We start from the raw sequence: 136,024 nt of genomic DNA, 5'->3' as shown, positions 1-136,024 counted from the left end.
GCCCCAGACCTGCGTGTCATTCACCCCCAGGCGCGTCCCAGCCTCGATCCTCTCATCTGAAAACGGCGACGATGGCGGAGCCGATGTGGCAGAGTGACATGGTGCTGACATTGCATGTGTGTGCGTGTGTGTGTGTGTGCATGTGTGTGTGTGTGCGTGCAGAGATTTATCATAGGGGATTGGCTCACGAGATCACGAAGGCAGAGCGGTCCCACCGTCTCCCGTCTAGGTGCCGATGGTGTCAATCCCAGTCTGAGCCCGAGGGCCTGAGAGCCCAGAGCTGGTGCTGTGAGCTGCTGTCCGGGGGCCAGAGTGGACTGATGTCCCGCCTCCAGCTCTGGCAGAGAGCATGGGCCCCCCGTCTCTGCCTTTCTTTTCTACTCAGGCCCCTGGCAGACTGGTTGACGAGGCCACCCGCGCTGGGACGGCAGTTCACTTTACAACGTCCACCGGTGCTCATGCTCATCCTGCCCGGAGACAGCCTCACAGATGCGCCCAGAGTCACGTCCAATCAGCTGCCTGGACACCGCGTGGCCCAGACACGTGGACTCGTCATATTAACCCGCATGGGTGGGCTGGTTACGAGCAAACAGTCACTGGTGTCAGCTCTTGTGGGCTTGTCGGGTGTGCGTGTGTGGATACGTGCGTGTGCAAAGATTTCCCTGGGTGTGCTCATGTGTGGGCTTGGCGCAGCGTGTCGAGGGGTGGGGTCGGGTCCCAGGGCCTCCAGGGCCGTGGGAAGGAGCAGAGGCCACCGGGACCCCACATCTGGCACCACCGGGGGACATGAGTGGGAGGAGGAGCCCAGCCCAGCCCCACACCAGGGGCTCGTCCCTCAGACCCTCTGGCTCAGACGACACCCTCGTCCCCCTGCCCGAAAGGGAACAGATGTGTTTGTTTCAGTTCAGTTCAGTCCCTCAGTTGTGTCTGACTCTTTGTGACCCCAAGGACTGCAGCACGCCAGGCCTCCCTGTCCATCACCATCTCCCAGAGTTTACTCAAACTCATATCATGTCCATTGAGTCAGTGATGCCATCCAGCCATCTCATCCTCTGTCGTCCCCTTCTCCTCCTGCCCCCAATCCCTCCTAGCATCAGGGTCTTTTCCAATGAGTCAATTCTTCCCATGAGGTGGCCAAAGTATTGGAGTTTCAGCTTCAGCATCAGTCCTTCCAATGAACACCCAGGACTGATCTCCTTTAGGATGGACTGGCTGGATGGCCTTGCAGTCCAAGGGATGCTCAAGAGTCTTCTCCAACACCACAGTTCAAAAACATCAATTCTTCAGCGCTCAGCTTTCTTCACAGTCCAACTCTCACATCCATACATGACCACTGGAAAAACTACAGCCTTGACTAGATGGACCTTTGTTGGCAAAGTAATGTCTCTGCTTTTTAATATGCTATCTAGTTTGGTCATAACTTTCCTTCCAAGAAGCAATCATCTTTTTATTTCATGGGTGCGATCACCGTCTACAGCCCAGAAAAATAAAGTCAGGCACTGTTTCCCCATCTGTTTGCCACGAAGTGATGTGACCGGATGCCATGATCTTAGTTTTCTGAATGTTGAGCTTTAAGCCAACTTTTTCACTCTCCTCTTTCACTTTCTTCAAGAGGCTCTTTAGTTCTTCTTCACTTTCTGTCATTAACGGTGGTGTCATCTGCATATCTGAGGTTATTGATATTTCCCCTGGCAATCTTGATTCCAGCTTGTGCTTCATCCAGCCCAGTGTTTCTCATGTTTCTTCATGTAAGTTAAATAAGCAGGGCGACAATATGCAGCCTTGACATACTCCTTTCCCAATTTGGAACCAGTCTGTTGTTCCATGTCCAGTTCTAACTGTTGCTTCCTGAGCTGCATACAGGTTTCTCAGGAGGCAGGTCAGGTGGTCTGATATTCCCATCTCTTGCAGAATTTTACAGAGCGTGTTGTGGTCGACACAGTCACAGGCTCTGGAGTAGTCAATAAGCAGAAGTAGGCGTAGTGTTCGTTTACACACCCGGAAACTTGGGTGTCCTGAGCTGCCTTCATGTCCTAATCCCCATTTCTGCGGAGAAACACACAAGTGGCGGTGAGAGTCGGGAGACGAGTTTCCGGCCAGATGAGCAGTCTGCACTTCAGAGCCTCGTGGAGCTGGGGCCGCTGACTTCCGGCAGGTCGCTGTCAGCTGCTCCTTGGCTGACACGTGGGAGGTCGGTGCAGCCTGGAGCCACGCTGGGCTGCCTCTCTGTGGGATGCCAGGCGATCTCAGGTGTGGGGTCCGGCACGTCATCCTGATATCCACGTCAGCTTCGCTCCACGCAGCGAGTCCATTCAGGGCTGGTGGAAGAGGTCGGCCCAACACCTTCCTGCGGCCCCTCCGTCCCAGAAAGCTGGTGGGAGAGTCGTGCAGGTGCAGAGAGTGACAAGACGCTCGTGGATGCTGCCCCGGCCCGGGTCTCACCTCCGGCCGGCTGTTACCTGCCCTACGAAGGTGTGTGCGACCCCCCCGCCTGCAGCAGGGAGGTGGGGCAGGAGGGCAGGTGTCAGACCCTGCGCAGACCCTCCGGCCGCCTGCTCCTGCAGGCCCGGGTCCGCCCAGGCAGGGAGGGGCCTACAGCGGTCTCTCCCCTCACGCTGCCCTCGCTGTCTCATCGCCTCTGTCCCCCCAGCCCTGAGTGCAGATGGAGATGTGTGCACGGGAGACGCCTCACAAGCACGCCCAGGCTCCCAGAGGCGGCGAGGGTCTCGGAGGAGTCCGTTTGATCTGCCCGGTTCCTAACAAGCTCGGGGTGACCTCAGGAGCCCCAGCCCAGGCTGGAAGTGGTGCTTCCAGATGGTTCTTGGGGACGGTTTTCACAGACACCTGACCACTGAGGACCTGACCCCCAGAGACAGAGGCCCCGCTCCGTCCGGCTCGCTCAGCAACCGCCACCAGGAATGGACACGTCCACGCCCCGAGCCCCCCGTACCCGAGTCGGAGGTTTAAGCCGCCGGCCTGAACCTCCCAATGACTCTCGTGAGGAAGGCCGACTGATGGAATGGAGACTGTGGCTGCCCTCCTGGGCTGCGTGGGGAGGTGAGGCTCACGGGCCAGCCTCAGCTGCACCGGCGCCTGTCCGTGGAGCCCCAGGCTTCGTGGACCAGGCGGGTGGACCTCGGTGGCAGGCAGGCAGAGGGGCCACGAGGTCCAAGCCTGCAGTGTCCTGGGCCGGGTGCGTGTGTGATGATCCCGCCCAAGGTCTTCACCCAGCCACCTTAGACGTGACTCTTCCCAGGAATGGCAGCCCTGCTGTAAGTCTGAATGTTGGCCGGGAGGAGGAGGGCCCGGGGCGGGGGCGCTGGGCCGAGTCCAGGTGCACGCAGGGGGGTGTCAGGGGTGTGAACGCCTGCAGGGTGGCGGGGGGCCAGGCCCGAGACAGGGGCGCGCCTCCCCCGGCCTCTCTGCTTCCCGCAGAGCCGCCCCATTGAGCCCAGTACCCCCAGCCCCCGAGAACAAAGCCCTAGGCCCACTTTCATCTTCTCTGCTCAGGGTCCCATGGGGAGGGATGAACAAAAGCCTGACGCAGCATCCCTTCCCGCCCCGTCACCCTCTGGCCACCCTTTTCTTCCCTTTATAATGTACTTTAATAGGGTCAGACCAAGATGGATGGCTCCAAGCCCTGGCAGGGGCAGGGGCGGCGGGGCTGCCCACCCGCCAGCCCCGGGGCCCTGCCTGGAGCTGGGACTGACCGCCAAGAGGTGTCACCCTTGAGGGCTGAAGGTGGGGTGCCCTCTGTCTCCTGGGGGACCCAGTCTGGGCCTCTTGGGGTGCTGGGCCCTCAGCCTCGATCCTGGCTCTGATCTTCTCCCGACCCACCGCCCCCACGCACCTGGCAGTCAGCCAGGCCATGTGTGGGCCCAGGGGTCCAGTCCTGAGCTCAGCTCTGGTGTAGGATGGCAGGGGGAGACCCCGAGTCACTGCCCCCGCTGGAAAGACCCCCACCTGTCACCCCCACGAGCCTGGACTCTTCCCGTCGTCTGCCGGATGCTCGTTCACGCCTGGCGGGCTCCTCACTCACTGCTTGTCCTCATCAGCCCAGCGACTCACTTCTTGTTCTTCAGTCCCTCAGTCGTGCCCGACCCCTTGCAACCCCACGGGCTGCAGCACATGAGGCTCCTCTGTCGTCCACTGTCTCCTGGAGTCTGCTCAAATTCACGACATTGAGTCGGTGACGCCATCCAACCATCTCGTCCTCTGTCCTCCCCTTCTCCTCTCGCCTTCAAACTCTCCCAGCATCAGGGTCTTTTCCAGTGAGCTGGCTCTTCCCATCAGGTGGCCAAAGTATTGGAGTTTCAGCTTCAGCATCAGTCCTTCCAATGAATACCCAGGACTGATCTCCTTTAGGATGGACTGGTTAGATCTCCTTGCAGTCCAAGGGACTCTCAAGAGTCTTCTCCAACACCACAGTTCAAAAGCATCAATTCTTTGGCACTCAGCCTTCTTTATGGTCCAACTCTCACATCCGTACCTGACTCCTGGAAAAACCATAGCTTTGAGCATATGGATCTTTGTTGGCAAAGTGATGTCTCTGCTTTTTAATATGCTGTCTAGGTTTGTCAAAGCTTCCCTTCTAAGGAGCAAGCATCTTCTAATTTCATGCTTGCAGTTGCCATCTACAGTGATTTTGGAGCCCAAGAAAATAAAATCTGTCACCGTTTCCACTTTTTTCCCCTTCTATTTGCCATGAAGTGATGGGGCCAGATGCTGTGATCTTAGTTTCCTGAATGTTGATCTTTAAGCCAAGTTTTCACTCTCCTCCTTTACCCTCATCAAGAGGCTCTTTAGTTCCTCTTCACTTTCTGCCATAAGGGTGGTGTCATCTGCATTTCTGAGGTTATTGATATTTCCCCTGGAAATTTTGATTCCAGCTTGTGCTTCCTCCAGTCCAGCATTTTGCATAATGTACTCTGCATATAAGTTAGATAAGCAAGGTGACAGTTTACAGCCTTGATATACTCCTTCCCCAATTTTGAACCCGTTATGTTGTTCCATGTCCAGTTCTAACTGTTGCTTCTTGACCTGCATACAGATTTCTCAGGAGGCAGGTCAGGTGGTCTGATATTTCTATCTCTTTAAGAATTTTCCACAGTTTGTTGTGATCCATACAGTCAAAGGTTTTGGCATAGTCTTTGAAGAAGAAGTAAATATTTTTCTGGAACTCTCTTGCTTTTTCTATGATCCAAAGAATGTTGGCAATTTTGTTCCTCTGCTTTTTCTAAACCTAGCTTGTATATCTGGAAGTTTTCAGTTCATATACTGCTGAAGCCTAGCTTGAAGGATTTTGAGCATTACCCTGCTTGTATGTGAAATGAACACAATTGCACAGTAGTTTGAGCATTCTTTGGCATTGCCCTTCTTTGGAATTGAAATGAACACTGACCTTTTCCAGTCCTGTGGCCACTGTTGAGTTTTCCAACTTTGCTGGCACATTAAGTGCAGCACTGTAAAGGCATCATCATTTAGGATCTGAAATAGCTCAGCTGGAATTCCGTCACTTCCGCTAGCTTTGTTTGTAGTGATGCTTCCTGAGGCCCACTTGACTTCTCATTCCTGGATGTCTGGCTCTAGGTGAGTGATCACACCGTCATGGTCATCTGTGTCATGAAGACCTTTTTTGTACAGTCCTTTTGTGCATTCTTGCTGCCTCTTCTTAGTATCTTCTGCTTCTGTTAGGTCCATACCATGTCTGTCCTTTATCACTCCCACCCTGCATGAAATGTTCCCTTGGTATCTCCAGTTTTCTTGAAGAGATCTCTAATCTTCCCTATTCTATTGTTCTCCTCCATTTCTTTGCATTGTTCACTTAAGAAGGCTTTCTTATCACTCCTTGTTATTCTTTGGAATGCTGCATTCAGCTGGGTATATCTTTCCTTTTCTCTCTTGCCTTTTATTTCTCTTGTTTTCTCATTTATTTGTAAAGCCTAAAATTCTCCAAGCCAGGCTTCAACAGTATGTGAACCGTGAACTTCCAGATGCTCAAGCTGGTTTTAGAAAAGGCAGAGGAAGCAGAGATCAAATTGCCAACATCCGTTGGATTATCGAAAAAGCAAGAGGGTTCCAGAAAAACATCTATTTCTGCTTTATTAACTATGCCAAAGCCTGTGACTGTGTGGATCACCACAAACTGTGGAAAATTCTTAAAGAGATGGGAATACCAGACCACCTGACCTGCCTCCTGAGAAATCTGTATGCAGGTCAAGAAGCAACAGTTAGAACTGGACATGGAACAACAGACTGGTTCCAGATCAGAAAGGGAGTACGTCAAGGCCGCGTGGTACACCCTCCTTATTTAACTTATATGCAGAGTACATCATGAGAAACGCTGGGCTGGATGAAGCACAAGCTGGAATCAAGATTGCCATGAGAACACGCACCCTCAGATATGCAGATGACACCACCCTTGTGGCAGAAAGTGAAGAAGAACTAAAGAGCCTCTTGAAGAAAGTGAAAGAGGACAGTGAAAAAGTTGGCTTAAAGCTCAACATTCAGAAAACTAAGATCATGGCATCTGGTCCCATCACTTCATGGGAAATAGATGGGGAAACAGTGGGAACAGTGTCAGACTTTATTTTTTGGGGCTCCAAAATCATTGCAGATGGTGATTGCAGTCATGAAATTAAAAGATGCTTACTTCTTGGGAGAAAAGTTATGACAAACCTAGACAGCATATTAAAAAGCAGAAACAGTACTTTGTCAGCAAAGGTCCGTGTAGTCAAGGCTATGGTTGTTCCAGTGGTCATGTATGGATGTGAGATTTGGACTATAAGGAAAGCTGAGTGCCAAAGAATTGATGCTTTTGAACTATGGTGTTGGAGAAGATTCTTGAGAGTCCCTTGGACTGCAAGGAGATCCAACCAGTCCTTCCTAAAGGAGATCAGTCCTGGGTGTTCATTGGAAGGACTGATGCTGAAGCTGAAGCTCTAATACTTCGGCCACCTGATGTGAAGAACTGACTCATTGGAAGAGACCCTGATGCTGGGAAAGATTGAGGGCAGGAGAAGGGGAGGACAGAGGATGAGATGGTTGGATGGCATCACAGACTCATTGGACCTGAGTTTGGGTAAACTCTGGGAGTTGGTGATGGACAGGGAGGCCTGGCGTGCTGCAGTCCATGGGGTTGCAAAGAGTCGGACATGACTGAGCGACTGAACTGAACTGAACTGAACTGTAAAGCCTCCTCAGATAACCACTTTACCTTCTTGCATTTTTTTCCCATTGGGATGGTTTTGGTCGCTGCCTCCTGAACAATGCTACAAACCTCCATCCATAGTTCTTCAGGCACTCTTTTACCAGATCTAATCCCTTGAATCTATTCTTCACTTCTACCATATAATCATGAAGGATTTGGTTTAAGTAGTACCTGAATAGCCTAGTGGTTTTTACTTTCTTTAATTTAAGTCTGAATTTGGCAATAAGGAGTTCATGATCTGAGCCACAGTCAGCTCCCGGTCTTGTTTTTGCTGATTGTATAGAGCTTCTTTATCTTTGGTGGCAAAGAATATAACCAATCTGATTTCAGTGTTGACTATCTGGTGATGTCCATGTGTAGAATCTTCTCTTGTGTTGTTGGAAGAGGGTGTTTGCTATGAGCAGTGCGTTCTCTTGATAAGACTCTGTTAGCCTTTGGCCTGCTTCATTATGTACTCCAAGGCCAAATTCGCCTATTACTCCAGGTATCTCTTGATTTTCTAATTTTCCATTCCAGTCCCCTAGGAAGAAAAGGACATCTTTTTTGGGTATTATTTCTAGAAAGTCTTATAGGTCATCATAGAACCGTTCAGCTTCAGCTTCTTCAGCCTTAGTGGTGGGGCATAGACTTGGATTACTGTGATATTGAATGGTTTGCCTTGGAAACAAGCTGAGATCATTCTGTCATTTTTGAGATTGTATCCAAGTTCTTCATTTCAGACTCTTGTTGACTATGAGGGCTACTCCATATCTTCTAAGGGATTCTTGCCCACAGTAGTAGAAGTAATGGTCATCTGAATTAAATTCACCCATTCCAGTCCATTTCAGTTCACTGATTCCTAAAATGTCTATGTTCACTCTTGCCATCTCCTGCTTGACCACCTTCAATTTGCCTTGATTCATGGACCTAACATTTCAGGTTCCTGTGCAATATTGCTCTTTACAGGATCGGACTTCACCTTCATCACCAGATGCATCCACAGCTGAGCTTCATTTCTGCATTGGCCCAGTCTCTTCATTCTCTCAGGGGTTATTTCTCCACTTTTCCCCATCTCCTCGCTACTCTCTATAAATCCCCTTGGTCATGGCCACCTGCTCCCCAGCACGGCCTCTGATCTCTCCTGTGGTCCTAGCAGGCGGATGGCGGGGTCCCTGCTTCACAGATGAGGAGGCTGGGCCTCTGGGCACAGTGGTCATGGCTGAGCGACAAGGTCAGGAGTAACTTTGTCCTGGCGAGGGCCTCCCTGCCCCATGACTTCATGGGGAGACTGAGGCCCAGGCTCACCCTTTGAGGATCAGGGAAACGGGACTTGGAACTGGGGGCTCGGGTATTGGGCAGGCCTGTCTTTGCTCAGGTAAAGAAGGTGCACAGTCTCCCTCCCAGAGATCCAGTCACAAATTGAACTTACACAGTAAATGGAGGGATTGGCATTTCCCTTAACAAGCTTCTTTGACTGGGTTCTCCTTCCTGGGGGGTGGGGGCAGCTCTATCCATAGCAGCCAAGAGAGGAAAACAGCGCATGTGTCCATCAGTGGATGAATGGATAACCACATGTCTATCCATACAGTGGAATACTACGCAGCCACGAAAAGGGAGTTCTGACGCGTGCTACAATGTGAATGAACTTTAGAAACATCACACTCCCTACATGAAAGAGGCCAGATGCAAACGGCCCGTGTTGTATATCCCCACTTAGTTCAGAATAGGCGAAGCCACAGAGACAGCAAATAAGTGGTTGCCAGGGGCTGGGGGCGGGGTAGTGGGTATAACAGCTGGATGGTGCAGGGTGTCTCCTCAAGGTGATGAAAATGTGGAGTTAGTGGTGATGAATGCGCAATTCTACGGAAATGTAAAAAATCACTGAGTTGTACACTTTAAAAGGATGACTTTTATGGTTTTTGACATATCTCAGCTTAAAAATACACACACACAAAGCCATACAGGGGAGCTCTGCATGGCCAGGGGCCGCGCCCCCCTCTCTGGCTAAACGAGTGGCGGGGTGGGTCCTGTTTCTGGTGCTTCTGGAATTGGGGCCCAGGTACAGCCCAGGCTCTGCTCAAGGAAGGGAGGCCGGGGTCAGGACCGGGGTGGGATCTGTGCATGCTGACCGCACATCTCAGGAGGTCTGGGCCTCTCTGCCCAGCTCCCGCGTTAGACGGAGGGGAGACTGAGGCTCGGAGAGGGACACTGGCTCCGCGGGGAGCCCTCAGACTTGAGCCGTCTTCCCTGAGGTCTGCTCCAGCAGCCCCGGTGTCGTGGGGGCTTCCCAGGGGCCACCTGCAGACCCGGAACTGGGACGCCTCCCTTTGACCTCCAGTTGTCCCCTAGGTCTGCAGTGGACTACTGGCCTTGTGTCTATCGCTGTCTGAGAAATGACGCGCCACGCAGCAGTTTCAGCGACGATAACCATTTGTGGTCATGTGCAGTTTCTCTGCATTTGGGAGCAGCTTTGCGGGGCAGGTCTGGTTTGGAGGCTCTTGAGAGGTTGCCGTCAAGGTGCCAGGGGGCTGAAGTGACTTGCTTGGGCTGAAAGGTCCACTTCCAAGGGTCTGGCACACATCACTGGCACATTGGTGCCCACCGTGGCCAGGAGGCCTCGGTTCCTCCCCCCGAGGACGCTCCACAGGGCATCCTCACAGCAGGTGGCAGCTCCCCCAGGGCCGGTGGTCTGAGAGCGAGCCAGGCAGAAGCCAAGGGTCTTAGGACCAGCCTCAGAAGCCATCCCCCATCATGACCACACGATGTCCACCTCTGCCCGCCATGGGAGGGGACCACCTCAGGGCTGTGGACCCCAGGAGGTGGGGTCACTGGGGCTGGCCAGGGGACTGATTACCTGAACTTGTGAAGTCCACACGGAAATCAAAACCTTTCTGGAGCTGGTGCGTGCAGCCTCTTCAACCCTTTGATCTTGCTGTTTTTAGTCCTTCCAAATAAACTGACGTTAATTCACTGTGATTGCTCCTGCCGCATGGAGCCCCGGGACCATCTCTCGGCTGAGGTGATATTTTTAAAGCTGCCTGACACGGTCTCTTTAGCAGGCAGGAAGACCGACAGACCTGAGCCCTGATGGTGGAAACACCCCCAGGCGTGTCCCGGCCTGTGCCCAGCGGCCAGTGCTGAACAGGGAAGACACAGTGGACTGTCCATGGAAGCTGTGTGCTGGGGGGAGGGCCAACACTACAATAATCAGGAGGGTCTACAACTCAGTGAGAAACACTGGGACTTCCCAGGCAGCCCAGTGGACTCTACGCTTCCACTGCTGGGGCCCTGGGTTCCATCCCTGGTCAGGGAACTTATCCCACAGCCAAAAAATTAATCAACAAAAGTGAAAAGGGCTTCCTCGGTGGTATGGCAGTATAGAATCTACCTGCAAACGCAGGAGACACAAATGTGAGTTTGATCCCTGCATCCAGAAGATCCTCTAGAGGAGGAAACGGCAACCCACCCCAGTGTTCTTGCCTGGGAAATCCCATGGACACTGGAGCCTGGTGGGCTACCGTCTGTGGGGTCCCAGAGAGTCAGACATGACTAAGGCGAGGAAACAACAACAATTAAAAAGAAGAGAGAAATGCTGCTCCCGGGGAGCCCCCTGCTTTTATTTCCATGTGGCTCTGCATTCTCAGAGGCTGACCTTACTGATGGAATCCAGGCCTCCCTCTCCTCCAGCTTTAGACGGTGGTGGCTGTCACTAAGCCCTGTCCGACTCATGTGACCCCGTGGACTGCAGCCCTCTAGGCTCCTCTGTCCATGGAATTCTCCAGGCAAGAATACTGGAGTGGGTTGCCATTCCCTTCTTCAGAGGGGTGAACAATTCTGGTCAGGGTGTCGATTTCTCTCCAGGAGGCCAGTGCCCGCCAGGTACCCCCATCCCAAGCCCTCTCTGCCTCTGGGTTCAGGTCACCACCCCCACCCGTCCCCCTTGCTTCTCCAAGCCTAGGGTGGGGACAGTCCCTGCTTCCAGCCCTGGCTCTTGGGGCCAGCCTCTTGCAGTTTCTCTCACCTTTGCAAACCCTCTGGTTTGTAAGCAGTCCTCAACTTACTCTGCCTGAGAGCAGCAACAAGAGGCCCCCCAACTGACGTGCCTCTGAAGGGGAGAGTGGGCAAAGGACCGCCGACAAGCTCCTCCCCCTCTTCTGGGAAAGTCCATCTCTTCTCAAGGGGAGGCAGAGTTCCCATCAGTATTGTTGGGGTTCAGTCGCTCAGTCATATCTGACTTATTGCACCCTATGGACTGCAGCACGCAGGCTCCCCTGTCCTTCACCATCTCCGGGAGCTGCTCAAACCCATGTCCACTGAGGTGGTGGTCCGTGCTGTGGACTAGGAGACCAGGAGGCAGTGTTCACACGACTTTCATTAAAACTCCAAGAAGACACAGAAAATTTTCTAAGAACGTAGTGTAAGCGGGTGCTGGTCCCTCCCTGGGCTCACCAGGCCTTGTGGGCACAGCTGGACCAGGGGCCAGGGCTGGATGCATGGCCACTGGGTCGCAGGTGCCCAGCCTGGCAGTGAGTGTTCCTCCAGGGGGCGGGGAGTTGGAAATAACCGAAGATGTTGAGAAGGTCCCCTGGAGGAGGCCATGGCAAGCCACTCCAGTCTTCTTGCCTGGAGAATCCCACGGACAGCGGAGCCTGGCGGGCTACAGTCCATGGGGGCGCACAGAGTCTGACTGAAGCGACTTAACTACGCACACAGGTACAGAGGACATTCATCAGATGTCCTTAATTCTAGAAAGAGTTGAATAAATTAATCTAAATTTGCCTGCCAGACCCCGATGTCAACATTATAAATGATAACTTGAGTACTGAATGAGTCAGGAAAATGTGTATGATATAATTTTAATAGAAAAACAAGAGCACAAAATGGTAAATATAGTATGATCTCTAGGTTTAATGTATATATATATATATATATATATATATATATATATATATTCATAGAAAGTGAAAGAGAAGAGTGAAAAAGTTGGCTTAAAACTCAACATTCAGAAAACTAAGATCATGGCATCTGTTCCCATCACTTCATGACAAATAGATGGGGAAACAATGGAAACAGTGACAGACTTTATTTCTTGGGCTCCAAAATCACTTCAGATGGTGACTGCAGCCATGAAATTAAAAGACGCTTGCTCCTTGGAAGAAAAGTTATGACCAACCTAGACAGCATATTAAAAAGCAGAGACATTACTTTACCAACAAAGGTCCATCTAGTCAAAGCTATGGTTTTTCCAGTAGTCATGTATGGATGTGAGAGTTGGACTATAAAGAAAGCTGAGCACCAAAGAATTGAAGCTTTTGAACTGTGGTGTTGGAGAAGACTCTCGAGGCCCTTGGATTGCAAGGAGATCCAACCAGTCCATCCTAAAGGAGATCAGTCCTGAATATTCATTGGAAGGACTGATGTTGAAGCTGAAACTCCAATACTTTGGCCACCTGATGTGAAGAACTGACTCATTGGAAAAGACCCTGATGCTGGGAAAGACTGAAGGTGGGAGGAGAAGGGGAGGACAGAGGATGAGATGGTTGGATGGCATCACCGACGAGATGGACATGAGTTTGAGTGAACTCTGGGAGTTGGTGATCGACAGGGAGGCCTGATGTGATGCAGTCCATGGGGTTGCAAAGAGTCGGACATGACTGAGGGACTGAACTGAACTGACTCACAGAAAAAAAAGACTAGTGGAAAAAGCCATTGTATTAATAATGATTATTTCTTCATGCTGGGATTATTGGTGTTTTAATTTTGTTTCTTATCCTTTAGCTTTCTACATTCTCCAGACTTTCCCAAAGGAATTGCTTTTTCATTTGTTTGTTTAGGAAGTGTTTCATTAGTCGCTCAGTCATGTCCGACTCTTTTGCAACACCATGGACTGTAGCCCACCAGGCTACCCGGTCCATGGAATCCTCCAGGCAAGAATACTGGAGTGGGGAGGCTGTTCCCTTCTCCAGGGGATCTTCCCAACCCAGGGATCGAACCCGGGTCTCCTGCACTGCAGGCGGATTTTTTGTCATCTGAGTCACCAAGGAAACGACTTGAAAATGCACACCAAGGAGGACCAAAACAGACGGAAGTCGCATGGGCAGACCGCATCACGTGACAGCCTCTCAGCCCTGTTCGCGTGTGATTTCCAGATGCCTTTCCCTGCAGCATCGCTGGGGCGGCTCGGGGGGCTGTGGTCACAGCCGGCTCTGGCCCGTCTATCTGACAGCTATCTGTCCCTGTTGGACTGGTTCAGAATGCGCCTCCCCGCTCCCTGCCGCCTGAGTCCTTCCAAACGCTCTTCTTGTAAGCTCTGTGGCTCTGCGAGACGACACCGAGATCTGCTCTAGACAAGGAGGTCACACCTCAGGGTCCTGAGTCCTGAGCCGAGCTGCCATTGGCTGGAGGGCTGGTGGGGACCCTGGCAGAGCCGCAAGCCCCCGGGAAACATACACTCACTGCTCACCTAAAGCCGTGGGAGACGGACTTCCCCGGTGGCCCAGCGGTTAGGACTCCGCGCCTTCACTGCCGAGGGCGCGGGTTCCCTGGCTGTGAAGCTGAGATCCTGCAAGCCACATGGTGCAGCCTAAAAACCCCAAAAGACAAACCCCAAACCCCACAAAACAAGAGCAACACAAACCCCGAAGGGCCACCGAGCGCCGAATCAAAATGAAGGAACCGGGAGGCGGACGGGCAGCAGCGCGTGGCCGGAGGGTCCTGGTGAGGTCAGGGTCAGCTAAGCCCGCTGACTGCAGTCGAGAGGGTTACAGGATGGACGGAAAGGAAACGGGTTCTTAAGAGAAATCGTGGGGGAACTGAAGGCGTGTCGATGCCAGGGGAGCGGCTGGGGGCTGAGGACGCTTGACCGTCACACATGCAGGGTCCGCTCCCGACGCCCTGCACCTGGTTCTGTGTTTGTCTTCAAGAGGCCTGCGATCTGTGCCCCCTTCCTGCCGTGCAGAGCCTGGCTCTGCCTTGACACGGATGCCCGTCTGAGCCCCCGTGGAGGGTTCCCGGCTCAGAGAGGGCAGAGGCGGCCCCAGGGCATGACCCCTCCGGCCCCACGGCTCAGCCCTCTCTCCCTGGAGTGGGACCTGGGAGTCTGGTCCATTCTTCGGCCTCCTCGGCCCCCTCTCCCGGCTCCTCCAGCTGGAAACATGCTTCCTCTGAGACTTACGTTGCACCCCTTCCTTGGGAGGCCCCCAGAGCCCCCTGGGCAGATTCGGCCCGGGTGGTGCCCCACCCCCGGCCCACCACTCCCCTGCCCTAGCCTAAGGCTCTCTTCTCTCCCTGTTATCACAAGGCCAGAATCCCGCAGACAGGCTCTGCCCTGGTCACCCCGGGTCCCCAGCACCGGGCTGGGTGCCTGCTGCTCAGGAGATACTCAACACCTTCTCCCTAAATAAGCCCCAGAGTCAAGGAAGGACTGGAAGCAGGCCCTGGCCAACCCGCGTGGCCCTGACAGGCATCTGGTGTGGGATTCCGCAGCGCGCGGGGTCCTGAGCGGGCGGTGTCCTTCCTGCCGGAGGAACCCTCGTCCCAGTCCTCCGGGCCCTTCTGGGCCAAGCGGCGTGGCCCACGCGGGGAGTGGATTCTGCAGGAAGCCCGCGTCTTTCCCAGATCCGCCCCCAGCAGAGAGGGCTCCTCCTGCTCACCCCGCGGGTCCCCCTCTCGGCCCATTCGGGGATCTCCAGATAAAGCCGCCCCCTCAAAGGCCGCCGGCCACCGCAGGCTTGGCAGAGGGCTGTGAGACCTGTGTCCCTTCCCAGTCTCCCCCGCCGCCCGGCTCCTGGCGTGGAGACCACGCCCCCAGCACAGCCGAGGCCGCAGCAGGTAGGCCTGCTCGTCTCCTTTGGCCCTGACAGCCTCGGTGACACCCTATTAAAAGCTGAACATGCGTTTTCCTCCTGCCGATCTTTTTTCCTTTTCATTTAGCAAACATTGATTCCCTCCTGCAGATGGAATAGAATGAAATCACACATGCCTCTTTGGGGCGATTTAGCTGTCAGAGCCGGAGGCGCTGGGCAGACGGGGGCTTCTCTTGTCACCTCATCCACGGCTGGCTTCGTGACCTCAGACAGTCGTCTAGCCTTTCTTGTCTGCCGGTTCCTCGCCCTGACCCCACCGGCTGGAAGAGAAACCCCCCGCACCCCTGGCCTGTGGAGCAGGAGGCTTTATTCACCAGCCAGTGGGGCCTCCCAGAGAGGCTCAGAAGAAACCTTCTGTAAAAAAGCCAAGTTCAAGGTTGTGTCAACACCAAACACCGTGAAGTGGCAATTATCCAATTAACTTGATTAGTGTAGACAGAACCGCCAATGTCTGCTCGGCATACCCACTTCCGCCCATTTCCTGAGCTTAGGCAGCTGCGGCAGAAGAGAGAGAACGCTGGGAACAAGAGACTGGGCCTCTCTGCACTCCGGCCGCCCTGACTCTAGTCTGGGGGTGACAGAGCTTCCCCCACAAGTCTGTGGTGAAGGCGTGTGGGCTGACCTCGGCGAGAGCTCTGGGTAGACGGGGGCGCTGGCTTTAAAGGCAGTGCACGTGGGCGGGGGTGGTGCAGACCCACTTGCATCCTGGTAAGCTGTCTTTTTTTCACCCTCCATGACTTTAGGTGTCTGAAAAGTGTATATTTCGTGGGGACTCCCTCCTGCCAGGGCCAGCGTGGGCAAGGTGCTCTGTGCCTGGGTTTCTCCGTCTGTTCCATGGGAATTCTAACGGCCTGAGCCTTAGTGGGGCGTGAGCACAGGTTTGGAGAGTGATGACGGTATGACGGTGGTACAGAGGAAGATGATGGTGGTGATGATGGAGGTGATGGTAAAGAAGATGATGCTGGTGGTGGTCATGACGACGGAGAATGGAGACGATAAAACACCATTCTCATGGGCTGACTGCACAGCCAACCAAGGAAACATTCTTAACCACAGAGTCCTTTCCACAGAGGTGGAGTCAAATCCTCTTCTCTTGACTCTGGACCCTACAGCTTGCTTAACCAACAGAGCACCAGGGAAACGATGCCACGTGACTTTCAAGTCTGGGTCAGACGACGTTTTGCAGCCCTCCTGCCCCGCGGCCCTGCTAGGACATCCCAGGAGCCCTCGGCCACGCCTAAGTCTAGCTACCCGGGGAGCACGCCACAGGGAAGGTGCGCTGGGCGACAGTCCCTGCTGAGCCCAGCCTTCCAGTCCTGCGGTGAGGAGCCAGACTTGTGAATAAAGCCATGCAGGCCAGCCTGGCTGTCAGCTGAAGACCACCATGCGAACCCGCCAGTGTCACATGGAGCAGGAGAGTTGCCCGGTTGAACCCCAAAGGGATTCCTGACCCACGCAGTCTTGAAACAGAACAAAGTGAATGTCGTGAGCTGCTCCATGTTGGGGGCAGCGTGTGAGGCGGCAGCAGCTGCCTGGGACTGGCTGCTTCTGGTTCTCAGCCACTTCCTGGATGTACATGTGTCTGCAGGCGGCTGCTTGGCTTGGCGCCACACATCTGAGTCCCTGCCGGGGCCTGCCCCTGCTACGGGGTCCACTTCAGACAAAGAACGGTCAGCTTAGCGCCAACTTCTCGGCAAGGGGGAAGGCGGGTGTATTTTGAAGCTAGTGCTTACAGGGCTGTGAAAAGTCCCAGACGGAAGGCCCTGGGTGGGCCTGGAAAGAGCCTGGCACAGTGTGAGCTGAGAGCTCCCTGGTGGGGCCCCACCTGCAGCCCCAAGCCGGTCCACTCAAGGGCAGGATGGCCCTGAAGGACAGGAGTGACTGGACGGGGCCAGCCGGGCAGCTCCCGGCGGTGCCCGTGCTGACCGCAGCCTGGCACGTGCTCCCACCTGGTCCTGTTTCTGGGGGCTCACTGGGGGTCCTGGCCCGTTGGCAGGCTGCCCTGAGGGAGAGAGGGGCAGGGAGGGGGTTGCAGCCGCCAGGGGGTGGGCTGCCCCAGCCTGCCCCTGGCCCGCCCCCACGCTGGAGGGCAAGGGCGCCAGCGTCCGGGTGCTCCGACTCTGGTGAGCCGTCAAGGTCTACCAGAAACCAGTGAAAGTTTGACTGGGATTGTGTCAGTTCCTCGTAGGGAAATATCTCATATCTCATCCAATATTCAGCCTTACAATCCATGAACATGGTACATCCTTCTGTTTATTTAGATCTTTATTTTCTTTCCTCAGCACTATTTTGTGATTTTTAAAGTAGAGATCTTGGACAAATGTTGCTAGATTTATTCCTGAGCACTTTAATTTTTTGTGCTATCCTAAGCGGAATTTTTAAGACTTTATTTTTCCATTATTTGCTGCTAACATGTGAGTATGACAGATTTTTTTACATTGACTTTGTATTCTATGACTTCACTAAATTCATTTATTGGTTCTTATGGTTGTTTTGTACATTTCTTGGAGTTTCCTACATGAATTATCATATCATCTGCAAACAGGCACAGTTTTGCTTCTTTTCTGAACTTTGTCTTTTCTTTCTTTTGTCTTGGCTTACAGCAATGTCTGGGACCACCAGTACCATGTTGAACAGGAGCCGCAAGAGACACCTTTGTTCCCAATACTGGGGAGACAAGTCAGGTTTTCACTGTTGAGGATGACGTTGACCACAGGTGGTTTTTAAGCAGATTCCCTCCATTGGTTTGAGGATGTGTCCTTCTAGACCTAGTTTACTGAGAGTTTTTATAACGGATGAGTAGTGAATTTCATCAAGTACTTTTTCTGAATCTTTTGAAATAATCATATTTTCTTTTGAAATAATATGATTTTCCTCCATTAGCCTGTTAATATTATGAATTCTATTGTTTTTCAAATGTTGAACCAACAATGTATTTCTGAGTTAAACCTTAGGGATTGAGCTATTATCTCAATGAGGTAGTATCTCTTTTTAAAGTGGATGGATGGGATTTAGTTTGTTAATATTTTGATATTTTAAAAAATCTTTGAAAAATATTTTCATTGAACATTTGACAAAAGATTTGAGTAATTGCTAGAATTTATCAATGAAACCATCTGGGCCTGGAGTTTTGGGGTTATTTCTGATAAACTGAATTTCTTTAATAGCTGTAGGATTGATCAGATTTTCTGTTCCTTCTGTCAACTTTGATATGTTGTCTTTTCTAAGAAAAATGCCCATTTCACCTACACTGTCATATTTTTGGGTACCAAATTACATATACAGAATTCTCTTTTATTTTATCAATATTTGTAGGATCTATAGTAACAACTCTCTTTTCATTCTGATACTGATGATCTTCTTAATACTGGTTATTTTTGTGCTCTTTTTTGTTGATCATCTAGGCAGGGATTTGTCAGTTTGTTGATATTTTCAAAGACCCAGTTTTTGGCTCTGTCAGTTTTCTCTGTGCTTTATTTCTATTTTGTGATTTTCTGTTATTATCTTTCTTATATCCCTCATTCTATTTACTTTGGATTTAGGTTATCATCCTAAGGGGAAACCTTAGGTCACTGATTCTAGATCTTCCTTCTTTTCTAATATAATTATTTAAAGTCATGAATTCCTCTAAGAACTGCTTTAGTTGCATCCCATGAACTTTGATATGTGGGGTCATTGTTAGACAGCAGCTTTGTTCCCGATATTTGGAGAGAACAGGATGGATCCAGGAGTTAGACCTATAATTTCATCTCTGGGCAGGAGGACAGAAATGGGTCCATGAGGCAGCAGACTCCTTGGCCTGTTGTGGAAAGGGCAGTGGGCCGCCTGGACCCTCCGGAGGGCTCCGCTGCCTGCCCATCTCAGACTCACCGCTCTGCCTCTCCCAGCCATCCCGCCCGCCTCTGCCCGGGGCCGTCTGTCCATCCCGGTCTTGTGGCGGCACTGCTGGCCTTGCGTTCCGTGGGGGAAGGCTCCAGGTCCAGGTCACACTGGCGTCCGTTCGTCTCTCTGGACCTCCGTCTTCGTGCTTGGCCCTTGCGGTTGCCAACAGTCCCTCCTTCCATGAACGTAGAAATCCGTCTCGCTCCTCGTCTAGGCGGCGGGTTGCTGCTCGAAGCCTGATAATCATGGTGATAGCCCAGCTTGCCATGCTCCTCACTGCCATCCTGGCAGAGACTGTCGCCCCATTAAGGATGGAAAGGAGGTTCAGGAGTGCTGGGGTCTCGTCCAGGCTCCTGTCACGGGGCTGATCTCAGGAGGGGCAGGAGATCCGACCCAGGTCCCCCTGCTGCTCAGGGAGAAGACAGGTCCCGACCGGCTGCATGCGCTCCAGACTGGCGGTGGCTCTGTGTCCTCGCGTTCCAGCCGGGAATGCCGGCAGGGGTGGGCTGGACCCCCTGCTTCAGTGGGGCCGCCTCCTCTTGAAAAGACCCCAGCGAAGATGGCAGGCCAGCCAGATGGTGGAGGTGTTGCTCAGAAGTGTGGGCACACTGCTTACGGGAGAAGAACCAGCTTCTTTCCCCAGCCACGAGGATAATCTGGGGAGTCTCTGGGAGTCTCCTTTCTTTTTTCCCACAGTCAAGTTTTATTTGTTTACTTTTAAAGCAAATGTATTCACTGTGTACTCTGTATGTGTGCTCCGCCCATTCTTTGACCCCATGACCCCCCGAGGGGGTGGGGCTGGTGCTATTACTGGTTCCCATTTTACAGCAGAGGAAACTGAGGCTCAGAGAACACAGTCAGAGCCCAGGTCTGCCAGGCCGCACAGGACGTGCCACAAGTCTTCCCACCCCGCCTGGAGTGTCCCTGGAGGACGCAGGGGACTGAGACTCTAAGGTTGCTCCTTTCGGGTTCCGTGTAGGAGGGGTGAAGCCACCAGCACCCTAAAGGGTGTTCCCCTGGGCCAGTCGAGGCCAGTGCAGCCTTGTTGGACATGCAGGTGCTGACCCAGGACTGCTTGGCCGCCCCAGACAGACATCCTAGGCTCCTCTGGGGGCAGTTCCAGTAGGTACCTTTCCTCATGGGACCCAGCAAACCCAGCGCCCATTAGAGGATCCACTAGAAAGAGACTCAGCTAACTAGCATCCTTTGTAGGCATCACGGGTCCAGCCACAGCAGGGACCCTTAGCAGGTATCAGGCCTGACACTCTGCATGCTGCATCTCGGACTCTTTCAAGGGCCTTCTAGGAAGGTTCTGGGGCCCTTACTTCAGTGGGGATGAAACAGGGACAGAGCAGCCCAGGTGCTGGGCCCCGAGGACGTGTGAGCTGTTATAGCAGGGATCCGACCGCCGGTGGCTTCCAAGGTCCAGTTCTCTCTGCCCGCCCACCCCACAGGCCCGCAACAGCTGGGCGGAGGGCTGCCTGGCTCACAAGAGAGCTGTCTGTCTGTCTAGGGAGCTGGGCCCGTGGGGCCTGGTCAGAGAGGCCTGAAATCCAGCTTAGCTGTGAGCTTGACTGGAAGATGCAGACGGGAGCCGCTCAGGGCTGGCGGTCTGGGCGGAGGGAGGGGAGTCAACACTAATTCGTCTTCAGATGGCCGAAGGGGGTAATCGCCGGAGTGACAGGGCTGAGAAATCCTGTTAGTCCTCCGCTCAGCTCCGGCTGTCACGCGACGTCCAGACAAAGCCGCTCCTGGGGGCTGCGGGCGTGATGAAGAGCTCACGTTCAGGCAGGGCAGGCGGCAGGGACCCCAGAGAGGGGCTGATCCCCGAGGCCTGCTGGAGGGGGCAGGGCCGAGCCCCCGCAGCTCCAGGGCCTGCTAGAAGCGCTGAGGGTCCAGGGAGCCGGCCTTGGGCGAGCCCCTCCATTCTTCTGGGCCCCAGGGTCCCATGTGTAAAATTGCGGGAGCGGGAGAAGACCTCCCGGGGATCAGGGTGGTCTGGAGACTTCCTGAATCTGGCCTGGCACACTTGACTTGCCAGTCCTCTGGAAAGTGGTAGCGGCAGGGTGAGGCCACGGGCTGTCTTGCCACTAGGGCAGCGGGGGCCCTGCGCTGGGCTGACCTGGGGTAGGATGGAGGGGAGGGGACCTGGGGTAGGATGGGGGGAGGGGGCATGGGGTAGGATGGGGGGGAGGGGACCTGGGGTAGACTGGGGGGAGGGGACCTGGGGTAGGATGGGGGGAGGGGACCTGGGGTAGGATGGGGGGGAGGGGACCTGGGGTAGGATGGGGGGAGGGGGCATGGGGTAGGATGGGGGGGAGGGGACCTGGGGTAGACTGGGGGGAGGGGACCTGGGGTAGGATGGGGGGAGGGGACCTGGGGTAGGATGGGGGGGAGGGGACCTGGGGTAGGATGGGGGGAGGGGGCATGGGGTAGGATGGGGGGGAGGGGACCTGGGGTAGACTGGGGGGAGGGGACCTGGGGTAGGATGGGGGGGAGGGGACCTGGGGTAGGATGGGGGGGACGGGACCTGGGGTAGGATGGGGGGAGGGGACCTGGGGTAGACTGGGGGGGAGGGGACCTGGGGTAGGCTAGGGGGGAGGGGACCTGGGGTAGACTGGGGGGAGGGGACCTGGGGTAGGATGGGGGGAGGGGAGCTGGGCTAGGATGGTGGGGAGGGGACCTAGGGTAGGATGGAGGGGGAGGGGACCTGGGGTAGACTGGGGAGGGAGGGGACCTGGGGTAGGATGGGTGGAAGGAACCTGGGGTAGAATGGTGGGGAGGGGACCTGGGGTAGGTTGGGGCAGGAGCGTGCAACCTGCTCCACCAGTCAGGTCGATCAGCTTCTCCCTCTTGGACTGGGCTCCAGCTATGTATGGACCAGTCTGGACTGCGGTTGGGCAGTGCCCCCGGGAAGCTGTGATGGAAAGCAAGTCCCAGCATCCTGACCTGGCTCCCCTGCAGAACAGGGCCCACCACGGCGTTTGTCTCCGTGTGAGAATGAGCGTGCTCCTGGAGGAGCTCACAGTCAGGAGGGCGGCCCCCCAGGCCCGGAGCCCCCTCCCCGGGCTCCCACCCCCTCTGTCCCCAGAGATGGAGGCCCTTTCAAACCTGGGCCACCCCGACTTGCTGGGGCAGAATCACCGCTCCCCGCCGAGCGTGCTGAGCCCCATCCGCCAGCCCCTGCAGTTGCCCCCCCAACCCGACCTCCCCAACAGGAGGCTCTGCCCTCTCCTGTCCCTCCGGAACCGGCCCCACATCCAGGCCCCTCCAGACCCCGAGCCATGACGCCCGGTCAGAGAGCCCGGGAGCCCTGCAGGCTCTCTGAGCCCTCATCTGCGTCTCTCCTGGGCTTCCTGTCTCGTCCCCTCTCTGGTCTGAGTGTCTGGCCCACCTGGGCGTGTGTCCCACCACGGTGCCACCTGCAGATGGAAGGAGAGGTGGCCCGGACCGCCGGCTGTTCCCTTCCTCGCTGCTGGTCCCGTTGGACCCTTGACCGCTGACTCCCGGGAGGCACAGCTGAGCGAGGCTGGCGTTTGTGGGGTGCCGGGGCCTAGGCAGGGCCCCGTCCTGCCGCTCAGGATGTCTTGGATGAAGCCAGCTGTTCAGCTGTGTTGGCAACAGACAGCCAGGAACAAAAGCCAAGTGGCTTCTGCGTCAGCCTTTAAAACCACTGAAATGATCTCACTTGTCACTCTGTGGTCCAAATATTTTGCCCACTTAGACGCAGCCTTCTGTGCTTGTGAAAGTAAGTGTGTTATTACTCTTACCTGGCCCGGTGACAAGGTGGGCAGATCAGATAAATAACCTCGCAGCTGATCAGGCGAGTGGGAGCGTATCCTTATCGGCACAGCCTGGACGCGGCTGCTTCCGGCTGGATGTGGGTGGAGGAGGGGCTGCCTGGGGTGGGTAGGGGGGTGCGGGTGGCCTGGTGGTGGGGGCTGGGGGGGGTCCCCCACAGCGAGGAGGGTGGGAGGCAGGTGTGCTCAGAGAGGAGATGAGATCCCTGGCTTCCGGGGCTCAGGAGGCTGTCTCGGGGGTGGGGGGCCGCACAGGGCCCCGGGGGTGGGCTGGGGTGTTCTGAGCTGGAGACCAGACCTGGCCCAGTGTCGCTGCAGCGCCAGGAGTCAACTTTCAGATGCATTCAGACAGGCTTTCGTTAACTCTATTTTTTTTTTTCTTTCTGATTTTAAATGTGATAAAGGCTCATTATAGAAAAATGAAGAAAATTACAAAGGCGGGTGTGCAAGCTCCCGGCTCCCCGCCCGCAGCAGACGGGGTGAGGGGTCTCTTTCCTGACTTTTGTGGATCGTTTATGGTCAGAGTCTTCCCACCACAGGACTTCGTTTCCAGCACGCGTGTGTGTTCTGTCGGGGCTGATCCTGGATCATTCAAGAGACGATCAGCGGTGTCTGTCAAGGCTGTCCCCCTTCCCGGCGGCCACGGGGCCTCCCCTTCCTCACTCCGTCTCCTCTGAGTTTTGTTTCCTTAGGATGGAGCGCAGCCAGCTCAGCTCCGGGCACCGCAGGGGCGCTGGCAGCCGGGGCATGCCCAGGGCAGGGTTCGGGGAATCACTCACCAGCGGGGTGCGGGAGGCAGGCTTATGTTACAGCGGAGGAAGCCGAGGCTGGGGAGAGGATGGCCAGCTGGCGCAGAGGATAAGCCGTTGGGGGCACCCCTGGGTCTGAACCCCAGCAAGTGACACCGGTCAGGCTCTCAGGGTGACAGTGTCCCCGGGCAGCTAATGTTTCTCTGAGCCCAGTGAGCCGAGAGGGCCAGCGGACGGGCTGCTGCATCCCAGGTACTCACGGGGCCAGCCCGGCCGGGCAGCTCTTGCAGACAGCCCAACACAGGCGTGGGCGGTGCTGCGTGGGGACCGCGGCTTCCCCAGGTGCCGTGACTCACCCTCTCTGCCCAGGGTGACGCGTGTGCGGCTGGCTAGGTGTGAACTCGCCTTTGCTGGTGTCCCTGTGGTCTCTCAGGCAGCTCTGAGCGGCCCCGAAGGCCCGCTGGGAGGCCCTTCTGCCCTCCTGAGTGTGTGCTTAAGGCCTGAGACCCCGGGGCCGAGCCAGCAGGGCACAGCTCGTCGGGACGGGCCCTCACCCAGCTCAGCTCCAGGGGCCCAGCCGTGGCCGACTCCCCAACCGTGGGCACGGTGTGGGCAGTCCCAGCTGAAACGGGCCTGTCCCCACCGAGAGGCCCAGTCCCCTGCGACAACAGAGACCTACGTATAAACACCGGGACAATCGGGAAATGTCTGGCTACGAGGCTTAAACCGGGCGATGCTGGGACCTCGCCTGGGCGGAGCCCCTGGAGGGACCTGGGGTGTGAGATGACCCTGGCGGTGACCCTGCAGGCTGGGCCGGGTGGAGCTTGATGACCAGGTCACCCCAGCGGTTTCCTCGCGGCTCGCTCAGGGTCGGCAATCTGCGACTTGATCTCCTTCAGGCCACCCTGGGCGCCGCAGGATCAGCCCTGTCTCTGCCCCCCGCTGGGGGTCCCCTCTTGACTCAGGGGTCTGTGACTTGGCAGAGTCGGGCCAGCCTCTCAGGGGAGGGGGACTGAAGAAGGGCGTGGCCCCACCCCTGTCTTGCCCCCCTGCCCTCCACAGCAAAGGCCTTGGAGGAAAGGGCCTTGCTGCTAAGCCCACTTGCAGCTCCTGGACCCGGGCAGCTGTCCAGGCCGTGTGGGGGGCCCGTGACCGCCAGGTTTCCACCTCCTGTCCTGCATCTCCTTCACCCCAGGGAAGGTGGGAACTCCACGCTCACATCCCAGGGGGAGGTGAGGACAGCCCACCGCATGCAGGGTCTGGGCACTCTGGGGGTGAGGCGGGGTGGTCCGGGACAAAGCAGAGACCCCTGTCCTGGGAACGTGCTGCTGGAGGTGCCTGGCCGGTCCCACACGTGGCCACCACCGCCTGGAAGCAGGAGGCGGGGAAAGTGGCCAACAGGGCCCAGGAGCAGCGGGTGTCCCTGGGGGAGTGAGCGGAGGTCCATGCCCGTGGCCGAGGAAAAGCCTGTCTCCTCTGGCTCGTTGAGAGTGTGTGGGGCTTGGGCTCACCTTCCCGTCCTGCCTACGAGGGTGAGCCTGCGTGTCCCAGGGAGGCGGGGATGCCGAGGCCAGGCCCTCTGCGGGCAGGTAAGTCTGAGCGCTCATCCTGGGCGCCTTTCCAAGGCAGCCCCTTTTCTCTTTTGTCTTTTTAGCTCATAGCTCATCTGGGGAGCGTGGACCCTCGTCAGTGTGAGAAACAAAAGCCACAGTCATCATCAACCTGAGGATGGGGGCTTCCTGAAGGGAGCCCTGGGGACTGGGGGCTGGTGGGTGGAACCAGGAAGGACGGGGCAAGGTGGGAGTGACGGAGGAGGGGGTTCAAACCCCCTGGAGATTTTCTCAGTGCTGTCTCTGGGTTTTTCCCAAAGCAAACCCTAAAAGGCTTCCTCAGGGAACACACCTGACTCAGGGATTGGAGACCCATTGTACTGATAGGCAAACTGAGGCCCTGAAAGGGAAAGGGTGTTTTTGTAAGTACAAAAATTGTGAGATGTAAATAGGGACCCTGAGAGCCCACCCCCAGGCTTGGAGAGGAACCAGCCTCGTGAAAACAGCACCACACTTCCGTCCTTGCCCCGCCTCCCTGAGCATCTTGCGCTCCCATGAGGTCCCAGGTAGGGCAATGCAAAGTTGGTGGTCCCACGCCCAGGTCCCCAGCCTCAATGGGATCTCAGGTCTGTGGGAACATCCAGGAAACAGGCCTCCTGGAGGCACCAGGAGGGTGTGGGCTGTCGGCGGGGCAGAGGAGGCTCAGCCAGGCTTTGGGGTGTGCGTGTCAGGAGCGGTCAGCCAGCTGCCCACAGGGGCCGCAGTGGGGCCGGGCCTTCAGTGGAATGTGGAGTGGCCGGTGTGGACAGCGGTCCAGAACTGCCGTCTGCCCGGGATCGGGAGGCTTTGTGGGCAGGGCTGGGTGCCGGCAGGAGGGAGATGACTCAGGGCAGGAAGGGAGGGCCTGGCTGGTTTTCTTAGGAGTTTGGACTTTATCCCGAGGGCAATGGGGAGCAGGAAAGGGTTTTTAACCTGCTGGGCGGGGGGTGGCAGGGCTCTGCCTTCCACTGGGTGGCCGCTTCCTTGGACCTCGAGCTGCAGCCAGACCGGGCCTTCCTGGGATGGCGCTGGCCAAGGGCAGCCGTGGCCTGGCTGGCGGGAGGTCTGGGGGTAAGCAGGGTGGGGGGCGGTGTTTCCTGGGACAGCTTCTCTGGACGCAGGCACGAGGAGCCCCGGGCGAACTCCGTGGCGACGTTCCCATCCCGCAGTGCACCGCACTCCCCTTCACGGCTGCCATCAATAACCGCTCCCTCCTCCCGGTTGCTGCAGTGGCCACATATATAATATTTAAACCACATTGGTGGGTGACAGAGACGTACGGATATTTTGAATCCCAACAGGCTATTACGGTTCATATCATGTCTGTCAAATAAATATTATGAATCATTTCCCGTTATCTTTATGGGGGCAAGTTGACTACATCAGGGAGATTGCGCACGGCAGCTCTGCCCTGCGTATTTATCCGCCTCTTATGTATATGTATGTGTATAGAGGGAGATTTATGGAGCAATTGTCGATAATAAATGCTCCTGGTAAAACACATTATCTTCTTGCTCGGTGGGCGGCGTCTGGAGAGGGCATGAGGAAGAGGAGTCGGGGGGGGGGGGTGGCGTGCCACCTTCAGAGCCAGGCCTGGGAAGGGGTCGGCACCCCAGGCTGCGCCTCTCGGCCTGAGCCCTTCTTCTCTGCTCCCAGGATCCGTCAACACTGATGTCCCTGTTGATGTTCTCATTTCACGTTAAAAATAAAAAAAGTCTCCATGATTAGCTGGCTCTTTTCTTCCATCTTAAAGAAGAGACTGAGGTTCAGAGAGGGTCATGGGCGTGTCGGCGGCTGGGCCAGGCACAGCCTCCCCACTCCTGGTACCCACCCTAGCACCCAGGTTTCCAAGCCCACTGCCTGGCCCTTCTCTCTGCACCTGGCCTGAGCGTCTGCACGCCTGTGACAAGCAGGAAAGCGGGGCAGCTCGCTGGAGGCCCGAGTGAGTGGTTGTCCCTAAGTGGGGGTGGGTATCTGACCATCAACCCTTATTGTGAATCTGTCGGCCTTGGTGCTGGAGCTGCTGCGTGACCTGAGCCAGGCACGGCTCCCCTGGGTTTTTGTATCGCCTCCGGTGAAACGGGGGAGCAGGAATCTGTCTTTGCGGCCAGAGTTGGTGGATGGGGTGGCTGGCACTGCGTGGCCCCAGGGAACAGCAGCATCCTCCTCTACTGACTCGGAACTCTCTGGACCCCTGCGAGCTGCCCCTCACTCCTCCTGCCCGCCCTGCCCCGGCATCTGTGACTCCTTCCAAGTGGCCCTGGGGTTTGGAGGGACTATCTCTATGGAGACCTCTGGAAGGATTCTGGGGCTTCCCAGGTGGTGCTAGCGGTAAAGAACCTGCCCGCCAATGCAGGAGGCGTAGGAGACCTGGGTTTGATCCCCAGATCAGGAAGATCCCCTGGAGGAGGGCAAGGCAACCCACTCCAGTCTTTTTGCCTGGAGAATCCCATGGACAGAGGAACCTGGCAGGCTATGGTCCCTGGGGTGGCAGAGTCGGACACGACACAAGTGACCTGGCATGGAAGGATCCCGCCAGCCCTTGCGGGGAGCTGCCCCGAAACCCCAGTCTTTCTCCACGAAGTTAGCCCCATCCCCTGAGGCCTGTCTCACATGGACTGGTTTGGCCAAACCGCCTTTTAGCTCCCAGAGGTTTGGGACGAGGCTCCCACATGATGTGGGGGAGTGGCCTGCCTTCAGAGCATCTGATGGGGATGAAGCCTAACCTCTGTCGGCCATGCTGGTCTGGCTGCGCAGGGCTGGCCGCTGCTGTGGACGGGAGTGGTTAAGGGCCTGCAGGGCGACAGAGGCTTTGCAGAAGGCGTCTCCTCCTCCACCGTGTCCCACCCCCGGTCCGCTCACTTCTCCCCACTAAGCAGGACAGACTGAGTGCGGACCAGCCACTTTCCTGAGCTTCCCCACACGATGGAGGGACAGGGCGGGACTCGGAACAGCTCTGTCTGCCTCACTGGGCGAGCTCGGGTGCCCCTCTGCCCCTCTGGGCTTCCTCCCCACCTGCCAGCTTGAGTTAGCTGTCACCTGCGACAGAGAGGGACGCCCCCAGAGGAGGTGAGAGCGTGCCCTCCAGGCTGGGGGATTTGAGAACAGGCTGGGGTGGCTGAGCCCCTGCCCTGTTTATGGGGGTCAGGACCCCACCCCATCTGTGAGATCCTGCTGGTCATCAGCCCGGGATCACACGGACCCTCCCTGGAGGGAAGGACCCGGAAGCAGCCAAGGTGAGCCCCGGTGCCCCAGGAGCTGTCAGGAGCCGTCCACCCAGACGCCAGTCTCCGGGGCCCCACCTGGCAGACAGCGGCCTTTAAAAATATTATTCACCAAGCGATTCTGGAGACTGTTTACAAGGCTGAGCTGAGACAGGCGCAGGGAATAGGCCAAAGCACCTTAAAAAGCATCCTTCAGGGGAAAAAAAAAAAGAAAAAAAAACCCAAACAAAAAACAAAACCCTCTCAGATCCCAGGTTGTAAATAGATGGATATTACTATAAAAATATTTTTGGCAGCAGAAGTACAAGGCGGGAAGGCTGGGGGCGGTTTTTTCCATGGTTAGCTGGGACCTGGAGACTCCAAATGGGGCAGCCACCGTCCCGGGCGGGGCCCTGTGGGATCGTTCGCACCAAAGAGCCCTGCTCGAGGGGGGAGTGAGAAACAGAAATAACAAGGGCAAGCACATTTTCCACCAAGGAGGCTGGATGTCTGCCTCCCTCCGCAGCCCGCTCGCCTCCCCTTCCGAGCCAGCCAGCTCCTGCAGCACCCCTGTACCCCACCACCCCCAGCCCCCCGCCAAGGGCAAGGTGAGGCTGAGAGCCCCGTGGCACCTGTCGGCACCAGAGCCGGGCCCGCGGGGCTCCAGACACATGAGCCACTGCCCCCGCGGCCTCCCGGGGTCCTGGCTGAGGCTGGGGCTTGGTGACACCGTCGGAGGTCCCTCCTGGGAACAGAGGCCCCGAGGAAGCCACGTGGAAGTCCGCCTGTGCCTGTCTCCCTGGCTCCAGGCACCAACAGTTCCAAACGGAGTCTCTGAGTTTTCTGGGGCAAGGGGCTGGGGGAGGACTGGGAAGCCCAGGGTGTCCACTGTCACAGGCAGGCGACTTCAGACGCTCCAACTCAGGCTTCGAGGCCTCTAGGACCAGCTTGCCTATGAGCGCCCGGCGTGTTCCGACCTGCCTGCCAAGGCTGTTGCAGGCTGTTCCTTCAACAGGCTGGCTACCTCCCCGCCCCGGGCGAGAGCTTGTGCTGGTTCTTCTGCCTGGAGTGCCCTCAGCCCTGTCTCGATCCGATGAAAACCTCCCTCCTTCAAACCCAGCCCAAGGAACAGTCGTGTCCAGAAGCTGCGGGCCCCTGGCCTGACACGTCCTGGCCTTTCGGTCACTGTCCTAACATTTCTGGCCTGTCCACCACTTCCCACCCCCTAGTGGGTGTCTCTTAGGTCCCCCCTGGGCTGGGGCTCCCAGAGTGCCCACTTCATCTCATGATAATACTGATAACTGCAGTGGCAGGAACTCTCAGGACTGAGCTCCTCCTCCTGGGGCCAGGCTCTCTCTCAGTTCAGTTCAGTCGCTCAGTCGTGTCTGACTTTTTGGGACCACAGCACGCCAGGCTGCCCTGTCCATCACCAACTCCCGGAGCTTGCTCAAACTCATGTCCATCGAGTCGGTGATGCCATCCAACCATCTCATCCTCTGTTCACGGGGCTCTTGAGGCAAGAATACTGAAGTGGTTTGCCATTCCCTTCTCCAGTGAAGCACATTTTGTCAGAATTCTCGACCACGACCCGTCCATCTTGGGTGGCCCTACACGGCACGGCTCAGAGTTTCGAGTTGGACAAGCCGTGGTCCATGTGATCACATGGCTCTCCCTGCCTGACCTCATTCGGGCTTCTCCGTGACTCAGAGGCACAGGGTGGCCGTGCCCACTGTACAGATGCGGGCACTGAGGCCCAGGGAAGGAGGGACCTGGCCAGGCCACATGGCTGGTAAGAGGAAGGGCTGGGAGCCAGCCTGTGCCTGCTCACCAGGGACCACACCTCTGCCTAAGCACACGGTCTGGCCACTTGGCAAGGGCTCGAGAGATGTTTGCTGAATGAATGACCAACCCACGGAATGGACTTGGGGAGAGTTGACGTTTCTCTGGCACCCCACCCCCCCTCCGCAGAGCACGGCTGGCTGTCCACACAGGATGTGGCCTGCAGGCCACTGGGGGCCAGGGCCTGTGCACGTTCATCCTCGCTGGCCCAGAGGTTCCCAGGACAGAGCTTGGCTTCATCCTCGCTGCAGAGTGACGGTGCTCCGCGGTGTCATCTCTCCCAGCCTTGGCCGTCCTCCTCAGTCTGGTGGGCGAGCAGTGCCCACCGCCCAGGAGTTGTTGGGGGTGACCAGCCAAGACGTGGGTGCATGGTACTGGGTGGTCTCCTCTCCCGAGCGGCAAGGGCCTCTTCGTCTCCGGCGGCAGTGGCGAGGTCTGACGTAGGTCAGGAGGACAGGCTGGGAGGATGGAGTTCAGATGGGCCACTGATGGTGCGCACAGGGAGGGCCGTGCCAGTGGCAACGGAGACAGGCCCGAGGACGGGGGCTGGCACGTGGTGTGCACCCCAGACGTGTCAGCACCTGTGTTCGCTCCTGCTCATCCTGCATGCTTGCCCGCCCCCAGCCCAGGCAGGAGGAAACGAGCTTTAGAAGTGGGTGGCTGGCAGGGCAAAGCGGGGAGTGGGTTTGCTGGGATGACAGTGATGAGGACCAGTGTTACACCAGCCACGGCTGAAGTCAAGGGCAGATGGGCAGAGGGCTCAGGAGCCAGCAAAGACCAGACTTTCTTGAGTAAGAGAGGAGGGCAGGCACGAGCAAGGGGGACAGGGCAAGCCTGGGCCATGGCCTGTGGTTGTGCCAGAGGAGGGAGCGCTCCCCAACCAGCACTCACCCGCTCCCCCCCGCCAGCCCAGGATGCTCCGGACACGTCTCAGCGGCCTGGTGGGATCTAGCCCTTGGTTGTCCAGGGGGAGGCGGTCTGGTCGTGTTGGGTGCCCATCGCACAGAGAGGAAAGTGAAGCCCAGAAGGGGGCTGGGGAGGCAGGCTGGAGGCCACGCAGGTGGCAGCGATGCCCGAGGCAGGAGGGCCCCCCTCTCGTCCAGGGTTGTGTCTGTCGCTGAGCTGCCGGCTGGGCCCTCCCGTCAGCGCCCCTGGCCCAGGGGCCACTTGTGCCGCCTGGGTGGCCTGGGGAAGCGCCTCCGGGAGTGGATCTAGCAGGGCAGCGAGCCCGGGGTGGGGGCGGGGTCAGGAGGCCCAGGTCCAAGCAGGTAACTCACGCAGGAGCCCCAACCCCAGCTGCCCGGAGCTGTCAGGATGGGAGTCCGTCCTTTCGCTTTTAAACAAACACGTCATGAATTTAAAAGTCAGGGCAGAGAACTGTCCAAGGCGTAAAAATAGCCACCTGGCCACAGAGTCAGCACCCAGCTCGCCGCGCCTGGTCCCCAGCCTGGTGCTCCCAGAAGCCGGGGCGCCGCCCCCCAGCCCCCCTTCCCGGGGGTTCCCCCGCTGGCCGTCCGTGGGGTCGGGGCTGGGGGCGCCCGGAGTGTGGGAGTGGGGGCTGGATGGGGGTCCAGAAAATGAAACCCCCCACTAGACGCCGGAGCCAAGCCTGTGCCGCCCAGGGCCTCAGTTTCCCCAGGCGCCCGGCAGGCTCTGCGCGCCGCGCGGCCGGCCGCTTTGTGTGGCCGCCCAGACAATGGCCCGGCCGCTGTCCGCCTGCTCCGCCCGGTGTTTTTTTTTTTTTTTTTTTTTTTTTGGGGGGGGGGGCAGGCCGGGGAGGGAATTCTGCTCCCGCCCCGCCCGCGCCCCCCGCCCCCGCGCCGCCGCCCCCGAGCGACTCCCGGGAACCCCTGGCGGAGGAAAACTTGCAAGTTTGCACCGCGCTCGCTCGCCTGCAACTCGGCGGCGGGGCTGGCGGCGCGGGGGAGGGGGGCGCGCTCCGGACGGCGGAGGGGGGCGCGCAGGGGGCGGGGGGGGGCGGAGGGGGGTGCGCTCCGGGCGGGCGGGACTGGGCGCGCGCGCAGGGGGCGGGGGGCGCGCTCCGGACGGCGGGGGGCGTGCAGGGGGGCTGCGCTCCGGGCGGGCTGGGGGGAGCGGGGGGCCGGCGGGGGAAGCGCTCCGGGCGGGCGGGGCTGGGCGCGCGCGCAGGCCGGGCGGGCAGGCGGCGGCGCTGCGCCGAGTCCGCGCCCGTCGCGGGCCCCCCGCCGCCCCCCCGCAGGCGCCGCCGCGGTCGGAGCGGGGCGCGGGCGCGCGCGGCGGGGGCGCGGGCGGGCGCGCGCGCGGCGGGGGCGCGCGGCACAAGTAGTTTACATTGTTGGGCGACTTTTGCAACAACTCGCCGCGCCGCGGCCTCCGCGCGCCGCCGCCGCCGCCGCCGCCGCCGGCTCCCGCCGCCCGGGCCCGGCCGGCTGCGCCGGGGGCCGCCGCGAGGTCGCCGCAGACATGGACACCAAACATTTCCTGCCGCTCGGTGAGTGATCGCGGGCGGCGGCGGGGCGCGTCCCCGGCGCGCGCGGGGGCCCCCGGCCCGCCCCGCCCGGCCCCGCGCCCCCGGCCGGCCCGCGCGGAGTTGGGGCGCGGGGCCGGGAGCGGGTGGGCCGGGCAACTTTTCCCCGGGCCGGCCGGGCGCGGAGCGGGCGAGGGCGGCGGGCAGCTCGCGGGCCGCGGCGGGCCGCCGACTTGGAGCGGGCAGCGGGCGGGCAGCGGGGCCGGAGGGGCGGCCGGTCGGCTGGACCGGGGTGAGGAGGGTACCCCTGGCCCCGCCCGGCGGCAGCTGGCGCCCCCCGCCCGGGCGCCCAGCTCCAGCGGGGCGGCGCAACTTGTGCGCTCCCAGCCTCCGGCCGCCCTGGCATCGGGACGGCCTCTGCGCCGCCGCCCGGGCTGCGGACTCCAGCAGGCCGCCGTCCCTGGAACGCTCGGGACCCCTCCTCCCCCAGAGCCGCCCGGGCGCCAGTGGGCAGGGTCGCCGAAGGGCCTTAAGACCGGGACCATCAAACGCGGGGAGGCCCCCTTCCAGAAGCGGGGACCCTCACTCCGGCGCACGCGAGTGTTCCCCTGGCGTTCTCTGGAGCTGGCCCTGCACTTGGGGTGGACAGCCTGGAGGCACGGAGGGCCGGCTCTCCCGTCCTCCCGCTGCCATCGCGCCCAGAGGCTCCCTTGCCCTGGACCGCTCTCCAGCTCCAGGTCTGGCCCCACAAAGGAGGAGGGGGCATGGCCAGGTGCCCCCAGCCCGCTGTCCTCCCGCAGGTTTGGGAACCAGTGAGAGGGAGGGGAGGGGGAGGGGGTGGGGAGACTTTATAAATGAGCCCGGGAAGGATATTAATTTGGCGGTGGGGCCGGCAGCCGGGCTGTCAGGCTGGGTGAAGGATTTGTGCTGAATGGAAATTAAAACAGCTGATTATGAATGAAACCCGCGGTCTGTTGCCGCTCCTGCCTGCCCACCCCCTTGCAGCCTGGGGTGCAGTTTGGCCACCCGGTTGGCCGCCAGAACGCGGCGCAGCTGCGGGGACGTTTGTTGAGATGGGGAGGTGGAGGGGAGCCGCGTGGAGCTGGCCCCACTTCCCGGGGTGGCTGGGTGAGGGTCTGAGCACTCCTGGCTTGCGCACAGAGGGGCGTGTGACACAGTGACTGGGGTGGGCTTCCAAGTTCGCCAGGTCTAAGAAGACTCCTGTGACCCTGCATGGTCCAGACCTCCGCAGGCGCCAGGCTGGGCGCTCTCCTTTCTCCTCAGAGCCTCCAGGGCGGGCACACACGTCCATTTTGCAGATGAGAAAACTGGTTGAGACCACTGGCTACAGAGTGGTGGTTTGGGGTTTGAAGCCCCAGCCCGTGGTGGTACCCTTGTGTGTGGACTGAAAGCTGAGTTGATTGTGACTTGCTGCTACTGGGCCTGGCTGGGGTGGGGGGGGGCCCTGTGTAGGCCAACAACCTCTCCTGTCGCCTATTAAAGTCTTACACACACGTGTACACACACATACACACACACAGAGGCGCCCACTGGAATAAGAACATTCGACTCTGTCTTTGCTCTTCTCCCGGCCCCCACCCCCTGATGAGGCAGGGCCCTGCCTGGGTACGTGGAGCCGGATGGGTCCCCGTCCCCGACATGCTGGCAGGGTCCTAGGAGTGGGCCCGTGGAGGGCCCCGGCTGCAGGCTGGCTGTGCTGGGGTCCCCACAGGGAGGAAAAGAGGTGTCCCAGGAACCTGGACCGGTGTCATGTTCCCCCCAGTCCTCCCGCCGTGGCAAGGAGGCTGTGGGGGGGCTTCTCTCTGACCCGGCCTGCGGCCTCCCAGGCAGCCCATGCCCCAGGCCTGAGCAGACGGCCCTGGACTCTGATTACACTTTATTTTTTTTCTAAGCTTGTGACCAGCTCTGAAGTCCAGTGGAGTTGAAGGTCCATTTAAGCGGCTACTTGCCTAAGCCCTTTTGTCAACACGGCCTAATCCCTCGTGGGGGGTGCGTGTCAGAAGGCCCGGCCTGGCCAGGCATGGCTGGCCGCCCAGGGCAGACCTGGAGCAGTTGGGCAGGCGGCGTTGCCCCTTAACGGTTGTCCGTCCACTTTCGGGGCCTCAGGCAGAGGGCCTGGTCCTTCCAGCACCTACTGCCTGGGGTGTGGCAGGCCTGGGTCCTTGCTCTTACCTGCCCGGGAGTCTCCCAGCTGCCGGGCCTCCCCGTGAGGGGAGGGCAGGGACGAGCCCAAGGTACGGATCTGGGGGCCAAGAACTTGTCCACGGTCCCCCCTGCTGCCCACGGCTGACCAGCGCCTGTGAGAAGGCCTGCGCTGGCACCAGGCTGGCTGATGGGGCTGGAAGGCTGAGTCTGCGGTCTCGAGGTCTCAGACCCCAGACCCCTGGCTGCTTGTGGCCCATTTGCCTGGGGACGGGTGTAGGGGGCAGTAACAGGATGGTAGGTCCACTGGTCACCCTCCGGGCAGCTCTTGGGGACCTGGGAGAGCTTGGAGCCCGGGTGAGGGGCATCTGGTAACATCAGAGCCCTCGGGACCCAAAATAGAGCACATTCTCGGGCCTCCCGAAATAACAGGGTCACGTGACTCTGCGGAGGCCGGGCTTGGAGGCCGGCCTGCCGAGGCAGTCCCGTCTTGGCCTGGGCCCTGGGACTGTTGGGGCGTTTGTTTTGGTAAACTCCGGAGGGGGCTCTGTTTGTTGACGGGGGAAGTGTCAGGGTGAGAAAAACAGCCCTCGGATGGGCTTGGCCGTGGCCGTGGCCGTGGCCGTCGCCTGGCCAGCCTGGACTTGGACGCCTGTCCGCTGTGCCTGGGCCGGGTGCGTAGCCCTGACCCACTCTGCCTGGATGCGGTGGGACGTGCTGGGGACCCTCGGGAAGGGCCCCGGGGGGCGGGCAGGGCAGCTCTGAGCTGGGGCTTGGCAGAGCTGAACCGGCAGCCTTGCGCGCACCGGGGTGGCCGCTCGGGCCTGGCTCCAGCTCTACCAGCTCGTCCAGCTGTGCCTGTCCTTCGGGGCCTGCGGGGAGCTGCGCCTCCTCCAGGAGGCCCTCCTCCCGCTCTCCCTGGCCTCCCTGCTCACCCCCGCCCCGGCCCCCGCCCCCGTGTGGCTCTGGGGGCTGGTTTCCGGCGGTGGTCCTTGTCTGTCATCTTGGGAGAGGAGGCCCCGGGGGCTGGTTGTGGAATTACTGTGCGTGCAGAATGGGGCGGGTGTGCGTGGCATCCGGCATCGGGACGGGGCCCTCGGTGAGTCGGGGTGGGGCAGACTTGGGGGGTAGCGTGTGTAGGGGGTGAAGACTCTCAAGGCCTGCCCTGAGCCTGCGGAAGCCGCCTGCAGGGTTTCACCTTCTCGGCTCACCTGGGCTCTTTCCACAGTCGGCCTGTTTTTGCAGCGGGTGGTGGTTTTGAGCTCGGCGTGTCCGTAGGAGCAGAGGGCTCCTGGGCTTGACTCAGCCGCCGTCCACAGGACGGGGCAGAGGCCCCTGAGCTGGCCCAGGAAAAGACCTGACCCTCCTTCCCTCTTCCACCTGCTCCTGGTTTTGTCAGAGTTCACGGTAGGTGGCCATGGTGGCCAGGTCTTGAGGTGTCGGGTCTACGGTCTGTTCCCATGGCAGCTGGCTACCGGCAGGGTCAGGTACGGGCAGGGGTCTGGCCCCTCGAGGGCCCCGGAGGCTGGTGGGGTTGCTGCCCATCGGTGGGTGCCCTTCGAGCCCTTTGCCCTGGTGTGTGCTGGGCAGGCCTGTGTCCTGCACGCTGTGGAAGGTTGGAGGACGGGGCCGGTCCCCTCCCCTCTCCCCGCCTCCCCTGCTCGCGCCGGGACGGCTCCGTCTTCACTCTCCCGTGCTCTTCTCCTTCTCCGCAGGCCCCCCACCTGCACCCTCTCGAGTGACCTGGTGTGCCCCGGGGACCCTGGAGCTGCCCCTTCCTGGTGGGCTGTGTCTTCTTGTGGGCTGGTGGCCGGGCCGCTGGGGATCAGGTCCTCCGTCCTTGCTTCCTGTGTGTGTCCCCTGCCTGCTGGCCTATCGGAGCCTCAACTGTTCATCTGTAAAATGGACGCGCACGCCGGCCCTCGCTGGCTGCAGGGGAAGGCAGTCCATTGTGTCTCCCTGATGGCCTCCTTCAGAGGCGCGGCCTGTGGTCAGAGCCTCCCTGTGTCCCCTGTCTGGGTTGGCAGCGGGCAGCGGACGAGGGGGACCGGGTGTCCAGTGATAGAGCAAAACAGGACCATGAAGCAGAGGCGTAGCTGCTGCTGTCACGGCCGTGGGGCAGACGCAGGAAAGAGGGCGGCCCCCGCCCCGTCTTCCACGCGTGGAGCGCCGCCGCGGCCACTGGTCTGGGCCCCCGCAGCCCGGCTGGGCCCTGCTTCCTGGCCCCTGGGAGGTGGTGCACGAGGGCCTGGCTTGCACGCCTGCCGAGAGCCTGGTGCGGGATGTTCGAGCAGTCGTGCCCCAGTGCCTCACAGACGGGGAAATTGCACCCTAGAGTTACAGAGCAATTGTCTAGCTCAGCAGCGGAATGAGCGTGAAATGGAGCAGAAAGCAGCTAAATAAAATTGGCCCGGGCCGTCGCAGGGGAGAGTGGGGACGCACGCGCGCCCCGGCCCGCCTGCGCCGGCTGTCCCGCGTGTCTGTGTGTCTGTCCCGGAGAACTGTGTCCCTGGGTGAGCAGGGCAGGCGAGCCTGGCGCCCGCCCAGGGCCGCCCTTCCGTGGGGCCCGTCTGTCCCGTGTCTCTCAGTCTCTCCTGTGACACGTCCAGGGCCTGGTGCTGCCTGTCTGAGGCACGGTGGCGCCATCCCCGGGGTGCCCGCTGTGTCCCTGGGCCTGCGTTTCTAGCCCCGTGACGTCCTCGCAGGGACGGGCCCGTGGAGCGGTGGGAGCCGTCGGGCTGGGCTCGCCTCTGCGCGGTTCTGCCTGCCTTTTCTCCGCTCCGGTCGGGCCCTGGGTCCTGGGACGGGCCCCGACCGCCTGATCCCCAGGTGGCGTCTCCAGAAACCACTTGCCTGGCGGGCCCTGCGTCTGTGCCCCGTCCCGCCTCCCTGGGAGCCCTCTTAGGTGTCCTGGGCCCTCGGGTGAGCCTTCTGTTCTGGGAGACCGATGGGGGTTGAAGCTTCACTGTCCTCATTCTCTCCCATTCGCCCTGGAAGGTCCTCCTCCCGGGTTGTCCGTGGCTGGGGGTAGGGCAGGGCCAAGGGTGGAGAACCACCGGCTGGGTCACAGCTTGAGGTGCAGCCTCAGGACCCTGTGGCCGGGGGTCCCCGACCTCACCCTCAGCCCCGAAGGGTGGAGGTGTCCACAGCAAATTCCTCAGGGCCCCGGGTGGGTGCTGGGGGCGGACAGCCACACCTGGTCCCCAGGGCAGGGCGGGGCCTCGCTTATCTCCGTGTTCCCCACCCCCAACACACACACACACACATGCTCGTGACTGCACACCCCACGCGTCCGTGCACACAGGTGCACACACGTGCACACATCCATGTATACGAACGGGTGCACGCACGAGCGCACACACGCACGCTGCCACGAGGGTGTGCATGCACACACAGCCCAGTCCCCACGAGGTCTTCCTTAGAAGGACTTGGGTCTGCTGGCTGGCTCCGGTCCACTCGGCGCCCAGGGAGCACCTGCCTGGTGCCGGCCGGGCCCTGCCGCCCCGCAGAGCTGGGCGTGAGCGGTGGGGGCGGCCAGGCTTCCTGCTGGAGCTGGTTCTGGCACGGACTCTGGCGGAGAGGCGGGCTTGCAACAGGTGTGGGGGAGGGCCCTCCGGATCAGGGTCAGCTGAGACCAGCGCCCAGAGGCTTGGCCCCTGGGCCTGCACAGCCTGCGCTGGGAGGGCGCTACTGTGTGAGAGGCGGCTGGTTGACCCCGGGACAGGGAGGGGCCCCAGGGCCGTGGGGGTCGGAGTTCGGCCGCCAGCTCTGTGCAGAGGCTGAGCCGAAGGCAGGCGGGGGCTGGAGTGGGGAGGGTCCTGGGTGGGCTTGGAGCCCGGCGTGGCCGGTGCCCCTGTGAGTGGGCCTGGGCTGGGGGTGGGGACCCCACGTGGCTTCCTGGGCGCTCAGGCTGGGCCCCTGGGCTGGAGTTAGCTGTGCCATCCTTTGAGCACGGGGCCAGGAGAGGACCCAGCCCCCTTGTGCGGGCTCATCCGACCTGCACGGTCTCTGGCTGGGCCTTAGTTTCCCTGGCCGGGTGCAGGGCATGGGGCTGCTGTGACGGGCACTCGCTGAGGCTGTGGCTGTCCTGAGTCTGGAGCCTCCAGCGCCGAGGGGAGGGGACAGAGGGGGGAGCGAGCTGGGCCTGGGCCAGCCGCGTGTAAATCCTGCAGTGGCCACGGATCCGCCCCGCGGAGTTCAAAGCTGGCCCCGGGTGTGGCTGCTGGGCTGTAATGAGGTTACTGATTCAACCGGCTTCCTGGTGCTGCCGCGCAGAGCCGAGGGAGGCCTGGAGCCCCGGGACGGATCTAAGTAGCCCGTAATTGACCAATTTAGCTTAAGTGTCCGTGCTGGCCCCGGGCAGAGGTCAGGTGGTGACAGCCCAGGTGGCCGGAGTCGCTGCGCTCACGGGCCCCTGATGGACGGCTGCCTTCTGCCCCTCCCTCGGGAGCGGGCACCAGTTGGGCAGCTGGCCCCGAGCCCCCGCCTGGGGTCCCCGTCCAGTTCCCTCCTTGCCCGTCTGGGCCCGTGTCCTCCAGAAGCTCATGCTGTCCCCGGTCAGTCGCTCCCTCGTGTGTGTGCAGAATGCGGGGCGGTGGGCACTCTGCACGGGGTGCTGGGCGTGGACGTGGGGTGACAGCGCGGCCTTGGAGAAACAGTGGAGGGCCAGCCGGGGAGCGCGCACGGCCCCACGCCGTCCAGGAACGCGCCGGGGGTTGAGTGGGGGGGAAGTCACCGCAGCTGCAGTTGGTGGCAGCTCACCCTGCACCGTGGAGGGCGCGCCCAGAGCCGTGTCCAGGGGCTGGCGGGCCAGCCTGGCGCTCCCCCCCCCCCCCCCGGAGAATCCTGGCCGTGTGTCCAGAGCACCCACCTTGCCGGCCGTTTAGCCCTGAGAGGCCAGGCTGGGTATTGGGGGCGCTGGGCGGCGGTGGCACAGTGGTGACCTGGCTGAACCGTCCCCCTCAAGCGCAGAGGCCCTGCGGTCCACGTTTTGGGGGGGGTTTCAGTCTTGGGGAACTTGAGAGATGTGCCCAAGGTGCCTTGGCTGATGAGGGTCAGTGCTGGGGTCCGAGAGGTGGTGGGCATCCCTCTTGAAGACAGTGCCCGCTGTGCACCCCTGCAGCCCAGCTTTGTCTGGAGCAGCTTTGGGGTGCCCTCAGCGGCAGAGGAGGTGTGTCCTGGAGACACTTCCTGATTGAGCTCTTGGGGGATCGCCTCAGCCCGCTTGCGGTTGCCCCACCTGGGCGGGCGGGTGGTCGTGCCCACCCCACCTCCAGGGGTCAGGAGCGCCCGCGCCCCGCAGGGCTGCAGCCCAGGCCGGGTGGACAGTCCGGCTTCCTCTCTGGCCAGCTCGCTGCGTGTCCAGGCAGATCCCGTCTCCCCTGCCGCGGTTTCCCTGGGGCCCTCTGGCTAATGGAGTGTCGGCCTCTCGCCCTTGGTCTCCTTCCCTCGAGCTGGGGACTGCTCCTCAGGAAATGGCCCCGGGTCCTCTCCCTGCTGAGGGGGCAGGCCCGGGGCTGTGGGAGCTGGGAAGTCGGCTGGGGTGGGCCGGACGGTCGGTCCCAGTGGGCCCAGCTGCCCAGCTATGGTTCTCACCTGGGGTGTTCTGGTGAGGCGGTTTGGGGGTGAGCGGCGTGAGGGGGAGTCGTGAGCATTACAGATGGAGGTTGCGCGGGGCCTGCGGGTTCTGTCGTGCCGGTTCGTGCCCTGTCCCCTGGCATTCTCCTTGGGCCCCCATCGCCCCGGCGTGGCACTCGGGCCTCTGCTCAGTACCGTGTGACCCTCACCCCCCTTCCCCCGCACTCAGAGCCGCTCACTCTGCTTTCTGGCTTTCTCGTGTTCGGAGCTGGTCGGTGAGAACCAGTGTCAGCTCTGAGTGGGGAGGCTGTGTGTCCCTGGCCTGGCTGGGAACCTTTCCGGGTCTCAGTTGCCTCACCTGTCACTGCCTGGGGAAGTCAGGGAGGCTGCAAAGAGGAGGTGATGTTGTTAGGCTTTAAGGGATAAACTAGACTCTGCTGGGTGGGCGGTGGGTCAGGACCCACCCTGGGAGGTTTCAGAAGGGTCCGACGGCACAGCCAGGCTGCTCCGCTGGCCTCTGGTTGAGTGGCCCGTCTGTGCTGGCGAGGCTCCAAGTGAGCATGGGGGGGTGTGTGGTCATCTGCTCTGGGAATAATTAACCTTGGGAGGAGGGAGGGCCGGGAGTGGGCCTGGCCTGCACCTGGCGGAGCCCAGCCCGGCGGCAGGCAGCCCCTCTGGGCCCTTTCCTGCCGACCTGACGTCCCCTCTGCTGCCTGGGCCTGGGGCGTGCTGGTCTGGAACGTGCCCACGCTGGCCCTGCTCCTGAGTGTCCATCAGCTCCAGCTCCCGGGGAAGGGGGTGGCCGGCGCTGGGCCCCTCTCCACGTGGAGCGGCTGGAGGTCCTTTCCTCTGTCGCCTGTCTGTCCCCCCATCCCTGGTCCATCCCTGGTGCCCCGCCCCCGCCATGGAGCCTCCTGGAAGAGCGCTGGGCTGCCTGGCGGCTCCTCACTCACCCCGTCCTCGCCTGGATTGAGGAAAAAGAGCTCTGATTGGGGCCAGAGTCCACGGCGGGTGGCAGAGCCGCCCTTGCCCCACCCCTGCTCCCGGACTTTCTGCCCAGGATCAAGGTCGGGGGGGGGGGGGGTAGGGCAGGAGGTGGGGGCCTTGGGCACCGAGTGCCCAGCCGCTCTGGGCTCAGACGGAGGCGAGGTGGGTCACGACCTTCCTGGGTCAAGCCGGAGGGTCTCAGACGTGGGGAGGGGAGCCAGGGCCTCCCCGCTTCCCTTGTCTGTGTCCCTGGACACAAGGTGGGTGCCGGCGACGGCCGGGGGGTGCTCAGAGCCCCGCCCTCCTGCGTGAACTCTGTGACTTGGAGCGCTGCTTCCTCCCGGTTTATCTCGGTTTCCTCGTTCGTGAAATGGAAGGAAGGATGTTGGGCCGCGTCGGAGGTGGAAGTGCTGCTCCCCGCCGGGACCCTTGGCCGACACCGCTGGTCAGGCGGGCTCTTGCTCCTGGGGTGGGGGGACCCCGAAGCCTCGGTGGGCTTGGCCAGAAGGCTCGTTTGCTGCTGAACGCAGAGCGGCAGGCGCCACCACGGCCTCGGAAAGTGTTTGTGGGCTGAGTTAGTGTTTACCGAAAACACATCGCCCTGCTCCCTCCACTTGAGACTCAGAGTCCTCGTCATTGAATGCCCCCTCTGGGGGTCCGTCCCGACTCCCAGGGGAGGGGAGTTCTGCTGTGTGCCTGTCTATCCCGGGCCGATTCCTGGGCGTGGAGCAGCCCTCGAGGGAGCCTGAGGCCAGGGCCAGGGCGGTGTGTGTTCCTGTCCCCCCACGTCCACTCTGCGTGCTGCAGAGGCCGCCGCCGCCCGCTGCTGGACAGAACCCGGGTTTCCCTTGGACCCAATGCCCGGATGCAGCGTGGGGGGCCCTCAGCCCCAGGTGATGCCCTGTGTTGAGATCTGGTTCCTTCCTCTGCGGCTGAGGCCTGTCTTGTGGAAACCTGGCCTGTGGGGCGAGAGGCTCAGAGCTAACCTCCCGCCTGCCTGCCGTCGTCTGTCCGTCCCTCCGTCCGTCTGACTGCAGATGCTTGGCTCCTGCTGGTCGCTGGTGTGGCAGGGTTGTGTGAGGCCCAGCCCCCAGGATGGTGAGCGGTGCTCGGGGTCCGAGGGACGGACCCCAGCACCATCATTTGTCTCACTTTAGACCAGAGTCTTAAAGCCCTTCTGGGCCTTCTCTGTAGAGTGCGGCTGATAAAGCATGGCAGGGTAGGTCACTCATGGTTGACGAGTGTGGTCATGCCCGCCTTTGTTGTCGGGGAGGATGGTGTGAGTGTGGTGGCGGGAGGACTGCAGGAGGCAGAGAGGGCGCGGGAGAAGCGTTACCGGGTTGCCCTGGCATCACTGGGTTGGGATCTCTAGACTGGGTCGTGAAGGATGCGTAGGAGTTTGCCTGGGAGAAGTCAGCTTCAGATTTGCATGTTAGTTCTGTCTAACTAACATGTCTGAGGCCTCCCACCCAGAGTTTTGCGCATCTCCTGTGTGGCTGGCGCTGAACCAGCGAGGGGGAAGGGTAGAGATGCAATCAGAGGGCACAGAGAAGCTTCTGGAACTTTTGTCCCAGGGAGGTGGAACCGTTGGAGGGTCCTGGGCCAGGGAGGGTGGCATCTGGCTTGTGTGTGAGGAGGGGCTGGTGAGCAGGGCAGGGGCCTGGTGAACTAGGCAGAAGCGGTCTGGGGCTTTGGCCCTGAGCGTAAGAGGGCCTGGGGCTGTGCCTTTTACCCAGGGAGGAGATCACAGCGGGGCGGGTTTGGGGGCATCAGGACTTTGGTGTGGGTGCAGCCTGGTGCCTGGCCACTGCCACCTGGCAGCTAGGCTGGCTGGAGTTCGCACCGTGGGCTCCCACGCGCCGTGGGCCCAGTGCAGTTCAGCGCCCAAGGGGACGGGCGATGCCGCAGGCCAAGTGCACCGCAGAGCCCGGGGTGTCCGAGAGCCTCTGAGGCCTCGCTGGGCCTCCCTCGCAGGCTGGAAGGGTGGGCAGGTGTGCGGGCTCCCACGGTGCCTGCCGACTTCTTCCCGGCTCCGTGGCGAGCATGGGGCGCGGGCTGCCTCTGACCAGGCGCGGTCTGGGTGCAGGACCGCAGGCAGTTCTGGTTCCTGGTTGGCCGGCCCCCAGTCCAGGTGCCGCCCCTCTGACCCTGGCTGGCACCCTTCCCGCTTGCAGTCCCAGGGTCAAGGGGCAAGGTCACACAGGCCTTTGCTGGCTGCGGCCTCTGGGAGACAGGCCGGCTCCCATGTGTGTCTCCCTGTCGCCCTGCCCGCAGCTCGTTGCTGCGACCCCCCTGCTTGTGGACAGTCCCCGTGTCCCCCTGACGGGCAGCGGGGCACCCTCGCAGCCGGCTGACAGAGCGGGACGAAATGGCTCTTGCGCCCGCGCTGTTCCTGGAAGGGGCCAATAAGCTAGAGTCATTATCACGGGGGCAGCCAGGGACGCCCAGGCTCCAGAGCCTGGATGGGGGCAGGCAGAGCGTGGCCTTGGGGGAGCGTGTGGGCCTCGCTGGGAGACCCTCCAGGGCTCTGGAGGCGGCCTGCCCTGGGCCTCCCTCCCCTGCTAACCCTAGGCCCCTCCTGGTGGCAGGCCCCCCACACACGAACGTGCACCCGCGTGCATCCCTCCCTGGTTCCTGAGATGACTGCTGTCCCAGCCATCTGGACGCCCTGCTTGGAGCTTGGTGGTCCTTGGCTCACGTGCACGTGTTGGGTGGTCCCTGCTGGCCGTGGGTCCCTTGGACTTGGCCCTCAGGACCTAGAGGCCAGGGGACCCCAGGGTCTGCCCTGTCATCCCCTGTTCTCACGGGACCCCACCTCGCATGCTCCGGCCGTTTCAGGGTCTGTGAGCCAGAGGCTGCTGGACAGAGAGGCCAGGACTGTGAGTGGGGTGTGTTTGGGCCCCCTGTCCTCAGGGACCCCCATCCTGCCCAGACTCTCCTTGGAGACTTGGAGCCAGGACCCCGTGGGGGCGCAGAGACGGGGTCATGTCACCCCTGTGGCCCGGTTCCGGGGCCAGAGCGCACGTGTGAGCCTCTGTGTGCCTGAGCGGGTCGCATGTGCCCACACGGACAGGTCCGGCCTAGAGATGGACCCGCAGTCCTTGTGGGCCCTGAGGGCCCGGAGCCCAGCTGAGCGGCAGGCGTGGGCAGCGCCCGGGGTGTGTGCAGAGAGACCTGGCCAGTCCGAGGGGCAGGGGGCCTGAGGGACCAGCGTACTGTGCAGGATACTGGGGTCTCTCCCGAGGACTGGGGGGCGGGGGCCCGCGGGCAGATGTACGCTGAAGGAAGACTGCGGGCTGCTGTGTGGAAGGGGGTCTGGGGCCAGCAGGTCCTGGGTCAGACCGCTGATGTCACCCCCTAGTCTCCCCGGCCAGTCCCCTGGAGCTCCCGCTGGTTCCAGTCCTCGGGGAGGGGTCAGATGAACGTTAGACCCAGGGGTGGGGGCGGAAGGGGCCCCAGGAGGGACGAGGATGCTTTGAAAAGGCCCCCATTCCGCTGCCCCGGGCCCGCGCTGTGGCGACCACACTCATGGTCAGCAGCGCTCACCCGCCTTTTCAGCGGGCGCCCTGGGCAGGCTCAGATGGTCGATGAGCATTGACCCAGCAAGGGAGGGCCTCCCTGGACGAGGCGGGTGGCAGAGGGTCCCCACCCTGCCAGAGTTGGGGGGCGGTGAGATGAGGGAGCCCCAGCCCCTCCTCATGCCCTCTGGCTGGGCTGTCTTCCCTTCCAAGGGATCCTGCAGCCTGGGAGAACGGGCCGGCCTTGAAGCCGGGGTCAGTCACGCACACTTTAGCGCGAATGAGCCTGACGCTAACCCTACAAGTGCCCGCAGGGAAGGAGGGCACGGAAGGCTTCCTCGCAGAGAGCCAGGCCGGCTCCCTCACGGCGCTCTGCTGCCCTCACGTCCTGACCGCCCGCCTCGGACAGAGCGTTCTGCTGATGGTGAGGGGTCCCAGGCAGGGCAAACCCGGCAGAGGGAGGCGGTGGGCTGGAGCTGTGGGCAGGGCAGGGGTCCGTGTCCGAGGCCCACAGGGTCTCAGCCCCTCGCCCAGGGTCAGTCGGCCGGTCACGGCAGAGCTGAGACCCGAACCTGGCTCTCGAGACCCCTCTCGGGCCTTTCCAGCTGTCCGCCTGGGGCGGCTGAGGCTGGGCGAGGGGAGACATTCCTCGTCCGGGAGGGGCCCAGCGTGGAGCCCGCCCCGCTGGGCCGGCAGAGGCCTTGTTTCCTACACAAACAACCAGGGCCGGCTGGAGCAATTTTATTTTTATTTCCTATTTTTACTTCCCCGTTGGCTCTTTTTAGCAACTCTGGGTTAGATAGGCCCCCGCCCTCCAGTCTCCACCCGGCTTCCTGGCGCAGTCCTGGGGCCGTGGGGAAGCCAAGTGTGTGTGCGCGCGAGACCCTGGTTCAGCTGCGAGGCTTGCACATGCCTGGTGGCGGGGAGCGCGTTTCTCCCCAGGCAGTCCTGCGAGGTGGCCTCTTCCCCTCCCCGGAGGCCCGTGGTGGGGAGTGGGCGGTGGCCGTGGGTGTGCCCCCCCCCCGGCTCACGGGCCCGTGCCTTGACGCCCTGCCCTGGTTCTCTGCTGGAAGCTGAGGTGGGGGGTGGCCGTGATGGAGGAGGAGGGGTGATAGTGTGGGCGTGCCTGCTGGGCGGAGTGGGCTGGGGACACGCAGGTGAGCAGTGTGTGTGCCTCGGACCTGGCCGGGCAGAGTGCGCCGAGGGCAGGCCTGGGCTTGGCCTCCTGTAGGCCGCATCTGCTGGACCCAGGCCCGACCCACTGAGGGAGCAGCCTGCTGCGGGGTGGCGGGGGAGGCATTGGAGTATCTGGCCAGCCGAGGTCTTTCTGCGATGGGTGTGGGGGACATGGGAGCCCCAGGTTGGGGGTTTACTGCCCAGCCTGGGGCGAGGGGGCCCTCACCTGCCTGCATGGGTGCAGCTGGGCCTTGTGCTGGCATCTGGCGTTCGGTGGTGGGTCCTGGGCTCCCGGGTCAGGCCTGGGTGGGCCTGGGGCTCAGGTGGAGAGCCGGTGGGCTGCAGTCCAGCCGCTGGCCTGGTGCCAGCCTCTGCCCTGCGTGCTGTACCCCCCCATCTGCAGGTGCAGGCGGGCTCAGAGGCCCAGCGGACCCTTGAGGCCTCTCGGGTTGCGGGTGTGGGGCCGCCAATCCCGAGTGTTCTGCAGACCAGGAGACTGGGGTGCCCGGGCTGGGCACACCGCATCGTGCTGTCTGCCCCAGGCCTTCCGTGTGGAGGGGCTGGGCGGGACAGGCCAGGGTGGCAGGGTTTATCCAGGGCTTGCTGTGGGACTAGCAGGGGGCCGTGGGGTCAGAACGGAAGGCTTGTGTGGTCCTGCCATTGGGGAGTTGCTGGCCGGGATGTGGACACAGAGGCACGTCCATCTCACCAGCCCTGCAGTGTCCACGTCAGAGATGGACCAGCAAGTCTGGGCGAGACCCCAGTGTGCTGCGGGTGCCTGAGGACGCAGGGCGGTGTGGTCAGGAAGGGCCGTGAGCGGGATGGACGGAGGACACAGGGACCCAGCCCCGTCCCGTTCTGTGCCCGGGGGGCCCCGCTCCATGCCCGCCCCTCCATCCGTTGGCAGTAACGCAGGTGCCAAGCAGCTGGTTGAGCCCGGGTTTGCTCCTGTTGAGCCTACTCGTGCCCGGGACCCTCTGCCACTCCAGAGGTGCTGGGTGGGCTTCCTGGGTGGGCTTGGGCAGCAGTGCCCGGACCCAGCTGGTGGGTCTGGGATTCTGACCCGAGGGGCCAGTGGCGGGTCCCCAGGGAAGAACCGGCCTGACCTCGCTCCTGGCCCGTTGTGCGCTGGCTGGCTCAGCTGGCTTCCGTGGTGACTGTTGTCCCGCACGAGGCGGCCTTCCCTCCGGGCTGAGGGATGTGGATGGCCCCGCCCAGGAGGTGCCCACTGCTGCTGGCCTGTTGGTGCCGAGACCATGGGGAGTACCTTCATCAGAGGCCAGAAAACCGAATCCCGTGGCTGAGGCGGGTGGGGGACACCTCCTCCTTGGAGACGATGGGATTTCTACGCCTTGCAGAGGTGGCGTGGGCAGAGGGCATCTGCCTGGTGGGGCTCCTCCCGGGAGCCTGGGGAAGCCACGTGCGGGCTGGGTGGCCCTGTGGGGTCAGCCCTCCTGAGCCTGATCTGGGTGCCCACTCGGCCCTTTGCAGCTGAGTGACCTGGGGCAGCGTGTCCCTCTGAGCCTGGGCCTTGTCCTCTGTGGAGGAGGGTGGTGACACTTCCAGGGTGCTCGTGGGGGTGAACCTTCAGTTCTGGGGGCCGCCCTGACCCTCGGAGTCCTCGTCTGCAGGTTGGGGAGCGGAGTCCTCATTGTGGTGCCTGAGGGCCTGTGGGAGGCCTGCCCCGCGGCACCCAGCGGCGGGACGGGCTGTAGGGGGGAGATGTGGGAATTTGCTCCCCCCTGCCGGGAGGGTTTCCCTGGAAGGGGTGGTTCCAGACTCTTCTGGGGCCCAGGAATCCCCCAGGACCAGGAAGGGAGCCCCCTTGCAGGTGCCGCCGTGATGCGGACTCATTGGGGAGGGGGGCTCTCAGTGCCTTGTCCGCGCCGGCCTCTCCCCTCGCGGCCTGGACAGGAGCGTGCGTTCCCTGGTGGGCGGGCTCGGGGGAGCGGCGCCCCCCACCCCCACCCCCAGCGAGCATGGCCCCAGGCCGTGGAATGGTGTGATTCTGGGTGCCTCTCTTCCTTCAAGCAAAGAGGATCTTTCGAAACTGTGGGAAAGAGCATTTCCTCCCCAAACGCGGGTGGGGGGCGGGGGCTCGGTCAGCAGACGTGACGTCCCTGGCGCCCTCTCGCCCTCCCGTACTCCCGCCCGTGACACTCACGGGCCCTCGCCGGAGGGGTGGGTGGGTGGTTAGGCCTGGTCAGCTCCCCCCTCTCCCCCAGATCAGGCAGGCGCCCCCCGCAGAGCGGAGCCCTGAGGGGTCCCTGCTGGGCCATGTGCATTGTGAGTCTCCAACTCTGAGCCTTCGCTGTCTCTGTTCCCGCTGCCGGGTGGGCCTGCCCTGCCCTCCCCGGGTTCTTCGCCCCTGAAGCCTAATTCCGGCGCCCCTCCACCTCGAAACCATCCCCAGGCCCGAGCCTGCTCCGTGCCCCAGGACGGGGTCCCATGCATCACCCGGCCTGTCCTGCCCCAGGCCTCGGTGTCCGCAGCCCCAGGCGGGTCCCTTCCTGGGCGGAGAGCAGAGAGGATGCTTGGTCCCGTGGTGGGGGTGCTGGTCCTGTGGGCCGGGCCGGGCCGGGCCCCGGGGTGGTAGCTGGGCTTCAGCGAGCTCACTTCCTGCCCATGCTGCTGGAAGGGGCTGTGATTTGGCCCCCCCTCCCCCAGCCCGGGCTCCTGACTCAGCAGCCGCAGGGCGGAGGGGAGACCGGATTTCTCGACAAAAAAAAACCCCAGCCCGGGGCACCCATGGCCCAGATTTCTTTTGCGAAGGTGGGAAGTCGAGCCCTGGGTTCTGTCTGGGTTCCCAGCAGGAGGATGGGGGGGCGGGTGGGGCTGGAGTCGGCTCTGGGCCTTGGGGTCGCGCGCTGTCCCCCTCCCCGCCCAGCCGGACTGCCCTTCCCTGGGCACCACCCTCTGTGGGTCCCCAGTGCCCGCAGGATGTGGTTCTCGCTGCCGCCTGGCCCTGTTCTCCTGTGACTCCCGCCCCGGGTCGCTTGGTCCTCAGGAGCCACGCCTGCCCCGTCCTTCGGGTCCTGCATACCTTTCCGCTCAGTCAGGTGTCTGCATGTGTGCATCCTCCTCCAGGAAGCCCCCCTGGGTTAGGTCCCCTCCCTTCACGGCCGTGGTGCCAGCATCCCCTCCCCTGGAAGAAGAGACGGGCCAGGCCTCGGAGCCCCCTCAGCATCAGTGCTGGCCGGGCAGTCAGACGGCGACCTCCAGGGGCCCTGGGCCAAGCGGAGGGCCAGGGTCTAGTGTTCACAGAGCCTGTTGGCTTCGGCTGCTTGAACGGGAGGGCCCTTTGCCTGGTGGAGTGTTCAGGGGCCCCTCTGCCTGGAAAATGGGAGTGGGTGGCCCCAGCAGCCGCTGTGAGCGGCCAGTCTCAGGGCCTCGGGCAGCGTCTCCAGTCTCAGGGCCTCGGGCAGCGTCTCCAGTCTCAGGGCCTCGGGCAGCGTCTCCTTGCCTGTCGGGGGCACAGCCACTCTCCCTGGGGTGTCTCAGAGCTGGCGTCTGCCCGACCGGAGTGTGTGCCAGGGAAGGGCCACGTCTGCAGATAGGGGCTTCGTGTCTCCTGGGCCAGCAGTGGTGGGGGCACCTGCTGGGCTCGGGGCCCTTCCTGCCCAGACCTGGGGCCAGAATGGGTGCAGGGGGTTGGGGGGTTGGCTCCTGAGGTTGGGCAGCCGCAGTCCTGGCCTCAGCAGCCTCCAGCAGCAGGGGCCGCAGCCACGGGCTTGGGTCTGGCAGGACCATCTCTGTTGCTCTGACATTGCGTTCTGGGCCTGGTGCTTCCTGGAGGTCTTAATCCAGAGTCTAATAACAGCCTCGGTGTCTCCCCACCCTGGTGTCCCCCACCCCGGTGCCCCCACTCCCGGTGACCCCCACCACGGTGACCCCCACTCCCGGTGACCCCCACCCCGGTGACCCCCACTCCCGGTGACCCCCACCACGGTGACCCCCACTCCCGGTGACCCCCACCACGGTGACCCCCACCACGGTGACCCCCACTCCCGGTGACCCCCACCCCGGTGACCCCCACTCCCGGTGACCCCCACCCCGGTGACCCCCACTCCCGGTGACCCCCACCACGGTGACCCCCACTCCCGGTGACCCCCACTCCCCGTGACCCCCCACTCCCGGTGACCCCCACCACAGTGACCCCCACTCCCGGTGACCCCCACTCCCGGTGACCCCCACCACGGTGACCCCCACTCCCGGTGACCCCCACCACGGTGACCCCCACTCCCGGTGACCCCCACCCCCGGTGACCCCCACTCCCGGTGACCCCCACCCCGGTGACCCCCCACTCCCGGTGACCCCCACCCCGGTGACCCCCACCACGGTGACCCCCCACTCCCGGTGACCCCCACCCCTGTGACCCCCCACTCCCGGTGACCCCCACTCCCGGTGACCCCCACCACGGTGACCCCCACTCCCGGTGACCCCCACCCCGGTGACCCCCACCACGGTGACCCCCACTCCCGGTGACCCCCACCCCGGTGACCCCCACTCCCGGTGACCCCCACCACGGTGACCCCCACTCCCGGTGACCCCCACCACGGTGACCTCCACTCCCGGTGACCTCCACTCCCGGTGACCCCCACTCCCGGTGACCCCCACCCCGGTGACCCCCACTCCCGGTGACCCCCACTCCCGGTGACTCCCACCCTGCTGTCCCCCACCCCGACGGTGCCACCAGCAGCTGCCTGCTTGGCCCCTTGAGGTGTTTGAGAAGCATCAGTTGGGAGGGGCTCTGCCCCAGGGAGGGCGGTGGGCGGGAACAGCTGAGGAGTGCCGGCCGGGAAGTGGAGAGGCATTGGAGGCCCGCTCCCAGCCCGTTCATTCGTGACTAAATCTGGGTCACCTCCCGGCGCAGAGGCAAGCCGGCGGCGCCCGGACGCCCCTTCCTACGGGAAGCCCTCCTAGATGCCCCCCCTGGGAGGGCCCCCTCCACACCCACGGCGCTTGTCTTGTGCATCTGGGGTGTCTTCCCCCCGCCTGCCGCGTAGGGACCCTGTGGGGAGCAGGGGGCGGCGGGTGGGTGTGGGTTGCGGGGCTCATGCGTGCTTGCAGCGCTAGCTCACCCATCCTGGAATGCCGGACTGGGTCGTGCCGTCGTCCTGCGGTCCCTCCTCCGCCATGCCGTGGTCCTCGGGGCAAAGCCGCAGCCCCGGACCGGGCACGCATCTGAGCTTCCTGCTCTGCTTCCGGTTGCTAGAACATTTGAGCACGTGCTGTGTCTGCCCTGAAACCTCCCTCCCGACGGCCCTGCAGCCGCTCTGCGGCCCCTCCCCACCCTGCGTGGGGGTCGCCATTGCCCTCGCCCCCACTCACCCCCTGAGTCTGCCCTTCCTTCTGAGGCTCTACGTCCACGGGTGGTTCGCTGGTGGGGCCCCCGTCCCACCCCCCGACCGGGGCCCGACTTGGCATCCGCGGGGGTCCCAGGGGCTGTGGCCACCGCACCGCAGGTCTTCACACACGGAGGATCGTGGCTGAGGGCGGGGGTGGGGGCTTCTGGGGGCTGCCACGTCCCCCCGCGTCCTCCCTGGGTGACCTTGCAGAGCTGGGGTGGTGCGAGCTCTGGGGGTCTCCCGCATGGGCACGGGGCGGGGGGTGACAGCTGGGCCTGGCCAAGACCCCGGGTCACAGCCTGGGAGGACCGGGCCTGGGGAGGTGCTCTGCCCGACTTGGTGCGGGGGCGGGGGAGACGCTGCCCCTTGGCTGCACTGGCCGGAACCGCGGCCCTGCGAGAGGACCTTGGCCGTGGGGGAGGCCTTGTGCTTGGGGGGGACCCCCGCAGGCTGGGGGGGAGGCCGGGGCCGGCACTGGGAGGCGACGGGCAGGTGGAGCTGGGGTGGGGGCCGGGGTGTCTCCCCGGACAGACTGTGCTGCTGCAGGGGCGGATAAAGAGTTAAGGGCCGAGGGAAGTAATAATGTTTCTAATTTTCTCCTGTGATTTAATAAAAATGTAGATCACTGGGCGGAGGACGCCCTGGCTGGCCGTGGTGTTGACCGAGGTGAACTGTGGGCTTGGGGTGGCCGGCCTGCCTTTGTCTGCCCCCCATACAGAGCGGGGTGCCGCCATCCCGGGAGGCCGGGCGGTGAGGGGCGACACCGTGCCCTCCGCCCCGATGGACGGGTGCTGGGGGGCGGGGGGGCGGCCCTCACGGTGTCTGGGTGTCCGCTGAACGCGGGGCCCCCGGGGGAGCTGCTCAGAGCTGGGCTCCCCTCTGACTGCCCCACCCCCACGTCCAGAGGAGAGCGGGGCCTGCGGTGATGATGGCCATGTCCTGGGTACGTGAGATGACGCTGGAGGTGCACGGTCGGACGAGACGGGTGGCCAGGTGGTGCTAGGGGGGCTCGGGGCAGCCCATCCAGGGGCCCCGGGGTGGGGGTGAGGCCGGCCCAGGGGGGTCAGCGCAGGGGCCCGGGTTGACCGCAGTGCAGTGGGTGGGGGGCAGAGCCGGGGGGCTGCCATGGGAAGCCCTGCTGCTGCAGAGACGGGGCCCCGGGTCAGGGTGGGGTCCCGAGTCCCTGAGGGCTGGTGGCCTTGGGGGTGGAGGCATGGTGGGGCTGGGCTGCGGTTAGAGCCATATCCCACAGGCCAGGACTGGAGGCCCTGGGAATTGGGTGACCGCTGGGAATTGGAGTTCTCTGGGTATCGGGACATCTGGGCAGGGCGGCTCTGGGCAGGGAGCGACCCCGCCTCGGGGAGGGCTCGGTGGGCTTAGGGTGGGGGTGCCCTCCTGGTGGAGGAGGAGCCAGCGGACAGGGGCTTGCGGCCTTCTGGGGGCGCTGGGGAGGGGGCCGTGCCTCTCGGAGGAGGGCACGGAGGCTGGCTCGGGGGCTCGGGCGGGGACTCACGCCAGCATCCTGCCAGGAACGCTGCCCCCTCCTGCCCCGCGGGACCCCCGCCACCTTCCCCGGGCACACGCCTCTGTCCAGGGTATGCGCAGGCCCGGGGTCAGGAGGGGTGGGTGTCCAGATGGCCGGGCAGCGCGCCTGCCCAGTGATACCAGGAGATGCCCTCTGATCGCGGCTGTGATTAAATGACCTGTCCAGGCTGGCTGGGCAGCTGGTCAGCGTCAGCTCGCACGGCAGGATGTGTGGATGCTGCCCGCTGCGGCGGGCGTGGGCTGGTGGAGAGCACGGGCCCCCGGGAGCCTCGGGGGCGGGCAGTGCAGGGTGCAGGGGTTAGAGACACCCGGCCTGCCCCATCTGCCTGCCCTGGGGTGCAGGGTCAGACGCACTGCTGCGGTTAGAGACCCCGGCCTACCCTACCTGCCTGCCCTGGTCCCTCCGAGCCTCAGGCCCCTCGTCGTGGAGGCGACTGCCCATCTTGCTTTTGCAGCTGGGCGGAGCAGAGGCCCCTGGCAGCTGGTAGGTGGCCGGGGCCCCCCGGGGGCCGCCTGCCGCGGGCTCCTGCTCCTTGGAGTCTGGCAGTTTCCATGCAGAGTCTTCCTCCTTGGAGGCCCAGCGGGCATGCGGCCGGCGGACGTTCCCAGACCTGCAGCCGGGGTTGCCATGTGGGCGCCTGGCCGGCTGCGTGGTGACCTTGTTCACTGTCTCTCCCACCCTGGGCGGTAGCTCATCCCGGATGTTTTCCTCCTGGGTCGGGAGGCAGGCGGGAGGGAGGTGGGCCCGGCTCCTCGCCCGCCCCACGGCACCCAGGGCCATGTTGCAGGGGGGCTCGGGGTCCCGGGTCCCCCTGTCCTCATCTGTGTTCTCAGCTGGCCGTTCCCTGCTCCCAGGTGAGGTGGGCAGACGCCCCGCGAGGGCCGCCAGGGCCTCCTGCCTCAGCATCCCCGCCTGTAAAACGGCAGCCGACGCAGCCGTCGGGAGGAGCGTTCACACCGTGAGGTCTGCCTGCCCGCCTGGGAGCAGATGCTGGCAGCAGAGGCCACCCTCTGGTCCCCTTAGGAAGTGATGGCTCTGGGCAGGTGCTGACTCTCCTGCGGGCGGGCTGGCCCTGGAGGTCCAGACAAGGCAGGACCGGAAACAGGAGGTCGGGGTCACTGCTGGTGGCCTTGGGTCCCTTGCTCCCCTCCGGGGACTCGCCCCTTCTCGGGGTCTGTGGGCCCAGGGCAGGACGCCGGGCAGGGAGGCGCGCGTGGCCCAAGCGATGGGACTGTGCTGGCGGGGGGCAGGCAGGTGTCCAGCCCCCATCCTGACTGCGTCACCCCAACCTCGGTGCCCTCCCAGCTCAGAAGCCCCTATAGTGGCAGGGATCCGACGCCCTGGGAAATGTGATCCCCTCTCGGGCCTGTGAATATTTCATCAGTGGATTAAAAATTGAAGCCGAACCATCGTCCCCCACCCCGGGAGGGTGGAGGAGGGGCGCTGGCTCCATTTCAGCCCCGTTTGAGTCTTTTTCTCGTTAATGGAGCCTTGTCAATTAGAAAGTGACATTGCTGTTTAAAATGCCGCTGTGCGGCCTCTTTAATTACGGCCGAGATGTAATAACCAATCTGCTGCGTGAATGAATTTTTAACCATCCGAACGAGGGGTGACCGGTGCCCAGCGGGATTTGTCAGGGTGGGTGTGCTGGGGGGCCTCGGAGATTCGTGGGGACTGCGGTGCTGGCCAGGCGGGGGGCGTTTGCATGTGTTGGTGAGGGGTGTGTGTGTCAGGCGTGTGTTTTTGGGGTGTGTGTGTCAGGCGTGTGTTGGCGGGGAGTGTGTGTGTCAGGCATGTGTTGGTGAGGGGAGCGTGTATCTGGCGTGTTGGTGAGGGGTGCGTGTGTCAGGCATGTGTTGGTGAGGGGTGCGCGTGTCAGGCGTGTGTTGGTGAGGGGAGTGTGTGTCAGGCGTGTGTTGGTGGGGCTGTGTCTGGTGTGAGCTGGTGGGGTTGTCCTGGCCTGAGTGTGGGACTGGGGGTGCAGACTCTGCCCTGAGTGTGGGGCTGAGGGTGCAGACTCTGGCTCCGTGTGTTCATGGGTCAGGATGGGTGCGCCTGGGGCTGAGGTCAGGAGGCCTGGCGTGGGAGCGGGGGGAGCTCCGGTGGTCCCGAGGGCCCCCTGAGTGACATGAGGGGCTTGGGTGCGGTGGGGACAGCTCTGGGCTCCAGGGCTGCCTGGCTTGGGCCTGTCCAGGCATGTGCTGGGTGCTTGGCAAGCTGGGGTCAGGGAGCCCCCAGGCCTCCCTGGCCGTTGAGGAGCCTGGACGTGGGGGACGGTGCCACTCCAGGTGGGCAGGGGCTGGGCTGGGGTGTCCAGCCAGGCCCGGTGGTTGCTCGCCGGGACCCTGGGGTCTGCAGGGCTGTGTCGGGGCCCGCGGGTGTGTCTTGGGCCCCGGGGTGGCAGCTGGGGTCCCCTCCAGGCCCACGGACGACGGCCCGGCGCTGGGCAGAGCTGCCCGGCTCCTCCCCGCTGTGCCCCTGCCCAGCGGCGGGCAGAGGTGGCCGCCCGCCAGGAGCAGGCTGTGTGCGGCGGCGCGTCTGGACCACCCAGCCTCCAGCCTCCCTCCGCCGGGCCTCGTGTTTTCCTTTGGCGGGGCCGGCACTGATCCCCGGCTGCCGGCAGGCGTTGGGCGCCGCGTGCCCTGGCTGCGTCCGGCGGCTCCCGCCCGGCTCTGCGGCGGTTTCCCCAGCGAGGCAGAGTTGGGGTGCGGGTGTCGTGGGGTTGTCTGAGGGGCTGAGGGCAGGGCTGGCTCGGGGCAGCTTTCCGTGGGTCCTCAGCCTCCCCTGAACGCCGTGGGGGGTGGACAGGGCCCTCGCATCGGGCACGGTCCTCCTGGAGAGCAGGGTGCCCGCCGCCTTGGGGGAGGTCTCTTGGGGGATGTCCCTGGGGGCACTGCATGGGCTGTGGGGGCGGGCTGCACCTGGAGTTTTGGGGCCTCAGGAAGCGAGCTCAGCTGGGAAGGAGCCGTGTTTATTTTCTTAGATGATTTAAAGGCCGCTGGAATGGTGCTCGTGAATGTCCCCACAAGGTGGAGTTTCTGATGGCCCTGGGTGTGGGAGGCCCCGGGCCGGGCAGACGGAGCCGGAGGGGGCCCTGGCGGCCTGGGCTGCGTGCGTGCGTGTGTGTGGTGCGTGTGTGTGCGTGTGTGTGTGTGTGGTGTGTGTGTGCCTCTGAGCACGCATGGGGGCGTCAGGCTGGCGTCCGCTCACGTGGCTGCCCGGGGCACTGCCCGCCCTCAGCACACCTTCCCCTGCGTGCGGAAGGGCCCTGACGGCCGGGGGGCTCCATCTGCTTCTTGGGGACTCTGTGCCCCGGTGCGTCCATTTGCCAGTCCTCGGGAAGGCATGGCCTGGACACAGCCCGCCTCTTCCAGGTCAGAGGGTCGTCTGCCCTGTCACCCCCGCCATCCCTCCCCAGGGCGGGAGGGCTGAGGTGCCTTCCGTCCGGCAGTGACGCCTGGCCTCGGGCAGGGAAGGGCCTTTTCTCCTGGAAGCCTCCTGGGGCCTTCGGAGGGCGATTGGTGTCCAGGGCTGGGTGAGCCGAGCTGTCTGTGACCTGGGCTTCCTGACCTCTCCCTGACGGCGCTGGCAGGACTCGGGGGCATTGCCAGACACCGCTCCAAGCCTCACCGGGGGCTCCCTGAGGAAACTGCACCTGCAGCGGGGGGACGGTCCCGAAGGGGCTGCAGGGGGGCGGGCTGGGGCCTGCCGTTCAGGGGAGCAGAGGTCTCGAGGCCCCCGAGCAGGGACTCAGGCTGGCCCTGCCCACAGGCCTCCCTGGTCGGCCAGCTGTGGCCGCCTGGGGCCTCGGGAAGGTGCGGCCGTCGAGGGGGAGGGCATGGGTCGTTCTGACCCGGGCTCTGCCGTTGTCCACAACTAGTGGAACTGAGCTTTCTCCGCAGGAGCTGAGGGACCAGGCCGGGTCCCTTGTCACTGTAACTTCTGCAGAATTTGCAGCCAGATGCCGCTGTGGGTTACTCTGTGTCTGCCCTCCTGAGCGGTCGGCCTGGCGTGAGAAGGCCTGTGGGCTCAGTGAGGTGTGAGGCTGAGTTAGCTGTAGCTCTGACCCAGTTAGAGCGTCCCCCACCGGGCTGCCCGCCTTTGAAAGAGGGGAGCTTTCAGAACTGCGGTGTCCGGACCACGGCCTAGCCCAAGGAGGGCGGCAGCCTTGGAGCCGGGCTCCCCAGCGGCCCTGGGTGACGCTGACGTGCAGCTGGGCCGGCAGCTCCCGGTGCCCTTCCTGTAGCTGTGTGCGTGCGTGCGTGCGTGTGCGTGCGTGTGCGTGTTTGCGCGAGTGCTGTGTGCGTGCATGTGTGTGCACACGTGTGCATGTGAGTGCATGTGTGTGTGCGTGCGTGTGTGAGTAGCGTGTGCGTGCATGTGTGCGCGCGTGTGTGCATGTGCATGCATGTGCGTGTGTGCGTGCGTGCGTGTGGCGGGGGCGGGCATGTGTGGTTCCCAGGAGATCTGCCTCTTCGGGAGCCCTGCTGTTGCTGAAAGCCTCAGATCTGGGTCAGGCCACGCCCCGCGCCCCGGGCCCTCCTCGCTCCTCAGGCGATGCTTGTCTGAGTCCCTGATCTTGGCTCCCGTCCCCTCCCCCAGGCCTGTGCACTCCGACTCCCCTGCCAGCGCCCGTGGGCCTTCCAGGTGATGAGCGTGGGCCTGCAGGGACTGGGGCCACCAGGACGTGTCCGCTGGGAGTCTGGGGGCCTGCCCCAGCGCTGCGGGGTGTCTGGACCAGGGGGACTCCCGGGGCTGGCTCCTCTGCCCTCAGGGAGCTCAAGAGCTGGGTCTGTTCCAGAAGCGCCGGGACCTGTGATTGAAGGAGGGGTGTGTGTCCTCTCTTGGTCTCCGGGGTTCAGGGTGGCTGGGGCCGCGCTTCCTGCAGTCAGGACCCCCCCACACCGTGCCTGGCTTCCCCCTGCCTGTCTCTGCCCCGGGGCTCTTTCTTCCTCACCTGGGGAACTGCAGGCCCAGGTCCCTGGGGGGCTGTGGGTCCCCAGGGTCAGTGGGAGCAGTGGCCGGGGGGCTGGGCCAGGCGGGGGCTGGGAGCCCTGTCAACCAGAGGACAGACGATGAAGGCAAGTGGGACGCTCACTGCTGGTCAGGGAGACGTCGGGCGCCCCCCACCCGTTTCCGGATCTGGCCGTGGGAGGCGGGGAGGTGAGGGGCTCTCGGTCGGCCGGCCGGGCCCTGCTGCTTGTCCGCTCAGGTTCTGATCTCCACTTGTTGGGCTTCACTCTCCGGTGGGGTGGGGAGGGGAGGCCCAGAGTTCGGGGGTCAGCAGAGCCCGGGAGAGAAGGGATGGGGTGGTGGCTGCCCGGGGCGGTTTGCACAGGATCCTCTGTGGCCGGGGCGAGTGCCCGAGGCCGGGGAGGCCTGGACCCCTGCCCGCTGCCCCGGGGGGGGGCGGTACCGCCTCCGCCCTCACCCTGTTCCCCAGCCTGAAGGGCGGCGGGTCCTTGCAACACGGCGGAGGCAGGTAGGGGCCTGGCCCGTTGTGCAACCTGCAGCTGTGTGCGGAGTCCCTCCCAGGCCCTGCCTCTGCTCTGCCCTGGAGTCTGCATTTTTTGGAAAGCTTTGCAGCGATCTAGTCCCAGGGGGGCAGAGTCTGGGAGCAGCTGGGCTGCTCCCAGGTGTCCCATAAGCCCTTGGTGGTGGCGGGGGTGGGAAGCGGCGGAGTTGACCACAGTTAGGTTGGGGAGGGGGGTGAGGTCTGGGATGGCTGCTGGGCTTTGATGTCCCTGAAGAGGGGCAGGGTCGTGTGTCCACGGGGAGCCAGAGAGGAGTCCCCCAGAGCTCTCACTGGCTCAGACCAAGTCTCCTTTCCCCGCTGACCGGAAGCATGGACCCTGCTGGCTTTTGCACCTTCCCTTGCCTCCCCTGGAGGGCTGGGGGCCTTCTTAGGAGGTGGTCTGTCTTCACCCAACTTCTCCACCCCAGCTGGCTAGACTTGTCCCGAGTTGGGGTGGTGTCAGGCTTCTGTGGGTCGCCCACTCGGGAGCAGGGGGCCTGTGGGCAAGCTCCTTAACCCACCCTGCCACGCTCAGCTTCCTGGTTGCTGACGTGGGCCGGATACGCTGCTGCTGCCTTGCTGGTTCTCTGGGCGGCGGTGGGATCGGCCTGGTTAACGTGGCCGCGGGGCCTGGGGTCCCTGGACCGGGCCTTGGGCTGGATTCGCCGTGCTGGGTATAAGACTCCCTGGAGGTCAGTCCAAGGGGAGGCGGGGGTGCCGGGAATGCAGCCCTGCGAGGAGGGCGGCCCTTGTGCAGAGTGGGGGCCTGCGGGGCGGGGTTGGGGCCTCCCTGCCCCCAGCTGAAGGCCCTGAGTGCCCGGCCTGGGGGCACACACTCCTGTTCACTGGTTCTTGGCCAGACACTGCAGGGCTTCAGGCGGGAAGGGTGGAGTCTATCAGGGTCCTGCTGGGGCGTGGCCGCAGCTTGGGCGGCCGCACCTGTGCCCACGCGGCTGGGAAAGGCCTCCTCTCGCCGGGCCCCCCTCGGTCCCCATCCTGCTGGAAGGCGTCTCCTGGGGCCCCTCACCTGCCTCCCTCCCCGCCCTGCAGGCGGCCCCCAGCCCCCAGCCCGCACCCCACGCCTCCTTATCGTCCCTGGCCTGCCTGTCGTAATCGCGCGCTCGCTCGGGGCTGGGTTGAGAAATGTGATCGAGAGATAGTCGTCTGGGGCGGTCGGACGGGTTTGGATCCTGCTCCCGGTGGAGGGCCTGCTCTCCACGCCGCCCCCCCCCCGCCCCCTGAGGAGAAACTGGCCTGCACCCTCCCGCCTGCGCCCGGCCCTGTTCTGGGGAGAGGGGGTCTGGGGGCCAGGAGGGGAGCCTGCACTGGGAGGACCTTCCCCCCGCCCTCGTCTCACAGCTGTGTGACGTCAGGACCCCCCCCCCTTCGCAGCCTCAGTTTCCTCCTAGGCCCCTGGGGTGGGGTTGGAAGCGGGGGAGGGGGGGGATCTGTGTGCAGGGGTCGTGCAGGCCCGGGGTGGTGCCAGCCAAGCCCCGCGAGCCTGGGGTGCTGCGGGGGACGCCGCCCTGAGTAGGGTGGAGGGAAGGAGTGCTGGGACCTTCCGGGAGGCAGACATGTGCCGGAAATAAGCAGTGAGGGCCACGCTCGGGGCGGAGCACGCATTCCTAGAAAATGCAGCGAAAACGGCGTTTTCTCTGGACGATGATCAGTTTTGCCCCCGCAGCCTGTGACCCGTGTTATCAGAGGACGAGAATGTAGGGCAGCTTGGGGCAGGGAGTGGTCAGTGCCGGCCGAGGAGGAGCCCAGGGCGGCCAGGTGGCCATGATGCCGGGGAACATGGGGAGGTGGGCTGGGGTGGGCGGGCTGGAGCGTGGGGGGCGTGGGATCCTTTGGGTGCGTGGCGGGAGGGAGGGTGACCCCCCCACGTGTGTTCCTGTGGACAGACCTTGGTCGCTTGCCCTTCAGAGGGGTCCCCGTGGGAGGCCGTGTGTCACTTATAAGAGTAGCCCTGGCCGAGGAAGGAGCCAGCTGTAACCCCATCCTCGGGTCAGAGCCCAGGCTGCCGCGTTCTGTCCGGCCCAGCCTGTGTGTCCCCGCCTGTGAGTGTCCTGGCCTGCTGGGCTCTGGGCTGGACAGGGGGCTCGCCAGGCCGTCAGTGGCCACTTCAGGCAGGAGGTCAGTGAAGGCTCAGAGTTGAGTTGGGGCGACAGGCGGGACGTGGGCAGCTGCTGTCCAGCATGAAAGGGCCTCCATCAGCCTGGGCTGGGGTGGAGCTTGAGGGGAGCCTTCCTGGAGGAGGCAGCAACCTGCAGGTCTAGATAGGGGAGTGGGTGGGGGCCAGGGGACAGCAAGCGCAAGAGGCCGAGAGACGAAAAAGGAATTCTGGGTTCTTGCGGGGAGGCCAGACCTGAGGGCAAGGGGGCGTCCCGGCAGGCCCCAGAGGGCTTTGTGGGGTCTGACTCGAGCTCCTGGGCGCCCTGGCCGTGTCATATGCAGGAGTCGGCGAGGTCCAGTGGCAGAGGATTCTGCAGGACCCGGCCTTGCGGGCGCTGTTTGCTGCTATTGCCCTGAGTCTCCCTGCCCCGCCCTGCTGTCTGCAGGATGGGGCCGGGGGGCCGGGGGGCCGGGGCTGGGGTGTCCGCGAGGCCGCGGGCTGGCCTTGGGTGTGTCGGCAGTTCTGAGCTTGGTCTTCGTGTGAGTGTGCTGCGCACGTGGGCAGAGGACCAGGAGCCCTGCCGCTCACCGTTCACCGCGTGGGCTCAGGAGGTGGCCTCAGGATCCCTCGGCGTCCAGGAAGCCACAAGGAAAGAAGGGAGAGCCCCGGGGGCCACGGTGGGATGGCCAGGCGGCTTACGCTTCAGCGGGTGCAGGCTTGGGTGCAGAGGGCGTGTGAACACCCCCTGGTAAAGGAGAGGCTCCAGGTGAGGCCAGGAGGACGCAGGGTCAACAGCGGAGACCGGGGGGCTGGCGGGGGTGCCCCTGTCCGTCACTGGGACAGGAAGGGAGGCCGCGGCGCTGCTGTTGGGGCCCGGCTGGGTGTCCCCGGCCCTCCCAAGCGAGGGCCTCTTGGAACCGGACTTGGAAGCTGCCGTTCCCCTTGGCCCCTGCGGAAACTGAGGCCCGGCGGTGGGTGCCTGAGGCCGTTCAGAGCCTGGGAGGCTGCAGGGCCGGCGGCTTCGGTGGTCTCCCGTGGCGGGGTGCCCGTGGGCTTCGTGTTGGGAGGGCGCCTTGTGGTCACAGTTCAACAGCAACCAGCTGACTGGCCGTGCGGGGCGGCCCGCCCTCCCCAGGCGCCTTTCTCCTCGGGCTTCGCTCCCCTTCCCCCTCATCCCTCTTGGCTCCCTGGTGCTCCTGCCACCGGGGAGGGTGGTCCCTTCCCCTGGCCCTCCCAGCCCCATCAGTGGGCCTGGGTTTGAGTCTTCCTGAGGACTGGTTGAGACAGACCCCTCGCCTTCTCTGCTATAAATAAATAATAATAATAAACCCAGTCAGCATTTGTGGCCGGATCCCTTCGTGGGGGCAGGTACACGTGGCCGGGGACGGGACCAGCCTCGGTGAGCCCTCGTGGGGGCGGGAAGCAGGCGGCCCCTCCTCCGTGTCCACTGTCCAAACACAGGCCGAGGCTCCGGAGGTCCTGCGCCTGCCCTGGGGACCCCAGCCCATGTCCTGCCCGTTTCCCTCGCGGACTGCCTCTGGCTGGCTGCCTGGGGGCAGCCTGAGGGCTCTGGTGGGCCTGGCCTGCGAAGGGAAGGGGCTCACACTCCGAGACGCCTTGTTGCCCCCACCAGGGGTCAGGGTGGAGGGTCTGGGGACCCCGGGATCCCGGGTTGGAAAGGGGTGAGGAGCCAGACCCAGCGGTGGGGCTGGGGGGGCCGGGCGCCTGGCGGGGCGGCTTGCTGTGGCCTTCAGCCCTGCTGTCTGGGCTGGTGTTCCCACAGCCGCTTCAAGCCCCCGGCTCTGACCCAAAGCCCCTTTGCTTTTGTTGTCCTGCCTGTGGGGGCCCGGGGCTCCTGGGCCGGGCTGAGAGCCACTCGGTGGCCTGCCCAGGCCCTGGGGCGCGGGGTCGGCATCCGGCCGCTGCCCGAGCCGGTGACAGGCTGCAGACTCCCTGTCGTCGGGCCGGGGCGGAGTTGGCAGGAAGCAGCTGTTCCTTCCCCTCCCTGCCCGCTGGTCACGGGACCATGCTGTGGCCGTGAGCCCGGCTCTGCCCTGTGGCCTTGCAGCAGTCCCAAGTTCAAGTCTGCATCCTTGTGTCTGCTTCCTTCCCCAGAGGCCTGGCGGTGAGGACCGCATGGGTACAGCACCCATCCCGGGCCCCCGGTCTGAGCCACTCTCAAGCCCACCGAGTGGTTTCTCTCGGTCCTGCAGACGAGAGGCGCTTCAGTCACAGGGCTGCCTTGTCTGGGGGGCAGCCTGGGATCTGGGACCACCCGGGGTGGGGGAGTTCTGGTCAGCACCTCCTGGAAGCAATAGCCCCATCCAAGGTCTGGGGATCCTGGGTGTGGGGGGCTGCCCCCTGGCCTGGCCAAGACCTGGGACCTTGGCCTGGGGGGACGGTGGTCACATGGCACTGAGGTGGGTTCTGAGCTGCACTGTTGGGCGTCTGGGGGACGGGGTCCCAGGCTGGGAGTCCGGCCCGTCGCCAGGGGCTGTCAGAGCCCCAGGCGAGCCCCACGCTGGCTGTGGTCTGGGGTCGGGGAGACACCTCGGTGGGGTCTTGGAAGGCCTGACTCCCTTCGAACCTGCTGTGGCTAGTGCCTCGTCTGGGCTCTGCTGGGGTTTTATCTGATGGGAGCCAGTGGCCTTGCGGCGTTGGACTTGACTTTCCCACATGCCTTGCCATCTGACTCATCAGGGTAACGTAGTGACCGTGTTGCTAATTCATTCGACTGATTACTTCTGGAGCTTTCTCTGGGCCTGGCACCTGGTCTTGGAGCCAGGAGGGAACTTGGAGAGCTCAGTGACATGGCTCGGAAAGTGCAGGCCTCCCTAGAGGCGGGGCGGCTGCCCCCAGGCCGGCCCCGGCACTGCCTGGGCCCGTGACCTGCTGGGCTGCAGGCCCCTGTGTGCCGAGGTGCGTTTCAGGGCCTGGCCCGCGGCGTCTGGCCCTGGGGTCCCTCCCTGCACGGCCACCCACCGCCCCTTACTCTCCCCAGCCCAAGTCCGCCCCGGCGGGGGTGGAACAGCTGTGGCCAGGAGGCCACGGGGATGAGATGCACTCGATTCACCGGGAGCTGGGGCGTCCGCCGCATCAGGCCTCCATCTGTCGGTGACGAGCTTTCAGTGCTGTAACCTGTGTCCCGCCCGGCGTGCTGCGGTCCTTGGGGTCGCAAAGAGCCAGACACGACTGAGTGACTAAACTGAATTGCTGAGCAAGTGCCTGATGGATCTGGTTAAAATCTGGGGCACGGCGGAGGTTCCTGGTTTGGGATCAGGCCTGTGGGCGCTCAGGGTTGATCCGCTGTCTGCCCACATGGCCAGGTGGAGGTGGAAAGTTCCAGAGTGAGCTCCCAGCCCGAGTGCCTTGGGCTTCCTCCTGGTCTGACGCGTGCAGGGGCCTCCCTGCCTCCCCCGGCCCCGCCAGGCTGGGCTTGTCCCCAGGGTGCGCCCAGTGGCAGCTGGCGCTGGCCTCGGCGGGTGCGCTGAGAGCCACCTTTCATCCCTGGGGTGGCGGGTGCCGGGCTGGGCCTGGGGTCACGCGAGTCGCCCCCGAGCAGGAGAGATCGGAGGTTCCCAGGGTCAGCCTCAGGGTCTTTGTTGAGCCTCTTGTCTCTGGTGTGGCTGTGGCTGGCTCCTGGGTTCCGAGCGGGAGGTGGGGGGGTGGTCTTCTCCTCCGCCAGCAGCCCTGCCCCCCGCCGCAGCCTGGCTCCCACACCATGTTCCGGGGGCCCGAGGTGTCCATGGCTGGGAGCTGTCCTTAGGGGAGGACAGGGAGGGGCTGCAGAGCTGGCACCCCACCCCGCCCCCCGCGGCAGGTCAGGGACGGATGGTTACCCCGGGGTGCTGGACGCTTGTTTCCTGCAGGGCTCTGCCTGCGGGTGGGGAGCCGCCTGGGGGGAGGGATGCCCTATGAGCGGTGGCCGCGGGCGAACGGGCAGCAGGACCTCGCTGCCCCCTGCCCCTGCACAGCCTGGGGGCGGCAGGGTGACCTCAGAGGGGCCCGTCCCCCGGGAGACAGGTGGTGGGCCCAGGAGACTCTGGCCTCGTCTGCCCACCCTCCTCCCCGCCGGAGGGGAGAGGTGGAAAGGTGTCCACTTAAGCGATCAGCCAGTGTCACAGCCCACTGGTTTCCCGTCTAAGCGCCGGCCCCAGTGGGCCTGGGGTGGGCCCCGCGGCCGCTCTGCTGGTGCTGGTCAGCGGTCGCCCTGCGGGGGTGCCTGTGTCTGCGACTTGCTGGCCCTGCGTCCAGGAAGATGCGGACGGTGCACGTGGACGGGGGGTCCTGTGGCGAGGCTGTGGTGACCACACCGCTGGGAGCCCGTGTCCGGGGCCGCGCCAGGCACGGTTCTGCTCGGCCAGGGGCATTCACTGGGGCCTCAGCAGGAAAGAGCCCTTCTGCAGCGCCGGAGGCGCGGGTTCGACCCCTGGTTTAGGGAGATGCCCTGGAGAGTGGAATGGCAGCCCACCCCCGTGTTCCTGCCCGGGAAATCCCTTGGACAGAGGAGTCTGGCGGGCTGCAGTCCGCGGGGCTGCAGAGTTGGACACGACCGCCCGACTGAACAACGACGCCACTCAGCTGACTCGGCGGCAGCCCTGTCCGCCTCGGCCCAGCCCTCGGAGGCGTGAGGTCGCTGGGTCCTGGGGGCCCCCGGCCGCCTGGTCCGGGGCGACGCCCACTGCCAGCAGATGCGGGGGCGGGCAGGGCCCCGGCTTTCGGGCAGACGCAGGTGGTGTGAGTTTTGGGTAAACACAGTCATGCCGCCCTTAGCGGAAACCTCGGGCGGTGACGCTGTCACTTCCACTTACTTTAGCAGTTTAGGGGGAGAAGCCTTTCCTGAGAACTTGACGGTCTGAGGAGAGAACAGCACATCCCCGGAACGAGGGCAGGCGGCGAGGCGGGGGTGGTTGCCGGGTGCTCCCCGGCTGCGCTGGGTCCTCTCCGCCCCTCCTCCCCCCGGCCCCCTCCCTCCCACTTTCTAGATTCTTCTACCTGGATGGCATGACGGTCTTTCCCCGTAAATCTCGAGCTGAGCTGAGTTTCCGAGGCCCACAGTGTCTTGCCCACTTGTCCCAGGCCCAGGCGCGGACGCTGTGGGGCGGGAACCCATGTGTCCTGGTGGGGTGGGTCGCAGGCTCTGGACTCAGCGCCCCAGCTTGTGGACGTTACAGACGAGGCTCTCCGATTCCTTCCCCCCTTCCACCCCCTCCCCTTTCACGTGAGAAGGCTGAGACTGCAGAGGGCTGTTCCCGTCCGCCCCTGTGGTAAAGGCTGTGACCGTCGGGTGGGCCGTGTAGCCGGAGTCGGGGTGCAGAGACGGAGGCCCCGATGACTGAGCCAGCTGCACGCAGGCCTCAGGAAAGCCCCCCACGGCGCGTGTCGTCTCCCAGGGTCCTTTCGGGGACCCCAGCTGTAAAGACGGGGCGGGGCACTCAGGGCCACACACGGGAGCCTGCTGGCGCCCGGCCGACAGCCCCCGGGGCAGGGGCACCTGGGCGGGTGACAGGCATGTGGGCCCTCCGCCCTGGGCACGCTGAGGCCGTGGGCCGACCCCGTCTCCGAGGACGGGCTTTGGCCGGAGTGTTGGCCCCAGGGTGAGGCCGGGCGTCCTGGCCCCTCTGCGGGCCTCACGCTGGCCCCGTGTGGACGGTGGGCGCTGTGCTGAGCGTGGCTGGGTCCTCTGCCCCTTGCTGGGGACTCTGCCGTGGGGGACACAGTGTGACGCGGGCCCTGCTGCGCTGGCCCCAGGCAGGCCGCAGGCCTCGCGCTGCCCGAGGGGGCTCAGGCTGGAGGGGGGTCCGCATCCCTGTCCCGGGAGCCCGCCATAGGGGCGGTTGTGCCGCTGACATGAGGGGTAACGAGTTCCAGATGGGCCGGGGCGGGGGCGGGGACAGCCTGCTGAGGAAGCCCGACGGCTTGAGATAACGGGGAATTCTGAGCCCCGGCCAAGCCCCTGAACCCGGGGGGCAGCCAGCCCTGCAGAGGAGACCCTGCGCCCGCCCCGTGCACGCGGGTGTACGCCAGGGACCACCCAGGCGGTGCTGGCTCTGGAGACCCCCCCGCCCCCCCGGGACCACGGACCCTCCCCGGCCGCCTCCCCCCGGGGCCTGGAGCCTCGCAGCCACATGGCTGCGGTGTCTCGCCTCCTTCCAGTCCTTCAGCTACGGAGGCTCCTTCCCCCTCGTCACTTACATGAGGTGGGGGTGGGAGGGCGGGGTGGGGGGAGCCCTGAAATCAAAACCCCCTCCCCCGGCCGTGTCTCCAGGAGCCCCGTCCCCACGGCAGCCGCCTGCCCTGGAGGAGGACCCGCGGTGGTGTCCCCGCCTGCTCTGGACTCGTGACTCCCAGTGTCCCGTGCCCCCACCCCGGGCTCAGCGGACAGTCGGCCGGGGCTTGGCGGAGGCACCACCAGGCCCCCGGAGGAGGCGGGGCCCCTTTGGGGATGGGGGCCACGGCTCTCACTCTGCCCCAGGGCTCTGATGGGTTCGTCCCCAGGGGCCAGGGGCTTCCGCCCAAGGCCAGTCGGCCCCCCCCGGGGGACCGCCCGGCACTGGGGTGCACTAGACGTGCACTTCTCGGCGGCAGGGCCTGGTGGCAGAAGGTGTGGAGGGCCGGCTGTCTCACTGAGTGAAACGGGGCTCCGTCCTGCGGGCGGTGCACGTGTGTGGGCACCTGAGAGACCGTAGTCTCTGGGGCCCCATCGCCCTGTCCCTGTGAGGTCCCCACTCCCTCTCTCCAGGGCCCCCTGACCCCTTGGGGGCTGCAGAGGTTTGGGGGCCCTGGGCCTGGCTCCAAGCTCCAGCCGGGGATGGCTGAGTGGCCTCGGGGAGTCCCGTCCCCTCTTGCGCTGGTGGGCCCTGTCTCCTGCAGCCTCGCGGTTCAGAGGTGGGAAGGGAGGTGGGGGCTAGGTATGAGGCCTGTTTCACCTGGAGGCTCGCCCTGCCCCTTAGGACAGGCATGCGTGCATGCGGGCCTGTGCACAGAGAGCCGCGTGTCCCCGTGTGGCGAGCATCATGTCTGCAGTGCTGCACCTTGCCAAGGGTGGTGAGCCCCTCATCCCTCTCGGCTTTCGGATCCTGCTGGTCTGAAGGCCCAGCCTGGGTGCCGGGGGAGGGCATCCCCGTCATTTCGCCTGGGAGCAGGGAGGACAGACCTGTCTGTCCCCGAGAGAACGTGTTCAGGGGCTTCCGAGGGCACGTGGGGTGACAGCCCTCCTCCGCAGGTCCTGGGGGAGCCTCGGGCCTGAGTGAGCCCGGCTGACCCTGCGCTCCCCCGCCGGAGAGCCCTCTGGCTGCCGTTCCTGCTGCTCGGGGCGTGGGGCCTCTTCCGGCCTTGCTTGCCACTGCGTGCAGACCACGCGTCCCGATTACCGTCCTCATTTTTGTGCAGGTTTGCACTCCGTCCCCCCAGTGACTGCTCTGCCGTGTCCCCGGATCTAGAACAGCACCCCATGTGTGGGAGGCGCCTGGGGCCCTCCTGATGAGGGCGCAGCGTTTGAAATTCTGTGTCTCTGTGGGCGCCACCGGCCGCGTCAAGTCTTTCAGGATTTCAGAGCCGCCGTCCTTCCTGGTTGCCCGTGAGCTGGCTCTGAGAGCCGGCTGGGCGTCGTGCTGGCCACTGGTGGGGGCACCTGAGTAGACGTGCTGGCCCACGGAGCCCCCTCTGTGGCCAGTCTGCAGGGTGGGCTGAGCTGAGACCCCGGAGGGCGTGCTGCGCAGAGGGAACCTCGCGACTGCAGGGCCATGTGTGCTGAGAGGCGATGCTGCTGGGGGCATCATCAGGCCGAGTGGCCGGGTGAGGGTGCAGTCACTGTGGGGGGAGCACTGCCGTGTCCCTCGGCCCCTGCCCCCGCCCCAAGTGGTCCTGGGCCCAGGGCGAGGCGGTGCCAGGCCTGCAGCGTGGGCGGCTGTGCTGGGACCCTCGGTCCCCGGCGCTGGGGGGCTGGCAGGCTCCTGGGGTCTGCAGGGGCTGGGGCCTTGGGCATGTGGGCAGAGTACCCCGTCAGCCCCGGGGACACAGGGAGAGGGATGTCCCCCCGAGGCTGACCCCCACCCCAGCTCGCCCTCCCCTCCCACCGGCCGCATGGGGGGTCCCCGCTGCCCTGCTCCTTCGGGCGCGGCCTTGGGCCCCTCACGTCCTCCTCTGAGGTGGGCTCAGCAGGTCCCTTCTGGGCAGCAGGGGTGCCCTTGGGCGGCAGCTGCTGTCCTGGCTTCTCCCGTCTTCCCTCAATGTTCAGCCAAGGGACGTGGGCCGCACGCAGGCTCGGCCAGACCCCGTGCTGACTGCGAGGCCTGGGTGGGCCGGGCCGCGCCCTCCCAACTCGGCTCTGTCCCGCCCCGGGACTGGTGGGGGGCCCCGACTGCGGGGCGCGCTCGCTCTCCGGGACGTGCTCTCCCCGAGCGCCGGGTCCTCAGGGCCACACGAAGCTCGGGGCGGAGCAGGCCTGTGGGGGCTGTGGCGGCCCAGGGCCGGGGGGCGGCCTCTGCACCTCTGCCATGGCCCAGCTGGTCCGTGCACCCCGAGGATGCAGGCCGAGGCCCTCCCGGGCGCCGCTGCGTGTCGAAACCGGCCGCTGACGTGGCCGCAGTGTCGAAACAAGTGCCTGCGGGTTTCCCAACATCCTGCCGCCGTCACAGGACCGAATGTCAGGAGCCGGGTTCCAGGCCCGGCCGGGGCCCTTCTCTTGGGGTGCCCGGCTTCCCCTTCTCGCCCCCAGGAGACCGAGAGAGACCGCCGCTCCGCCACCTCCCCCCGGGGCAGGGCGGAGGCCGTGACCTCAGGGCCGGTGACTTTACTCTGAGGCCTCGTTGTCCTGCTGACCTGCCTGTTGTGTAGAAGTCAGGTGGCGCTGGCGTGGAGGGCAGGATTCGAAACAGGCCTCGAGTCTGCGCTGAGGCCGTGGGCTGGGCAGGAGGCGGGAGCGGGCACGTGCCCGCCGGGGAGGCACACGCCTGTCTGGTGGCAGCGGGTGGTGGCCAAGGGCCCGAGCCCCTGTGCCCTCCGAGAGGCTGCCCTTGGTGGGCGTGTAGTTACTGAGCCGCGCACCTTGGGGAGCGGGTTGGGGGGAGCCTTAGGTTGGGCCAGGTGGCCCCCCTCTTTCTTCTGCTGCCCCCGGGCCTGAGTCCGGGGCTGCGCTGTGTGGGCAGACAGCGACCACGAGGGCTGCAGGTTCACGGACCACCCGCCGTGCGGCAGGCCCTCGACTTCGGGGAGTCCTGGGGCCCGGCCTGTGACCTCCCCGGGGGACTTTCTTACTCTCACTGCTTACGGACGAAGCTGGGGCCCAGAGAGGCCAAGGGACCTGCTGGGATCACACAGCAGTGGGCTGGGAGCTGGCGTCCGGGCTGCCCGATTTTCCTAGGATTCTGCTGGGTCTGTCTAGGAGGAGCTGGTACTGTGGGGAAGTCCACTCCCAGCCCAGCGGCGGGTCCAGACCCTGCCGTGCTGAGCTGTGCAGCCTCGGGCACACCGCCCGGGCTCTGATCCCCCGAGCGGACCCTGCGGGCTCTGGGTGAAGGGGAGGAGGAGAGGGTCTCGGGCCCGCCTTCCCTGCTGGCTGCCACCGCAGACCCCAGCCCTGTCCCCCTCGGGGTGGGGCCTGGGGCTCTGGGAACCTGTGGTCAGGCCTCGCCCTGGCGTGGTGTCAGCCTGTCGCCTGCCAGCAGGGGAGGGGCCCTGGAGACACGTCTCTTTCGGATGAGGAAGTGGATGCTCAGAGAGGGTGAGGGGCCGAGCTGGGGCCACACAGCGAGGCGGGTGCTGAGCCAGGGGCCTGTGGAGAAGGGTCATCCGGAGACCCATGCCCGAGACCTTTCCTGGTAAGGTGGGGCTTTCGGAGGTCGGGGTGGGCAGGACCCTGCGGGCTCCGGCCCGTGGCACTCAGCGCTTTCCCCGGGGCTGGGAGTGACAGGGACGGCGGTGCGGGGCCCCAGGAGGACTCCCGGTTACACTGCCCGCCGTGTCCCGTGCTGTGGTTGGCGCCTGCCCCGAGCACCAGCAGCGCACCCAGCACGGCGCCTCTGTGTCCTGAGACAGATCTGTCTGGACGGATCGTTAGCCCATTTTGCAGCTGAGAACGTGGGAGCCCAGAGTGACCACGTGGTTTGCTGCGGCGCTCGGTCAGGAGGTGGGGTGGACCTGGCCCCTGGCTGCGTGCCCCCTGGCACCAGGGGTCCGCTGCGTGAGTCTGTAGCCCTCCCTGGGACTCTGGCTGGGCTGGCAGTCCTCAGGGTGGGCGTGCGTGCAGGGCTGTCTCGGCCTCCCAGCTGTGCGTGGGGAGCCCAGGGCTTGGTTTGGGGCGGGGGGTAGGAGTCTACTGTAAGTTATAGCTGAAGGATGCCTCCCACAGGCAGCCCTCCTTGATGTCTGTGCCGTCCCTCCTGCCACCTCACTGGCCGGCCGGCTGGGCGCTCTGGGCTCCTGGGAGGCCTCGGACTGCGGCCTGGCTGTCCCTGGCAGGGCCCGGCCTGGATTATCCGCCTGTTCCCAGCACAGTGGAGGCCGTGGGGGGTAGGCCGCCCACTTGGGAGGGCTCTGTGATACATACCCAGAGGGGGCCCTTCTGAGGACGAGGACGCTTAGATCCAGCGGGGTCGGGCCAGCCGTGAGTCGTGCAGCCAGGACCCGGGTCCAGGTCCGCAGGCAGCGTGCACACCTGTGCTCACCTCGTCACCTGCGGGGATGGCCAGGGACAGGCCAGCCTCGTGGTCACGGCCGCCTGGACGCTTTCCTCCTGGGTGACGTCTCTTTGCAGAAGAGGAAATGAAGGCTCAGAGACGTTGTTCAGCCTGCTTGGGGTTGCATAGCTTGTCAGCTCCTTAGGGTCTCTTTGAAAGTTGGTCCTTCTCTTTGAAACTTGGTCCTTACTCACCTGGTTCTTAAGGATCATGGTGAATCCTGCAGCATGCATCAGCCCGTTCCTAGCTCCTTCATCCCCACTCTGCTTATCCACTTAGTCTTTATCTGTGCCTGCGGTATACCAGCGTAAAGTCAGGCCCCAGGGCTGCCCGAAGAGCCGGTGGTGGCTCCTCCTCTCGGACCTCCCAGACTTTGGTGGCCTCAGACACGTGGGCCGGGGGCACGCTGTGATGTGGTGAGTGCCCTGTTGAGGGTGTGTCGTAGAAGGCACCACTACCCCAATTGAGAGAAATCGGGAGGGCTTCCTCGAGGCGGTTTTTATTTAAACTGGATTGGAACGAGCCAAGAGAGGTGCAGGGGGAGTTTCAGGCCCAGGGAACAGCATGTCCTCGAGGCGAGAGAGCTGATGTGTTTCTGGTGACCCGGTTCCCATGCCTGGGGGTAGACCCAGATCGGGGAGGGCCAGGGCACCCTGAGGGCTGGCAAGGCACAGGGCGAGAGGTGGGTGCTGGGCGCCCAGGAGAGCGTCCTTCTGGACCGCGGCGGAGCCGGGGATCACCTGGCTCATCCCTGATCTGGGAGGGGGCAGGCTTCTTAAAGGGAGGCTGCGGGGTACCCAGGCTCCCCAGGAGGCTCAGCGGTGAGGAACCCGCCCACCAGTGCAGGGGCCCCAGGGGTCTTGGGTTCAGTCCCTGGGTCGGGAAAATCCCCTGAAGGGAATGGCAACCCCCTGCAGTGTTCTTGCCTGGGAAATCCCATGGAGACAGGAGCCTGGCGGACTGCAGCCCACGGGGTCACGAAAGAGTTGGATGTGACCAAGCGACCGAGCCCCATCGTGACGGTCCGCAGATGGGCCTTGGCCCTTTCTGGGGCCCCGGCGTTGGGGTGCTGAGGCGAGCTGACTCTAGGCGGCTGGGGGCCCTTCAGGGAGGCCCCGGCCCAGAGGAAGCCCCAGTTCATCTCGGAGTCAGCCAGGGCCCGCTGGACGGGCTGGCGTTAGAGCTCGGGCCTGAGTGACGCGGGTTGGCCGTCTCGTCTTTCAGCCCAGGCCACGGTGGGACGGCCAGTGGGTGCAGGGCTGGGCAGGGCTCCCCCTGCCCTCCCGGGCACCTCCCAGCCCACGTGCGGGAGCCTTTGAAGGGCTCTGGGGTGGGTGGGGTTCTGAGAAAATGGAATCTGCATTTGGGTTGGAGAGCACTTTCGGTGGGAGGATTTGTGCACGTGGCTGATGAAGGGAACTGCTGAGATTCTGTAAAGCCCCGCCCCCCACCAAAGCACCCCCCCCAAAGACAGAACAAGCTCTAGCTGCCCTGCAACTGTTACCACAGCCAAACAGAGGCTAGAAGCCGGCCGCAGAATCCCACTCTCCCAAGGTCAGCGCTCTGGCCGCCTTTGCCCTGCGCCTGCAGACAGATAACGGCCTATCTCGGTGCTTATTATTTTCTAAGTAAAAATTGAATACAGATTTTCAGCGTCTTTTCAGATTAAGGCCTCTGGTGATGAGGAGGAGGAGGCCTTTGTGGGGGGCCAGCCCTCCCACGACCGGTGGAGGAGAGAGCAGGTTCTAGGGGCTTCTGGACCCAGACCCAGGGTTCTGTACCAGGCACAGCGCGCCCCCCGCCCAGCTGTGCCGACTGCCCTGAGGGCCTTGCCGAGGATGGGGGGCATTCAGGGGCTCCTGGGCCCCCCGCAGGGCGTGTGTCGGGTGTGTGCACACGCCCTGACGTGTGTGTGTGTGCTGACGGCCGTCTCCGTGTCTCCATCCCCTGCGGGACAGAGGATCCCACTTCGCCCCTTGACCGTCCCCCTGCTGACCCCGCTCGCCTCCCTCACCCCCGCGCCTTCTGCCCGGGTGGCCTCGGGCCCCCGTTCCCCCTGCGCTGACCAGTGCATGGCCACGGGCAGGTTGAGCTTGGTGTCCAAGCCTCGCTTCCCCTTCTGCAAGAAGACAGCAACGTCTGTAGGGTTTCTGAGCGCATGGGATGAGCTGCACGTTCTGAGATACGCAGGGCAGGCTCCCGGCCACGGGGCGCTCAGAAGACCCTGGCTGTTCCCTGCCGGGTTGGCATGTACGGCTGGGCCATGAGGGCCAGATAGCTTGCCGGGGGTCCTGGGCTGCCTGTGCTTGAGACCAGTGAGGGGTTTGGGCACCGAGGATTCCGGGGGCCTGGTGGGGGGCGGGTGCGGGACGTTTGCCCCTCCCTGAGGCTGCCTGCTGGGTGGAGTGTGTGGGTCTCTGAGCTCAGGGCAGTCTGTGTGTCCTCGCCGCGTGCCCCTGTCCATCCTAGGAAGGCCCTCTGCTGCTGTTCCCAACCTGAGCTGTGGGGTCCTTGTGGCGGCCGCGCGGTCCCTGGCCTAGGAGGAGCCCTGCGAGCTGCAGCGGCCCGGCCTGACTTGACCTGGTCGAGGACAGAAGCCCAGGCTGGCGGCTTCCGAGCTGCGGGACCAGGGAGTCCTGCCTCGTTCCCTGGGGCCCCGGGCAGGGTCGGCACTCAACTCTCTGCTGGCCTGGGAGGTCAGCCGCTGGGCCCCTGATGGGCTAACTGGCTGCCCTCCCTGTGTTCCCTGGCGCGGGGGTCATGGCCTGTCCTGGAGACGCCCGGCCAGTGACCAGGTAAGAACGGGGGTAGCCCGGCCCCCCTGCCTGCAGGGCCATTGGTGGAGGCCCAGAGCAGGGCTGGATCCCTAGGCGAGCTCCTCCACAGGGCACGCAGGCTCCGCTTGGAGCTTGCCCCGAGCTCCGGGGTCCGTGCGCTCCCAGCGAGATGCACGCATCACCCTTGTTCAGGGGCCCAGAGTGAGAGCTCGCCAACCCGTGCTGGGTTTGGGGGCATGAGGAGCACCCCATCCTCCTGAGATTTAAAACGCTCACCCCGGAGTCTGCGTTCCTCCTTTTTCTACCCACCGCGTGTGTGTGTCTTCAGGGTCACGGGGCCCTGCTTCCCAGACGCACCCGTGTCCCAGCCCCCTGGGTAGGGGCAGCGTGTTGGGGGGCGCCATGTGCCAGGGCTGCCTTGGGGCTGCGGAGGCCCGGCCACCTGGGCCTTGAGGCCTGCGTTCCTCCCGGCACGCGGCCCTCCATCCCCACACGCGTTCCTCCCGGACACAGCCCTCCCTCCCGCACGCGGCCCTCCCCGCCCCCCCGCAGGCGGCCCTGCCCCCTGCCCCCTGCCCCCTGCACCCTCGCACTCTTTCCTCCCTGCACGCGGCCCTCCCCCCCGCAGGCGGCCCTGCCCTCCCCGCCTGCGGCCCCGCAGCTGCCCTGGATGCTGAGCAGGCCTTGCACTACTGCGGGTTCGGAGCCGCTGGCAGGAAGCTGGCAGCCGCCACGCCTTCTGGGCGAGGCAGGGAGGGGCCAAGGGTGTGGGCGAGCGAGGCCCTCAGCTTGGGGGCGGCAGGGTGCGGGCCCCCCGGGGCTGCTTCAGGGGCGCCTTCTGCATGGGGAGGGGCTGGGGTCTCGGACAGCGGGGGAAGCCCGACCAGCCGGGGCTTGGCTGTGTGTGGGGGTCCTAGTCCTCACAGTTTCTCTCTTGCCTCCTGAGGGGCTTCCCACTCCTGTCTCCAGAAGGTGGATGAGGGAGAAGAGGTGTCACTCCTGGGGGGACCGTGGCCTGGGGGGGACCGTGGCCTGGGGGTCCTGTGGCCTGGGAGTCCTGTGGCCTCGGGGGACCGTGGCCTGGGGTTGAACGTGGCCTGGGGGACCGTGGCCTGGGGTTGAACTTGGCCTGGGGGTCCTGTGGTCTGGGGGGACTGTGGTCTGCGGGGACCATGGCCTGGGGGGCCTGTGGTCTTGGGGGACCGTGGCCTGGGGTTCCTGTGGTCTGGCGGGGACGATGGCCTGGGGGGACTGTATCCTTTGGGTCCTGTGGCCTTGGGGGACCGTGGCCTGGAGGGGAACTGTGGCTGGGTGGGGGGACCGTGGCCAGGGGTCTGTGGCCGGGCGGAGGACACACGAGGACCCTCCGGACCGGGGCAGGAGGACGGTGTGGCTCTCCCTGTCTCCCCCGCAGGCTCAGCCGTGGCTCACTGGGCCCGTGGAGAGCTGGGCTGCCCCTGGAGGTGGGGCGCTCCTGCCCCCTTGTGCTTGCCCCACTCCGCTCCAGGGGAGGCCTGGAGCCGGCTTCGCTGAGGGACGCGGGTTCCGGCTCGCCCAGGGCTCTGGACCCCAGCGGGGCCGCAGCCTGACCGTGCGCCGTCAGCCCGCAGGCGTCCGTCCGGGCCCCGCCACGCCGCCCTGGGGCCTCCCCGGGCGAGTGCGGGGTGAGAGGGGGCCTCCCCTGCCCGTGACTTTGTTTTGTTCCCCCGAGTCAGGTGGTCCGGCGCCAGCCTGCGCCCGGAAGCGGGGTCTGCCTATGCTGTGGGTGGGGAGCCGCGCCCCTCGCCTTCCCTCTGGCGGGGCCCGTGCCGACATCCGCCTGTCCGGCGGTCCGTCAGCGAGCGCGGGCAGTGCTGGCCGCTGTCCCGCCGGCAGGGCTCTAGGACTGGGTCCCGGGCCTCCAGCCCACCCCGCGCGGCAGGGCCCGCTTCACACCGTCCTGTGGGCCTGCGAGCTGCCACCACCTGGCCCCTTTGTCTTCATTCCCCGTGCAGACCCCGCCCGCTCACTGCGCTGCCGGGCCCTTTGCCTCGGGGCTTCTTGCCTCCTGTGCAGGAGTGCTGAGCCTGGCCTGGGGGCTGGAGGGGCAAAGGCCACCTCGAGGTGGGCGCCTGGCCTGGTGGGCTCCTGGGGGGCCGTGGGGGTGCAGCAGGGGAGCCTGGCGGGGCCCTGCTGGGGTGGTGGATGGACGGACGTGGGTGGACATGGCCCTTCTGCGTCGGAGGCCTGCTCTGGCCCTTGCGGCTGCTGTGTGGCCACTCCCTCGGAGGCGTTTGCTGCGCTCCCCTGACGGCTGGCAGGGCCTTGGCTCCCGGCTGTCACGGCCCCTTCTTGGCCCCTCTGGTTTCTGGGAGGTTACAGGACAGCCCTGACGGGTGTCTGAGACCTCGGGCCCAACCTCAACAGAAGTAAGGCCTCGGCTCAGCGCCCCCTATGGATGTGAGAGTTGGACCACAAGGAAGGCTGAGTGCTGAAGAACTGATGCTTTTGAACTGTGGTGTTGGAGAAGACTCTTGAGAGTCCCTTGGACAGAAAGGAGATTCAACCAGTCCATCCTAAAGGAGATCAGTCCTGAATATTTATTGGAAGGACTGATGCTGAAGCAGAAACTCCAACACTTTGGCCACCTAATGCGGAGAACTGACTCATTGGAAAAGACCCTGATGCTGGGAAAGATTGGAGGCAGGAGGAGAAGGGGACGACAGAGGGTGAGATGGTTGGATGGCATCACCAACTTGATGGACAAGTTTGAGCAAGCTCCTGGAGTTGGTGATGGACAGGGAGGCCTGGTGTGCTGCGGTCCAAAGAGTCAAACGTGACTGAGCGACTGAACTGAAGCCCGTCCTTGCGGTGGGCTTCCCCAAGGGGCACCTGCCAGAGCCTGAGATCCGTGGCCATAGGGGCCCGTTGGCCTGCCCGGCATCCGGGTGACGCTTGGCCATGCAGAGGGAGGGTGGTGGCCCGGGCCTGGATTTGGAGGGCTCGGCGCCCTCCCCGGTCGCTCGGTCGGCACCCTGGCGTCTGGGCTGCTGGCGCGGGGCGGGCAGGAATGCAGCTCCTGGGCCCTTATCTGAATGCTCCGCTGGGCCCGTGGGGTCTCTGGGGTCAGGCTGCAGCTCCTGGGCCGCCTGCCTGAGCTCAGCCTTCCTGGGCCCCTCCCGGGGGCCCTTTGTGGCCCAGAGCTGGGCCGGCCCTGCCCCCGGTTCCCAGGCCCGCCCGCCGGCCTGCGGCATCAAGTCTGGACAGGTGTGTGTGTGTTCAGGGCGGCCGCCCGCGGGGGGGCCGGAGGCGGCGTGCCGGCCCCGTGAGTCACCCCGAGCCTGGGCACGGGGGTGGCGGGGGCCGGGCTGCGGGCTGGCATGACGGGGCACGCCGCCGACCAGGCCTGGGAACTGGCCGTGGCCCTGGGGCGGTGGGGGAATGGGGGCTGCGTGTGGCCTCCCAGAGCAGCCGGGACAGGCCCAGGCCTGGGCTCGGAGTCTCTGAGCGCCTGGGGGGCGCTCTCCTGCTGCGAGCCAGGCCGTGCCTCACAGGGACTCTGTGCCCCCCCCGGTGCCCACCTTCCGCGTGGGCTGAGAACCTGCTGGGGCGGGGGGAGGTGGGGAGGCAGACGGACATGGAGTCCAGGCCCCTGGGTCCGGGGGTTCCATGTCCAGAGCACCTCCAGGCCAGGCCCTGGTCCTCTGTGCCTGGGCTGTCCTGTCCCGTGTGGCGGGAGTGGCCGCGTCCTGCTGACTAGGTGCAGCGCCCTGGCGCCTGGGTCTTGGGGGTCGGAGGCCAGAGGAAGGGCCCCTGCGGTGCGTCAGGGCCGCCAGTCCTGGGGTCGGGACGGGGGGGTGCTTAGAGCAGCAGGGGTTCCCGTCCTCCTGAGGGTCAGCTCCCCTCTTGTCTGCTTGGTGGCAGAGCCCCGGAGGAGTGGGGGTCGGGGGCCCCACGGTGGGCGGGGTGCTGGCTCTGCAGGCCGCAGACGGAGCCGGGTCTGGGCCTGGAGAGGTCCCGCCTTCCAGGGCCGGCGTGGGCACCGCCGCAAGGGGCGGCTTGCGGGCTGGGCTGGTCTCCCAGGTCCTGGGGGCGGTGGAGCATGGGGCTGGAGCAGGCAGAGGTGGCCGCGGCCTGAGAAGGCAGCACGCCTGGGGCGGGGACCCTGCCTGCCCTCGGGGGCGGGCGGCTCAGACCTGAGCTGGCATCCACAGGGCTGGGCCCCTTTCCTGAATTCCCTACTCTGTCTAGCAGGTGTGAGGAGGGCTTCCAGGAGGGGGTGTCCCTGGCAGGAAGACGCAAGGGGAGCGAATGACTGTGTCTACGCTGGGGGCCAGGGCTGGGGCAGAGAGGGGCGGAGGGCCACACCCACTGGAGGGGCCGGGGCGCTGGGCAATGAGGCCCATGTGGGGCAGGTTGGGTCTGCGGGAGGGCGTGGGGCTGGGCCTGCTGGCGCTGATGGGTGGAGACCTCTGGCGAATCTTTTCCAAGATAACGGTCAGTAGAGGGCTGGGGGCCCTGGTCCGGGCCGTGGGGGTGCCAGCCTGTGACTTGCTGGGTGTCCGGCGCTTCCTGGGTGTGGGGACGGGGCAGTCCAGTGCTCCTGGGGGTGGGGGGCACTGCAGGTGGAGGGACCCAGCCTCAGTGTGCCCGCCGCCGGGTGTGGCAGCTGGGGGCCCTCTGCCCCGCCCCCCGCCCCAGGCTGGGCCCCGGGGGCCTTGGTCTCTGCTCTGCACCCTGCGTGCCCTGCCCCCGCCAGGATGTGAACGAGGCGGGGGAGCCGCGGGCCGGGCCCAGGGCAGCGGGGGGCTCCGCGTGGCCCTGGTGAGGCCGCCTCCGCCCACCCCGGCCCTTGCCTGCTGTTCTCACCACTGGCCGTGCGGGGAGGAAGGAAGCTGAGGGTTGGGTGGTGTGTGTGTGTATGTGTGTTTGTTTTCGCCTGGGCTCTGGGGGCCCAGGGTAGGGCCCGGCCTCCGGCCGCCAGCGCCTTGACTGCCAGGGTGAGAGGCCTGGGAGAGGCGGGGGCTGCAGTGGGGCTGGGCGGCCTCCTGGAGGCCGGGAGGTGGGCACCGAGGCAGGTCTAGGACAGCCGGTGGGAGCGAGAGGCTGCCCCCGGAGCGAGCCCTGCACCAACGTCCTGACTGCTGCCGGACCAGCCGGGTGGCCCAGAAGCGAGGTCTGGACCGGACCCTGTGCTTGGAAGGAACAGCAGATCTCTGGGAGCGAGGGGAGGAACCTTTCAGGCCCCCTGCCGGCCCCCTCCAGCTACACCTGGGGGGAAGCCGAGGCCAAGCGGGGGCAGCCTGGGGCTGGGGCCTGCGGTCCATGGCTTTCTCTGCTGTCCGTGGGGCAGACACTCCCGCCGTGGCCAGCCTAGGCTACCAACGTGGCGTTGCTGAACGCGGCTGAGGAAGAGAGGTGAGCGCCGTGGGCTGGTCCCGCTGGTTCAGCCCCTGCGGGTCGGCTCCCCGGGGCCCCTCCTTTTCTGCCCACCCAGAGGCACTGCTGCTCGGGTTGGACCCACAGATGTGGCTCGTGTGTGGGCACGGAGGTGAGGTGGCCAGGGTCGATCCCTCTGAACACCTAGGCCTGCAAGAGCCCCCCGCCCAGTCGTCTCCGCACAGGTGGGTCACGTGTCCAGGGTGCGTCGCCCCCGAGGCCACCCGGCCGGCAGGGCAGGCCCGGCGCCTGCTCAGCTCCACTCGCTCTGAGGGTGCAGAGGGTGGATGGGCTGCGACCGGGCAGGACGGGAGGAGGGACTGTCCCCGCGCGGGTCGATGCTGTGGGCCGGGGGCTGAGGGGACGTGGCGGGTGGGAGCCAGCTGCCAGCCAGGCGGGGTCCTGGGTCTGGCACTGGCACTGCTGGGAGTGAGTCTGCAGCGACTCTGAGAGGCGGCCCCGCCTGCCACCTGTGCGCTGAGTGAGAGCGGGCCTGGGGGTGGTGGCTGGAGGGAGCGTCCACGTGACGAGGCTTGTCGGCTGCAAACGAACTGAGTCAGTGGGGTGAGGGCCCCGAGGACGTCACGGGCACCTCCCGGCCGTGTCCTGGGAATCCAGGACCCCGGCTGCCCGGCTGGGCCTTCAGGCAGCTGGGGAGGAGCCGGGGGTCACGGTTGACCACCAGCCGCAGCTGAGTTGGCCTGGCCTGCCCCTTGGACTAGGCCGGGCTGGGATCCTCGCTGCGGGCAGGCAGGCCCCCGCCACACCCCACCCCCGTCTGTCGGGAGAGCTTAGCCCGGCGCGCTCCCGGGCCCAGAACCAGAGGAGCAGGGAGCCGCGAGGAGGAGCGAAGCGGGGAATCCCGGCCCCTGTGGAGGAGGGGCGGCCGCAGCCGCCGGCCTGTCGGGTGGGGATCCTGCTAAAACCAGGCATCCGCAGAGGCTGTTTGTGTCCTTATCGTGAAAACCACACCACGTGGACTCGGCAGACACCCGAGCCAGGCGAGGTGGGCAGTAACGTCCCACCTCCCACCCCAGAGCCGAGTGTCCTGGACTCGCCACTCGGCCATGTGACCACTGGGGAGTCCCCTCTTCCTCGCCGAGCCCCCGTCTGGGTGGTTTTCTTTGAGCGTGGACCTTTTCAGGCAGGGTCGGGGGTGGGGTGGGGTGGACCCCCTCACCTCCTGCCCAGGCCCCACAGTAGGTTGGGTTTCAGGTGGAGACTGCAGTGGGGGCCGACGCGTGCCCGAGGGTGGGGGTGCGCGGGAGACACCTGGGGGCTGCTGCTGGGCCTGTCGCCGGGTCAGCCTGGGCAGGGGGACCCCGGCCCTTCCGGAGGAGTCCTGGGAGAGGGGGGAGGCTGCCTGGGCCCCGCATGGGTGCAGGGTTTCCACGTGCTCGGGGCGGGCAGGGCTGCCAGCATGCCCGCAGCCGCCGTGGAGCAGGCAGTGTGCACGCAGCGTGTGCGGCCAGAGCCGCTGGGGCAGCCGGCCTGTGCAGCCGGATGTGGACAGCTGGCTGGCCCTCAGGCCTCCGGGGGTGGGGGGCCAGGACTCGCCTGTGCGGGCCCAAGAGGGCCAAGGGGCCCTGTGACGCGGCCCCCGCGCCCCACCCCCACTGCCGGCCCCGGGGCTGGGCCGCTGGCCGCTGGCCTACAAAAGGCGTTCTGTGCCCCGGAAGAATGACCCCGTTGTGTGGCTGGAGGGTGGCCCGGAGCCACGACGGCTTCCTTCCTTCCCAACTTCCTGCTCGCTCCCCTCTGGGGGGCAGAGCCCCCACCTGGGGCCCAGCTGCTCCTGCCAGGGCCCTGCTTTCCAGGCCGGGGACGCCTCGTGGCTCCCCCGGCTCCCTCCCGGCAGTCAGAGCCCCGCTGTCTGCCCGCCGCCCTCACCAGGCCCACTGGCCCATCCTGGGCTCGGCTTGGGCCTCTGCAGTCACTCGTGCAGGACCTCCGCTGCTGGCGGGCAGCGGGGTCAGGTGGAGACCTGACCGTCGGTGGCCGGGGGTCTGTGGACCCCACGAGGGCTGTGTCGGCTTGCTCCAGCACCCCGGCCGAGTCAGTGCACCTGGGGGGTTGAGTGTCCCGGGTGAGATGGCTGGCCCCGCATCGGGAGCCTTTGCCCCCATCCCTGCGTTCTCACACCAGCCTGCAGCTGGGGCGCTGGGCTCAGCCAGCCTGCTTGGCCGGCCCTCGCCCTGGCTTCTGGTGGCCCTGAGCGGGTTTGAACTGCAGTCCCGGCCTCGCCCTTGGCCTCTGCTGGCCCCTGGCTGGGCCCGGGTCCTGTGCGCGGCACCGTCCGAAAGCCGAGGCCAAACTCAGATTGAGGAAACGAGGCTGGGGTCCCCGTGCTCCTCTAAGCAGCCCTGGGCTTTGGCCAATGGGAGCGGCCTGTGGTCACAGGTGTCTGGGCGAGGGTGGGGGGCCGGGCGGTCCTGGGAAAGGGGAACTCGGCCGTCTGGCGAGTTCCCAGCCGCCTGGCAGAGACGCTCGCCTCCCGGGCTCCTTCCCAGGCTCCCGCGGCCGGCTCGCCCACCATGCTGCAGCGCCAGGGGCCGCGGGACCCCGGGCCAGCCGGCCGGGGCCCGGTGGGGCCACCCCCCTGGTGGGACCTCTCGCCCGCCCTGGCCATGAGGCTGCACCTGCTGGCCTCTCTTTCGGGAGGTGGCCTGGCCTGGCGGGCGGGGGACCGTAGGTGGCTGGCAGGTAGGGCTGGGCCAGGGGTTGGGGGGCTCTGGGGGCCAGGTGGCCTGGGAGGGGCCAGGGTCTCACCTGCGGGCTTTGGCGCTCTTGGTGGGTGTCTGGGCTGGGCGGGGGCAGGTGAGGAGAGCGGGGCAGGGGCCAGGCGTGTCCCTGGAGCCCTGCACCTTCCCGGGCCCCAACGTGGCCGCCCAGCGTGTGCCTGGAGCCTGGCCGTGCCCAGGGCGTCTTGTTGGGGTCCCGAATCTTCCCCTGGTGTCTGCGCAGCAGGTGTCGGATCGGGAGAGGAGGGGGACTGTCTCTTCCGTCTCCTTGTCCCGAGGCTCCCTGGAGGAAGGCCTCTTGGGGTCTGGCTCGGCCCTTTTTCACATGAGGAAACTGAGGCCGGGGCGGGCGGGGTTTGTCTAGCTGCAGGAGGCCCTGGACCCACTGAGGAATCTCTGTGCGGGTCGGGCTGCCCAGGGCTGGCCCAGGATGGACAGCTGGCCCTGGCCTCGGCTCGGCCCTGGGTCTCGGCTCTCCTGGGGCAGGCAGGGAGGAGGCCTGGAGGAGGCTGGAATCCCAGGGGGTCCCAGCCCCCACATCGTGCAGTGGGGGCCAGCACCTGCTCCCGCCTGGCCCAGCTCACGGCCACCGCCTTTTTTTGGTTGCAAGGCACTCTGTTCTGTCACGGTTGCCCTGTGTCAGGGCCCGCTAGGCTCACTCAGCACGCTTTGCCAGTGCTCCTGTAAGGACGCGCTCCTCTGTGCCCAGTTTTGAGGGGACGCTGAGGCCCAGAGACGGGACGTGACTGTCCCAGAGCCACACGGCGGTTCAGGGAAGGGGCCTGGCGGCCCACACGGGAGCCGGGAGCACTTTGCCCGTCCAGGCCTCCTGAGTCCCTGCTGTTGTGATTGGTTAGGGTCCAGCCCCCGCATCTGGGGTGCCTCACCGGCCTGTCCTTGGCCGGGGCGGGGGGCCTGGCCTGGCTCCTCTCCCACCACATGGATGGTGCTGGCGCCAGGGGAGGCTGCTCCAGGCCGTCTCCGGGAGCCACGCGGTATTGGAGCGAGCACCTGAAGCGAGAGCGTGCTGGAAAGCGGGGCGCTGGGCTGTCTTGGCTGGGGGCTGCCTGTGCTCCCCTGCCCTTGACAAGCCTTGCCCGTGTTCTGCACAGTCAGGATTTCGGGGGCGGGCACTCAGGCGTGCTGGCGCCCCCCACCCTTGCCGAGTGACCGCGAAGGCTGGCTCCAGGTCCACGTCTCCGAGCCCAAGCTTCCTCGAAGGTCCAGGGTTTCTCGAGGGCTGCGTCCTCCTGCAGTGGAGAGCCCTGAGCAGCGGGGGGCTCTGCCTTCCTCATCTGGAGGCGTTGGCGGGGGTCTGTGTCCACACCCCTCCAGCAGCTGTGTCTCAAGGGCAAGTACTGGACAGCCCAAGATGCAGGCCCGGACAGGCCTCTCCAGCCCTGCTGTTGGTTTCCTCGTCTGTAAAGTGAGTGCGGGGAAGAGGATTTTCCAGGTCGGTTTGTCTCTTGACACGACTGAACGTTCAAAGTCACGTGAAACGACCTTCACCCGGAAAATGTCCTGGGCCGGCCTGGGCGGCTCTGTGCTCATAGAGGGTGTGGGATGTGTTGACTCTGAGTCCGGAGTTCTCAGGAGCAGTGAGTGTGTGTGTGTCTGGCGGGCACTTGGGTTGTAGCAGCGCGCATGTGACAAGGTGTCATCGTGTTTGGTGGCCACACATTCCAAGCGTCCTGCAGGCACGCTGCTCATCTCCTTGGCGGAGGGGACCCTTGTTCAGGCCGCACTCAGGAGATGCGTGCAGGTTTGGGGATCTGTCACTGTAGAACGTGCACCTGGCTGCTGGGTATTTGGTTGATTTTTCTTTTTTTGCCATTGTCTCCTGCCTGGCTTCTCTTGGTATCGCCTCCCGCTTTTTCCAGTCGCTCATTGTCTGGGAAGTCCTCCAAAGCGGCATGTGAGCGTTGTGGGTAGCATCGAGCACTCGGCCCTGAGCGAGGACGGCTCCCTGAGTGAAATGTGTGCCGTGTCTGAGCGTCGGCAGTTGGTGCTGCCGTCCCGAGCGCACCAGGCCTCCCCGCTCATCTCCGGGGTCTCCCTGCACCTGCGTCTGCAGCCCGCCCGGCTCTGGGCAGGAGTGGCTGTCGTGCTCAAGGCCTCTGACGAGCGAGGTTGTGCTTTGCTGCCTTGCTGAAGGCGCAGGTTGCAGCTGATCGCTCGCGGGGCCAGGTGGCAAGGGTTCCCCAGAGGTCCAGTGGGCCGCGAGTCCCCGGGAGGGACCGAGCTCCACTGCCCACGCAGCTCTGTGGATGGCGTGTGGGTTTGGGGAATCAGGGTGGGTTTGGAGCCTTGAGAGGCGTGGTTCTGGGTCCCCGCCACTCTGTGTCCCGCGCCGGGGGCGCAGTCCACTCCCTCGGGCGGCCGTGAGAGCTGGAGAGCCCTGCCTGCCTGGCTTGCGTCCCCCGGCCTTGGTGTGGCCCCGCCCCTGAGGCTGGGCCTCCTGGAGCCCAGCTGCCCTGGGCCAGCGTCTGGTCACTGCAGCCCCTCAGTGTGGCGCTGCCCTGGGGGTGCATGTCAGCCGTGAGGCTGGATGGTGATTGGCAGCCCTGGCCCCCACCTCCTGTCCAGAGCTGCCCGGGGCGCGCAGCTCTTGGAGGCTATCTGCCAGTGTCCCGAGGGCAGGCACCAGCGGTGGAAACCTACAGTCCCTGGACCCCCCTCCCACACAGTTGACCGCCTCCAGGTGGTTGTCAGCGACGCCAAGAAGGCCAGGATGGGGCGCTGAGGCAGGGGGCGTGGGGCCAGCGGCCCCAGGCCCAGGGGCCCGGGGCAAGGCAGGGGGTGCTGGGGAGGCGAGGAGAAGGGGGCTTTGGAATTGAGGGGCGTGATGGGAGTCGTGGGAGGTTCTGGTGGTGACCAAGGGCACGGTGGGCCTACTGCCGATTGACCCATGCAGGGGGCGCTGCCACGGGGCTGGGAGGGCACGCTGAGCCAGCCGCTGTGGCCTGGCCACAGCCAGATGGAGCGTGGCCTCTCAAGGCTCCACTGCACAGAGGGGCTGATGGGGCCCTCACGGAGGTCACGGTCATCCGGGCCCAGGGAGGCTTTCCAGCCACCAGCCGGTCCATCCGTTCCTGCCTGGAGGCCCGTGGGCTGGGTGGCCGGGCTGGATGCTACCGCGGGAGGTTGCCGAGTCCATACGTGGGTTCTCTGGGCCGGGGTTTGAGGGGCGCAGATGCGGCCTGTCCCCTGTGTCACTTGTCCACCCTCACTGCTGGGGGTCAGCCGGCTTCTCCCCTCTGCTGCCGTCACAGCCCCTGAAAAGTGCCTGCTGGGGGTTGCGGAGGGTCTCAGCCTCCTGGCCGCTGGCCCACGAGGTGTGTCAGGAACGAGGCCTCAGGTCAGGGACCTGGGACCGTGCGCCGATGCTTCGTGTGGATGAGGTGGGGTTCTTGGGCCTCCCGGGCCTCGGGCCCCTGGTACAGAGTGGGAACCCCCTCCTGTCCCTCCACTTGCTGGGGGCCTGGGGCGGGGACTGGAGAAACAGCCTTGCACGCAGCGGGTCCCCGAGGGGCAGCTGGGCAGGGCTCAGATCTCAGCTTGGGGACAGTCCTGCCAGCTTGTGAGCCCCCGGGTGGGCAGACACAGTGGGACGGAGCCCGAAGGGGTGCCGAGGTGCAGTCTGTGTGGGCCTCCCCCCCAGGCTTTTAGCAGGGGTGTGTGGGGGCCGCCGTGCCGGTCCAGGCAGGAGGCGCCCCCGCCATGGCGGAGATGGGGAAGCCCCGCTCCCGTTCTCAGTCTGTCTCACGGGACCAGCCCTGCCTCCGTCTGCAGAGGCCCTGCCGCCCGCGCCTCCGCTCACGACGGGCACCAGCCTGGTGACTCCGGCTGAGTCAGTGCAGGGGGTGGGGGTGAACCTCTGCCCGGGAGGACGCCGAGGGGCCAGAGCTTGCAGCATGTGGTGGTGGCGGGGTCTCCAAAAGCCCCCCAGGAGCCCCTCGGGTGCCAGGCCGGCTCTCTGCACCCCCGGATCTCAGGCTTGGCCCTGCTGCACCCCTCACGTGGCCCTGGAGGTGCTGGGTGTCCGTGCCCACATCCGAGAAATGGCGATGCTTGAGGGCCGTGGGAGGGCTGGGGATGTCCCGGGAGAGGCCAGCCCACATCGAGTCCCGAGGAGCCGCCAGCTCCCTGACCGCCCGGCATCCTGGGGTGGGTGGGCCCCCGGGACGGCTGCCCCGTCTCTAGCACAGGAGGCCTGTGTGTCTGCCGGGTGTCCCTGATGCTGCGGGGCTGCGGGAGACGCAGAGGAGCAGACAGGCCGCGGCCGGGGGAGGGGGCAGGCGGCACCCGTGTTCCACGACAGAGCTGGGCGGCGGCCCCTGAGCCCGCGGAGCAGCATGGCTCAAAATGAAACAAGCATCACTTCTTTTCCTGTTGAAGAGAAACCGCCTCAGCCAGTCCGCGGGCTCGGGGGGCCCCCTTGCCCCCCAGACGGTCGTGGGGCAGGCGGGGTTTCATCAGGAATTCCCCCACTGCCCGCATCCCCTCCTCCGCCTCCTGGGCCAGCGCCCTGGAGGTGCTGGGGAAGGTTCAGGGGCGCTGCCTGGACGGGAGGCCGTGGTGCCCAGGAGCCCCTGCCGGGCCCCAGAGAGGTGAGCGTGCTCCTGGCTGCCCGCGCCCGTCGTCCCCACGGTGGGCGTCCCCACTGGCAGCAGGTCCAGCCTGGAGCTCGGGGCCGGCCTCCCGGGCTGGCCCGGGGCCTCTGCGTGAGACTGAGGGCGTCCGGCGGAGAGCCGGCTCTGGCGCTGGCGGTGGGAGCACCCTGCCCTCCCAGCCCCTTCCTCACCCGCAGGTGGGACGATGCGCCGCTCGAGTCCCCAGGCTCCCAGGGTCAGGGCGGCCACTGGGGCTGTTCCCCAGACTCGAGCTTTGCCTCGAGGATGCTCTGATTTCATGCGGGGGCGGGGGGTGGGGGCGGCACGAGCCACCAGCCGCCAGCGGGCCCTGGGTTTGGGGATCTCCGTTTTGCAGAGGCCGCGGCGGTGACGGCGTCGCACGCAGGTTCAGCGGCGCTCGTGGTGAAGAATCAACCTGCCAGGGCAGGAGACGCAGGAGACGCGGGTTTGGCTCCTGCATCAGGAGGATCCCCTGGAGAAGGAAAGGGCAGCCCACTCCAGTATTCTTGCTAGAGAATCCCATGGACAGAGGAGCCTGGCGGGCTACAGTCCACGGGGTCGCAGAGTCCAACACGACCGAGGGGCTGAGCACAGCCTCAGCTGCCCTGTGACCCCATCCCTGTGGTCCCCCTGCCCCGCTTTCTGTGCCTCCTCCTGGGGATTCCAGCAGGCCTGGGGGTGTGGGTTTGGCCCCTCCCTGGCCTCCCCCCGGGGCAGCTCCTGTCTGGCCGCTGAGCAGGAGGAATGACGCTGGGGAGGGCGGGGGGCCTTGTCAGTGAGGTCGCCTGAATCCTCGTCATCCCCAGCTGTCTCCGGGGTGGGCGGAGGGGGCACCTCTTGGTGAAGTCGTAAGCCTTGGAGCTCTCCTAAAGGGCCCGGCCTCGTGTTTGGGGGCCCCAGCTGGTGGTTCTGTGGCCTGCGCCCGGGGTGGGCACCCTGCTGGGCGGATGGAGAAACGTATCCAGGTAGGAGCCTGGCCCTGGGGTGGGTCTCCGAACGCCATGGGTGCCGTCCAGTCATTGCCAGTCCTGACCCTAAACGCCCCCAACCCCCAACTTCCCCAGAGCCTCTGGGGACAGGCCCGCCTGCTGGGCTGACCTAGGGACTCGTCCGTCTGGGGTCATTTGGCTTCTCCTGAAGAACTGGCCAAGCCCCGAGGTTTGGGAAGCCCTGGAGTCATGGGGCGGGGGAGGGTAGGGTGGCGAGCTGGCATTTCGGGAGCCAGCCTTCAGGGCACTTGTGGCGTGCAGGAGGGGCGGGGGGGGTGTGATATCTGTGCAGCAGGCCCCGTTATCCCGAGGCTCTGAGTGGCCTGTGTGGTGGTCTTAGCACCAGGCACGCTCGGGGTGTCCTGGCGGAGGGGGCCTCATGCTGCCAGGGCCCTGGCCAGAGCTGCAGGTCTCCATTGCGGTCTGGCCCCAGCATCCCGGGGGTCTGGCCAGGTGCGTTCCCCGCGCCTGCGAGCCCAGCTCCCCGAGCCGTGGAGAGTCGGGGTGAATGGGGCTCCGGGACTCAGGCCCCTTCTCTGTACCGTGGCGGCCGGAGCAGTGCCCCCTCCAGCTTCAGCGTGCCCCTCAGCCCCTAGGGTGCCCTCAGGGAGTGCCCTCCTTGGGGGCCTGTCCGGGTGCCGCCGGCCCGGTGGGTAGTGGAGGGTCCGCTGCAGGAGTCGGGGGGATGCTGGCTCTCTTGCTTGGCCTGGCGTGCAGGCTGGACCCCAGCCCCCTGGGACGGTGAGTTTCTGGGGTGGACCTGGGGGGCGGCCTCCTGCCAAGACCCCAGCCTAAGTGCCCCACCCAGGGCCTTGGCACTATTACGCCTCAGCTCTTTCGTGGACCTGGAGGTCCAGGCGCCAGCCGGCCCTGGGAGCCCCGTCTGCCCCCCACCCCCGTCCCCTGCTTGTGCTCCCCACTTCCACCACGGCGGCCGGGCTCCAGCCACACCTGCCAACCACAGTGCCCCCAGACCGTACCAGTGTGCCGGGCGAGGACGGCCCCACCACTTCCCCTTCTTCCCCCTGCCCCTCGCCAGCCCCGGCCAGCTCAGGACGGCCATCAGAACCCCGGAGCATCGTCCCTTTGTCACTTGTGGCAAAAGCCATCCAGGGTCACTGTCCGCTGCCTCGGGGGCAGGGCAGGTGGTCCCTTGGGTGGTGATGGTGATGGTGGAGCTTCTGTCCACCGGGTCCACAGCCCCTGGTCCCTCTGGGCCGGGGCGTAGCCTGGCAGCTGTGGAGTCATGCGGTCTGCCCCTCACTCAGCAGCATCCTGCCGGCCCTCAGCGTCCACTCTGCCTGTCCTCTCCTCCCCCTCCCCCAGGTGTCACAGAGGCTGGGGAGGGCAGTGCCAGGTAGCTACAGTTGGTGGCTGCCTGCCTTCCATGCGGCCTGCTAGGGTGGAGCCCTGTGGGTGTCCGGGGGTATCTGAGCGGTGGGCGAGGGGTGAAGGAGACGCGTGTCTTGGGTCACTGTGTCGCCCACCCCGTCTCCTCCGGGGTCTGGAGGGTCGGGGCCGCCCTGGGCTCTCTGGCGTGGCCCCTGACGTCGATGGCCTCCTGGGCCTGGGACCCTTTCGGCCGGTGGGGAGGCCCCTCGCTAGGGCCCCTGAGGCTGCCTGCCTGCTGGGCTCGACCCTTCTCTGAGACCCCAAGGCGGGGGCTGAGCTGACCTGTGTCCTCTACGCTGGGGCTGAGATTTGGGGCTGGGGGCACTGTTGGGGAAGGGGCCAGGTTACCCCAGCGGAGCCGCAGTCCAGGCCACCTGAGCCCCCTGGGCGGAGGCCGTGGGCCGGCCGTGCTGCCTGGCCCACCCTCTGCAGGCCCCGGGCTTGGGCTGGGACCCCGCCCTGCAGGGGCTCGAGGGCCCCCTTCCTGGGTCTGCAAAGCAGGTGCGCCCACTTACAGAAGGGGCGCTGCCCCCACTCCCGAAGGCCCCGTCCCCGTGGGGCCTGTGGACCTCCCCGCCTCCCCGCCCCGCCGCCCCCTCCCCCAAACCCCGGCGCGCCGCGGTCCCGCCGCAGGCCTCGAGGCTGCCACTTCTGCCTCCCGCGGGTGCCAGGGGAAGCAGTCCTTCCGGAAGGCGGGGGCTGGGGATGGGCGTCCCAGGAAGCTCCGGAGGGCCTGCCAGCTCCCCGCCGTGGGGTTTCGGTTCCGGGGGGCCGGGGAGGGTGGTCCCCGGGCAGGGGTGGGGGGCGGACGCTCGTGCTCAGAACCTGGCTTGTTCCTGGTCGGGTCGGGGGCTGGCTCCCCCGGGGTCTTCTCGTCTGCCCGTGCCCGTCTGCTCCTGCCCCCTGCCCAGCTCCTGCCTGGGGCCCCTCCCCACACTCCCTCGCCTCTGCCGGGCTTCCTGCTTGGCCGGGCCTGGTGCCCTCCTGGCCCCCAGGACGTGTGGCCCGGGCCCTGGATCCCAGCCCGGGGCCTGTTTGGACCCCGCCTTGTTGGGCCCTGCCAGTTCGGGAGAGCGGCGGAGCCCCCCGAGCCCCGCTTTCCAAAGGTTGGGGGTCCCCTGGCCACAAGGCTGTGAGGCTCGCCTTGGGCTGGCATTTCCTGTTGCCTCCCCCGCCTTCCTTGGCAGAGGCCGGAAGGGAGTTGGTGGGGGTTCCCCGGCTTCCTTCTGGGGGGCCTGGGGCGGGGAGGGAGGCAGGAGGGCCCTGGAGGGCCTTCTGGAGGAGGGAGCCCATGCGGTTGGGGGCTGTTGGCTGGGGGAATGCCCCCTGCCCCCCAGAGGGAGCCCAGGGCCTCCTACTTGGCCATGCCCAAACTTGTATACAGCCCCCACGGGGAACTCACCACCTCAAGAAGCGGGCTGTGCCTGTACTGTGGGAACAGTCTCTAACTCTGCTGAGTGTAACCTTTCACCCCTACCCTGGGGCCCTGTAGTCACTGCTGTGCCCTGGGCGCTGAGCCTCCCGGGACATTTCGTCTCTGCTCCATGCCTTCCGTTTCTGGTCTCCAGGTATTTGCATTTAAGAGTCAGTTTAATGGCCTGAAACGCTTTCTGTGTCAAGAAAGAGATCTGTCCCTCACTCTGCCAGCCAGGCCTTCCTGACCCGAACCCGGCAGCTCTTGCAGTCACTTTGCCCAGGTCGGGGCTGCCCGCCTCTTCTTGGAGGTCCCTGTGTACCCTTGGAGTCCTCCTTCTGAGGCCTGGTCTCACGGCTTGCTGCTGGTCTGGCCCCCAGGGGCAGGGAGGGTGTCAGCGGAGGGCGGTTCTGGGCCCGGGTCAGGTTCTGGGCAGGGAGATTTGGGAGTTGGGCTTTGCCCCTCCTCCGGAGCTCGTGGGTCCTCGTGGGTGGGGAGGGCTGGGTGTCAGCGGCTCCCAGGGTGGGGTCTGGGCCTGAGCCTTGAGCCCTGAGCCCTGCAGCCCAGGATCAGATAAGCACATAGTGACTGCTGGTGGCAAGTCCCCTGCAAGTCCAAAGTGTGACTTCAAGAAGAGCGCCTTATCATAGCCACTGCTTATCAGAGGGTGGGGACACACACTGGCCCGGAAGCAGCAGAGCCTGCGTGCGCGTGGAGCAGGGGCTGTTCGGGCGCTTTTCTTCCTGAGGTTCCCCGCCTGGCCAGACTCCAGAAGACTCCAGAAAACACACCAGGGCATTGTCACCCGGGCTCCGGGAAAGTGTCTGCGGTGGGCGTCGCGTGTCAGCGGGAAGGGCCCTGAGTGGGGGCCTGGGGGCCGTGGGGGTCGCCGAGGTGGGCGTGGGCTGAGGTGGCCCCTCCCTGGGGCCCGTAGCCCCCTGGTCTGGAGCGGTTGGTGTGCACGTGAGCCTGGGGGCCGGCCTGGGGAACCAGGCCCTCCCCTTTGCATTTGGGGGGTGGGCTGTACCCAGGACTGCTGCCCCCCTCCACCCCCCGTCTCCTCTTTCTCCCAGCGCCCCCCTTCCTCGTGCCAGGCTCTCCCACCGTTTTCCAGCGCCTGCCTCCCCCTCCTCGCAGTTCTCATACTTGGGGTGCCGCCTGGCACTGGCAGCCAAACAGGCCACTTCCCTCCTTCCTTCTGGCCAGAGCTTTCTCCTGCCTCTCCCGCCCCTTCCTGCCAGGGAGCAGCAAACAAACAAACAAGCCAGCGGCTCAGGCCTAGCAGGCCCAGCTCAGACCCGCGAGTGTCTGCAGCTGTGGGAGTGGGGAGCTCTGCGGCCCTGCCCCGCGGGCATGGCTGGCCAGCAGCGGGGACCGCGAGGGGCTCCGGGCCCCCTGGCCCTGCCGGCTGCACTCTGCCCATTACGGGAGCTGCCTCCAAGAAGCCCCTTTGCCTTCTCCTCCAATCTGAGACTCTCCAGTGCCCCAGGATGGCCAAGTGGAGGTGGGGAAACTGCAGGAACCCCGGGGTGACGTCTCCCTCTTGGTCGCAGACCCCCGTCTCATTTCCAGAGGAGAACGATGGGCAGCTCTCCTCAGGAGGCCAGGCCCTCAGGCTTCTGGATGCAGAGGTCGGAACGCTCACCTGATCTGTGGCCCCAGTGGTGGCCGCTGTGCTCTCTGGGAATGATGGCTGCAAAACGGACATTGTAATGTCCATCTTGCTCCCCCCCTGCCCCCTGGAGATCAGAAGGGTGCTTCTCGGGACTCAGTGATGGGGAGGGGCCCATGCTAGCCTGCACCCTGCAGCAGGGTTCCTCACGCAGGGAGGGGCCGGCGAGCGCTGGTGAAGTGGGCATCCCAGGGGCCCTGGAGAAGGAGCAGTGACTGTGGGCCTGGGGGAAGCTGCAGGTTTAGGGGGGTCATGCCTGCTACGCGTTTCCCTGTCCGTCACAGGTGGGTGGACAAGGTCGCGGGCGTTCAGTGAGGTCAAGGGCGTGCAGCCAGACCTTGTGTCTGCTTTTCTTCCTGCAGCCTGCCTGCTCTTGCCAATCCCTGGGGGAAGACCCCTGGGCACACAGGTGTAGGCATCCTCTTGTGGGTCATGTGTGAAAGTCGCTCCGTTGTGTCCGACTCTTTGCGACCCCATGGACTGTATAGTCCATGGAATTCTCCAGGCCAGGATACTGGAGTGGGTAGCCTATCTCTTATCCAGGGGATCTTCCCGACCCGGAAATCAAACCCAGGTCTCCCGCATTGTGGGCAGATTCTTTACCAGCTGAGCTGCAAGGGAAGCCCAGAAATACTGGAGTGGGTAGCCTTTCCCTTCTCCAGGGGATCTTCCTGACCCAGGGATCGAAGCGGGTTCTCCCGCGTTGTAGGTGGATTCTTTACCAGCTGAGCTGTCAGGGAGGCCCTCTTAGGTGGGTGCAGGAAGCTTAATGGCTCTTAGGGCTGGGTTGCAGTTCCCATCTATGCCAGTAGGTGCCGCCATCTGGACCTGGACTCCATAAGCTCTTATTTTCAGTGAGACGGTTTGTGCTCCTTTCTGTGAATGGCCAGGGTTTCGGATGAGGCTGTCTTGCTGGTGCAGTGGCAGATGGGCCCCTACTCCCTGGCTTGGAATTCCAGGCCCACTTGCCATGCCCCTCCTCCCTCAGAGGGCACATGAGGGACGGGGTGTCCAGCAAGCTGGGAGCTGCAGGAAGGAAATGGGTAAGCGCTCCCAGAGAAGGGGGTCCCCAGGGTTGGCAGAGCCTCTTGTGTGCCTGCGGGGACCAGCCCACAGAGTGGGGTGCCCAGCACCTCCGTGGACAAGTCCGGAAGGCCCTGGGTGAGAGCTCAGCTCCGGCCGGAGTCGGGCCTGCCTGGCTGTGCCTGGAGGAGGTGGTCTCCTGCAGTGTGTCCCCAGGACTGTTGGTACCAGTGACCGATGAGGGGGGAGGACTTGGGGGCGATGCCCAGACAAGGCTTCTTCCTGCTCTGAGCCTGGCGCTCTGGGCACGGCTGTTCTCCGGTTTGGGCATGCGAAATCCTCCTGGGGCTGTTGGGTGGTCCAGGCAGGGTGTCCCCCCAACCTGGGGGTGCCTGGAGAGGGCCACTGCATTGCATCCTTGGCCCGCTCGACTTGTCAGAAGCTTGTGTGATCACTGCAGGCCTGGCCGGAAGGCCCGGAGACCGTTTTGCAGACGGGAAGGCTGAGGCCCTGGGCGGGGTGGGGGGTGGGGTCCTGGTGTGCTCAGGGCACCCTCCCAGACAGAGGCAGGGTTCGCAATGGCCTGCAGCTCTGGCTCCACCTGCCTTGTTTGGGCCTCTCTGAGTTCCCGTGGTCTGCTCAGGCCCTCGGGCGGCAGTTTCACCCCAGAGAGCCTCCCTCCTCTGGAAGCTTCTCGCTGAGCCCTCGGGGTGGGGAGGGGAGGCCCAATTAGTGCTTGATGGGACTTGGAAAACCCTGGGATGAAAGGCTGGTGTGTGGGAGGTCTGGGCCTCTCACCGCAGCTTCTGTAGGCTGCCTGTCTCCAGCCTGGCGCACACCCGGGCCCCTCCACCAGGCCCACTGGGAAGCTCCCCGCCCCCGGGCCACAGGCCACCAGGCCACCAGGCCCCGGGCACACAGGAAGCCGTACCTCTCCAAGGCCCCATGTGTTAGAGGGCCTGGGGGTGTGGTGTCTCGGCCACCGCTGCTTGGGTCCCTGAGCAGGCCTGTGCGTGCAGTGGGTAGTTGGAAGGGCGCAGGGCCTCAGTTCCCCTTCTGTAAAATGGGGTAATGGGACGTGCCGTGTACCTCCCAACTTTGCTCGCTCATCCACACTGAGGACATGGACTGTTTCTGCTGCACCGTGGGTGTGGTGGAAACGTCAGCCTTCAGGGTTTTTATTATCCCCAGACTTTCACCTTGACCCCCTGAGTAGATGGGCAGAGAGGCTGGCAACTCCGGGCCACCGGGCATTCCAGGTGGATGGCCCTGGGGTGCCGCGGGTTCGAGGGGCAGCCATCTGGCCTCCCTGCCCCGGTAGGCTGTCAGCCTGCCCTTCCTACGTCTGCCTCGGGCCCAGCCTAAACCTTGGAGCTGGGCCGGGGTGGCGGGTACCCCGGAGGGAAGCTCCGGGTGTGCCCGGCTGGGCCTCCCTGGCCGGCGGGGCCCTGCGCAGGCAGTCGCTTGCCATTCTAGGCCTGGCGTGGTCACTGTGGCCAGAGGGGTAGCGAGTCGCTGGTGCGGGCTCCTGACCGGCCTCCTGTGGCTTCTTGTCTTGCAGACTTCTCCACGCAGGTGAACTCCTCCTCCCTCAGCTCCCCCGCGGCGCGCAGCTCCATGGCCGCCCCCTCCCTGCACCCCTCCCTGGGGCCCAGCATCGGCTCCTCGCTCGGCTCCCCGGGACAGCTGCACTCACCCATCAGCACCCTCAGCTCGCCCATCAACGGCATGGGCCCGCCCTTCTCGGTCATCAGCTCCCCCATGGGGCCGCACTCCATGTCGGTGCCCACCACACCCACCCTGGGCTTTGGCACCGGCAGCCCCCAGGTAAGTGCAGGGCGGGGCCTGGACCAGGGGGTGGGGCCTGGGCCAGGGGTGGGGCCTGACTGGGGGCGGGGCCTGGACCAGGGGGTGGGGCCTGGGCTAGGGGCGGGGCCTGACTAGGGGGCCGGGCCCAGACCAGGGGTGAGGGGCCCAGACCAGGGGACAGGGCCTGACTTTACCTGCACCTTCTGTGGCCCCTGGGAAACAGGTGCCATCACTTCTACCTTCTGCCTCTGGAGCAGTCTCAGAGAGGTGACCTCCTGGGCTTGGTGGTCTCCATGGTCGAGTTTGCTCAGATGCTTCTCGGAACGGTCTGTCTTTTGGGGTTGTGTCCGGGTCAGGAGGCAGCTGGCCCTTGGCAGAGCCAGCTCTTGTCTGGGAGACCCCTGAGGCCTGGTCCACCGCCCACCCCTGCCAACCCACCTGGTCTGGGTGCTTCTTGTCTGAACCGTGACAGAGCTGCCCAGGGTGCCCAGGACCCCAGCTGCTCATCTTCTTCCTTGGCTCTGATGGTCTCCTGGTGGGATTTTTTGCTGAATGTCTGGGAGATCTGCTTGAATCCCAAGGGTTCTCCCTGTTTCTGGGGCTCAAACTCTTTCCTGACAAAGCTGAGTTCCCCTTTTCTGAGTGTCATTCATGTCTGGGAGCAGCTGTCATCCTTGTGGAGGGAGGTCCCAATAGAGAAAGACCAACCCCACAGAGGGAGGTCCCCCCATAGAGGGAGGCTCCCACTAGAGGAAGCCCCCCTGTGGAGAAAGCACCCCTCCCCCATAGAGGGAGGTCCCTGTAGAGGAGGCCCTCATAGAGGAAGGCCCCTCCCATCAAGGCGGCCTCAGTAGAGGGGGCCCCCCATAGAGGAAGGCCTGTCCATCTAGGAGGCCCCAGCAGAGGAGGGCCCTGTGAGGGGATCTCTGGAAGCCGTCTCCCTGGGGGGGCAGTATAGGCAGCTCAAGAGGGACTCCAGCACAGGACCCCCTACCCAGAGATGCGTGGCTAATGATGTCAGCTTGTCCCGCGGGCTGCCTGCTGCCCGGGAGCTGCCCTGCCTCCAGGACTCCCCGCTCCTGGCACAGGAGGGCGGGGTGCTTTGAGGTCTGGAGCCCATCCCCCTGCCCGTCGGCTGGGCCTGTCTGGAGCTGGTCTCGGTGGAGCACCCTTCTGGCTCTTCTGGGCCCCTCGTCAGTCCCTTTGTTCCTGGGGGGCCCGTGCTCCCTTGTGTCCCCTGGCCTTCCAGAAGCAGACAGAAGGCTGGAGGGTTGGCGCGAGGGGTCTCAGCCGCCTTTCTGGGCCTGGCCGTGTTCTTTGTAGCGTAGCCACCACACCCCGATCCTCACTGGCTGGAGTGCCTGCCACTCAGCGAGAGGCAGACGAGGGCCGGCCCACACCTGTCCCCTGGGAACCGGGCCAGAGGCAGCACCTGCTGGTTCTCGGGCCTCGAAGCTCCTTGCTGCCCCTGGGCCTGGTGCCTGCCCTGCACGCCCCGAGGGCTCCTGTGCGGAGGAGCCTGGGTGTGAGTCTGGAGTGGGGGCTCTGCGGGGCAGGGCCCGAGGGTGGCAGTGATGCCCCCCAAGCCTTGGGGGTTAGCCTGTCTGGGGGAGGGGTGGGGGGTTTGGGGCCTCGTCCGTCCTAGTCTGTGTTGCTGCCGGCACACAGCGAGGCTCCCGACACGCGATGCGTGCTTGTTGAGTGCAGGTGCCTGTGAGCGAGGAGCTGCAGGTCCCCTGAGGCTGATGCCGGGGCTCAGGCAGCGGAGGGGTGCGGGTGTGTGCCCGACGTTCACCGCCACGCGCTGCTCAGCTGTCCGCCTGTCCTTCTGTAGGTCGGTCAGGCCCCAGGTAGTTTAGCTGAGGTCTGAGCCCTGGGCTCAGCCTCCGGCCACCATTCCTGGGAAGGCCTCAGTCGCCACCACCCTGCCCCCCATAAACTCCTTCCTCGGAAGCCGAGTTTAGCTTCTAGGCATCAGCAGTTTGTCTTAGAAACTTGGGGTTCCCCATATTCATGGAAGTGTGGGTGGAGTTCGGGGGGGGCATCCCCCCACCTCCGCCTCAAAACCACAACCGCGAAGTCATGGAGCTGGAACCAGTGAGGCGGTCTGACTTCTGCTGCTGGTAGGGACGGCCCCCTACTCGACCACGCCCTGCGGGGAAGTGGATGCGGGTGGGGCTGGGGGCTCTGGGCAGAACCAGGCTGGGCCGCAGGCACTGTGGCCTGAGCTGCCTCTCCTCTCCCCTGGTGTTTGGGGGCTCCATCAGCCCAGGGGGCGTTTCCCACCTCGGCCCAGAGCTCACCTGCAGTGCCGGGCATGTGTGGGCACCTTCGCGCCCTGACCTCGCCACCTTGGCGAGCCTCCCTGGGCAGGACCCGCGTGGGCCCTGCCTGTCCTTGCTGTGGGCACCGTGGCCGTGAGGCTGGGTCCACCAGGCTAAGTGTGGGGGTTTGTCCCTGGCCTCGATGGGCAGGCAGAGGCCAGTGGGGTCCAGGGGCCTCCCACTCCATGCTGATGGGGGTGATCGGCCTTACCCGAGAGGGCTGGAAAGGAAGGGTGTGGTGGGCGTGGACGAGGGGCGGCGAGAGACAGGAGGAGATCTGGGGCCCTGATGGAGCCAGGCAGTTATCTCAGTCAGTCCCGAAGGCTCCGCGGGAACTGAGATGAATGCCAAGGACGCGAAAGGGGAAATGGGATGGGCCCCCACCCTGGGTACGCCGTGGAGCCGCCACTGATGCTGACTGTGTCTGAGGGCTCCGTCCCTGGTGCTAAGGCCGCCTCAGGTTACGGACGGCGGACACCGGTCCCAGGGGCCTGCCTGTGGGGGCCTGGGGGACAGGACAGGTGGCCCCTACCCACCCTGCATGGGTTGGGCACCCATAGAGGAAGTGCCCGAGTTCCTTTCCGGGGTGCTGCCCAGAGGATCCAGCTGCTCAGAGTCGCAGCCGGGCTCCCACAGCCCGCGGGAGGCCTCGTGCCCAGCCTCCGGCCCGCACCGGCGTCCTCAGGGCCCCTCGGGACCTCCCTTGGCCTCTGCTGCTGACTGGCCACCCCGGCCACACCAGTCTCCTGCCCTTCTCCCAGCAGTCCTTTGGTGTGCCCTCCAAGCACGTGCTTGGCGGCCCCCTCTGCCTGGGTGCTGCCTTCCCTTGTCCGCGGCCCAGCCGGCCTGAGGGCGGCCCCCGGAGGCCCCAGTGCTCGGGCGGAGACTGCTTGCTGTGCCCCAAGCTGGGTTCACGAGCTCTGCTGTCAGCGCGGCCCCCAAATCGCTCCTCCTGATGGCAACCCTTGGGCGGAGGCACTCGTGTTTCTCCTGTCTTTACATGAGAAGCCTCAGGCCCAGGGCGGTTAGATAATTCCCCCAAAGTCACTCAGGGAATGGAGGAGGCAGAACCCCCATGGTCAGCTGTGGCTGCCCCCCCCCCCCCCGATCCTGGCGAGCCCCGCGGGGTGGGGGGTGTTCTCTGTGGCCTCGGGCACCTGGCTGGGTGTTCGGTGGGCTGTCTTGCGGCTCTGGGCTGGCGTGTTCCCGGGGCCCTGGACACCCTTTCTGCAGCATGCAGGGGGCCCCTCAGAGCTGTGGCTCCCAGAGGCCTGAGCTCACACCTGCGTGACCCCTTAAAACCGTGTGCCCCTGGCTGGCCACTGCATCCACTCTGGAGGGGGGCCGGGCAGCTCTCCCCGCTCAGTCAGGGCTTCCCACGGGGCACAGCCCAGCGCGGTGACACTCGGCAAATAGCCGGGGCCCCTGCTGAGTTGACTGTCTTCTGGGAGATGCTCCTGAAGCCTGCAGACTGTGTGGGGGGCGGCGGGGGGCATTCTTGAGGCAGTGGGGTCCTCTGGACACCCCCTGCCTCTCCCCTTGCATCCTGACAGCCCCACGTGGCTGAAGCTGGCCTCCTGGCCTCCCTGCAGCCCCCCGAGTCCTGTGGGCTTCAGCGTCCTCACGGATCAAGGTGGCCGCCTGGGCAGGCGAGCCCAGGCGTCCGGGGCTGGAAGAGTCCCTGCAGGTGCTCGGTCTGTGCTCTCTGCACGTTGAGCACCAGCTCCTCCTGTCCCGGGAGGAGGGGGCCGGGAGTCGGGGCCCACATGGAAGGAAGCGGGTGAGGCTCCCGTGTGCAGGAGGAGCCCAGCCTGGGGCGACCCAGGGGCTGCGTGGCTGCTGCGATCTGTCCAGAGGTGCTGCAGGACCCGACTTCCGCCTCGGTCAGGGCTTTGCAGAAGTGAGGGCGCTGGGGGGCTGCCGGCTGGCGCCCTGGCGCCTGTGGGGCGCGGCTGGCTTGCAGGGTGCAGTGGGAAGCACCCCTGGGCCCTAGGCGCTGACGGGAGAGCTGGGGTGGGCTCAGCGGAACCAAAACTGCTGTGTCACTGCCGCGGCAGCTGTTGCCACGGTGACTGGTGAGTTTCCCACGCTTCCTCCTGGCGCAGCGTCAGGATGGCGGGAGGGGCGGAGGGGGTGTGTGTGTGTGGGGGGGTGGTGAGGATGTGTGTGTGTGAGGATTGTGTGTGTGTATGTGTGAGAATTGTGTGTGTGGCAGAGGATATGTGTGTGTGTGTGTGTGTGTGTGTGATGGCGGGAGGGGCAGAGGATGTGTATGTGGGGGTGAGGATGTGTGTGTGTGTATGTGTATGTGTGAGGATGGGTGTGTGTGTGTGCGTGTGTGTGTGATGGCGGAGGATGTGTGTGTGCGTAGGGGTGCTGTCTCTCCTCGGGTTGCAGGTTCCGTCTGAGACCCCCACCATGCCGTGTGTGTCTGTGTGTGTGGAGGGCTGCTGTCTCCTCCCTCTCCCCTCCCTCCTCTCCGGGGCCAGGCTTCGGTGCCCATCCATGGGTTGGGGTCCCCAAAGCGCCCGGCCACACCAGCGTGTCCCAGAGCTCTGGCTGGCTGCTGGGGGCAGCGCCCGGGGGTGGCAGGCAGTTCTCACTTAGGTGGACGAGGGGCAGGAGTGTGAGCCGGGGCCTCGTGGGTCCTCCTTCGAGCCTGAGGTTCCGTGGGAGCTGGGGCCCTGGGGGCAGGACGGCCTCCTCCAGCCTGGCCAAGCCTATGGGGCGGACATCCTGCTGGGGTCCCTGGGTCTGGGCCTGCCGCGCCACGTGGCCGGGGGTGGGCGAGGCCCCCTCCCAGCCCCCGTTTCTCTCTCCGTGGAGGGGGGCGTGGCAGCGCCTCCCTTGCCCCGCGGACGCCCCGCGGCACCTGCCCGGGCCGACCCCACTTTCCCTCCGCAGCTCAGCTCGCCCATGAACCCCGTCAGCAGCAGCGAAGACATCAAGCCCCCGCTGGGCCTCAATGGTGTCCTCAAAGTGCCGGCCCACCCCTCAGGGAACATGGCGTCCTTCACCAAGCACATCTGTGCCATCTGTGGGGACCGCTCCTCAGGTGAGCCGCCGGGGGCGGGGCGGGGCGGGGCCGGGGCGGGGCCGGGGGTAGGGAGGGCGGGGCGGGGCCGGGGCGGGGCCGAGGGTAGGGAGGGCGGGGCCGGGCCGGGGCGGGGCCGGGGCGGGGCCGAGGGCAGGGAGGGCGGGGCCAGGCCGGGGCGGGGCCGAGGGCAGGGAGGGCGGGGCCGCAGGACCCCCGGGAGGGTGCAGCGGGCAGGAGCCCAGCCCGCCAGCGAGGGGTCTCCGCAGCTCCGAGCCGCCCACCCTGGACCTCCTAGCGCCTCCAAGTCCAGGAGATGGTGAGCGGCGGGCGGGTGGCTCCAGTGGAGACGCTGGTAAGGGGGCCGCCGGGCTGTGCCCGGGGCCGAGGGCCCCTCGCACGCCGCCCACCCCCACCCAGAGCCCAGCAGGCCGGCTGAGCCCTTCCGGGGCGCCAGCCCAGACAGAGAGAGGATGCGGGCCCTGGTGTCCGGGTCCGCGCGCCCCGCGTCCCAGGCCGCGCGTGGCGCTCACGGCCGCCCCGCCCGCAGGCAAGCACTACGGGGTGTACAGCTGCGAGGGCTGCAAGGGCTTCTTCAAGCGGACGGTGCGCAAGGACCTGACGTACACCTGCCGCGACAACAAGGACTGCCTGATCGACAAGCGGCAGCGGAATCGCTGCCAGTACTGCCGCTACCAGAAGTGCCTGGCCATGGGCATGAAGCGCGAAGGTAGGCCTGCCGGGCGCGGCCCTCCCTGCCCGCGGCTCCTTGGCACACCTCTGACGACGGGGCGCTCACTCTCTGCAGAGGCCTCCGCCGCTGCTGCTGGATTAGCAAACATCCCTGGGGGCCCTGGGCTCCCTCACTGACTCTTGCCTGAGCACCGGCGTCGTGCCAGGCTCTGGGGTTACAGGAGAGGTACCCTTGGTCCTGCCTGCCAGTGGCTCCCAGCCCCGCTGGGGAGAGGTATCCATCAGAACCTCTCTGCGGTTCCGGTGGGCCCTGCCGACTGCCTGGGCTCTGGGGGGCTGTGGCGGGAGGTGGGAGGTGGGGGCTCCACCTGGAATGAGCCCCAGAGAGTGTACAGGTGGGTCCTGGGGCCTGCATGCCGCCACTCGGGAGGATGGTCCAGGAGACCGGGGCTGGGGTGGGTGGTAGGGAGCTCTGGAGACCATCAGGACAACCCAAGCGTGCTGGGTGCTGGGTCGTCCTGGGCTCTGCTTCCTCCTGCAGTCGGGGCGGGGGTGCCTCACGACCCAGGTCCTCACAGTAGAGAGACTTGGGCTGCAGGCCTCTCGGCCTTGGGACTGGGGCCGGGTTTCGTTGACAGCAGGTGTGTGTCAGGTGGTGGGGCAGGGAGCACGGAAGGCTGCACCCCAGGGTCACTGAAACTGTCCGGCTGTCCCGCCGGCCAGGGCCTGAGCCTGGGGCAGGCTCCTCACAGCCCCTTGCCATCTGTGGGCCTCGGCTTCCCTGGCCCAGGTTTGGGGCCTCCTGGCTGGGAGGTGCTGTCTGGGGTCAGGGTCTGCATGTCCCTCCTGCACCCGTCTGCTCCACGGTCCCCACAGGCTGGTGTGTGTGCACCTCCTCTCCCCATCCTGTGGGGGAGCCAGGCAGCTGTCTCGTCGCTGGGGACCACCCTCTTGTGGGGGCTGCAGTCTTCATCTCTTTCCTTTATCTCCTGGAGCCCAGTCCTCCTTGCTGACGACCCGAGACCCCAGCTGGGCCAGTGGTCCTGTAGGATCTGTGCCTTGAGGCTGAGAAGCAGTGATGGAACGGGGGTCTCGGCACTGGCGAGGGGCAGTGTGCCTGTGGACCCCGCAGAGGGGTGCCTTCTGGGCTCCAGCGTGAGCTGGAGGCTTGACTGTGGTCTGCCTGCCCAGCCTTCCTCATTGGGCATGTGTTCCATAGAGACATTGGCCCACCCTACTGTGTGCAGGTGGAGAAGCTGGGGCCCAGAGGGTCCGGGGCTCGGCCACGGTCACATGTTGGGCTGGAACCGGGCCTTGGCTTCCAGTGCTGACCTTGTTCCTCAAGGCCAGCAAGAGGGCAGAGGAAGCGTGTGCCTGGTGTGGGGAGGCCTGTGCCCAGCCCCAGCTCCTCTGGCTGCCCCATGTAGTCAGGGTGGGCTTCCTGGAGGTGGTGAGTGCGGTGTTGCTCCTGAAGGATGGACACTTGGGCAGGGGGCAAACATGTGGTGGGCAGTAGATCAGTCTGCACCTAGGTGTGGGTCAGCGAGCTGTGGCCATCTGTACATTGAAAGTGACCATCACACAGCCAGGCAGGGCCCCCTGGGAGTGGTCAGTGCTGCCTTCGGGGAAGCCCGGGGCCTGTGGGAGCCCAGAGGAGGCCCCAGCCCTGCTGTGGGCATTGGGCAGCACTTGGTGGACAGGTGTCCAGCTGACCCCTGAGGAGTGGAGGGGTGTTCAGCAGAGCGCGTATCTGGATGGAGGGGCAGCACGTGCAGAGGTGAGACCCCCAGTGGATGCAGCTAACCGAACACAGGTCCCCAGGGCCATCCAGTCCAGTAAGTGCTGACCCTCTCCTAAGGCCCTCTCAAGCTTTCCACTTGAGAGTCTGGGGGACACCCCAGTGGTCTGTCCCCCCAAGGTCTGGTCAGAGTGGAGACAGCGTCTCCTGTCCCGGGGGAGCTGCAGTCTCGGGTCTGGGGGATCAGCGGGTTTGACCCCCCTGCCCTTGCCCACTAGTGGCTCTTAGGGGCACCTGCTATATCCGGAGCCTCTTTGGGGACCCTGCCTGGTCACACTCACCCACCCATTGTGCCGTGACTGTCTGCGCACACCCCAGGGAGGGAGGGGGCCTCGGGGGTCATGCCTGCAGGGCCGTATGCCCGCGCTCTCATCTGATGCATGAATCTGGAGCTTTGGGCGCCGTCCTGAGGCATTGCGGCCCTCAAGGCCTGATTTATGGGCCATTAGATAAATACCTGATTCCATCAGGACCCACCTCCCCTCACCTCCCGCTGGATTTATAAGTCACAAGCAGGCAGTAAAAACACTCCTACATGGCCCTCCTGTGCTCCCAACACGACGTTAAACTCCTCGCTGGCCCGAGAGCCGCTGGCCGGGGGCGGCGGGAGGCGGCTCCATTGGCTCGCCCGTGCGGCACTGTCTGGCTCCCTGCTGCTGCGGGGGCAAGCCCACCGCCTTACCCTCTGGAGTGGCCGTGGTGCCCGCCCTGCAGAGGGCTCTGCGGGCCAGTGAGCTGCACGCCAGTCTCCTTCCTCTCTGCCCCTGCCCCGGGGTGTGAGCCCTGCTGGGAGGGCTCCCAGGTGGGGGCAGCGCTTTGGCAGCATGACTTGGGGCAGCGCAGTGCCGGCGATGGGGGCCCGGTGTGCCCCCCAGGCCTGTGCAGGAACATGTAGGCTCCGGGCCCCCAGGGCCACTCGAGCCCTCCTAGGTGCGGCCCCGTGGCGGGCAGCCATGCCGGCTGGCCCTGCCCGACACGACCCACGTGAGAGGCTTCTGATCGCTTCTGGTGCAGCGGGGACACAGGCTTGGGGCTGGCATCTGGACTGGCTGACCGCAGGGAGGGCTGGCTAGCTAGAGACATGGCAGGTGATGGCTTCGTGTGGGGTGACGGCGCTCACGCGGCCCCTGGGGCCAGGGGCCCAGGTGGGAAGTGCCCGCAGGCCAGGCCTCCCCGGCTGGGTCCAGGCCTGTCCGCTGGGCACGCGGCTGCACTCGGGGCCTATCGGTGCTCCCGTCTGATGAGGGCTGCAGGCTGGCACGTAGGGCTTCCCGGTCTGAGAGGGAGACCTGGCTCCCGTCTGGGGTGAGAGCAGCAGGCCGGAGGGGTCACCCCACTGTCCCCTCTCTGCCTCGCTTCCTCCCTCAGGAAGGCCGCTCCCCGCTTCCTTCCTGTGTCCGTCTGCTGGCTCTGAGCGACGGCTGTGGAGACGGAGCCTGGTGTGTGTGTGTGTGCGCACACGTGCATGTGCAGGCGGGTGTGGCACCACGTTCTACTGCAGAGAGAGCCCCAGCCGGGTCCCCACCTCCCTGTCCACGGGGGGTGCCTGGCCTTGCCTCTCCCAGCCTTGGTTTCCTTACCTGTGCATGGGAGTGTCGGCAAGCTCCCCCAAAGTCCTATTGAGAGGAACGTGGCGGGGGGGCATGGTGGGTGGAGGGGCAGGAGACTGGTGGCCACAGAATGGGTACGTGTGTATGCGCGTCTATGTGTGTGCCTGTGTGCACGTGTGGGTGTGTGTATGTATGCATGTGTCTGTGTGTGTGCCTGTGTACACTTATGGGTGTGTGTGAGTGTGCATGTGTGTCTCTGTGTGTGCTGATGTCCATGTGTGGATGCGAGCCTGTGTGCATGTATGTGTGCATCTGTGTGTGCACATGTGCACGTGCATCTGTGCGTGTGTGCACGTGTGGACGCGTGTGTGTGCATGTGAGTCTGTGTGTGAGTGCTGGTGTGCATTGTGCATGTGAACCTGTGTGCATGTGTGTGTACATCTGAGTGTGAGCCTGTGTGCACATGTGTGTGTGGACGCATGTGGGTGCATCTGTGTGTGCACGTGTGTTTACATCCATGTGAGCCTGTGTGCACGTGTGCACCTGTGTGCGCGCATGTGGATGCAAGTTTGTGCACATGTGTGTGCGCGTGTGTACATCTGTGTGAGCCTGTGTGCACCTGTGTGCGCGCATGTGGACACATGTGTGCACGTGTGTGTGCACGTGTGTGTGTGAGTGTGCATGTGAGTCTGTGTGAGTGCTGGTGTGCATGTGTGTGTGTGCTCATCTGTGTGTGCCTGTGTGCATCTGTGGGTGCATGCGTGAGTGTGTGTGCATCTGTGTGTGTGCATCTGTGGGTGCGTGTCTGTGTGCATTTGAGTCTGTGTGTGTGCCTGTGTGCACGTGTGGGTGCATGTATGTGTGCATGTGAGTGTGTGTGCTGTGCATGTGAGTGTGTGTGCTGGTGTGCATGTGTGGGTACGAGCCTGTGTGCACATGTGTGTGCATCAGTGTGTGTGTCTGTGTGCATGGGTGCATGTGTGATGTGAGTGTGTGCATCTGTGTGTGTGTGTGCATGTGTGGGGTTGTGTGTGTGTGCAAGCCTGTGTGCACACGTGTGCATCTGTGAGCCTGTGTGTGTGTGCGTGTGCATGTGTGTCCGTGTGAGTGCTGGTGTACATGTGTGGGTGCATGGGTGTGAGCCTGTGTGCATGTGTGACTGTGTGCACGTGACCGTTATCGTGTGCAGGCTGAGGAGTAGGAGGGCCGGGTCCTCTGAGCTGGAGGCACCTAACTCGCCCTGTGGCCTCTGGCAGGGACTCCCCCTCCGCCCTTGAGAAGGGGCAGCTGGGCCAGAGCCCCTGGTGGAATCCCATCCTGCCTGCCCCTTGGGCCCTGCAGGGGACAGGGGAAGTGCCCAAAGCAAAGGAGGCAGCAGGCGTGGGGTTCCCCCACCCGGACGCCCCCTCCCACCTCTCAGCTCCCTGCCCGACTCCCCAGGGGAGAGGGCTCCCACGCCTGAGTCTGCTGACTTCGGGGACCCTGGCTGTGTTGGGGTGTTTAGCACCCCTCCAGGTGCTGGCTCAGCTGCTGGGGAGGATTGGCCCCAGGGGTTTTCCTGGGAATCCTGGCGGGGGTCCCACCAGCTCTGCTCTCCCGCAGCATCCCCGTGCAGCCCCCCGCCCCAGCCCTGGGCTGGGAGGAGAACAAGGCCCTGTCTTGGCCGCCCCTCCTGCCTGAGGCCTCCCGCCAGCTGGACATCAGTCACACACAACCACGTGTAAACGACGGCTCACCTGGCCTAGCAAGAATCCCAGCCCCCGCCTCCCACCGCCGTCTATAAATAAAACCATAATATTTACAGTGAGGGTACTCACAGAGCTTTCCTAGTTAGTTCTGCCTGCCCGCCCCCAAGCCAGGGTCCCCTGGTCAGCACCCCTGGGCCCAGGGCTGTCTCAAGTGCAGGCACCCCCATAACTGGGCCACGGCATGGGAGGCCTGGGGGCGGGAGTTGTGAGCAGACAGAGGGGAGGACAATGCCCGTGGATCCCCGGGAGGTGGGTGCCATTAGTCTCACTTGGGGGGGTGGTGCTGGGGCCCGGAGATGCTTGGGGCTCACCCAGGGCAGAGCAGATCTGACTCCTGAGCCGCCTGCTCTCCTGAGAGCTCAGCCGTGAGGGGTGCTCTGGGCCTCAGTTTCCCCACTTGGTAAAACGCACCTCTCAGCTGCCTCTCAGCTCTGTCCAGAGGACAGACCCTGGGGACCCCACCCTCAGGGTCTCAGGGACACTGCCCGCCAGCGTTCTAAGTTCCTGTCACTCGGCTATGGTCCAGATGGGCCTGTGTGGCTGCCTCACGCTGGGTCCACCCTTCTGGCCTGTGACCCAGTCCCCTGCACAGATGGTGACCTGAGGAGGTGCCTGGCCCAGCCCAGCATCCGCTGTGGTAGGGGGTGGGGGCCAGCCGGCCAGCTTGAGCTTCCCACCCAGCCCCACCAGCTGTCAGACTTTGCAGAAGCGCCAGGCTTGCGAAAGCTCTGGCCCGAGGCCTGCCTTGCTCCGTGGCCCAGCTGGTCCGGTTCGCAGTGTCGGCCGGCCCCTGTTCGGAGTCCAGCTGCGCCAACGGAAAGTCCCTCACTTGAGTCAGCATTTGGGCTCAGAGAATGAAGCCCCTGGCAGGGGGCAGCTGTGAACAGCCATTTGTGGAGGCAGGAAGGAGGGCAGGCTGGCCCTCAGGACGCCCCACGGCCCGGAGAAGGGCATCAATGGGTCCCGGTGTCTCTGAATGGTCGTCGGTGGGGCCGACTTGATGGAGAGGGGTCAACATGGGCTGTTACAGGGCTGTGTGGGGCCTGGGGACCCCAGGGAGCCCCAGAGGGGAGCCCTCATGCCCCCAGGCTCAGAGAACGGAGGCTCCCCCGGCCCCTGGGGGTGAGGGGCTGCGAGCAGGCCCTTTTGCTCAGTACGGCGGCTGTGTGTGCACCGCAGCCCTCCACGAGTGGCCTCGCACCAGCCCCTGCTCTGTGCTGGGGTCCCCAGGGGCCCCGTGGAGCCCTGTCTGAGGTGGGCGCTGAGGGCCCCTGGGGTGTCGAGGGGATGCCTGGACCCGCTCTGGCTCAGCAAGGCAGGACCACGGGAAGGTGGGCTTGGGGGGCTTGGGGGGCTGGGGGCACCGCCCAGTCCTGGTGCTGCTGCTGTAGCTCGGGTGTCTGGGCGTCCGCAGGGCTCCGCCCGATATGCCCAGGGCTCCGCTGGGAGGGTGCTGGGCTGTGTGGCAGCCCCTCCGACCTTGGACTAGGCTTCTTCCCGCTGCGGACTCCCCCCCACTGTTCTGTCCGGGGTCCTTGCTGTCCCCAGCAGAGGGGTGGGGGTGGGGTCAGCCCAGGACGCTGCAGGAGGCCCTCAGGGCTTTGTGGGGCTCTGGCTCAGCGTCCCCTTGGCCTGCGGGGTGACCTCAGGGAAGTCTGAGCCTCTCTTGGGAGAGGACGGCCTGAGCTGCACGGGCTCTGAGATCGAGGGTCTGTGAACACCCAGCGTGGGGTGCCTGGTCCCCTCGGCCTTTCTCTGCGTGGGTGTCCTCGGGGCGTGTTGAAATAAACCCTTCTCTCTCTCCTGGGTTCCCAGAGACTAAGCTGCTCCCGTCTGCCTAGTCTTCCAGCCTCATGCTGGACACCCCCTCCGCCCACCCCGTCCCCCATCCACCCGGCCCTGACGTCCCCGCTCACGCCCAGGTTTGTGTCTCACCCCAGCCCCTCTCCTCCCCGCAGCGGGCGTGGACCTTCAGAGGTCTGCATCCCACCCTCTCCCTCTCCTGGGACCCTTGCGCCCTGTCCAGGAGCCTGGCCTGCTCTGATCTCTCGCTGATGCGAGAGGCCCTTGCAGCAGCATCTCTGCTCTGGCCCTCGGCCTTGGTGCGTGCCCCCTTCCCTGCCTGGATGGCCATCCCTATCTTTCTGTTCCTTCAACTTCATTGCCGCTTCTTCCGGGAAGCCTTCCTGGCTTTGCCTGCGTCCATAGCCCATCAAAGCCCTTCTCACTCCACCTCGGGATCCCCGCTGAACCATCGGCTTCCTGAGAGCAGGGCCCCGTCTGCCCTGGCCCTGGGCGGTCCTGGTGTGAACCGTGGTTGAATGAATCAGTGAGAGGTGGCGTGGTCTGTTCTCAGAGCGCACAGCCCCCCGGGAGCGGGAGGCCGGGCTTGGGGCAGAGACGGGGCTGCGGTCTGGCCAGCGAGCGGGCGCGCTGCTTGGGCCCCAGGGGCGGAGGCTGCCGCGGGAGCTGCGGGCTGACCAGTGGCCACCCCCCCCCCGCCCCAGCCGTGCAGGAGGAGAGGCAACGCGGCAAGGACCGGGGCGAGGGCGAGGTGGAGTCGACCAGCAGCGCCAACGAGGACATGCCCGTGGAGAAGATCCTGGAGGCCGAGCTGGCCGTTGAGCCCAAGACCGAGACCTACGTGGAGGCCAGTGTGGGGCTGAACCCCAGCTCGGTGAGCGCCCTGCCCACGCCTGTCTGCTCTGCTCTGGGGGCGGGGGCCCTGGGAGCGCACCCGGGAGGGGGACCCCGTCATCCCATCACCGCCCTCCGCCTGGAGGGGGACCCTGTCATCTCATCACCCCCGCCTGGGAGGGGGACCCCGTCATCTCATAACCCCCCCCGCCTGAAGGGGGACCCCATCATCACCCCCCATCTGGGAGGGGGACCCCATCATCACACCCTACCTGGAGGGGGACCCCGTCATCACACACCTCCTGGGAGCGCGCCTGGAGGGGGACCCTGTCACCCCCCGCCCCACATCCACAAGGCTCTGCTGCCCATCAGGTGGGCGAGTTTTCGGCTCTTGGGCTCAAAGCCCAGGACTTGACGGCTCCCTTCCAGCTTCCTGTTACCTCTGGCCCATCCTTCAGCCAGGCCTGTGGGCAGCCCTGGGTCTCAGCGTGGTCTGTGTCTCCCGTGTGGGTTCAGGGTGGCCCTGAGGTCCCTCTGGCCTCTCCTCTCCGTTCCGTCCCTGGCTCACGGTGGCCTGGACGCCCTGCCCACCCCCCGCCCCCCGCAGCCCCAGGGCCCCTGGCTTCCTCTGTTCCTCCTCCAGCTTCAGCCTTGGAAAGTGTCCCTTCCTCGGGGAGCCCTTTCCCGCTCGACCCCCTTGTGCCCCCATCATGGGGGCTCGGCGCCCCTGATGCTGTAGGGGTCACGGCGCAGCGAGTGGTGGTCCGTTCTCCATCCTCGCCATCACACTGTTCCCCATGCCCGGCTGCGGTCAGGGACGGGACCCTGCCGTGCCTGTAGGTGCTCGCTCATGGCCCCCGCCCAGTCTCAGAGCGTGGGGGTCCCGTCTTGTCTGCGGTCTCAGGACACCCCGCTTCCTTGTCCTCCTGTGATGGGGCGCCCCAGGCTGCAGCCCCTCTCAGACCCCCCATCTGGCTGCCCCGCCAGGGGAGGCAGGCCCCCTCCTTCTGGGGGTGTTGCCTCTCGTGTGCAGTGACCCCCCCCTCGGTTTGACCCTCGACAGCCCTTCTGGTCTGTGGTCAGACCCCACCCAGCGGCCCCTCTCCAGTCCCAGTGGGGAGCCAGGGCTGCCACGGGGCCCTCACGACTGAGCAGAGACTCTGAAGGAAAAGTCAGGGATCGACAGCGGTCTGCCAGGGTTTACTCTTGTCCAGCGAGGACTCCGTCTCAAGGAAACAAGGCTGCCCCCTGCGCGCTCCGGGAATGTAGAATAGCGGGCGGTTTAGGGGACAGGCCGGTGGGCTGGCCGGCGGGGGCTCTGCCCTCCTGTGGACGCTCCTGGCGGATTGGCCTGTGTCCCTGTCTGGGGCTGGCTCGTTGGGCCCCTTCCCTCACACCAGGGACACCTGTCTGCCCTGGGGGAGCCTCAGGTCCCAGCCTGGGGGCCCCCGGTCCCCTCCTAGGACAGGGCAGGCCCCGTCCTCTCCAGCACGGGGCCAGAGCTCCTGAAACTGCTGTTGAGCGAGGCCTGTTTTGTCTTTTTGTGGGAATCAGGCTCAGAGAGGTTAAGTCCTGCCGGGGGCCACCCAGCAGGATGGAGCCAGGTGGAGTTCGAGCTCCTCCCCCAGGGGAACCCCCTCCCTCCAGGCCTAGTCCCGCACCTCCGGTGCAGGTAACCTTTGCCCCCAGCTCTAGGTATGACCCGGCACCTGCCTCCAAGGCCCTACCTACTCCACCGGGCCTGCTCTGGGCCCCCCGGGGGCTCAGGGGGTGCTCCTGCTAGTGGCCAGAGAAGGCCCGACCTCTGGGGCTTCAGCCCGGGACAGGTCGGTCTTCCCCACGCCTTCTGCCCCCCTCAGTGCAGCAGCCCCGGACCCCGCCATCAAGGTTGGGCTCCCACCTGTGGGCTGGAAGGGCACGGAGCAGGGTCCCAGAGGAGTGGAGTCTGGCCCCGGGCTCTGGCTCGCTAGCTGCTGGGTGTGTCGCTCGGGTGAGCCGGGTCCCCAGTGCAGGCTAGCTCTGCCCGTGGCTGTGGGCCTCTGGTGGACGGGATGGGTGTGCGATGCCCGGAGGGTGTGCTGGGCTTGGGCACGTGGCGTCTCGCCTTGAGTGCCGGGCTTCTGGTTGGTGCTCCTGGGCGGAGGCGGGGATGCTGTGTGGGCCAGCCCCCTGGGGCGAGGGGCTTCAGTGTGAAGGTGACTTTGGGGGGGCGTCTGGGTGCTGGCGCCTTCCACCCCTTTCCCTGACTGGCCGTGCGCCCTGGAAGCCTCTTCTCCTGTGGCCCCAGGTCCTCCTCCTGCACGCCGGTCCCCGTCCACTCTGCCGGCCTTGGTGCCCATCTGTCACAGGCCTCCCACGAGAGCCCTCAGCAGGCCCTTCGTGGCTGGATTGTTTAGACCGCGCGCCGCGGGAGGGCACACGGTTTCTCTCAGGGAAGCTCCTCCAGGCCTCCCCACCCCGTTGGGGAACTCCTGGCCCACTTGGTTCCTGGGATGAGGCGCTTCCGCGTCTGCTGCCTGGTCCCACGCCCCAGGGCCCAGCGGTTTCTCCGTCTGAGCCCCGCAGGCCAGAGCCTGGAGCCACTGAGGCTGCCCGGGGTCCCCCGATTGTGAGGATGACCTGGCGTCCCTTCTGGCTAGGGGCTTCCCAGGTGCCTTGGTGCTAATGAATCCACTTGCAATGCAGAAGACAGGGGTTCGATCCCTAGGTCAGAAAGATGCCCTGGAGGAGGAAATGGCAACCCACTCCAGTATTGCTGCCTGGAAAATCCCATGGACAGAGGAGCCTGGTGGGCTACGGCCCGTGGGGTCTCAAGTCAGACATGACTGAGCACACACGCACGCCCCATCTGACTGGAACCTTCCAGAAGGGCCTCTGGTGCACCCTTGTCTGTGTGCCACCTCCAAGTCTGGGAGGAAGCGGCATAACCAGAGGGGCCGGCTCTGCCCACCTCCTCCCCAAGCCTGGTCTGCAACACGAGGTCACCCGGCATCAGCCCAAGGGCCGCGGTGGGGACCGAGTGGGTCGTAACACGGTGATCTTTCTGTGGCTGCCGGACAAGTGACCGCAAACCGGGTGCCTAAAACAACACAGGTTTTACTGCCTTACTTCTCGAGGCCCGAAGTCTGAGATCTGTGTCCCTGGGCAAGTCAGGGCAGGGCTGGCCCTCCGGGGGGCCGCACGCCGGCCTCTCCAGCTCTGGAGGTGCCTGCGGGCCCGGCTCCTGCCCTTGTTCCACGTCGGGGCGGCAGCTCTTCCCTCCTTGACTTTGGCCTCGGTCCCCTCACGTCCTCCCTGCCCTCCGACCTTCCCCCCACCTCCAGCAGGGCCTCTGTGGCAGCCCCGGGCCCACCCACACCTTCCAGGGTAACCTCCCCTCAGAACCCTTCACTTGGCCGTGTCCGCTGAGTCCTTGTGCTGGGGTTCGGGGCCTGAGGCCGTCGGAGTCACAGGGGCATTGGTCAGCTCCCTCCGCCCGGTTGGGCGTGTAGGGGCCGGGTCCGGTGCTCACCACGGTGCCCCTCCGCAGCCCAACGACCCCGTCACCAACATCTGCCAAGCGGCTGACAAGCAGCTCTTCACGCTGGTGGAGTGGGCCAAGCGGATCCCGCACTTTTCCGAGCTGCCCCTGGACGACCAGGTCATCCTGCTGCGGGCAGGTGAGCGGCGGGCCTTGTGAGGGGAGGGGCGGGGGCCTGGGGGGGGCTGGTGGGCGGGTAGAGGGGCGGAGTCTGGTGGGTGGAGGGGTGGGGCCTTGTGAGGGGGCGGGGCCCTGCTCCTGCTCAGTGGGATGTCCTGGGCGGGGGGGGGGGGGGGGGGGGGGGCGCTGCTGGGGAAGGGCCCGGGGGCTGATGGGAAGAAGGCCTGGGGACACAGGGCCGGGGGGCTGCTGGGGAGAAGGCCTGGGGCACGGGGCCAGGGAAGGGGCCTCAGAGGAGGGCAGGCTTGCTGGGGGCCTGGTTCTGCCCCTTCGAGGTCTCATCCTCAGCCCCCTGGGCCCTGGTGTTTGGCCAGTGGGTGTCCGTCCACGATGGGCCCAGGGGTCGGGAGGACAGTCCCTGGAAGAGCTTTCACTCTGACTGGGGCACAGACCCCAGCCCCAGAGCCCACAGGAAAAGATGCCGACCTGCGGGGTTGGGAGGGGCCCTAGGTCCTGAGCTGAGCGGGCAGTCTCTTTGTCTCCCGGGCTGTCTTCCTCTGTGTAAAGTGGGGCAATACTAGCTTCGTGGGGTCGAGTCATGATGAAAAGCATCACCCTTGTGACACGGTCACAGCCACCAGTCCAGAACCTTTGGGGCACCGGTGACGGTCACCGGCACCACTGCCGAGTGTTCCGTGGGCTCCGGGCTGGGGTCTGAGACGGTGGCTGGTGACGCTCCAGAGACAGCTTGTGCATCCGGTTTGCAGGAGCGCGTGCGCACGGGGTCTTTTCTCTGCCCTCCCCAGCTCTGTGCCCACGCTGCGTGTGCCAGGGCCTCTCGGAGAGAGGGCATCGGTTCCCCTTTGGCTCCGGCACTCCTGGGGCTCCATCATTTACTGTTTTGTGGCACCCCCAAAACGTCAGCTCTGGGAGTCTGCAGTGGGGGCTGCCCAGGAGGGTCCGGGGGCTCCCTTGGGCTCCGTGGCACCGGCGTCTGGCACGTACAGAGAGGGACTTCCCGGGCACCTGAGTGTCGAGGGCCCGGCTTAAGCAGCTGCAGGAGCTGCTCTGTGCGGGACTCCTCGCCTGTGCCGGGGGCACGCGAGAGCGTCGGTGCCCGGGAGCCGCCTCCTGTGGAAGGGTCGTGGGCTCGGGGTTCCACGGAGGCCCTGCCTCGAGAGGGTGCGAACTGCCTCCCTGGGCCCGGTGGGGGCCGGGGCGGGGCCCCGGTGGGGCGGGGTGGGGCCTGCTGGGGGCGGGGCCGAGGGCGGGGCCGCGGAGCCCTGCGGATGGGATGAGTCTCTGCTCCTGCTCAGCCGGGGGCGGGGCCTAGGGGCGAGGGGCGGGGCCTAGGGGCGAGGGGGCGAGGCCTGGGGGCGGGGCGGGGCCTTGTGCGGGCGGTGCAGGGCGGTCCAGGGCCGGGAGACCACGGTGACCCTGTGCCCTGCCCCCGCACCCCGCAGGCTGGAACGAGCTGCTCATCGCCTCCTTCTCGCACCGCTCCATCGCCGTGAAGGACGGCATCCTCCTGGCCACCGGGCTGCACGTGCACCGCAACAGCGCCCACAGCGCGGGCGTGGGCGCCATCTTCGACAGGTGGGGGCCCCGCCGCGGCTGCGCAGCCTCTGTGCCGCGCACGGAGGTTACCCTTTTGGAGACAGCAGAAGAGCCCCAGGACAAAGTCCTGGGTGGCTCAGAGGGTAAAGCGTCTTCCCGCAGCGCGGGAGACCTGGGTCCGATCCCTGGGTCCGGAAGATTCCCTGGAGAAGGACCGGGCAACCCTCTCCAGTATTCTTGCCTGGAGAATCGCATGGACGGAGGAGCCTGGTGGGCTACAGCCCGTGGGGTCGCAAAGAGTCGGACACGACTGAGTGACTTCCCTAAGATCAAAATCCCCGGGGCCGCCCGCGTACCCCAGCTCCTATGGCGGTGTCCTTCTCTCCATATACGCGTGTGGGAAGGAAAGCGGCCCGTCTGTAACGCAGAGTAGACGGTGATGCTGTCCAGGGGGAGCTGGGGAGGACTCCTCCAACGCGTCGCGGCACGTGAGCCTGCGCGCGGCCGTGTCCCAGCGCTGCTCTGGGCTCGTCCCTGGTGGGGACGCCACTCTCTGCTCCCACCCCTCTCAGCACCCACACAGGCGGCCGGTGCTGGGCCGTGGTCAGTGACCCCGTTCTCAGGCTTCAAAATCACGACTCGTCTGTCTCCACTGGCGGAGTCACTTCCCATCCCTGGCTGGCTTTGCCTGTGAGCCCAGAGTACCTGGGCCTTCTGGGGACCTGGGTGTCAGCTCAGCCAGCCAGAGGTGGAGCGGCTGGGGAGGGGCGGGGCAGGGTCCCTCGGGCAGGGGCGCTGCAGCACAGGATGAGTGGACCCGCGGGGAGGGGAGGTGATGGGCGGGGTCCCAGGTGAGCCCCTGAGTGAAGTGAGAGTCGCTCAGTCATGTCCAACTTTTTGTGACTCCATGGACTATATAGTCCATGGAATTCTCCAGCCCAGGGATCGAGCCCAGGTCTCCCACATTGCAGGTGGATTCTTTCCCAGCTGAGCCACGAGGGATGCCCGAGCCCCTGAGTACAATAGCATTAAAGTGGGGGGGGAGCAACAGAGACCCCTACTGTAGCCCCCTGGGGATAAATGCGGGAGCGCGCTACCACGTGGGACAGCTCAGGAAGAACAGGGGGGCGACTCCTGACCACTCCCCCCACCTGCCTGCACCAGGCACCCTGGGCAGGCACTGATTTAGACAGTGTAGGGTGTGTCTTTGCCACAGGACATTTCAGGGCCTTCAGCAAGCTCCAAGAGGGGCTGTGGGGTGCTGGGTTTATTGCTTACATGCTTAGCTGCTCAGCCGTGTCCAACTCTTTGTGACCCCGTGGACTGTAGCCCGCCAGGCTTCCCTGTCTGTGGGATTTTCTAGGCAAGAATACTGGAGTGGGGTGTCATTCCTTTCTCCAGAGGATCGTATTGCTCATAGACGGCTTCTTTAGCAAGCCCGTCCGTCTGAGGGCACATTTAGAAATGCCTCCCCGGCCATGCGCCCAGCTAACAGCTCCAGGGCCCCAGGTGCTCTGGAGGTGCCTTCCCGCGGACGTAGGGAGTGGCAGGGATGTGCATCTGGGCCTTGGCCTGGTCTGCAGCTGGGCGGGGACGTGTGCTGGTGGACTTCGCCCCCGACGTCCAGGACCCTGGTTCACCTCTCTGTCCTGTGGTCCCCCTCTAGTCTCCGGTTTCCTGGAATAAAATCCCACCATGCTGAGCTCCGGGACCTGGAGGAGAGGAGCCTCCCCTCCCCTCTCAGGGCCACAGGGACCGGCTGGCCGCAGGGACTGTCCTACCCTGTCTGAATCGCCTTAGCCTTCTCAGTTGCCCTCCAGGCCTGCGCTAAGTCCTTTGGGGGTGTTTCTGGGGGGCCCCGGGAGGGGCACGGTCCGACTTGGACATTGATGTTTGCCTGCCCTCCCCCACAGGGTGCTGACGGAGCTGGTGTCCAAGATGCGGGACATGCAGATGGACAAGACGGAGCTGGGCTGCCTGCGCGCCATTGTCCTCTTCAACCCCGGTACTGCCTGCCATCCAGGCCCGGCGTCCGCCCCCTGAGGGGCCCAGGCAGCGGGGCGCCCACCGCAGCCCCATAGCCCACTGACAGGGCAGTGTCAGCCCCCTGCCTCTCCTCTGAGCCTGCCTCTCCTCTGAGCCTGCCTGTCTGGCTTGTGATGGGCTCTGCTCCCAGAGTTCTGGAGCCCGGCTGGTCTTGGGGCGCAGGGGGCACGGGGGCAGGGGTGGGCTCTGAGGGCTTCTCGGGGAAGTGCAGGGCGCTGACCCGGCGGTGAGAGGGCAGGGCAGCTGCAGCGCCCGTGGGCCCTGAGTCCTTACCCTCCGTTGGCTTCAGCGCTGAAGGTCAGGCTGGGGTGAAGCTGGGGTCCCCTAGTGGGGACAGCCCGTCTCCAGGGGCATCTGTCTCCAGGTCTGTGTGTGAGCCCACAACCCTGCCAGCACAGGTGTTCCCAGTGGGATCCCTGCTGAAGTCAAGCGTGGCTTTACCTTGTCAGGCTTTACCTGACTAAAGTCAAGCAGCTTTACCTGCTGGGGTCCAGACTTGGGGTTGCTGGGGGTGGAAGGGAGGTGGCCAGAGCTGGCACAAGCCCAGGTGTGGGGGGACCGGGGGCCCAGCTGCAGAGGAGTCTGCATTTCCCGAGGTGCCCAGGACCCCAGGCCACAGTGGCATTCACACTGGGCACGGTGCCCCTGCTGGGATGTCAGACAGCCGGGGCAGGGCCGGTGTGGGGGCCCCTGGCCTGGGGCTCAGAGGCCACCCAAGAGTAGGCCTGTCCCCAGGGCTACACTGGCTTCAGATGGGCAGCAGGGGGGCTCCAGCCTCTGCCTCCTAAGCCATCAGGTGGACCATGCCTGCCAGGGCGGTGAGCCCGAATCCCAGTGCCCAGAGGAGGCTGCTGTCGGGGGTCAGTGGAGAGAGGCTTGTCGGGTGTCGGCTTGCGGGGTAACCTCGGAGACGAAGGGGCAGAGAGGGGATTAGCTTTGTCCGACCAAGGAGCTCTCACTGCCTCAGGAAGGCCTGTGACCACTGCCCAGACGACCCAGGGCGGCCCGTGCGCCTCGGTCCTCACCGCCGGCCCTGGGGTTTTGGTGGCCCTGGTCCCAGGCATCTCTGTCCACAGGCAGAGCCCCTTCCAGACCAGGCTCCTGCTGCCAGGGTCCCAGGTCTCAGGGTGGCTCCAGCCCCCACAGTGTGGGTTTGGCTGTTTCAGACAGAAGGAGGCCTGGAGCCTACATTTGGCTCAGAGGGGCTGAGACCCAATGCACCAAGGCCTCCGGAGGTGACGCGGTAGCCGTGGTAACCAGGGGTGGTGGAAGCAGGGCCGCCCCATGTTCCTGATGGGGTAGTGGCGTGGCGGGAGGTCAGGGGACTGGCCCAAGGTCGAGTGGCCAGCACGCAGCAGGCAGGGCGCGCGCGCGCGGGGCAGCCTCATCCAGGTGAGGGCTCTAGGTCCCCGCTCCCCGGGGCCGGGCTCTGACCTGTGGCCCCTCCCCCTCGCAGACTCCAAGGGGCTCTCAAACCCAGCCGAGGTGGAGGCGCTTCGCGAGAAGGTCTACGCATCCCTGGAGGCGTACTGCAAACACAAGTACCCTGAGCAGCCAGGAAGGTGAGACCCGGCCGCAGCCTCCGCCCAGACGGACCTCGGGGTCTGGGGCAGCCCCACCCCTGCCCCCAGCCCTTCAGACACGCCTGTGGGTTAGAAGGCAGCTGCCCTCCTCCACCCAGGGCAGCTGGGGACCCAGGCGCTCTTTGGCCTCCAGCGGACGCGCGCTCATAGTTCCCTGCAGCCCCACCAGACAGACGGGCCCTGTGCTGGCGCGCAGTAGGCACGCATGGCTCTAGAGCGCGTAAACCAAGGCAGTGCTTTCCTCCACCGGCTCGAGGCAGGGCCCTGGTGTGCTCGCCCCGGCAGGGACAGACGCCAGCACACAGTAGGTGCTTTACAAACGTGTGTGGAGCAGATGGCCGTGGGCTGAGCACAGAGCCTGCGTGTCTCTCTCCCTGCCGACCGCGGGCCCGGGAGGGCTGGACTTGTCTTCTTGCCGGGTCCACCGAGCCGGGCGCGCAGTGGGTTTCTGGGAGGAGGTGGCCGCAGACCGGTTGTCCAGGTTCCTGCCTCCTCTCTTCCTGGACCGGCCTCTGTCTGCCGGGAGGGGGTGGGGCCCCAGGGCCCCAGGCCTGGCTCTGCCTTTGCCCGCTGCGCCAGCCAGCACACACACAGTTAAGTGTCCGACCAGCCTCATCTGGTTTAAAGTGAAACTTCCCGGAGGAGGGGTGGCAGGCCCGCCTGTTTTTCCTGGCTCCCCGCCCCGGCCCATCTCGCCAGCTCAGCAGAAAACAGCGCGTTCTCTGGCCCCGCTCCAGCCTCCGAGCTGCGTTTTTGCCTTTAAAACGTGGGTTGTGTTGCAGCCAAGCCCGGGGCTTTCCCCCTGAAATAAGACATTGTTAATAATTAGCGAGGTCCCAGGGTCCCCAGAGGGTCGTGTGGAGAAGGCCTGGAAGCACTTGGGGCGGGGACTGGGGTACGGGGCGGGGAGATGTGGACGTCCGGGCTGGGGGCATTGGGCCCCGTCCCACACGGCAGCTGTCCTTGGCACAGCGCGCAGGAGCCTGGCGTCCCTGCTCCAGGCGCCCCCCCTCCAGCCTCCCCTGCCCCTCCGCCGTGCAGTGTCCTCCCCAGAACCTCTGCAGTGGGGCAGGCACGGCCCGCGGAGCCTCCTCCCCCTCCCGGCACCTGCCCTGTCCGACAGCTGGCTGCCCTGCTGCAGCTCTTTCTGGGCAAGGTGGGTGCTGGCGTGAGCCCCCCTGGAGGCTTGTTGGAGCTCAGACCTGCTCCTCCATCTCAGGAGCGGCTTCACCCCGAGAGGGGGCTGCCCTGCGGCCAGGGGCTTTGCTGGTGCTCAGATCTGCCGTTAGAGCCCTTCTTCCCACGTAAAATCCTACTGCGACTCCTGCTGCCCTTGAGAAAGCCCGCCTCACCTTTTAACTCCTCCACGAAGCCCTGTTCAACCCACCCCAGCCCGGCCACCGGCCCTTCATCCTGAATCTCTGCCCTGGGGCTGTCCTCTTGGGGTCTTCTACCCCTGGGCCCTGGCCCCTTCTGCGTCCATCCTCTGCCCAAGAAACCCCTCCCCATTCAAGGCCCCCGGCTCAGGCAGGTCCCCTGTGGTGGCAGCCTTGGGGGCTGGGGCGGTGAGACCCGGTCCCTTCCCTGGGCAGCTGCGGGGCAGTGGGAGGGTGGCGTTGCTCACGCGGCTGCATCCGCAGGTTCGCCAAGCTGCTGCTGCGCCTGCCCGCCCTGCGCTCCATCGGCCTCAAGTGTCTGGAGCACCTCTTCTTCTTCAAGCTCATCGGGGACACGCCCATCGACACCTTCCTCATGGAGATGCTGGAGGCCCCGCACCAGATGACTTAGGCCCGCTGGTCCCGGCCCGCCCCGCCCTCCTCTGCCGCCTGGACCCGGGGGCGTGGCCCGCCACTGCTGAGCCTCCTCGTTTTCCACACGACTCGTCTGGACCAGGGCAGCGGGCATCCTGGGGCAGCCTCCAGAGTGGCAGGAGCTGGTGTGAGCCCCGGGGGGGATCCTGGGCGGGCTCACGGGGTACATGCCGCCACCCCCGGAGCTGCAGCGGTCAGAGGGCGGCTGGGCTCCGTCACGTTCTGTGGTCGCTGGGTTTGGCAATTTCCCGTGTGAGGTCCTCTATTTGCAAGGATCCCTCTGCCTCCTGTGTTGGCTGGCGCCCTGCCCGCCCAGCTTCACCTGCAATCGGGAGGAGGGGACAGGTTGGGGGGGGCTGCCAAAGACCCCCACCCACCTCCTGGGAGGACAGAAGGGGCTCTGGTCCCTCAGAGTGAAGGGTGAGTCCTTTTTCCAAAGATGACTTTCAACCTGCTCCCTAAGCCAGTCAGATTAGGAGCCGACCTCTGTGCTGGGTTTGGGGGTCACCTAAGGCTACAGGGACACCCGCACACCCCTCCCACCTCCGTGTTCTCTTTGCGTTGTCCTGATTTCAGCTTCTGGTCCCACGTGGTCCTGTCCAGCCCACCCCCAAACCTTCCAGCCTGTGCAGTGGGCTGAGACTGGCCCCAAGCCTGCAGGGTGTGCCCGATCTCTAGTGGACTGGAGGTCTGCTGACCACCCAGGAGGCCCACGGAGATGGGAGGTGGGGAGGGGCCTCGGTCGGCCGCGCACGTTGAGGGAGGCCCAGCGGCGTCCAGAGCTGGAGGGACCTGTGGGCACTCCGCTACAGGGAACAGACAGCTGGCTGGGGCCTGCAGCACTCTGGGCAGGGAGGCCCCTCGGCTGGCTGGTGTCTCGTGGGTCCCTGGGGTGGGGAGTGGCCAAGCTCCAGCACCCACGGAGGGGGGGGCTCCCAGAGACAGGCTGTCATCGTGTGTCCGTCCACACCCACCCTGGTCGGGGACTTGCCCAGCCCAGCAGGCCCTGCGTCCTGGGCCGGGTCTCTCAGGGCCTCTTTGCAGGGTCGCATGCTCCCTCCGGTTCGTTCTCCCGTCTCACACCCCGGAACCTGGCGTGTCAGCTGGGGGGCCAGAACTGGGTGTGCGGGGTCCCGCTGCCCCTGCCAGAGGCCCCGGAGCAGGAGTGGGGTAGGCGTTTTGGCTGCTTCCCCCAAGCCTGTCTCCCCGGGGGGTGCAAGGGTGCCCCTGAGGCTGGGTGGGGACAGGCCGGCCTCCCAGCCTCCATGGGGAAGAGGGTGCCGTTCTTTGCCCTCTGGGGTCCAGCCCAGGCTGAGTGTGAGGCTCCTGGGCTGACTGTGTGGACGCCACAGAACCTCCTTTCTCTGGGGCCCCCCATTCCCGCCCCCAAGAGACGCGTCCCTGGGGGCCCTGGCACCCACCCTGTCTGCCCTCTTCAGCAGAGGTGGGCTGAGCTGGGGCCTGCCCAGCACCCCCCGGAAGTCTCAGCCGCCTTTGGGGGCGTGGTTGTGTCAGCAGAGTGACGCAGGCACCCTGGGGGTCCTCCCCGGGGGTCCCCCCGGTGGTGGGTTTGTAGGTCTGTCCCCCACCCTGCGCCCAGCCCGCCCCGCTGCCGTGCACCACCTGGCGCCCAGGATGGGGCCCTTCGGGGGCTGGCCTCAGGGGCCGGCTGCCCGTATAGCACTGAGGCCCCCTGGCCGCCCCTCCCCAAGCCAGCAGCCCCCGGCCTCCCGGCACCGCACCCCGGGCCCTGGGGCCAAGCCCCCGTCTTCTCCTCGGGCGCTGTCATCCTAACGTCGTTGCTGTGTTTGAAAAGGTGACGGTGGGGAAATGGCACGTTACTCAGTAGATAGAAGTTTTCTTTAACCAGACCTTCAGTAGACCCATCTGGTTCAATTAAGGTGATTTTGTTGGTAATTATTATTTTGGTGGGACAGTCTTTAATTTTCTAAAGATAGCACTAACGTCAGCTCCTTAGCCATTCTGTGCGCGTCCCCACTTGCTGGATGCTTCCGGCACGCCCCCCCGCCCCCCTCCGCCAGCATCACCTCCCGCTGGGCCATCAGTGGGGCTCCCGCGGCCCAGGAACGAAGTCAGCCACCTCTCAGGTTTGGAAGCTGTCGGCCAGGCCATCCTCTGGCGTGTCCCCCACCGGGTGTTTCCTTGGAAGCTGGCCCGCCTGGGCACGTCCGTGCAGAGGGCACCCGTGTCAGCTGCTGGCCCTCATCCCCCCGGCGGGAGGACAGCCCCCGCCCTGGGCGTCCCAGGGTTTGGGCTGGCAGACCCCCGGGGCAAGTGCTGGAGACCACGCTGCGCTCCCTGCTCCGCAGAGGCCCTGGCTGGGCCCAGCCGGAACGTCCAGCCGGAGCGTGATGGGCTGGTGTTGCTCCCGCCGTGGAGTTCGGTCCCTGCCCATGCAGGTGTGTCGACAACACCCGCGCTATAGAGACCGTGTGTGCACAGACCTGCTCGCCATCCGCAAACACACGACCAGTTACCAGCGTTTTCTGTTCATTTTTAATCAAGACTCTCCCCCGGCCCTGTTTTCCTATAAATTTGCTTGTTGTAAGCAAGTATGTAAGGACCCCTTCTTTGGTGAAATCCGGGTTCGAATGAATACCTTGAGGCAAGGAGACGCATCTATTTTAAGATGCTTTGGAGCAAACAGCTTTAGCCGTTGCCAGCCCTTAGCAATGCCTTAGCCGGGACGTGTAGCTCAGAGAGGACGACATACAGAGAGAGAGAGGAGACGTCTAAAGCATCGGGAAAGGTAGAAAAAAAATCTATTTTTGTACAAATGTAATTTTATCCCTCATGTATAACTTGGCGGATGTGGCGGGGAGGGGGGACTTGTTTTGTTTCTGCTTCTAGAGGTGGAGGCTTTCTGAGTCGACGTCGGGACGCGAAGTGGATCCGACGGGGGGCGCTCCGGCCGGGCACGCGGGCCTCGGACGACACCTATGTGCTGCGCTTCCCCTCCGGGTGGGAAGGTGGGCCTGGAACTCTCGAGGGTTTTCCTCCCCTTCTGAGTAACGTCCAAGCCTCGCTCTGCGCTCTCCCCGTGGCCAGCTGGCCTTCCCGCGACTGACTGTGAAATTACTTCCCCCCACGTGACTGTTCTCGAAAACATCGCGGCCGCAGGTGCCGGGCGAACAATGGTGTCAGAATTGTGGAAAAGAGACTCAGAGCAAAACGTGAGAGGAGAAACAAACAAAACATGAGCGTTTAAAAACACCCCCCTCAGCTTGCCTTTGTTCTGGGGGGGCTTTCCTGTCCGGGGCTGGAAGCTGGCCACGTGGGAGGCTTCCGGCCACCCTGGAGGGGGAGGGCCTGCCGCCTTCACCCTGCCCCGAGGGCCGCAGCGGGCGCCCCAGCTGCCCTCCGACAGTGGTGGCGGCCAGTCTGCGGCAGGGAGACCCTGACTTGGGGCTCCTGGGCCCTTCCTCCTCCTGGATCTGCTCTGCATCTCAGGGCTCTGGGGTGACACCCCCACGGGCCTGGGCCCCGTCCAGAGGGTCGCCCTCAGCCCTCTCGGGGCTGGTCATGGGTCGAGCCCGGCCCTGGCGTCCGCGGCAGCCGGGACGGGCGGGAGGCTCGCCTGGCCCCAGGGTGAGTGATGTCATCGGCTGCCCCGTTAACGAGCAGGTAGTGGCACCCGCCTGCTCCCACTCGCCTCCACGCCGTCTGGGGCTGGACGGGGCCCGGCCGCAGCGTGCCCGCCGTCCCTGAACCGTCTCCTGCGGGTCCCCGAACCCTCCGGGCGCCCGGGGCGTCCTGGGGCTGGAAGCCCTGAGGCCCACAGCCCTGCCCGGCGGCGCTGGACGCACCCTACCGGGGGCAGAGGTGGGTCCTGGGGGAGGCCGTGAGCCTGATGATGAGTCCTGAGGCCCGAGAGCCAGGCCCCCCAATGACCCCCCAGAGGACTCGCTCTACACGCATGTACAGGACGCACGGGGACTTGCGTGCTTACGTACATACAAACATGCCCCCGCACGCGTGACACGCACGGCCTCACCAGAACTCCGCTGTCCCGGCCCCCACGGCCCGCTGCCCGCGACAGCCTCCTGGGAGTCAGCTGTGGCCTTGCCCACCAAGCTCAGCCTGGACCTCCTGGAAGGGTGGGCACAGGAGACAGACCCCCACGAGCCTCTGCACCCAGCCCACTCTGGTTTCCTGTCATAAAAATTCAAACATAACTGCCGTGGGGACCCCTTCCTGGTCTAGGAAGTGTGTCAGCCCCAGGGGCCTGGAGAACCGTAGGGTCTCCTCGCCAGTGAGGGACCCTGGCCTGCCTTCCACACGCCCAGGCCCAGGGGCTCCCTGGCCGTTGACCCCGGCCTCTGCAGGCCCTGGCCCAGCTCTGGACACAGTCTCCACGGGCGGACCCTGCAGGGACCTCTGGCAGGTGTAAGTAGACCCCGAGGAGGGCTGGCTTTGCTGGCTGCAGGGCCTGAGGGGCCATCTGAGTCTTTGGGGAAGACCAGGGCGCGGACGGTTCCTCGCGGGCTCCTGGGCTAGCGCAGGGCCGTGGCCAAGGTGACCTCCCAAGGCTGAGGGTCCCCCGCACGTTGTCCAGGATGCAGGCCTGAGGGAGAACCCCTGGGCTGGAGCGCCAGTCCTGGAAGAGCAGGGCAGAGTGGCCAGTGGGCAGGGGCCCGAGAGGAGGAGGGACCCAGGGCGCAGGGCTCACACCCAGCTTCCTGCCGAGCGCCGTGCCCCTGAAGGGCCCCCGTCATGCAGAGACCCCGGGCTGCCCATGGCCACTGCCGGGCAACCTGGCTCCTGGCCTCCCTGCTGCCTCCAGTTGCCATGGTGACCCCGGCCCAGGGCAGTCCCCCTGGACCACAGATGCTGGGCTTGATAAGTTTATCTGCCTCAGGATCCGGTGGTGACGGTCTGAGTGATCAGGGCTGGGGAACCTCAGAGGCGAGGCTGGGGCCTTTGGACGGGACTGTGCCGGGCATCCCTGTATGGCTGGTCTGAGCTGGGTGCTGGAGCCTGGTGACAGGAGAGAGCGGGCTCTGCCGTTGCCAGGCAAGCAGTGTGGTTGGAGAAAGGGCCTGTGGGAAATGGAGGGCGTCCCAGGAAGATGGGGTGAGCCCCCAGAGGCACCCAGCAGGGTACGCCGAGGACAGAAGAAGCGGGGGGTCATCCTGGGCCTGAGCGCGGCAGCAGCAGCAGGGGCGGCCAGCAGGGCTGAGACCTCAGGCAGGAAACGGAACACCGGGCGATCCTGGTCCTCTGCCCCCTAATGCCCACGTGGTCCCCTCCGCCTCCGCTCGTGGGGCCCTTCTGCTGTGCCGAGGGCTGGCCCCCAGCTGAGGCACGGGCTGCTGCTGCCCGCCAGCCTGGCTGGGCACAGACTTCCCATCCCTGCTGTCCCTGGGTGTGGGGCGATCTCAAGGACTCAGAGAGTCGGAGTGGACTGGCCATTTCACCCAGCTGCCCTCCAGCCTCAGAAGCCATCTGGGGATGCGGGGGGCCCCAGAGGAGCTGGGAGGGGCCGCACCCCGGGGAAGAAGTCCCGAGAGATGGACGGTAGGGCCCGACCCTCGTGTGGAGGAGCTCAGAGAACAGACGCGTCCGCGCCAAGAGGCCCCGGTGCGAGGCAGCACTGCCCCCTGCTGGACGCGCAGAGCAGAGGCCGCGAGGGTCCTTCCCGTCGGGCAGGTGCCCACTGCTGATCCCTGGAATCGTTCTGCTCCAGGCCACACCCCGTCCGATTACATCAGAGGGTCGGGGGTCGGGGCGGAGGGGGGCCTCCCCGCTGGGCAGCAGAGCCTGCTGCGCGCTCAGCCCTGACTGGGAGTCTCGGGCGGGCCCTGTCCTGTCTGGACCTCAGTTTCCCCGTCCCCCCAGCGGGGACAGACGCCTCCACCTCCCAGGGCGGTTGTGCTGAGGTGAGCGAGACCTCAGTCATCCGGAAAACACCCTGAGGTTGCCACTTCCTGGGTCACTTTCCCGGGACGAGGCTGTCCCCCATGTTCAGGCCTGGCAGGCGTCGGGGCTGGAGCCCTCTCCACCTCTGGTCTGGGGCCACGTCTGGAGGAGGCCGGGGGACCGGGAGGGTCAGCGCTGTCATGCCCTTGACGGTGAAAGTCCCAGGGAGGTCAGCCGCCCGTGGGGGCGGGCATGCGGGAGTCCTGGGCTGTGGGGTCCTTGATTCCTCATTCATTGACGCACTCACGGACCTCACTTACAAGCCAGGCTCCACCTGAGGGGCTGTCTATCCCACCAGGGCCCCTGGGCCCTGACCTAACCTGGGGGCTGGCTGCATATGCGGACTCAGAGCCTGGGAACCGGCGCTCGGCACCCAGCGAGCGAGGCTGGAAAAAACCACTCCCGCCAGAGGCGTGCTGTTGGTTCTCATGCTTGCAAGACAGAGGTGGGTCAGGAGCGTTTAGGGAATCCAGGCCCACGGCCCCGAGGGGCTCATGGCGGAGGCAGGGGCAGGATCACCGTCCTCGGCTTTGCTGGCCGCCCTGTGGCGGGCCCCACCCAGCTTCGGAAGCCCGCTCTGCCTGGGGGCCTGAGGTCTCAGAGCCGCCCCCAGGTCCAGCCTCTGACCTGTTCCTCTTGCTCCAGCGGCTGCCGGGGCCGTCTGGGAGGCCTGAGGCTCAGGAGGCCGGGCCCGGGGTCCGCCCCCAGCTGGACGTGGGTGGACAGAACACTGCCCTCCTGGGCCCCAGCCGCCCCTCTGCGGACGGGGACAACCGCAGTGAGTATGGGCCGTGCAGGCGCGGAGCAGAGCCGTGATCACCGAAGATGAGCAGCCCCGTTGTTCGGGGAGGAAACCGAGGCCAGGAGAAGAGGTGGCCGCCCGCCTTCAGCTCCAGCAGCGGGGCGCAGGCCCCCAGTGTCCGGGCGGCGCTCCTGCCTGAGCTGGCCCGGGTGCCTTCCGGGCAGGGCCAGGTGTGAGCCCGCCCGGCCGCCTGCCCGGAGCCCAGGCTGCCCGGCAAGACAGGTGGGGCCCCAGGGGTGGTGGGGCCTGGCGGAGGTGCCCGTGGACTTCCCTTCCGTCCGCTGCCAAGCCTTCCGGAGGCGGGGCAGGGGCCGGGCTGGGCGAGGGGCCCACGCTCTTCTCTCAGCCACCAAGGCCCTTGGAGAGCACAGAAAGGGGAGAGGCTGCCGCAGCAGGGCTCTCGTGGCGGGGGGTGGGCAGGGCGGCTCCCTCGCACCTGAGAGCGGAGGTCGCCTGCTCTAGGGAGCAGTTTTCTTAGGAAGTTCAGCATCATTTGGTGACCGCAGCCCTAGGTGTTTATACAACCGGTTTGAAAACGTATGTCCGCCCCCAGCCTGGCACACAGACCTTCATAGCAGCTTTATTCGTAACTGCTGACAACGGGAAGCAACCAAGACGTCCTTCAGTGACTGAATGGATAAGCAGACTGAGGTTCCTCCAGACAGTGGAACACTCTTAGCAATAAAAAGAAATGAGCTGTCAACCACGAAAAGACACAGATGAATCATAAATGCATATTGCTAAGTGAAAAAGCCTAGGAAAGAGAAACCACACTATTCCATTTATGCAACATTCTGGAAAAGGCATCAGTCTGGAGATGGTAAACAGATGAGGGGTTCCAATGGGGTGCGAGTAGGGGAGATGGAAGATTTTTAGGGCAGGAAACTCTTGGCGGGTACCTGACACTACACTTGTCCAAACCCACATGACTTTCTGCACGAACAGTGAGCCTTCCTGTATGCAAAGAGAGTTACTCGGGAGGTCAGGAGAATCCCAGGATGGCGTGCGGACTGAGACAGGGCAAGCTTCCTGGCGGAGGGGAGGCAACAGTGGCTGAGCTCGCAGCTTTGGGGTCTGTGAAATTAGCCGTGAAGGGTGCTGCCCTGGGAGCCCGCTCTCCAGGCGATGAGGCTGTCTCTGGGGCTGCAGGCTGACAGCCCTGATCGCTGGTGCTGCCCTCTGTCTACACGGAAGCGACCCGGCAGCTGGGCGGGGGCGCTGGCATGTCGCTGCCGGGACGAGAGGGACGGACAGGCGGGGTGCTCGAATGACCCACGTGGCGGTGGATGAGAGCTGGGGACGCAGCGGGCACTCAGGTCTAGCTCCGTACAGACGGCTGCGTGGAGACACACCTGTGCTGACCGGTAACAGCCCAGCGCGGCATACACGCAGTCTCCTTGCTCTGTCAGCTGAGAGACACCGCGAGTGACGGACTGCTTACCGAGCACCCCGGCACCCAGATCTTGGTTCCTAACACCGTTCTCCAAGGCAAGGACCAGGGGTCCTGTGGGAGACCACGCCACGGCTGGGCAGGAAACGGCTGGGATGAGCCAGGCACATCTTGTTGTGCTAGAAAGTGAAAGCGAAGGGATGCAGGAACCACAGAAACAGGACAGCGGGTCGTCGGGGGGACACAGGATGTGACCAGCACGGTCCCCGCGGACGAGGCTGGGACACCCGGGGCTGGGACAGAACAAACAGAGTCGGACTGGATTATGACTCAAAGGACAACATGAATATCCGTGAGCCTGTTCTCGTATAAATACACGGCTGGATAAATAAACACGTGGTGGACAAGAGATGACTCTCCCTGCAGAACTCCAGAGGATTTCTGTGCATGCTCCCCTCCACGAGTTGGAACCCGATCCCTCATCCTCGAGTGCAAACTATGCCCAGTGACCTCCTTGTAAAGAAGGCTGCCGGGGAGGCAGGCGAAGGGGACCGTTCCAGGGGAGGGTGGGGAACCCGGCAAACCCGACCTCAGCCAGGGGTCGCGGTCAACGCCAGCGGTGATGCGTGTTAGTGCCAGCCGCACCCCTGGCACAGTGGCGTGAATAGGGCACCTCCCTCAGGGTCTTCCTCCCAACCTCCCCCCGCCCCATCAAGGCCACCACGAGAAAACCACCGGAGAACCCCCTGCTGAGGGACCTTCCACAGAACCCCCGAGCAATCCTCCTCAGAACTGTCAAGTCATCAAAGTACAGAAAGTCTGAGAAACCGCGGCCCAGGGGAGCCCAGGGGGACGTGACAACTCAGGGTCGGGTGGGGTCCCGGGTCAGAGGAGGACGTCGGGGGAAAAGCAAGACGAGTGGAGTAAGCCAGGCTTCGTGGGAGGGTCGGGTGGTGGAGAATCTGCCTACAGTGCGGGAGGCCTGGGTTCGGTCCCTGAGTCAGGAAGATGCCCTGGAGGAGGAAATGGCAACCCACTCCAGTATTCTTGCCAGAATCCCATGGACAGAGGAGCCTGGCGGGCTGCAGTCCCTGGGTCCACAAAGAGCCGGACACGCCTGAGGGACGGACACTTGCACTTTCGCTTCGTGGACACAAACAGGCAGAGCTCGCTTTATTGTGCTTCGCTTTGGTGCAGAAACTCTGCTGCTCACACGCTGGGGGTCAGTGGCGACCCCGAGCCGAGCAAATCTGTTGGTGCCTGTTTCCCAACGGCATTTGCTCATGTTGTGTCTCTGTGTTGCATTTGGGGAATTTTCCCAGCGTTTCAAACATTTTCACTATTGTTAGATCCGTTGTAGTGACCTGTGACCTCTCGTGTTACTGTTGTCATTATCTGAGAAGCCATGAGCTGCACCCACGTAAGACAGCGGACTGAACCGACAAACGTGTGTGTTCTGACAGCTCCACCAGCTGGCCGCTCCCCCGTCTCTCTCCCTCTCCTCCGGCCTCCCTTTTCCCCGAGATGCAGCAATAGTGACATTTGGCCGATTAAGAACCTCCCGTGACCTCCAGGTGTTCAAGAGAAAGAAAGAGCTGCTCAGTGAGGAAGGCGTGTCAGAAGCTGAGACAGGCCTGGAGCTAGGCCTCTTGCACCAAACAGTTAACCAGGGTGTGAAGGAAATTAAAAGTGTTGCTCCAGGGATCATGCGAATGATAAGAAAGAGACAGCCTTCCTGCTGGTGCAGAGAAAGTTCGGGTGGTTTGGATAGAAGATCAAACCAGCCCCAACATTCCCTTAAGCCAAAGCCTCATCCAGAGGAAGACCCTAATCTCTTCGATTCTGTGAAGGCTGAGCGGGGTGAGGAGGCTGCAGAAGAAAACTCTGAAGCTGGCAGGGTTGGCTCATGAGGGTTTGGGGGAGAAGCCGTCTCCTAACGGACAAGTGCAGCGGAAGCAGCAAGGGCTGACGTGGAAGCTGCAGCGAGTCATCAGGAAGACCCAGCTCAGACCATCCTGGGGGAGGCCACACTAGACGGCAGATGCTCAGGTAGAGGAAGCAGCCTCCCCTGGAAGAAGCTGCCATCCAGGCCTTTCGCAGCCAGAGAGAAGTCAGTGCCTGGCTTCAAAGCTTCAAAGCTTCAAAGGGCAGGCTGACTCTCTTGTTGGGGGCTGACGCAGCTGGGGGCCTGAAGCTGAAGCTGGTGCTTATGCACCATCTGAAGATTCTAGGCCCCCCCCCCCCCGCTTTTTAATTTCTCAGACAATTAGTGATGTTGAGCATCTCTTCATGGGCTTTTTGGCCATCAAAAGTCATTTCTTGAGATGGACACTACTCCTGGTGAAGAAGGGGTGAAGATTGTTTAAATGACCACAAAAGATTGAGAATGTCACATACGCTTAGTTCACAAAGCAGTGGCAGGCTATGGGAAGACTGACTCCGATTTTGGAAGAAGTCCCACTGTGGGTAAAAAGCTCTCAAACATCACTGTGTGCTCCAGAGAAATTGTTCATGAAAGCGAGAGTCAGCAGACGCGACCAGCTGCATTGTTGGCTTCTTGTAGGAAACGGTCATGGCCATCACCCTGACCCCTCAGCAGCCGTCAGCATCCAGGCCAGACCCTCTAGCAGCAAAGAGACTGCATCTTACCAATGGCTCCGATGCAGTTAGCATGTTTTAGCAGTGACATATTTTAAATTGAGATTTGTACATTGTTTCCTTAGACATAACGCTATGGCATTCACCAGGGATGCCCCAGTAGACTACAGTGCAGTGTAAACAGAACTGCTCGCGCCCTGGGAACCAAAACTCTCCTGTGACTGGCTTTCCTGTGACACGTAGCAGTGGTCTGGAACCGAACCTGCTGTCCCTCTGAACTGCTGCCTTAATAATGACGTTTTGATCCTGGTTCCTTAGTCACGACACACAAACCAGATGAATGTAAGATGTTAGCTTTGGGAGGAACTGGGTGAGGGGTCTGTGGGAACTCCCTGTGCTATCTTTGCAAATCTGGCAAATCTAATACGATTCTAAAATAAAAGAGTTTATGGAGAAAATTAAAGCAGCATGGACATGTAAAAAAAAATGTCACAAGCTGTGGCCTGAACACTGACTTTCGGAAACCAGTGTGTTTACTGAAGGCCTCTTGTGAGCTGGCCCAGCTGTGGTGAATAAGGATGTTCTTTTCTAAAGAGATTCCATATGCAGCCTGTCTTTAATATCCCGTTTTCAGGAGTGATGGAGGGAGGGACGGAGGGAGGGAGGGAGGGAGGGAGGTAGACAGAGGGGAGGAGAGCGTGACGGGGGCACCGTGGATCGGGCATGGGCGCTGCAGGGCTGGCCTGCAGGCTGACCGTCTCTCCCACCTCTCTCCCCACCTGCCCCGCCGAGGTCTCTCTAGGGCCCCTGTTGTATTGCCTGAGCCCTTTTCCCAGGAATGAGAGCCCCCTGAGGACAGGCCTAACCCCAATTACAGAGTCTCATGGGCAGGTTTTTGTCTGGTAGCTCAGCTTTGTATTTTGATTAGAAAGGCCCCAAACCCAGCTGACAGAGCAGCAGCCTGGGTACTTGGGTGAGGGCTGGGCTGCGGGGAGACCAGTCTCGTCTCGTGGCCGGTGCCCGCAGGCGGCCGGTGGCCTGGCTTCTGGGCCTGGTGCTTGAGAACATGTGGGGGATGGCAGGGGGCTCAGCTTGGCACCCCGGGCCCCACCATGCATTGCCCCCTGTGGGCTGAATGCCAGGCTTCCATTAGATCACTCCCACCCCTCCCCGGCAAGTTCTAGGTCAGCAGGACCCAGGCTGGAGGTCTCAGGACCAGGGACTTTCCCAATAGAGAGGCAAGGTTTCCTGATATGTCTGGGGCTGGATGGGGCTGGGTGTGAGAGGGGAGCTTGGACCATCCTTATGGAACCCATAGTGGGGTCTTCAGAGCCTCTATCAGAGTCTCAGCATGGGGCTGGGGCCAGGAGACTGGCTGGTGTAGCCCCAGAACTCAGTCTGGGGCCTTATTTCCCCCCGCCCGCCCCTGGGAACACAAATCTGGGTCCTGGAGTCACACGTCAGCTCCCCCCGCCCCCGCCCCCGGAGCAGAATGTCCCGGGGTGCATGGAAGGTGGGGCCCTCCCGGGCTGCAGGTGGCCGTCCAGGGTCTAGAAGTCCAGGATATCAGGGTTTCTGGAGGAGCCTGAGGTCTTAGAGGGCCTTGGGTAGGACAGGTTGAAGGAAAAGGTCTAGGGCTTTGCCAGTGAGCACAAACTCAGTGACCTTTGGGTACAAGAAATAAGTGACACTTTGATTAAAAGAAAAAGAAATTTACAAAAAATCCCATGAAAAAAAATGAAAATGAGTTCAGAGCAAATAGAGTGTTGATTGAGGGTCTGTTCTGACTGTTCATCTCCAGGACCAGCTGTCTGTCCATTCCAACGAATAGCGGACGCTGCCTGGGGCGTGTGTTGAGAAGGATCCAGAGGCCTGAAGGGTTTTTTTCTGCCGCGGCTTTAGGAGCCTGGAGCCCGTGCAATCATCAGCCTGATAGAACCGCCTCTGTGCAGCTGCATCAGTGGGTCAGTGGAGTGACTGTGAGTGTGAGTGGGGCTGGCTGGCCTCACCTCTCTCCCTGTGACTTTGGTGGTTTCTTTCTGTTGGACCCACCAGGACCTCTTAGGGCTCTAGAAATCCCACCAGTTCCTGGACACCCTCTCTTACTCCCTGCCAAACACCTGGCCCTTCTGTTTGCAGTCACAACAGCTTGTAAAGCTGGGTTGTAATTCTCCCGGTCAACAGTGGGTGGCGCTCTCTAATTATTCCAGGTGGTGGTTGTTCAGTGGCTAAGTTGTGACCGACTCTTTGTGACCCTGTGGACCGCAGCACGCCAGGCTTCCCTGTCTTTCCCTTTCTCCTGGAGCTTGCTCACACTCATGTCCATTGAGTTGGTGATGCCATCCAACCATCTCATCCTCTGTCACCCCCTTCTGCTGCCTTCAGTCTTTCCTAGCATCAGGGTCTTTTCCAATGAGTCAGTTCTTTGCATCAGGTGGCCAAAGTATTGGAGCTTCAGCTTCAGCATCAGTCCTTCCAATGAATATTCAGAGTTAAATTTCTTTAGGATTGACTGGTTTGCTCTCCTTGGAGTTCAAGGGACTCTCTTGAGTCTTCTTCAGCATCACAGTTTGAAAGCATCAGTTCTTTGGTGCTCAGCCTATTTATAGTCTAACTCTCACATCCATACATGACCACTGGAAAAACCACAGCTTTGACTATGCGGATCTTTGTTGGCAAAATGATGTCTCTGCTTTTTAATATGCTGTCTAGGTTGGTCATAACTTTCCTTCCAAGGAGCAAGCGTCTTTTAATTCCATGGCTGCAGTCACCGTCTGCAGTGATTTTGGAAACTTCCTCAATTCTGCAACTTCAGCGTTTATCAAACCAAAGTGACTTACTGATTGATCAAGTTCAATAAAGCCTTTCTTTGTGCATAGAACTTTGTAGATTATGACTTTGAATTAAGTCAGAATCCAGGAAAATGCATTTCATGATCTATTACCTGCCAATAGCTTTCCTTGGCTTGTGGGGCAGCAAGTGAGGCTGACTCCAACAAAAGGTAACCTCCTTGAAGTACAGGATGGTTGTGAAACTCGCCACAACTGGAGGCATTCGGCCCCCTGCCCCAGAGAAGCGCATGCCTGCCCGGGTGCCTGGAATGAAGGGGAAACAGCGGTGCCTCCAGCCGCCTGATGGCGGAGACGGGCCGGGCCACCAGATCCCCCGTCCACCACCAGAGGGCAGCATCGCCCCATCGACGCCCTCCACCGCCAAGCCTGATGGCCGGGGCTGATTGGCTGAGCCCTGCCGTCTCCCTGGCAACCGTCTCCGGCCCTCCCTCTTCCGGCGCCCACCCAGCCGCGCGCTGCTCTGAGACGGACACGGGCTGCCGCCGGCTCTCTGTCCCGGTGCCTCGGCCCGCGGAGCTGCCCGAATGGACGGTGCTGGGCGCAGCCGGGGCCCGTAACAGCGTCTCTGATTTCCTCTTGGCCGAGGGGCCCTCCTTTCCCCCAAATGCTTGCCTTCCCCACCTCCTGTTCTGGAAAGGGAGAGGGAACTTTCAGAGCCGGGTCCAAAGGCAGCGATCCCCTCACACCCCGCGGAGGGGAGGGGGCTGGGGCGGGGCGCAGAGTGCGGGGACCACCCACGGGAGTTTGGGACCCCAGCTGCTTCCAGACCTCGTCCAGTGGGAGCCCCCTCTGTGGCCAGACACTGTGCAGTGGGAAGTGATGACGAACTTTGACCACCTTGGACCCCAACGTGACACCCCAGGCTCGTCCCCGGGGCCTGTAGAAAGGCTCAGGTGGGCACCTTCCCAGTTCAGAGTGAGTCGGGGGAGAAGGGAGGCCACGGACACGCGGGAGCCATAGACGGGTCGAGCATCTGCTCCCGGGGGTGGCGGGCAGGGCCGTCCGGCTCAGCTGGCTGAGGAGTCACGGTGAGGGGCGGGTGGGGAGCCTCTCTGGACGGCGCGGGCAGGGCAGGTCTCGGTGAGAAGTCGGGGAGGGACAGCCCGGCCTCCCGCTTCCTTGCCCAGCGTGGCCTGGCCAACGCTGACCCCGAGCGGGAGGCGGGCACGCAGCCTTCCCTGTGCCCGCACCGCCCGCCGCGCTGCCTGCGAGAATGGCGGAGGGCGAGCTTGCAGACCTCAGATGGGCCTTGCTCCCTGGAGCTCCCCCTCTTGTGCCCGGGATGCCCCGGGACCCCAGCACAGGGCCAGGCGCCCAGTGGGGCCGATCACGTGACACGGGGTTGGGTGCAGACTCCAGAGAGGGGAGCCTGACTCAGTAACCTTCTCATGGCATCTGAATTTCAACAGGATGGTCATGGGTCATGCTGGACGAGTCTGAGGCTCCAGGTCAAAGGCAACGACGGTGAGCCCTGAACACCCGTCCATCTGTTCATTTGCTCAGAAATCGCTGCCCTGGGCTGGCTTAGGGAGGGCAGCATCTGCCCCGTAGAAGGTGACACGTGGCCGGAAATTTTCTAGTAGCTGCATTAAGAGCTATGTGAATTTTATTAGTATATTTTATTTAACCCAATATGTCAACCCGTTATCATTTCAACATGAGAGCCATCTAAAAATTATTAATGAGCTATCGTACACTCATTTGGGGTGCCAAGTCTGAGACTTGGTAGGTATTTTACGCTTTCAGCACTTCCCCACTTGTATAAGTCAGACTTCAAGCTCTCAAAAGTCACAGGCAGCCAGGGCTGGCATGCTGGGGAGTGGAAGTCCAGAACATGCTCTTGGGGCTGCACGCAGACAGCCAGTGCGGGCTGATCTGTTCCAGGACAGGGTCTCGGGACCTTGGGATTCAGAGGGAGGAACAGCCGATGGGGAGGGGCTTGGAGGACTCCCAGGAGGAGGAGGCATTGGGGCTGGGTGTGGAAGGGTAAAGAGGAGTTCTTCGGGTACAAAGTAGGGGAAAGAAAATCTTCTAATTTCATTCCTGGTTCCCAAGTTAGGGCCTGAAGAAATCAAGGACTTTCAATGACGTGCCACCAGGTTCTCCTAAAGGAACCACTGATTTAAATCCTCTTATTTCAGGACTTTCCTGGTGGTCCAGTGGTTAAGGCTCCCTGTTCCCAGTGCAGAGCGCCAGGTTCAGCCCCTCATCAGGGAGCTAAGACCCTGCACAGCGCAAATAAATAAATATGCTTTAAAAACCTGCTTCTTTCTGCCCCTGGGCCAGTGCTAATATTTTTCCATATTCTAGTAACAAACCCTGAGGTCTAGAGGTTCAGCTGCTAAGAGGCATGTGTGCTCAGTTGTGTCCAACTCTTTGTGACCCCATGGACTGTAGCCCACCAGGCTCCTCTGTCCATGGAATTTTCTAGGCAAGAAGACTGGAGTGGGTAGCCATTTCCTCCTCCGGGGGATCTTCCCCACCCAGGGATCGAACCCGTGTCTCCTGCACTGGCAGGCGGGTTCTTCACCACTGCACCACCTGGGAAGCCGGGTGGGTAATCGGCGAGACATACATCTTATCTAGGTCTTAGACGGCAGTGGCCGCTGAGACGGTGTTACCTGGCCCCCCCTCTGCTTTAGGGAGCCATGGTGCATGTGCCTATTGCTTCACACAGGGAAGGAGGGGCAGGTCCTGAAACTTGTCTGTAACCAGGTGTCAACCCTGGGTCCCACTCGGGCAGTCTTCCTTAGGTCTAACTGAAATCTCTCTTGCTGCTGTTGGGGTCCCAGGTGAGGCTGCTTTGCAGGACTTTTCTGACACCACCTCTCCCATGGCTATCCCCAGGGACCAGCCTGGAGAGCTGCCATGTTCATGCAAACCTTTAGAAGTGAATCTTCCAAATGTGTCTGCAAAGAGTCAAAAGGTTGCACCTTCATGGGGTCAACCGGTGTGGGGCAGCTGA

At 64.5% G+C, this 136,024-nt stretch overlaps 2 protein-coding genes across 7 annotated transcripts; one reads left to right on the top strand and one right to left on the bottom strand.

Moving 5' to 3' along the window:
* Positions 1 to 31,064: 31,064 nt before the first annotated feature.
* LOC133064668 (basic proline-rich protein-like) lies at positions 31,065 to 32,560 on the bottom strand. The gene is made up of 4 exons (XM_061155065.1): positions 32,456 to 32,560; positions 32,009 to 32,286; positions 31,538 to 31,644; positions 31,065 to 31,327 (listed from the first exon to the last, which is right to left on the bottom strand). Exons 1-4 carry the CDS (start codon positions 32,558 to 32,560, stop codon positions 31,065 to 31,067), a joined length of 753 nt encoding a protein of 250 aa, XP_061011048.1.
* Positions 32,502 to 122,711, top strand: RXRA (retinoid X receptor alpha). Of its 6 annotated transcripts, none has more exons than XM_061154220.1 (10): positions 32,502 to 32,586; positions 94,809 to 95,074; positions 100,285 to 100,435; positions 100,965 to 101,144; positions 108,711 to 108,880; positions 112,370 to 112,499; positions 113,944 to 114,076; positions 115,951 to 116,042; positions 117,540 to 117,645; positions 119,307 to 122,711. In XM_061154220.1, exons 1-10 carry the CDS (start codon positions 32,559 to 32,561, stop codon positions 119,452 to 119,454), a joined length of 1,404 nt encoding a protein of 467 aa, XP_061010203.1. In that variant the 5' UTR covers positions 32,502 to 32,558; the 3' UTR covers positions 119,455 to 122,711. The 6 variants fall into 6 exon arrangements, with proteins under 6 accessions (XP_061010203.1, XP_061010206.1, XP_061010207.1 ...); XM_061154223.1 differs by lacking the exon at positions 32,502 to 32,586 and adding an exon at positions 41,371 to 41,451; XM_061154224.1 differs by lacking the exon at positions 32,502 to 32,586 and adding an exon at positions 41,437 to 41,549.
* The last annotated feature ends 13,313 nt before the right edge of the window (positions 122,712 to 136,024 follow it).

Source organism: Dama dama, chromosome 11, assembly GCF_033118175.1.
Source record: "Dama dama isolate Ldn47 chromosome 11, ASM3311817v1, whole genome shotgun sequence".
In the NCBI taxonomy this organism is placed as follows: domain Eukaryota; kingdom Metazoa; phylum Chordata; class Mammalia; order Artiodactyla; family Cervidae; genus Dama; species Dama dama.
Note: the sequence above shows the minus strand (reverse complement) of the source record. Positions and strands in the feature narration are given on the sequence as shown.

Excerpts from the sequence above, each read along its gene's own strand:
- RXRA (XM_061154220.1), top strand. The coding sequence starts at position 32,559 with ATGGACACCAAACATTTCCTGCCGCTCG. Across the intron at positions 101,145-108,710 it reads CATGGGCATGAAGCGCGAAG|CCGTGCAGGAGGAGAGGCAA; the intron begins GTAGGCCTGCCG and ends CCCCCGCCCCAG. Across the intron at positions 116,043-117,539 it reads CATTGTCCTCTTCAACCCCG|ACTCCAAGGGGCTCTCAAAC; the intron begins GTACTGCCTGCC and ends TCCCCCTCGCAG.
- LOC133064668 (XM_061155065.1), bottom strand. The coding sequence starts at position 32,560 with ATGTCTGCGGCGACCTCGCGGCGGCCCCCGGCGCAGCCGGCCGGGCCC. Across the intron at positions 32,287-32,455 it reads CGCGCGGAGGCCGCGGCGCG|CGCCGCCGCCTGCCCGCCCG; the intron begins GCGAGTTGTTGC and ends GACTCGGCGCAG. Across the intron at positions 31,328-31,537 it reads GACCAGGCGCGGCGAGCTGG|ATCCACTCCCGGAGGCGCTT; the intron begins GTGCTGACTCTG and ends CTGCCCTGCTAG.